This window comes from Diuraphis noxia, unplaced genomic scaffold (assembly GCF_037042655.1).
Source record: "Diuraphis noxia isolate RWA-SAM2 unplaced genomic scaffold, SU_Dnox_SAM2 contig0002, whole genome shotgun sequence".
Classification (NCBI taxonomy): domain Eukaryota; kingdom Metazoa; phylum Arthropoda; class Insecta; order Hemiptera; family Aphididae; genus Diuraphis; species Diuraphis noxia.
Genome location: NW_028301712.1, coordinates 81,020,972 through 81,156,807, shown reverse-complemented (window position 1 = coordinate 81,156,807; position 135,836 = coordinate 81,020,972). Strand labels below are relative to the sequence as shown.

Genomic DNA, 135,836 nt, shown 5'->3' with positions numbered 1-135,836 from the left:
GGCGTTCAGGTTTTATTGGAATAAATTTAACAAAGGTCAACAAAAATTACCATCGGAATATATTTTGTGCTGTGATATTACTTAATATTATTTGGACCTATCGGGTATTTTAGCACTTATGCTGCTTTTCGATTCCTTCTCAAATCACAACGAATAAAATATTTGCGCAACCGTGCTCATAATTTCATAAATGTTTTGGTTACAATATGCTAATCATGGGTTGCGGGTTGGCACACTCGGGAGTATAAAAAATTAAGCCATATATTATAATTTCATATTTGTTTTTTCTGACGTTAGGTATGCTTTATAATTTTAAGTTAAAATTATATTTAAAAAGTATAATAGAGCAGTGGTGTGCAACCTGGGGGTGTCGACATTTTAAAAGAGCGTCACCAATAAGGCAATAATTAATGATTATTGCATATATAATATATAGATACATTATTGTCAAGTAATAGATACATAATATCATTATAATATATTTATGTAATATAATATAAGTAGGACAACCTCATCGAAACGAATAATTTTAGGGGTGTTGATGGATCAAAAAAATTTGCGCACCACTGTTGAATGAACGATATCTCTGTCAAAATAGACGCCAGTATATCAAGTAAATAATATGTAAATCGTTCCAATTGTATACACTATACACTATTGAACTGTTATTAAACTCCAGCCGGTTGTTAAAATTGATAGGTAGGTCATAAAATCAGAACGTAAGTCTATAAAATGCCATGTTAGGTCTTAAGTACTTAATTTTCGTGATAGAATGTAGTCTAGTAGCTTCAACACTGTTTCACTGTGATATGATAGGTATATTATATAGGTAATCATTGATTAACTACTAAATAAGATATCACCAAATACTGTTATTCTGTGCTAATATTCTTGACTATTTCAGAGTTATAACCAATGTGTAAACGCAACTCATACTACATTTTGCCAATTAACCATTAACTTCAAACATATTTTGTCACGTTTTAACTTAATATTTTATACTAACAGTTATCAGTTTCATCATCTTACATGAGCGATACATTTTTTCATTCATTTATATTGGCATTCGTTAACATTACTGCACATTTTTTTTGATTTTAAGTAAGATGACAAACAAAACTCAATATTATTTATGTAAATATTACAGTGTTTAAAAAGTGCTTTAAAAATAAAATTCGTACATATTCCTATTATTGGTGCTTAAAAATAACACAAGTACTCTTGTTTGTATTCCTCAAGTGAAGAATTGGACTATAGTCAATTTCCACGTTCCGCCAAAGGAAAAGTGTTCGTAGCTTTTATTTAATTACATATATTTATATATAATACCAGCATTCAAAATACACTAAATCAGTAGGATATATTTCTTTGAACTCAGTTTTTCGGAAAATCGACATTTTGGTACGTTATGGGTATTAAAATTATCAAACATTTAACAAAGGAAAGCTTTCGTAAAAAACCATTACAAGGGATTTAATTTCAAAAGCACAGCTTAAATCTGTTATTAGTATTTTACCTACATAACAAATGGATATTTAAAATAATTAAATATCCAGCAGGTACAAAATTTAATGCGTTTACCTATTTGTATGCGTTTGCGCATTAGAATTTAGAAGTAGAGCAACGTATACAATTCTCATATTCTGCAGTATAATATAATCATTATAATTGATTTAACATTATTAATTTTTAATTGATAACAGTTCGTCAAGTTTTTTTTATAATAAATGACATTTTTAATTTATTTTTATTTTTAATAAGATACATTCCTGGGCTCAAAACAAAAAGTAATATATAATTGTAGTATACAACAAATTAAAATGAGTGAATAACAAATATAAAAATGAAATTAACAACTAATAGTGTTTGAAATAATATTAACCAAGACCCAGTTTCGAAGTTTCATCCGTTCAACGCTCGGTAATTCACCGAGTATATTACCGGTGCATATCTAAGTATATTCACCAAATTTAAAAAAAACATGAAAAAAATCAAACTTAATTCGATGAAACATAAAATCATAACAGATTTATTAAAAAAAAAAAAAAAAATCTTTTATTACAATAATTTAATTTACATATAGTATAATTATTAGGTAATAGTATATATAATTTAATTTACAATTTAAAAATAATATATAAATCTAATGTGTACCACCTGATTTGCTGAAATAATTAATAATTATGTACAAAATTAAAATAAAAACAAAATTTTTTTCTTAACTCTCAGTAATTAGAATTTTGTTTTGCTCTCTCGTTACTTTGAACTACTCAATAATACGAACTCTCGGTAATTCGAAGTTTTTCAACAGTCCCGTCAACTTCGAATTATCGGGAGTCAACTGTATTCTATTTGATCAAAATATTTGAATATATAATTGAAATACGCCTTTAATTGGCATAATAATTAGTTAATAGTAATTTACTCTCTTGGATTTTCCGATATTTCCGGAAATTCTAGCAAAGTTACTTTCCGGAAATATCCAATCCTAATCTAGACACAAAACCGGCGGTTCGTCGTCCATCCGAACTACTTCATTGTTGTATAAAAATCGATGATAACAAAATTAAACTGCAGCTTCAAATCTGATTGTTGAATTAATTTGGGATAATCCTTCCGTAGGTCAAGCATCATAGCGTATAATCTGCTTTTTATGTGTAAGTGTGTGTGCGTATCTAGAACATATTAAAACAACTTGCTAATGTATAATATTATGTAATATAATATATTAGGTTTATAAATAAGTGCAAAAATGTTCAGCGAATTTTGGCTTTTTATTATTATATCGAAGAGTAAAAATATGGATAGGTAGCAGAACTGTAGCTAGCCGCTGTCAAGAGGACATTTGCCAGGGGCGCAGTTATTCGAAAGCCGAAATCTCATCGAGCGGTATTATCATTTCAAAATATATGATAATCATTTACAAAAATCAAAAATAAATGTCGTTTATTTTTAGCGTAATTGGACGAGGAGGCAAATATTATGTTGTTTTCTGCCAGGTGCGCTACTGGTTCTTGCTGCAGCCCTGATAGTTAGATAGTTGCTACCGACCAGGGCCGACGAAAACTATGGGCAAAATGGGCGAGTGTCCGGGGCGCCAAACTGAAAATTATTTTTATTTAATTTAACTTATAATAGGTACTCATTAACAATCTATACAATTTAAAATATTCATTATCTAATGTCATTTTGATTGAAGATACATCTGCGATTGTCTCATTTTTGTATAATGAATTATCGTAATTCGTATAAGAATATAACAGTGCATCGATGCCGCTGGTTTTGATGTAAAAATAATGCATGAAAGTATGTAACTATGGAAGCATACCACCGCATTTTTGTGTGTAAATAAAAAATATAATAGATGGTCGTAATAATCATGTTCATGTAATATTTACCAATTTATAAATCAAATTTATATAACCGCGGCGATAAAACCCGTTCGGACCTTTCGGTGAAAATACTGCAGTGTGGCGTTAATCAAAAAGACACAATTGCCTAACACACATTACACACTCATTTATTATTTTATTTATTTATATGTTCTCGTGCAGCATGCTGTGTTAGCCCGGATTAAGATAATTTGGAGCCGATAACCATAATCAAAATATTGGTGACCCACAAATCAATAAATTTCAGAGGCCAAAATAAAAAATTATATTAATTTAGTAACCAGATTTCATTAAAATATCCTCCTTCCTTTTCTGATCACTGCTTAATACTTTTTACAGCTACTCATATTCGATCTTCACTTCAAATTTTAATACTTATAAATTATAAGTCGACAAGTTGTATTTGTAAAAAACACAAAACGTTAAATCGTTAAATGTTATTGCGACTTCAACAAAGACTGTGTATGACGCACAAGACTTGTATTGTTTTCATATAAAAACAACGTAAATGATATTTGTTCAGTTAGTAATTAATAATAACTATATGTATATATATATAAGTATATGTTATAACTTATATATATAATACCTTATAGTTATACTTATAAAGTTTCAACTGACGTTAAATACTTAATCGGCGGTATTCACAGTACTCTAGATTCATATAAATCCCATTTCCTCACCATTATCGTTCTGATAAAAATAGACGACATTGTCGATATTACGATAGCGTAGTAATAATAAAATAATATTATTTATTACCTATACAGCTAGCCTATAGGAAAAGTTAATGTATTGTATCCAAATATTTCTGATTAAAAGAAAAATCGTACTATCCGCCAGGGATCCACTAATCACTATTCTTTGATATCCGTTGGTGTTCTGGGGCCATGGCCCCCTCTGACCCCCCGCAATCCGGGCTTGATGCTTTTTCATGTTAAATATATAAACCAACAAGTAAAACTAACAGCCAACAGGTAATCAATATGCATACATTTTGTTTAGTACGTTTGTACATAATATTTTGGTTTCTTATTTACAATAAATTCCGTTCACTGGTTGTCTTGATAAATAATAGTAGGTACCTAGTTAGTGTAGGTACACACCGCACACAACACAGTATATTATAGGCAGCGGTGACGTGATATTATTAATATAAATATCATATTATTATATATTAATTGTATTATATCAGTATTATTATTAATATTATTTTTTTTTTTTTTACGCAATGCGGCAATTTTACAAGTTAATAAGATAATATGTATATTATCCTTATTACAATATTGTATGATCATTGATCAGGTATTAAAGTCTTAAGTTATAATACAAAACACATACTAGTTTTATTTAACTTACTGAAAAACTTAATTTGACTACTACTGAAATTAGCGGGGGGGGGGTTAAGGGCGCCAATACTTCTAGCTCCGGCCCTGCTACCGACAGTTTTTATTCGTACATTTTCCATTCTGTTACTGAAATTATTAACGTAAGACTACAGAGATATAGGTACTATATTTCAACCGCAAACACTTTTGACATTATTTACGTCAAATTATTGCTAACCCAGTGAGCACACACCCACCCGGTTAAATACACAGGGTCAAAAAAAAAAACTGTCTACCATTCAATATTACATTATTTTATGATAAAATAAATACTGATTTGATTTATCTAAAAATAACACCTCGGCGATGCACTCACAGATACGTACCTATATATATGTGATGTATGAATATTATATTATGGTATCGTAATCGTCGAGTGCAATGTAATATCAATTTATATATTTATTTTTTTCAGCTCTCTCTCAATCTCTAGTTCTCTGCATCAGCAGTTTCTTAACCTTTTTTGGTACGCGGACCTCGAGGATAAAAATGATCTTTGAAGCCACACGGACCGCTGATTTCACTAGGGACAAAATGAATTTCAATAACTCGATTTTCAGATTTTTTAATAACATTTGCATATTTTCGTACATAAAAGTCTCTTTTTTTTAACTACAGACAATCCGGGAACATCGATAATAATAAAGATAAATAATAAGAAAAAATATTAAGAGCGTATAATATTGTGTGTGTTAATGAACAAAAAAAAAACGATATGGTTGCGGACCGCGGGTTAAGAATCGCTGCAGGTCTACACCTTTGTCAAACTTCCTGGATACGGACGTCTGTTGAATAAAATATGAACTTATTCTAGGCTTGTAAGTTCTAAGTCATTTAATCTTCATAAAAATAGCCGAATCACTGGTAAATCAACTCGCGTTTCATTTTGCTTTATCAACTATGTATAGTGTAAACAATTGATAATAATACGCGACTGCAGCGGAGTGTTCATACTTCATAAACGTTTTTCATTTTAACTTCAGTGGATAGACAAATAATTATACCTATACCTACGTTATTATAGCCCATTGTCTGAAGGTATTTATGACTCATGACATTACAGTCTACAAATATCAAACATTTATTTATAATATTGCGGTTTTAGAATGTTTAGCTATGTTGGTAAACCAATTTTTTAGTCAATTCCTACTGTTAATATTAGTAACAACTAACATTATATATAATTTTACGACTAGGCACATTTAATTAATTTCATATTATTCTGTTGCACAACACACATAAATTGATTCGGAACAGTCAATATGATCTGCAATGAAATTCGGCAAATTTAGATTACTATAATACTATATAATTGTATTACAAATAAAACAGAATCTTACAACCAAGGGTCGTAAAGGGTGTTCCCATAGGGTACCTATACTACATTTATACGCCGAATACTCTCAAGATTTTTTCAATATTATGGGTGTACTGCGTATACTCTCAAGTAGTCAAGTCCCGATCATAATCGATATTATATACCCTTATTATACACTGAATAATAATATAATATACGATTATGAAGTATCAATTAAATTATTTAAATTTGTTAAATTTGTAAAATACCTAGTAGGTATTGTTTGATGACGGTTACAATTCCCCAGTAACCGAATGGTGGGGGAGGGGGGATAAATGAATATTTTGAACGCTAATAAACGTAAACCTTTATCTACGGACCAAGTCCCAAGTGGAGAGATAATTTATTACCAAATTATTTACCCTACCATACTAATAATTATCTTATAATACCTACTCAATTTATATATCAATATTAAAAATATATACCTAACATCGCACACAGAAATAGTTAGCAGAGCTTTCAATACACCGCAAAAATATTTCATAATACGACCTTTTAAATTATAATCGGAGACGTATAATATATTTTATACATTATGTATCATAGATCATAGTTGCTTAATATTTATAGTTAAAATTAAAACAAAATCAGGGAAATTCACTAATCTATTTAGTATGTTTTGAATGTGCCTTATCATTGAGTATCTAAGTCTTAATTCAATGATGATTAATAAATCAATACATACGAAAAACTATTTTTCTTACGGAGACGATGTGTCTATTTATATCTCTATTTATTAAAAAAAAAAATGTTTTATAATGTATTTAATATTTATATCAGTAAAGACAGTATATAAGGTAATGTATTTTTTCCAAAAACATTGCATTCGCATTTAGGTATATTACTATAAAATATTATTATTATTTTTTTATTAACTCAAAACTTAAAAGTCAATAGTGACATAGACAAGTTCGTGGACTGGTGGTATAGGTAATAGTAGAAATATTTAGCAAATTTCCTTCTGCACCAATAGAAAATAAATAATAATAAACCTCATGTAGTAATTTCAATCAAAAAGTTTCAACTCGTTGCGATTTAATATTTTTTAACCACATCTTAACTAAAACCATTAAAAAATTTAAATTTTTAAATCATCCTTAGAAATTGGCCAAAATTTCTGATGGTATATAATTCGAGCTTATTTCAATATATTCTTAAAATGTATAATCTATATCCTATATGAATCACAATTATGAATTAGGTAATTGTAATTGTATTACAACGGTTTAATTATACCATTGATACCCATACCAGCTATACCACTGAAGGATAAAGTAAAAAGTTTGAAAGCGTTATTGTAGTTTTGAGTTGAAACTGTCCTGTACCTTAATCGGTTAGGTGCAGCAGTTATGAAAAGTATCAAGTATTTTGAATTGCGATACATTAAAATGTATAACAATAATTACATAATTTTTTTTATTTAAAACATTAAACATTTTTACCAATGATAATAATATCTAATATTTTTAGTTTAAAATGTTTGTACTCATATTTTATCTATATGAGTTATACGACTAAGCAAGGTAATAATGATATTGAATTGTAGCACTTAACTCAGTGGCACTCATAATAATAAAATATGTATCACTCTACTTAAATTAGTAATCTATTTTTGTTAATATACTATATACTTATTATGATATATTGTTTTTTTCGTTAATATAAACGAGCGAGGCCCTTAGTTAAGAATGTAGGCACAATGTCAATAACAATCATAGACAAAACTAGAACTTTTACATTTTGATTGGGCTAAAAGAATCTAACATAAAATTCTGATATTCACATCATGGCTACGGAAATATTAGAGAAAGTTAAGCCTATGATAACAACTGAAACAAATTATATAATAGATACAACAATTGGCATAAAGATTAAAGAATATAAAAACAAAAATAAATGATAAAAAGTCCAAATGAAATATAATGCGTTATTAGGGAAATCAAAAAAAGCGCTGCCAAGACGTTCTACATCAGAGTCGTTCTAATCAATAGAATAATCTGAGGGAAAGTAACTAAAAAATAGATCAGTGAATAATGAACTCAAGTCTGTCCCTCTGTCAGATGGCATATACAAAATACATACAATACATACTTTGTGTTACATTGCCAGACAATGAGGTTTCCAAGTGTTAATTTTTAAAGTTAATTGAGTTATTCAGTAAAAACATGTAAATTATGAATATTTTTTTATTGAATCCTATTCGCTGCGTTTTAATCTAAGAAATACTAACAACAATTATAACAGACATAATCTTTGATATATTATTACTTGTGCATTTACAAGGTAGCAATCAACCTTGGTAGCAATTTTACCGTACCTAGGTTATAATATAGGTATATTGAATATTAATTATAATAATATTCATACAAAAATCTGATAAGAAAATCTTATTAAATGTAGTAGGTTTATACAATATCATTCAATTATACCTAACTTAGATATTAAAAAAGTGACTAATTAAGAACTTTAAATAAAAAAAGTGAATAACAATGTGTTGTAGTATGTAGGTATTATAATATTGTAAATAAGTGAAATTTTTAAATATTAGTTAATTCAAACTTAAATTATTCCCTTTTCATTTAAATATTTTGCAGTTTTATTATTTAGGTATGGGTATATTTACACACATTTTTTTTTTTTTTTTTAATTCTCATAGTAAAATACAATAAAAATAATAATGTATATTCATTAATTGTATCATTATTCATTATATTATGTACATACACATCAATAACAAAATAAAATAAAAAATACATTATAATAAATCATATGCTAAACAATTTTTAAGAATTATCCAAATGTACAAAGGAAAAAGGAATATTATGTTGTAAAATAATTTTGTTTAAAAATAATAATATGTTAATTACCTTAAATATTGTTAATTCAATGCAGCCTTTTAATTGCGCATGAATAATAAAAAATATAACTAATCTTTGGTTTATATAAAATACTTAGTAAATAACTGCATTGACCATAATAATAGGACTAGTTTAAGTAGATATAATCACTTTTCCTGTAAAAATAAAATATTATTTTTTCAGTATATTATTTTAGTATTATAAAAGAAAGAATGCAATTGTCCCGTCCAATGGAATAGTTTTATTTTAGTTAAATTTATAGCCTTAAACAGAATCATCCCTTCTGGCAACATCTTCTTCTCGAGCTATTGCTATCATTCGTAACATGAGCACTGAGAGAACTTTATCTAATGGATCCATAAATCCTCTTTGCATCCATTTTGGTATAGTTGTCCGAGCATGTGAGAAACCAAGCTTTTGTAATATATAGTCTACACCATAAGGCTCAATACTTTTGCCTCCCCATGACAACAATCTAAAATAAACAAAATATTCAAAATTTATTTAAATTTATTTTTAAAATGTCATTTTACATATTATCCATAGATTAAAATAATTAAAAATTTTTTTTTCCATACCTAACAGTTGGTTCTAAATGCCAAGTGGTACAATTGTAATCCCTCCAATCATTAGTAAAAGATTGAGGCGATTCCATGGTAGGCTGACTTGTATTTCCAGTGTTTGATGTTTCTGGACTTTGTGGTCGATTAGTCATAGAAGACTAAATTAGTAAAAATAATTAAATTAACAAAAATAACAAAAATAACAACAATAAATATCAACTCTCTAGAACTTACTACTTTATCTTTTTCCAAAATATAAGATGTAATGAGATCATGTAGAAAGAAAAAAGCTTCTGCATCTACAGTTACAAAAATATGATCTTCAAACTCTGTTATAAAACTACACTCAACTGTAGGTTTGATATCATATGGAGAAGGTAACTTGACAGGTTGTGTATGGTTGCTCTTGAGATTAAGTTGTAAAGTAGGTAATGCAAATATGACTTCACGTGTATGAGTCAGGTTCTCTTGAGGTTTTGGTGTACGTGAGCGTGGTGCCGACTCAGTCGTATCTTGTTTCTCACGCTCCAAACTTGGAAAACGGTCAACTTCTACATATTATGAATGAAATATTTTATAAAGTTGATTAGCTATAAAATAGTAAAATAAAATTTTTACCATCTATTTCACTTAATGCAAACGCATAATTGAACCATTCTTGAATAGTTTTGAACTGCGGTGGAAAAAGAACATTACGACTAAACTTACATACAGTTGCCATACTGTGTTGTGGTCGTACAGTACCCTCCATGCCCAAACTAAAAGTGAGATTTTGTACTACATTTATGTCCAAGTCGTCCCTACATAGTGGTCCAGAATCTATAATTAACAACAAAAATATAATTTGTATGGAAATTCTTTAAAATAATATTAATTTGAAATCTATTACCTCCAAAATTAAAAACTTCATGCGCTTCAGTTGCAAATGATATACATGGTTCTTTTAAGGAAAATAGTGCCCATGACTTTGATTTGAAATTAATGCCATGAAAACATGCTAAAGATATATTGACACCATGCAAATCCATTTTCCCACCTAAAACAGTACCCCAATGTGGCAAAGGGTATTTTAATGTGGATAATCTTAATCCAGAAACTGCTTCTAATGCACGTTGCCAATGTCTATGATGGTGTTTACATTCGTCTGAACTTATATCTAAAAATAATGATGTTAGATATAAATTTAATAAAATGTAAATCAATGTTATCTAAAACACAATACATACTATCTGGACTTGAGGTTGAGATCAATATACGTCTTCTCACAGTCTTCTTCTTTGAACTTTTCTCATTGCTGATTGATTCTCTGTGATCTTGTAGACTTGAGAAAACTCGTTTGCTGGACTTAAACTGCTGTGAGAAGAATTCTTCCAATTTATAATACATTTTCATAATATCCGAGGAAGTGCTTTTGGATATCATTAATTGCAATTGATCCCAACCAAGATCACCATGCATAAACACAATTCCTGGCCGTTTGTTAGAGTCATGTACACTGTCAGTTGATAAGGCTTTACTCAACACCTTCCATTCATCCTTTAAAACCACTTCAAGTAAACTAACTCTGGACATTAATACTGCTGTACCCATATAGTCTAAACGAAGTTCAAGTGCTGACAATTTTAAACCAACAGTATGACGAGGCTCTGAACCGGGATCTTCTCTAATCAATACTATATATAAAAAACATTTAAAAAAAACCAAAACCATAAAGTATATAAAAAAAACATATAGACAAAAATTCAAAACAAAAATATAATTTATACAAATCATACCATAAGTGTTAATTTTATTCAATTCAATTGTACCACCCACAATACCGCCTTTAGCATCAAGTCCAGAACCGCCAAGGCCTAAGCCAATGTGCATATTTTTATGACCAGTACTCCCAATGGATAATCGGCCTTCGGAATGAAATTGTTTAGATAACCAACTAAACAAAGATTAAAATTACAATTGATTAAAAAAGTATTTGATAAATATATTACATTTATAAATTAATATACTTACGTAACATTTCCCATAACATTTCCCATATTCATGTGTACATTCAGTCTCTTAAAGTTTACAGCAAATATCACCAATGTTTCCCATGCAGCTGCGCCGACACTACTAGATTTCTGATCTGGACTTGAGTCTTGGCTTGAATTATTTTTTTTCTTTTCAAAAGGCAAATGTTTGTCACCTTTAATGTTTAAGTGAAGTTTATCACGGCTAGGTTTCATTTTAGTATCAGTTACAAAATTTCCATAACTAAAAAAATAAATAATAATAATCAAAAATATAATCAATATAATTTTTTTATCAACTTACGAATCTTCAGGATCTACATTGTTACTATGGTCACTATATACGCTGCTTGGAACAGTTCTGGTAAGATCACCTAAGAAAAGCCTGCGCACTATGCTACGCCTATACCAAGCACGAGGAAATGCTAAGATTTCAGTCAAACGTCTCATATCATATTTGAATGAAGCAGATCCTATATCAACAATGGCTAAATAAAAAATAAAAATTGTTAGTTTCATATAAAAAACAATAATAATTATACAAACAATAAAATACTCACTAGAGAATCTAATAGTGGCGTGACTTTGATCAGATGTGGTCTTAGATCCAGGTACGGATTCAAAATTCAGCTTCCTACTTCTGGATAAATGAAATTTAATAAATTCAACATTGACACTTAAAGAATCTTTACGTTCACCATCAGCTAATGGGGACCATGCATGAGCATGTGGCTCTTTAAGATTAGCTGCTATAGGGAAAAAGTAACAACATATATTAATATGAATACCTACATATTATATTTTAAATTAACAATTATCAATTAATTTACATGATTTTTTTCCTCCATATGGATGAAAAATATACATGGAAAAGTCTGCCATTACTCCAGTGATACTTAAACCTCCTACTGCAACTGGTAGACTATTGGAGTCTTCATAATAATCTTCAAGTCTAATAATAAAAGAAGTGCAATTTTTTTTTTAATGTTATTAATAATAAGTCAATTTTTATATTACTCATTCGAAGAATCAGTTCTCTTAGAAGAAAATACAATATCCAAAGATGGCAACTTCAACATACACTCAACTCGTGATACTGGCAAACACGAAAATCGGAATGTTGATGTTTGAACATGGAGGTAAACAATTACGTCTACAGGGAATGAAGTATAAGCGTATTGCCCAGGTGTCAAATATGGAGCAAACAAATCGTCATCATTGTCTGTAGCAAACATTGTATCAAATGTACCTAAAAAAAAGATTAACAGATCTTCTTTTTTTAATATCCACAGTGAAGGATGAAAACATTTAAAAAAATACCTGTATCGGTAAACTGTTGTGCCGGTATAGGTGCTAAAGTCTGCTCTAGGAATTCGAGTATATGCGGTGATATAATAGTCTCTTCTGGTATACTCTGGAGTGTAGCCCAACAATAGAGGCTGGCTTTTTTTGTACTCGTTTTCCTACTGATTACTCCACTTGAGTCAATTGAGTACATGAGAGATTGGCCTTCATCAGACACCATTTTTGATTCGTAATGTACTTTAAAATCAAGTCCAGGAATATGAAATATAGTTAATTCAGATAACTGAGATAAAGTGTTGGTCACTGTTTGGTGGTGTCTTAATCGAGAACTCGATGTACTATTTGCACCTAATTTATCTTTATAAGAACGCCTAGGTAAATTTGGACTTCCAGGAACATATTCAAGAACACCACCAGAACAACTACGCTCTTTTTTCATTCTAGACATCCTTAAAAATCAATGAGTTACTAAGTGTTTTAAAAATTTTCATAAAACAAAATACTCACAATTTGATTTCATCTTCTTTGACAGAATCTTTAGTGTGCAATACACATTTTCCACTGTTAATGAACACTTTTACATCTAATTCAAAATCAATATTAGGTTCTTGTGGTTTTTGAGTAGCACCGGATACAAACAATGGATTAACCAAAAAGTCATCCCTACCAAAACAATATTTGATTTAATGAATAGATATAATTTTAATGTTTATAATACAATTACCTCGAGTCCATATGTCTACCATAATCTGTATTTGGCCAACTATCATCACCTTCAGTAGTTAAACTTTGTTCAGAACTAGCACTGGGCAACGAACTTTGTCGGAATATTTCTTTAGTATTACTGAATGTTACATGACCAGGATGTGTCACCCTGAATGATGTTGAACGTTGTGGCCCAGCTTGAGGAGAATTTTCAACACTACTTAAACTAGTCACTTCGTCAGGACTAAAAATATTTAGTTAACAATAAAAATAGTTATTTAGTTATTTTAACATTGGAATAATTAGTTTTGGTACAATTTTTAAAATTGACTTTACCTTTGAGTTTCTTTGAATTCTGATACTTCTTGTGTAGGTGAAACAATAAATGATTTTGACCTATATGTAGAACTTTTGTTGCTAAGTCCAAATTTACCCTTTAAACTTGATTTACCTTTCACACTTTGTCTTCTTAGTTTCTGAATCATATCTCTAAAAATTGATTTGCTTAGTATCAAAAAATAATACCCTTATAACCAAATCTCACCTTCTGAATCCTTTGAAAACCATTGCTTCCAACTCACGTAAACGTTTTACTTCATGTTCAATAGTTCCTTGAGATGCTCCCAAGGAACGTAAATCATTTATGGCTTTAGCTTGTTCATACATTTCTTTCTCAATTATCTTTGATCTAGTTTTAGCATTCATTGTGGGATCAATAGCTAAAGATGCTAATATATCACCTTCCATATTTGATTTGTGTCTAATAATATCACTGTCTTGAGATATAGGATCACTATCTGATAATGGATCATCAGTATCTTGTACTCCTGTTAAGGCAGTCAAGGTATGTCCTAATGCACTAAGCTGTTTTCCTATATTTACATCTAGATGCATGTCAACACCTTCCATTTGCCATTTTACATTCAAGAACCATTTTGCATTTTCTATAATACATAATTAATTAATGTATTTAATAACAAAAATATTTACATGTTTACAATTAAGATCACATACCTGTAACAGAGTCTAATTTTTGAGAAGTTGTACGACTGCATACTTCATATGTTCCTTCTGACACTATGCACAAATTCATGGCAGTAGACACAAGTTCATTAGTTATATCAGGCTTCCAATCATCAAGAGATGAATCAAAATCATCAGCAAATCTTAAACATAGGCCAATGAAACGACCCTTACTCACCAGTGACCCAGAACTACATGCTGATATACTAGTTGATTCTAACGTAATTACTACTGCAGAACATGATTCAAAGTCCATGAAAATTGAGCGATTTAAACCCCATGTTGTCTTAAAAATACATAAATTATGAGATTAAAATTTGAATATTTAATGTATAAACATAATTACATACCTGGGGAAGTGGATTTAAAGGCACACAAATACCCATATCTTCAACAGTCAGTTGTAAGAAAATAGTACCCAAATTTGGTGATACAGGTATTTTATCAGATGCCAATTTTTCTGTTGATGGCTGAGTAGCTGTCAAAACTTCTTTATTTAAACTTGCTCTTTGTTCGTTCCAATACTCATATGCATTTTTGTAGTTCAACCACACTAATATTGCTTTGTCCACCGCTAATGGTTGAATGTAAATTAAAGGTCTTCGCAAGGTAATGAGTATTACTTCTTTGTCTTCGCCTTCACCAACCATTTCTCCTTGGAAAGCATTACGTAACTCTAAATAATTAAAAAATATAATTAAAAATGTAAGCCTAAAAATTAAAACGTTAGTTATTTGAATATAAATAATAGTCCAATACACAATATATATATAATAGCTAGAATTACCAATTCTTGTTTTAAAAAACGCAAAACTTTGGAATTCAGGATCAGCTTCTTCGAACAATGGGTTCCGTATCACCTGGCCAAGTGATAAATTTACATCAATATGAGCTTTGACAAAAATTTTAACTTGTTCAGATGTTTGATAAGATGAGCCTGATACATTTTGAACTCTATTCGATAGTTGAAAGTCTGCTGAACCTGTTTCCAATCGAACAGCACAATTTGTCGGTGTAGTAGCTGTAAGTTCTATACGCTGAAATAATAAAAGTATCAATATAAAGAATGGATTTTTTTTTATTAACTTTCTGTTTTAGATTATTTAGGTTAACAATTTTAATATTATTATAAATACAGTATCAAACTTTTTAAGAAATTTACCCTCATTTTAACGGTCAAAGAAAATAATATTCTTTTGACAGGAGCAGAACGATTTGTGTCATTATCTTCTAACCATATAGGTACAGGTTTTTCACCTCCATACACTTTTTGAACGACTTCATTGACTTCCTACATACAAAGGTGTTAAATATTTAAATAATATGAACTACAGATAATTGTGAAATAACTTACTTTCATAAATACTTTTTGAACAAATACTAAATGGTTTAATAAATCTGTTGTGAGTGACTGCTCAAATACACCAATATCAGCCACAGCACTTAAATAATTTCCTTGGCGTAGTACAGCACCATCTAATAAATAAAACATTTTTACTACTGAAATAAAACATCTAAATATAATTTTTAATTTTTAAAACTTTACCTGTTCCAGAAAATTGATTTTCTCCCGTTTTTGAACCACCATCAAGTATATATTCAGCCGATACATGTACCTTTGGAAGTTCAATACTAGCTTCTGATGGTAAATTTGTCTCAGTCACCTATATGTTTTAAAATTATAAGTAAAAAATGTATATTTAACAAAAATTTTAAAATCAAACCGGTATTTTAGTAGAAAATGATAAAGTATGTTGAGGTAAATCAATAATAAACTTTGCTTTATTTCCAGTATATCCAGTGCTGGTAACTTGATCCATTTTATATTGTGCTCTTAAAGAAGGCAATAACGCAGCAGTGACGGTTAAACACTGAAAAAAAAAAAAATTAATCAATATTCACAGTTTATGAAATACTTAAATTACTTGAATGACTGCAGTGAAATGCATAACTAATGGCTGTAGCAAAACATTAGGTTCAGGAACCTTAATAATTTCTTCTTTATGCACTCTTTGAATCATTGGACTCTGTTGAGCAGTCATACTTGATGGCTCTACAGATCCTTGTACATCAGTCTCATCAATAGTTGCAACACGTCCCATTCGACTAGATGTTCGAGCCACTCGAAGTTCCTAAACAATAATTACCGAAATATAAATATAAAAATTTGTGTGATACACCTATCTAATACTAATTGATAATTCACTTGTAAAGTAGATGAAAGCTGCTTGCTTCCTCTAGTCATCATTCCGTGAAGAGCAACAGGATGTTGAGGGATATCAATATTTACAACGCCAATTGTTAGTAAACCAGAATTTTGATCCTTTGTTCGCCGACTCATACTTGAATATAAAGTCTGTGATTTACCCACAGTAACCTTAACAACAGTCTGTTGATTAGGTGCAACACCTTCTAAAAGTACTATCATAGTACGACCTATATGTCCAGTCAAAGAACACTCTAAACTTGGAGGTCGTGTTTTCTTTCGAAAAGTTGAACTAGTGTGTAAGTTAGTAATTTCTGCTTCTAATTTCAAGCCACTCAGCGTGGCTAATAGCCTAGTCCGGTGAATACGAACTACAACAAACACCATTAGTCTTGTACGTTCTTCTTTTGTTATTCCTATAATATAATATGTTTTATGAATTTATGATGATAAGAAAATTAAAAATGTTATAATCAAACAAAAATAATAAGATAATTTACGTTGATTCAGGTGTGAAACAGGTGGCACTGGAGTACTTGTAGACCCATCTTTATCAATATCATCACAAGATTTAGACTCTGGCAGTATATCATATTTTCTAGTGCCCTTGTATCCTTCCGATACATCTACGCCAAATGATATCCTTTGTGTCACAGTTTTAGTTTCAGGCATTGTAGCGTATAATTCTAATAAATGGTAAACAGTCTTCCAACACCTAGGTGTCATTGATACAATATTGGAATCCACTTCATCAATGGGTTTCATTGGTATGATGCGTTCAAATTCAGATAAACTCGGAGTCAAGCATTCACTGACTACTGGAGTTTCACTCAAATTCATATATCCCTTAACACTTTTACCAGTTGATCTTAGTTTTTGTGCTAACGTTTGGTGTTTTGAACGTATTGATGGAGAAGGTGATACTATAGGTTTCAATTCGCTAGCTGAACGTGGCAAAAATCGTTTGATAGGTGGTGGTGTCGGTACTGGTACTTCAGATTGATCTAAAATGTTCAACCAGCCTAATAATGAAATGTATTTTAGATGAAATAAAAAGTATGTACTTACCTGATTGTGATGTAGGTGGCTTAGCATTAGTACGGGAAACATATGGATGAGGCTGTTGTTCACGAAGTTCAGTTTGTGTATCTTTCACATTTTGGTACATATTGGTTATTTGATTAAGAAGTCTCAAAAGAGGCATATTAACCTACAAGTTTAGTTTAAAACAATTGTATGATTAATATGTTCCCAAATTTCTCAATTTTTATAAAAGATCATTTGTTTTTAATGTATCTTCTTTGGCATGCAAGAATTAGTTATTACTTGTAAGTCATCATACAGCTCAGTTTTATTTCAAATTAAAATATTATTTCTCAATTTAAATAAGTTTTAAATTTAGATAGTTCAAGGGTTGGAAAGCACAAAGATAAAAACAAGGATACACACTGTATGAGTTTATTTATTATGAATAAAATATATGATTCTCTGTTGATCTCACCTGTTGAGAAATGTATCTAACAGAAACACAAATATTAAATGATGTGTTTGAATGTTTTTTTAATTGGCCTCGAGATAAATATAGCATATTACGTCTTTGTCGTCGAATATCATCAACAACTGTCATATCAGCAGATCGGCGTACATCACATTCAATACTAACACGATCACATAAGAATGCTGGTACTTCAGGTAATAAATCTAACCACGGAGTTTCTAAAATATATAATTAAAAAAATGTTTTATTGTGAGGATATAAATCTAATAGATGTAACCATATACCTGATTTGGATTTGTTTTTAAAAGATTTTGATTTCTTTCCTGTTTCTGGAAGTTTACCATACTCACTGACAACAATGTCTATATGCATTGTTTCAAGACTTCCAACAAGTGACAAATTAGACCCCCAAGAGTCAAGTGCAGCTATACCATTGTTACCTATTTTATAATGCAAATTGTATGTAAATAAATGCTGTATGAAAACATAAACTTACAGGAAACAAAATTATTTTTTCCACTTTAAAAATATCTACAGAAGATCTTTAAATGATTTTCCGAGTTGAGAATTAAAAACTTTTTGTTATTTAACATTAAGATTAAAAACAAATTATACAACAAAAAGGAAAGGAATATAATTATAATTCATACAAACATAGAATAATAAGTCCTTAAAAAAAAAAAAATGTATTCAATTTAATCATTCTATAACTTATGCTTTCTTAAATCATAATTTTGATTTAAATATTTAGCTGATATTTACAATTGTGTTTATAAGGTTATAAAAATACATTTATCATTTATTTATTTGTATGCTAATATGCCTAATATAATAAAACACAAATAATTACCTGAATTAGGGTTAACCATTTGTTGAGGCATAACTCCAAGACTAGATAGTAATGGTTCGAAAATTAGGTGAGCATCCAATAGTCGTAGTGAATCATATTTAGGAAATATATTAAAACGCAATGAATCTGATTCTGCAAAATCTGCCGATGATTGATTATCAGATGTAAGAGGTACATTTTTTGATTCAGATGAACGTAATGGTCCTTTACGTAGCCGCTGAACAATCAAAAATATATTATACAATTAGATAAGTAACTAAATAATTATATCAATACTCATAAGTCATAAGTATACAAACCCAATTTCGTATTTTTTTGGCTTTAACCAATCTATTAGATACTCGAGGTTCAGGATTAATAAAATCTTGTTTAGCCATCCAAGTGTAAAGATCTTCATTTCGGTCTGATTTTTGTGGCGATATGTTTATAGCTTCTACACTTCCAGACAAATTTTCACCTTCTATTGGAACCTGATAATTATTATCAACTAATGGAACTTCAACAATATTTTTGTATGTGTGCTGAACTGTGTCATCCAATATTGGAAACATCACACTGGCTCTAGATGAAGATGGCATTTGAGTGGGCAACAGTGATTTGTTGTTTTTAGGCTGATCACAAGAAGAATTATGTGAACTAACTGCAACACTGTCGTTTGGCTGATCTGTTATACCAGTTGGCGAAAATGGATCATAATAATGAGACTCGTTACCATAATTTCCTTTAGACCCTATTGTAAATAATGAGATATGATAATGTATTTTCAATTTTATTAAAAGCAATTAATTACCAAAGCTTTAAGCATATAAATAACCAAATAAAAACTAATTAGGAGCAAAAAATTTGAAAAAATAAAATAACAGAATGATATGTATCAATCAGTCAAATAATAAAAATACAAACAAAAATAAAACTATAAGATGAACATTAGCCAAAGGTTATTTAAATTGTTATATTATAAGCAAGAGATGGATAGTGCAGTGTGGTAGGCGAGTATGTAGAATGAGTGATATTAAGGGACTGTATAAGTAAAATAATATTACTCAAAATGATTAAAAATTGTATTAATAGATGAATTGTTAATAAGTTAATCATTCATAATAAGTAATGACTAATGAAACTGAGATATGTGACAATTATTAAAATATTAGTATTTAAAAAAAATATAAGCCATTATTCTAAATAATTTTACTTACTAAAAGCATTGAACTATATAATATTATAGTATAAAAATATATTTATAAAGCATTAAAAAATAATATATATTTATAATAATATTATACAGTTCAATAACTAAAAGATATTACGAAATGATATTGATGAAATTATGATACACTTTATTTTCTAATTAGAATACCATAGTAAGAAATAAATAAGAATAAAATTACTAATAAATAAAAATGTGAAACAAAATAGGTATACTCCAAGATAACATTTCATTTATAGTAATAAATTAATAAAAAGTGTCATGCAGGGAAACAATATGATTATTTTATGCTGTAAATTTAATTTGTTAACATTTATATGTCGTACCACATTTGTTTGTATGCGATTTGAGTACCCGTTGTAATGTAGACACGTGCGAATGACGTTCGCTGGTCAGCAGCATAGCACACTCGTCGGTTATACCTTCTCCGCCTTCTTCCCCAGAAGCCTCCCCATCCTTTAGCATATGACCAAAAAATACATATTTACAAATGATACCCAAGGCAAAAAATTATGATTGTATCCATAAAATATACAGTAAATATGTAATTACAAATTATTATTATCATTATTATTATTATTATTATTATATTATTAATGTACACAGATTTATGTGTAACTACTATTAATATTAGCAAACCATAAAGCACCCTTAGAATAACACTAATAGTGACAATGAATAAACGTATAACACAATGAGACACCTAATGAACCATGTAAAAGCATTACACCAAGTGATTGTACATTTTTAAAAATAACGATATGCAAATAATTGGATACTATTTTTTTTCTGCTTACATATAAATAAATCGGGATTATGTGATGTATTTGCACTTCGACGAAAATTTAAATAGCCACAATCATATAACACCTGTTTTAGAAAAGGATACTCATTTGAAATTTTATTTTTAATAATAAATTATCCCAATCTGATTAAGTATCTGAACCAAATTTGTTTTTATATTTTTTTAATGATTAAAAAAAAATTGATTATTTAAACAACATACCTCTTCAGCATCTGAAACTGCAAAAGTTACATTTAATGGTTTTAAGTTATGATGTCGACTTTTGAAGTTGTGTTCAAGTAATAAAGGGGTATATAAGATATTTTTCCACTGACGACTCAAAACAATAACGCCCTATAAAATATTTAAATTAAATTAATTATTCAATTATTTAAATCTGTAAATACTTAAAATACACTTACTTGTCTCAAAATTGATAAATTAGGCAAAAATGGATCTTTTAAATTAGTATCAATTGTTACATCACTTTGAAGAAGGTATTTTTGCAATATATTACACAATTGACATGAAGGATCTTCTTGTAAAGTTTTAGCCAAGGGAGTAGTATGCCTATAACGACTCTAAAAAGAAATATAATTAATAATTTAACAACTTATTAATAATTAAGTTATTACTAGAGCCCGGATTTCATGTAAAAACATTTTTTTTAACTAAAGTAAGAAATGTGATGTAAGTAAGAAATGTTTATGTTTTATAACCTGTAAGATCTATCGAGACAATTTTTTGCATATTTTGAACTTAAAGAATATTTCAGAATATTTTATCTTAGTCAAATTTTTTTTTGGTTTAATGTATAACATATTTAACTTTGAAAAATTATGAATAATAAAGAATATTTTAAGATATCATTATTTATTTATGTTTTGCTTATGATTATAAAGTCATGAATTTATGATTGAAGAAATTAATAACAATCAATATATATAAATATATAGATATAGATATTTTTCTTAATATGTAAATACTAAAAAAATTATGCGAATATTTTATCAATTACTGCTGAATGTAAACATAATATTACAAATGTTTTAACAAAAAATAAATCCAAACTCTAGGTACCACTTATTATAAATTATTTTAGTATCAAATCTGTTTGTAATGAAAATACATATACCTTAAGAGGTATATGAAGACTTTGAACATCTAGTGCTTCAGCCATTAAACAAGTTACAACAGCTGTACAGCGTCTATATCTAGTACGTAGCATGTGCACAAGACGCATTGCAAAACGATTACTAGGATTCATCCATGCATTAATAGCCGGTGATGCTGTACTCAGTAAATTCCAGTCATGTCTACATATATCAATAAGTTAAATACATATTATTTCAATTAACTGAGATTGCAAAATATATACCTTGTATAGTCTATTTTACGAGTAATTGGTGTTAATGGAGGTGCAGCAAAATTAAACCAAACTTGACATACTTCCATGACACACGATGATGCATTTTTATCAATTCCAACTTTTGCCACTGTGTTGTCACTAAAGAAAAACATAATTCAATTTAAAACATTAAATAATTCTATAATGTATACAGTAGATACCATTTATAAGACTCAAAATTGCATAGAACGGTCCATATATTTAAAAAAAATAGTAATAAGCAATAGCGGAAATAAAGTTCTGTTTTTTTAAAGATATTTTTAAATTATTATAAAAAAGAAAAAATCTCGACCTCAACCCCTAAATGTATGACTTTTGAATCAACTTGTTATAAGACTCACAACTTCGGTTATATGACTCAAATTGCATAGAGACTTAAATTACATTACCCTAACATCTGATTTTATTTATAGCAAGTTAAATAATAATAAAAGTTTATTAATGATATTCATATACTATAATATTTATTTAATAATAATTATGTTACATTATGTAATAAAAGCAAAATAAAGTAAACAATTAATTAAAATGTTGGTTATATTTTTCTCCATTTTCCTTATAAGATTCATTCAGTTATAAGACTAACTTTGTGCTGATCCAAAGTGAGTCTTATATGTGGCATCTACTAAATTAAGTAAAACATAGCAAGTAAAACTTACACAGTATCTTCATTATTAATAAATGTTTCGGAGGGAATTTTAGTTTGCTTAGGAGTAGCCATTGGTGTTGAACCACCACCTACGTCTTGTTTGCTAGAAGCTAAAAACAATAAATGTAAATTATTTTTTACTCAATAATAATGAACAAAAATTTCCAATTAGATATGATATTTACTATTTGCTTTAAATTCTATATTATCTTCATTTTTAGGTCGAATTTCAGAATGAGATACTTTCCCAACTGTTGAGTCAGGTATTGGTGAAGGTGATGGAACATCTCTAATTTCTCGATCATTCTCTTTCTCAAAGTTTGATCTTTTTACAACCTATGTATGTTAAAATCAATATAATTGTAATAAACACATTAAGCATTAGATTTAATAATAAATACAAACTTTAAAAGCAATTCCTTCAAAACCACATTCCATCATGATAAATCCCATTTTTTCATCTGAAATACTTATCAGGCCCATTTCATCATTTTCACTATTTACACTATTCTGAACCTCTGTAGATTTTCCTTTAGAACAAGTTTTGAACATTACTTTTGAACAATGAACAGGTATGGCTGTAATAACTGCTTCTTTCAATATTGAACATTCATTATGTAATCTACGTAGTTGAGCATGTGCTCTATCTATAAATAAATAACAATAATTGAAACATCAAAAAATCTTAATCTTATGATTTACACTATTTAATAAAATATAAAATATGTATTGTTTAGTTTAGTGTTCCATAAAAGAAAAAAATATCTTTATTAATACTATGTAATATTATAATAGAAAAGAAAATATAAGGAAAATCACTGAACAAACTAGTTTACAGCACCAACCAAATAAAAAATATAATAACATATTATACACAACATTCTATGTTAATGTCTGTAATAAGTAATAATATATTTAGAAATATGATAGGGGAAAAAATTGTATTAGCATATATATTTTTAATTTATTAAAAACAAAAATGTGAAGTCTGAAAAAATAGATTTAAAAAATATTTTTGTTTAATTATTTTAATTTAATAATGCAAATAATTACTTATGTGCAGTGTTATAACTGTTTCTTCTTGTTGTTTTTCAGAAGTCTCAATATAAACTGGTTCACCATGTGTGCTCTCGGGATCAACTTCAGATGTAATATTTAATCCAAGTAAAAAAGCTTTTCCAGCAGCTCTACTTAAAACACCTTTCTTTTGACCACTTGGTGCAACAGCTGGTGGATGATATGTTTGTACAATTTCTCTTGCCTTAATACAATATAAAAATCATTTTAATTATAACACCACATTATAGACAAAAATGAATAACTTGACAATGATTATATTATAGTATAACCTACAGTTAATGCAAAAAATATATGTTAAAAGGAAACTCAATATTGAAAATGTAGAGGGTTATTTGTTTAAAATATTTTATTAATATACATAAATATGTTTTTAATATATTTTTTTTATTATTATTAGATGGTTATTTCATACAATAATCCAAAATAAAACAGGTCTGAAACCTCTAAACATTTCTTTTATAAATACATGAAAAAACTTGAAATTGTTCAACTTTATTTTTTCTTAATATATTATCAAACTAGCCTTTAAAAGACCTTTTAAAAATAGTTAAGGTTTCAACCAGTTGCATACTTGGAACTGAATTTGAGAGTGGGGTTAATTTCCCCACTGGTATACCACTGATTTCAACTCTTCAATGCTTTTTAATTTTATCATAAAACCAATTTTCAAATAAAAAATAATTATTTACTTATTCAAAACAAACCTGTTTACTAAAATGAAACTTAGTAGTAAGTTCTTCAAGGCATATTGCTAATAATGATACACAAGTCAAATCTCTAATATTATCTAATGCCGAAAAAGATATGACTTCTTCAACAATGGACGCTTGTAGTACACAAATATTAATCTGAAATATTTAAGAATATTTTGGTGAATGGATTAATTATACAAAGTTAGCAAATCAATAATGTTTTCCAATTACTGATTTAACATTCAAAGAACATAATACTGATTAAGAACTCAATTATTAACAGTAAACAATCAATAATGTATGAAAGCAATTTAAATAATTTATTAAATTACTCGAAATATATTTTTACAGTAAATAATTTGTAAACCTAACCTAACCTACTTTTGGTAAAATGACAGTTCCTTGAACTTGTGATGCAATAAATTCTTCATAAACACGGTTTGGTTGTTGTAAATCAGGTTGTGCATCTTTATTTAAATTTGGTTTTACTCTTTCCACAGTACTTCTTTTACTTCCTCCACCCTGCATTTGGCTTAAATATTTATCACGCTTAAGTATATTAGTGGCTTCAACACGACTAATGCAACTGGAATGTAAGTGGTTCAAGACGGTGAGAGGGTGGAGATTACTAAATGTTGGAATCAAACTATCAACAAACCTATAAAGTATAAAAACATTTTTTAAATTTTTCAAAGAAATCAAGTAATTATAAATATTATGAATACTTTTGTAGTGATTCTAAGGCTAATGGTGTGACCATCAAATCAATATCTCCTTTCAGTTTGATAACAACTGTTGTTCTTGTTCCAGTTTCACTTCGTAAAGACACCATTTCTTCTTCACAATCTGAAAAATAAATTTTAGTTTAAAAATAATCATAAAAAATAAATGTAAAATTGCATTTAAACATACCAATTTCAAATGTTTCTTTTGCATTCTGAGTAAAATCAAACTGTGATTGATCCCATGTATATTTCTTTGAAGATTGTGTTTGTGCATTAAGTGGACTAGGTTCTTTTTCTTTAGAATCTGTTCTAGGGACCATCTTTAAGCTTGTGAAACCTTCAGTTGTAGTTTCAAATTTAGGTAAATATCGACTACCTGTAATATTGCATTTAAATATAAGTTCCTAATAACAAATTAACTTAATTAAATATTCTTACCAATAAATACAAGACGATCGTCCACTGTATGCTGATAAATTGGAACAGTAAACGCATCAGATCCTGCTGGTAATGATGTCTGAGACCAATTACCACAACTTGTTTGTGATAAATGATTCGTATAAGTGGTGAGTAATAATGGAGAATCAACAATAGGCTTATTGATATGCATGTGCAAATTTACAAGTGCCAAGTCTTCTTGAGATGATACAGCAGACATAAAAGATGTACTGGATATTGAACGTGAATCTGATGAATCGATAATTCCTCCATCATGTTCCTAAAAAAAAAATGTTATAATTTATATACTTTGAATGAAATCATTCATTAAGAACATACATTATCAATTAAATTATGTTTAGATTTCAACAATGGACTTTGATTGGCATCTCTACTCATGTCCATAGCAAGTAATGTTTTTTCATCATCGGCTAAATCACACTGCAAATAGAATAAAATAAATTTAATAAATTGATTTGACAAAAAATTAGTTTTGTTTTTACTTCTAAGGCATCTATATTTATTATTGTATGGTCTTGATGATCAACTTTTGTATTATCAGAAACAGTAATATTACTTAATTGTGCTGGACTGCTTGGTATGATGGTTGTCTCACTTCCAAAATGATTCCTTAAACATATAATATATAAAATATGGATACTTAAATATTGTTACATTAAAATGCTAACTTAATAAAAGATTCATTTCGACCAATTCCACTGCTGTTCAAAGAGCTTTTTAATGAAGAACACCTGGCTGAACCCAACGTTATTCTATCATTACTCTTGAGATTACTAGTTAGAGTAAGATCTTCTTCAGCCGAAAAAAAGACTTCAGATGGATTATCACTAGTTATAGATATAGTTCGTGAATACGGGTGTTTTGAACTGGTCTGGTGCAATGAATGTATGGAATCAGTATTGGCTGCACTAATCTAAACACAAAATAGAAAAATAAAGCCCAATTTGATATTTTAAAACTACCAGTTACTCTCGCCAGCCATTTGGGACGAATGAAAATACATACTGAATTATTCTGGGCACTAGTAACAAGTGCATTATATTGAAGGGCTGTTGTGTTAAAATAGTCAACAGCAAGTCTAGAATCTGAAACACTATACTTTGGGCAGACACCGTTGTCAACAGCTAATGTGTTTTCAGGCACACTCAGTATGGACCTAGTAGTGTTAAACTTGTGAGGTGATTGAGGTCGTGAATCCATTTTAAGTACAGGGGTTGGACTGGCATCAATTAGACGTGAATATGGCACTTCACGACTTATTGTTTGTACTCCATTTAGTCTAAAAAATGTGTAATGAGCGATATTTCGCAACTGATATAGCTGACAATAAGTTCCAAACAAACCTGCTGGCAGCAGATGAATATGAGAAACGTCTAGATAATGGGTGTGTCGGTAAAGGAGAAGGTATGTCTTCGCTGTCTATTGTGTATGGTATATTGGTTGGGACATTAGGACTGTTCTTGCTTCCCTCAGACTGATCTTGGTATACCTATCAGGAATCAATTATACATTATAAATAAAAAGCATATATTTGATTTTCTTAAAAAATATGGTTATTGGTACTTTTTAAACTATTATTCCCTAAATAAAATACAACATTTATATAGCAGTTTATTAAAAGCAGAAATAATGGGACGTTTTAAGTCCCAAATAGCTGGATTTGTAAAAAAGCAAACATTTAATTATAAACAAATTGTATTGAAAACATTTTTATAACATATCAGACCCAAGACTTCAAATGGCTATTTTTAAACCATAAATATCTCATTGGTATTTTTACCAAACCATTTTTCATTGCTTTGACTAAAATATTATACTTCAATATGTTCTGAAGTGTTGTGATCTTCTTTAATATTACACAAAGTAATATGAACTATTCTAATAATTTATAGTGATAATTACGACATATTCAAGACTAATTTTCAAACAAATTGTAGATAATAAGTTAAACTAACTAAAAAAAATTGTTAAGAACTAAGAAAATTAACAAGTTATAAACACAACATTTATAAATTATACCATTGATTATACCTTATTACTACATTCCACATAGATAAATACACTAATATCAAGAGCCAAATGCTTGTAAGTACATTTAATAATTTCTATAATCTTATGGTATTTCAATGTTAAAAATATTGGTTGTTTTTAATAAGGTGCGAGCATCATACAACTTTGACACAAGCCTCGAGTTGGCCACTACTGCTTTATATTGTCTTTAGTATACTATTTGTTATTATGTAGTAAATTTTAATTTAAGTCATCAAAATTCATATAAATTAATATTTGATAATCTGTTGATAATAAGAGTTTGAAAATTCCTTGCCACATATTAAAATATAGAGTTAATTCAATAATAAATAAACAAAATAAAAATAAATATAAAACACATTTTAGCAAAAACCGAACAAAATAAATATTTAGTAGTGATTAGAATTTAGAATGCAATAATGCGTTTCAGACAAATACTCTTAAATGATATCTATCCCTTTTCTAAAATAAACAGATGCTTCAAAATCTGGAGTACAACATATTGTGTTGAACAGGTAAATATTTACAGACACCTTTGCACTTTAAATAACATAAAAATATAATTCTCTCAATAATCCAAATCACGAATCATTACAAATAATGTCATTATTTTGAAATACTAAAGATAATGTGATGAGTTACAGTGAAATATACTATATATGACAACTCCTCCCTCTTTAGCAAGTGTTATTATAACATGCATTTTTTTGTTATTGTGCATAAAAATATTATTTATATTATTTTTTTCTCACATGCATGATTGAACAAGCATTTTTTATAAAACCTCAATTATATTTTAATTTATAATATATAATAATATATACAAATAATTAATTATAATAATACATTCAAGTTTTGATAGAATTAAATCTTAACTAAATGTATAATTCTAAAACCAGAACTTAATTAGTATGAATAATATATATAAATCATAAGCATACCTAAATTAACTTATTTTTACCTTATTTACAAGACGAGTATTTGGCCATTGTGGTACTGGATGATCATGTATAACAACACCACTACCAATATTGTATGGTGGTGTATGAAATATTAATTGACAATCATGTAAAATACTTTGGCCGAATCCTGGATCTTTTCCACTTTCGTTAACTCTATGAAATAATAATTTTGAAAAATAAATAATAAACTTTAACTTTAACTAAAACAATAAAAACCTTAGAGCTGCAATATTAATGCCATCTTGAATATCATTTCTAGACGGTTTAAAGAAACGTTGACCATTTTGATTACGGCCAAAGAAGGCACATCCACCAACACAACCACATTTTCCTGTCACAAGGGATCTACTGTCACTTGGCCACAAAAACCACAGTCTTTTGTAACGATCATCGTGCAGTTTAAGGTATCTACAAAATATAAAAAATATAAAATATGATATGATAAAATATTATATAATGTGATTTAAATACTAGAAGCATACTTATGTTGAACAAGATGCAAATTTTTATCAGAGTCAGATAAAGATGAGGCCAACTCAAGAATAAAGGGACCTAATGATGCAGAACCAATTTCTAACCACGTTTCCTGGTTTTCATTAGAGATACCACTAATATTTCTAAAAATACAAATAATTCAATAAATCAATTTTGTAAAAAAAGCAAATTCTTAATATAGAAAAATCAAATATATACAAACCGATGCTGAGATCTATTACTTCCAGTAGTGTTAGTATTACTATTAAGTCCAAGTGTATTTTGTGCACCAGCACAAATAAATTGTTTTAGTTTTACAGCTGGAATAACTAATGTAATACCAGACTTAAGATGGTTACTATGTAAGTTACAATGTGATAGTCGTAATGGAGAAGCCTAAAAAAATATTGTCTAATGAATAAAAAATTATAATAATTCATTGATCAATTAATGTTTTTTTCATTTAAATCACATATTATATTGTTTAATAGAAGAACAGATAATGTTTATTTATTGTTATTTAAATGGGCTATAAACTATAAACTATAATAATTGGTGAGATTAAATATAATTTTAAATGAGTAACGAGCATAAATCAAAAGAAAAACAGTATAAAATAATAACATTACAATTATTTGAGTAATAGAAACTTAAATGTGACTACTAGTAATATCTGATAATATGTTTTATACATCAATAAAAAAGTAAAACAAATTGATACTTTAATAAAGCTCTAATTGTTTAACAGGATATAATAGAAAGAATTAACTAATGCAATAACTTTTGTTCTAATCAAGTTTAAAAAAAATCATAATAGAATTTTTTTCAAAATATTATTTTTGAGGATTTTCTGACATGAATTTATCTCTTAAATTATTTATTATCCATTTAATTTTCACAATATTTTCCACATGTTTACCAGCATCATTTTCATTTTTTTTAGATTTTTCTGTTGTGTATCATATAATATAATACTACATGTTATGATAATTAAATCAGGTTAGTATTGTAAAAATAAACAAATAAGAGTCATTCAAAATATATCTTTAACTATTACAATTATTTATAATATATAACTAATGTAATAAAGAGAATGAATCTTATTATGTAGTATACTTGTTTTTTAAATAGATACAGAAAAATTAAATTAAATTTTAAAGAAATATGATATACATCTCCTTATTTTTTAACATTTTAAAATTTCTGAATCATGCAGTTGTATAAATAACAAAATCAAATAATTATTTTTTCATGTTATCAACTATACTATTAATGGATTTTGGTAGTTTAAATATATTACCCAAAAATTAATAGCTGTACCAGACTCGACTAGATAGATATCTATGGCATCAATAGCTACACGAGTCATTCGGTATTTTATCTCGTCAGCTGTGGGACATCTATAACGCGCCTGTGGATCATTATGAGGACATGTTGATGGAGGTGAACCATGATGACATTCTAATGGTAAATGAGCTGGTTTAAGTTGATTTTCCGAATCAAACATTAGTAAGAACATAGTCTCTAAACCAGTCACAATATGAAACAACTGAAAAAAGTAATTTGGTAACTAATACTATATATAAATACAAAAATTAACACACCCAAAGTTAAAATACAAATTAGGTCTGGAAAAGTACTATTTACAAGCAAATTTAATTAATGGATAAATAATTTAATCATAAGTTTGGAAAAACTTTATTTAAGTTTTATAATAATTAATTCTTTGATATGAAAATTAATAAGTAAAATCTTACTTGAGGTGCAGTAGCTTTTCCGCTAAGTTTTCCCAACTGAATTTCTAATAACCACGCATATTCTAATGTGTCTTGGTTGAGATTTCTTTCAGCATCACTAAACATAGCATGGCCTCGAATCTAAATAATATCATATATAATATTAACTTATTAATACAAATAGTATATATAAAGTATTTGTAGATTATTAATTAATATATTATCTACTTGTAAAGCAGAAAGCATTAAATGTCCTTGATTTAAATGATGATCTTTTACTGGTCGATTTCCTAATTTATCACTAGATATAAGTAAACTAGGTGACAACAATAACTGTAACTGAGTGTCCTTATAAGATTTTTTCATTTCAAGCCCAAAACGTTCAATTATTATTACTGGACAAGGGGGATCGTTATCATTGCAATTCTAAAACAATAAAATAATGTTACATTTTATGATAAAAATATTTTATTGAACTTACCTTAATGAGATGAGCCTGTAAATCATGCATAGTAATAGAAATAACTACTTCCAATGGTCTGTATTCACGTGGATCTACTTGAATTTTTATATCTGATAAAGAACTACTATCTTGATCTGTAACTTTATCAGTATTTGCACTTTTTGGATTAAGTTTATCATTCATGTCAGTAAAAATTTGATCTTCTCCAAAAATACTTTCCTAAACCACAATATGAATTAATTTAGTATGTTTAGAACACATTAATCATTGATAAATAAAAATAATTTACCTTTAAATGAAAAAAATGCCTGAGCCAAGATCCGTACAAAAACATAATTGATGAACCAATTTCCAACTCTAAGCTGACTTTGTCAGCAGGTAATGTAGTTGGGTCAAATTTTTGACCTTCATCCTATTAGAATAATAAAAAAAAAAATTATTAATTTAAGTTTAGTTTATTTATTAATTATTTAAATAGTTTCTTCTAACTCGAGTCCAATGAATAGGAACATTTTGTGTTTTATGATGTTGCATTCTCATTGGTGAAAGCAATTTTTCTTCTTTTTCGGGTGTAGTTATGTCAGCTTGTGGTGGTGGTCCATACATAGGCATTGGATGATAAATAAAATTAATTGATAAAGCAACAATTGGCATGGTCCAACAATCTACCCATCCAAGACTAAATTACAAATTTCAAATTATTACAAGACTATGTTTTGAGAATATTAAAATAATTTCTTATACCTTTTTTGACAAACATTTCTCCATTTACGTCCATTATCATCCAATTTTGACCTGTAGACTTTTCCGTCACGTCCAAGTAACTTGGCATTTTGATTTAATGATAACAACACACTTCGACTAGTGTATACTTCAGGCAAATACATGGATAAATCTATACTTTCACCTTGAATCCAAAATCTAAGTGGTAATGTCTCAGGCAGAAACTCCGTAAATGGCAGATCAAATGAAAAATCAAATAAATCACCACTGGCCGCAATAAGAGCTTTATAATATTAAGAAACAGTACATAAAATTAGAAAAATTCTAATTAAGCTGATCTTTAATTGAATACTATTAAACTTTAAAAATTATAGTTACCATTTTCTTGATTTTGAGATGAACAATCGATCCAATTGTACTCATTACTTATAGTTATTAATTCAAATTCTTTCATAAGAACTGAAAACTTCCATGTATATGGTACAAAATGTAAAATATCTGGCCTACTTTTACTGGCCCAATCATTTATCATTTCTATTAATGAAAAAAAAAAAACGAATAAACAAAAATAACTAAACATTTAATACGTTAAAATACTTATTTGTTTAAGATTTACCTTGAAAAAAACCTTTGTGAGCATAAGTAAACCATCCAGTTGCTTTACAACCAGTTAAATTAAACAACCATTCTTGATGATCATTCCACTGAATTGGATAGTGGCAATGAGCAGTAAATTCTAATGTTTCACACTCTAATAAACTGCGGAACTTTAAATATAATAAAAATATATTAACAATATAAATTGTATACAAAAAAATAATAATGTTTTACTTGCAAACTTGTAGTTGCTTCTAAATGAAGTAGCTGCCCAGTAATTTTAGTAGTATACCCATCATGTGCTACTAGCCATGGTAAAGTAATTTCCATGTATGAACCAGGCCCGACATTTATATGAATTGCATTAGTTTCCTAAAAACACAGTTAAGGTATTGGTTTAGAAATATATATTTTAAGTAGAAAAGTCCTTAAATTTCTATTTGAGAATATCTTTTTTAAGCAATGTATTATGCACAAAACAAAACTACAAAAAAAATGTTGTATCGATGGAACAAGGTTAACAAATTCTTATTTTAACTTAAAATATGAACTTATTACGTTATTTAAATTTACTGGATATTTTTTTAAGATTTAGTAATGATTTTTTAAACCAAAAACCAAATAGAAATAAGTTTCAAACTTTATTTTGAAGAAAATTAAATTTTTAACACACTTTGTATCTACAATTTTCTCCTACAATTTATTCTTGATGAACTAAATTATACAAAATTACAGTCTTCTAAGTATTACACAATACCTAATATAAGGTTTAATTCAGTTAAATGTGACAGGTGGTTAACTTCTATAAACTGAACATGATTAATTTTATGGAAGTTTTTTGTTCTTTTTTAGAATAAAAAAAAAGTCTAATCGATTAGCATTAAATGATTAAAATAATTATGGTTTAAGCTTACTTTGTTTTTTGAAAACAAAATGTCAATTGTAGATTCATAAAGAGTATTCAAACGAATGTCAAAAGCTTGAACTTGACGTTTTTCACCAGGTAATGGTGGGTCACTAACCTAAAAATTATAAAACATATCAAAATAAATATTTAAATATTTATTTTTGAAAGATAAGGAAAATTATAATATTAACCTTAAGTGGCTGAAAATCTTGTGGAAAGAATAACTTGAATAAATGTTCCCTTTGTCGGTCTGCCCAAGGACCATAACTGAAGTCTGTCCCTTTTCCACACTAAAAATAAAATAATTTTAATTAATTAATAAAAAAAATAATAATTGTAAAGTATAATTGAAACAATAAGATTAAATAATATTAAATAAACCATTTAAAATGTAAATATATATATATTATATATATAACCCAGATAAATAAAATAAAGTTTATGAATTCATAATTCATATATTCAAATTTACTACCTATTTATCATTATTAATAATAATTTTTTCGCTTTCATTAAGTTGACTACAATTCTTTATTATATCTTACATTAACTTTACAAAAAATATTACTAAATACTAAGCATACTTAAAATTATAACCCATTTCTTATTCCAGTACTTATCTTTATTCATTATAGCAAAATATTTTTATCTTGTTGAATGGTGAGAGGCCATTCATATCATCACAATTTAATTTTGGTAAATAGGAATTTAGTACAACACTTGACATATTCCAATGTACATATGGCACAATTACATCATTTTACTTAAATGTATTAATAAATAACAAGAATTAGTGAAATAAGTGAAATAGTTATAAAAATAACAGACAACCCCTAAAATATGTGTTTCAAACCTTAGGGGAAATTAATTCCTATCTCATAAAATGAATTTATAACTAACCCTGATATATATTAATAATTAGGTTGTAATGGTTATATTTGGATTCTTAAAGGTTACTGCTGAAATTATCATATTTAAATATATTAACATGTCACAATATCACAGATATACTTAGGGTAACACAAAACATTTAGCAGATATATAAATACTTAAGTTTGGTTTTACCATAAAATATTAGCTCTTAAATTATTAAATTTAAATACCTTTATGTCAATTCCCCAAATGGGTGGAGCAGATTCGACAATATCCCCGTTTGCCAATTGTAACATTTCAGGTTCTTTAGGTACAACCCCTAAAAAATAAATGTTGTAATAAATAACTGATAATCTAAGATACTTTTGTTAAAAGTTTACCAGGTTCATCCATATAGTAGTAAAGTTCTATATTATTTGATGAAAACACAACAAAACCAGCACCCATGTATCGAGGTGGGTCATCTGCCATGCCAGTATATTTGGGACTTGGTGCTAATATCACCTATAATATTAAATGTATAGTACATAAAGAATTTAATAAAAATAAAAATGTTTACTTTGAAATTTTCTGCTTTGCATTTGACAAAGTGCATAAAATGATCCAATTTTGAAGCAGCTGGTTTAGTTGAATACACAAAATGGGCTTCTTCGACATTGACTAGTAAAGTAGTTGGTATAAGTCGATTGCCAAATACAACTCGGCCCTAAATTTTAAAATATGAAAACATTCACAATAAAACCAAAGCAAAATTGTTAATAAAATTAAATAATATAACTTACAGAAGACACTTCCATTTTTATCACAGGTATAAGGTCTCTCCAGCTTTTTCCAAGTACTGCTTCTTGTTTCTTAACTTTATTGTTTTTAGCTTCCTCTTCTTCTAAAAATTATAACTATAATAAGTATCATTTATTCAAAAAAAATTAACTAATAATAAATAATTTCTTTATTTTGTACTCACCGACACTTAATTCGTCCCATGGAATAATTGACGGGTCTAAATTGAATACTTTTTCTAAATTACTATACATTTTACAACGATTATATACATGTAGTTCAAACCCATTTAACATAACAGACAGTCTAGTATCAGAATGTGACAAATCTAAAAAAATATATATATATATAATAACATACCTAGCTAAATCATACATAAAAAATAAAAATAAGTACTTTGATATAAAATAATAGACTATCTTAAAATAATAATATAAAAAGTTATTAAAAGATACCTTCTGATACATCTTTAGGAACATAAGATCGCCACCAACGGAATATCAACCAGCCATCCTGTACTCTTATAGTATAATCTTCAGTGATATAAATAATATCTCTGAACATTATCTTACCAGAAAGAGCACAAACCGTAAAGGAACCTAAAATATTTTGTATTTTTAATAATAATTAAACATATTTTTTAAACTTATTTAAAAATGTTATGTTTGAGCAAATATTTTATTAAAACTAAATTTTAAATAATAATTTTAAAATAAATACAATTACCTATACTAAGATATCCTTTTGTAGTATAGAACTTAGTCAACAATCTGGTGACAATATATGCTGTTACTCTAGAATTGTAGTAAGTAATATAAATTACCCACACCATTCCAGATATTAGTGAGAACAGCATCCAGGCAAAATTACTATCCATTTTAATGTCATCCAGGTGAACATCAGTCAAGTTCCACGGAGAGTCCTCCATACGATTGGCTGGTTGATACATTAGTGTTGTTTCTTTATCCATTTTGAAGTTATTAAATTAATATCAATACTTCACATCTAAAATCAAAGATTTAAAATTATAATTATAATTAAGTATGTTTAGGAATATTATTAGCCATTTAAATCATTAATCATTGATAATCTAGTAAAACAAATAGACTATTTATTTAATTAAAGATATACGAAAAATAAAAATAATACATTTTATCTTGAAGAATTATTAGTGCAAGAAAAAACTTATGTTTAACCTTCATAAATTAAAATTTTATTATTCAAAAAAATTTAAGTACTTATCATACAACTATAAAGTAACCAGTAAATCTTTGAATATATGTAATTACTAATTAACAATTACTTAATACAATTTCAAGGATTTACAAATAAAATCCAATATATATATTTTTTTTTTTTTTTTGCGTGAAGATTCTTTAGGAACCGAATTATTAGATATACAAAACTACTAACATCACATATATAATGGAATCTTAATCATTAATCTGTCAACCATTGAATTAGTCACCATTTAGACAATATCATAATAGGTTTATCAGGGTTTATCTAAATAGTAAATTAAATGCATAACTTAATAAGTGTTTTTCTAACAAATACATTAAATTACATAATATTTAGTTGTTTCCAATAAGATATTTAATTTTTGTTTTCAAAACTAAGGTTAAAATTATAGTTTAATTTTTTCATATAAATCTAAAAATGATTAAAAATGTATTTTTCTTTATGCCCGTGGAAAATCTAGAGTAATTATTGTCCTTACCTTTCTTAGCTGTTTTAGTTTTATACTTTTTTGGTAAAAAATAAAAAGATGTAACAAATTCACTTCCCAAAAAAGTATTAAATAATTTAACCAAATAGGTCAGTTGACTAATATTTATTTTAAATTAATTAAATTATTTTTATTTTTATTATTTTAATAACACTTGAATATTTTCTAAATTTGGAAATAAAAGTAATTATGAATTAAACATTCACCAATAGAAATTATAATTGTTTAAGTAAAAATATTAAAATGATATTAAGTATCTATAAATATACAAATGATTTTTCTAACATTACATGGAAGTACAAGTGTTAAGATTCAATAAAGTATGGTTAAGCATAGGTGTTAACTTGCCAAACTGTTGAATTGATATACATTGTAATTGACCAAACTATTAATATATTTTGATTAAGAGGTAGTTTAAATTTCATAAATCTGTCATTATTTTAATGAAATACTGTAGTGTAACGACTCATGATTGATAAAATGTGTTAGTATGAAAAAAATGTTAATGTGATGATAATCTAGCAGTATTTTAAGACACTTGTTATGCTGACAATATTATTCATAGGTAGATATGTAACTAACATATAATAAATAATAATAGTGGCTGGTATGATTTATACAAAAACAGAATTTTAAAAGGACGTAAGAATCGAGCAAAACTAAAACTAGTTGTACTGTATGTATATAAGGACAGTAAGTTACGTCATCAAACCTGATACTAAAGTTTGGAAAATCACCATTGAAACAAGACAAACTAGATTTCTAGGGACCTTATACCAGGAGAATTATATTGGTCGTAAAAAGTAATAGGAGAATTACAATATTATTATAGTAGTAGTGACAATAGCAGTAAGTAGTTACTAGTTATCCTTGTAGTGCACTGGCACAACAAGTGGCGATTGCACAGCGCGCTCGAGCTTACCCGGCCAAAACGTTTACGGAAATAAACCTTCAAAAAGGTCCAATACTTTCGTCACCGGACTGACGAGAATTCGGTGGAGGTGCAGAATTGGTCGCACCCGAGCGGTATCATAGTAAATTATGATGTCGCTGGTCACATAACAACAATATTATTGTCGCATTTATAATTGACGAGAGTTTCATGCGAACGAGGGAAAACGAACGTTCAGCCAGTTGAAAATCATTTTTGTGAAATATAAACAAATAAGGGATCGCGGAGCTCGTCGGGTGCGGAACACTTAACCAACGACTAACAGCAACTCGTCGGGATTGACGACGGTGTTTTGAACGAGATTGTGTAGTGATTAGTGATTATAACAAGACACGCCCCTATCAGTCGATAACACGCCGCCGAATCGAGGGACCCCCACCCAACCATCTTGACTATAAAATCACACGCACGCCATAGTGTAATATACTAATATTACTCTATGATGCACATCAGCTGCTGAAGCTGCTTCCCTATCACATAACCGTCAATGATTCCCAAAGTCCTCATTACGCGTCACCATTCAAGCTGTCCGAGACCAAATGAGTCACTGACACGATTTGAGTACTGAGTAGAGACAGTAGAGTGATAGAGTATCATAAATCGTGGTCACTACAACTATAATAATAATACGCGCCTGGCGCCTGAGTGTCTGGCCGTAGAAATGTAGAAATGCAGAATGCAGAATGAAATGTATCATTATTATAATAGCAATAATAATTAATATTACATACCATTTAGAATAATATAAGTCTACGAATCTATAGCAGTACAGCAACACGGTGACCGGCGGAATGTCTTTCGACAATAATATTTTTATAACAATATTATAATTTCATCACGTTTACGTTTACGCTTAGGTAAAAATGTGAAATTTAAATAACTACGAACCAAAATATTACAAATATATTCCTCGATTCTTGGTAGATACAAAACGCTTAATCGTGAATTCGCGACTTGCGTGACTATTATACCTACCTACCTACGTCGAAATTAAAAAGCTTTCGCGATCGATTCATTTCCTCATTTTGAAAATGTAACGCATTATTTACGTACAGGCTATAATTAATATACCTAAACATTTGAATACCTAGAAAGCCAGAAAGGTACCTACTTACGTTTATGCGATTATGTGTATAAGTTAATATTGCAAGTACCTATAATATGCACGCAGGTAAAATCCGATAGGTATATGCACTTTAAAATTTACGTTTATAACTTATAACTTATAAGCATACTATTATATTATTACTTATTTTCTCATTAGTTATCAGTTTATTACCTACCTACAACCCACCCATACGTAATAGTTTATAGAAGATAGCACTACATGCAGCAGTGGGGCTGCGGCAGAGACAAACTATTGTTAATTATTATCTTGTACAGATAAAATGTGGCAATGTACCTATGTACCTATATTAGATATTTAAATATTTTGTTTATTTATATTACTTATTTTAATATGAATGACATTAACCAAAAAATGTTATTCACCGGTCGTTAACGTTAATGGTCATAAACTCATAAACATAGGTATCTAATAATTATAGTTACTTAGGTACTTTATTGTTATAAACTAGATATTCACGTTATTGACTAAGTAAGTGCATACCTGTACACAATAACAATTTTATCGTTTTAAATAAAATTAATTTATCTAAAATTAATTAAGTAAATTATCTACCAAGGAAATTTATTTGAAAATTATATTGTCCTGTTGAAATGAATCACAAACATTTATAATAAATCCTTACTGATGAAAATTAACTCAACAAATAGGTTGTGTTATCTTAATTATTAGTGGGTTTACCTAAATCTGACTTGCTCAATCATAGATGAACAGTAGAATAATATTCCGTATCTGATTATTATCAAAATTTCACATTTCATACTGCGGTCTACGAATATTAATGATTCACTAAAAACAATAAATAATCCCATAATTATATGAAAATAACGTAACATATTATACAATATACTCACTGGTGCAAAAGTCTAAGCTCATCAAACATATCTTTTTTTCAAGCTCATTCAATATCATTATACGTAATTAGGATTTATAGCCACCCTCCACACCAATCTCAAACGCTATTTGTGCCTATGAATATAATAAATAATAATTAATTCTAGGAAATATTTACAAGCACAGTAAATCTTCATTCAATTCAAATAATATCAATACCATCGATATTAATGTAGGTTCAGTTGGTTATTGTTACCAACTACCGAGAATCATACTAACCACTGTAACACTAAATAATAACAGTAAGTAGAAACAAATCTGTATAAAATAAAGAGACAACATCAGAAAACATTAATCAAGATTTTTTCAAAGAACAATAAACTCACTATATATAAATTGAAAAGAAACTAATAAAAATGTAATTTCTATAAAAAAAAAAATAGTTAATAAATAGTAAAAATAGTAAATAAATGTTTTGAAAATTAATAGCGTCCATAGTAAGAAACCAAATTTAGGTATTTTTACTTTTTCAAAATATCAAAGTGCACCAAAAAATCACATACACACATATATCATTGAATAACTAATACATTTACCACTCCACTAAAATCTTAAGGACTAAAAATGAAATGTTTTAAAGTTTAAACACTTTTAAATTCAGTAGGTACCTCGTATTATAATAATTTAGAAAAAATATTCGACGATAATGGATGGATAAAATATAGGAATATTAAACTGCATAATATGTTTCAAAATAAATATCGATGTAATATAGTCTCTATGGTAACTTTATCTAAATTTAACATTTAAAAAATAGGCAAGTACCTACGTATCGCTCTACTGTAAATTAGTTATTGTGCAGTGGGTCACTGTAATGGGCGTATTAAATTTGAATTAAATGATCATAAATCATTCATCATTGTATACGATTTTGAGCGAATACAGCCTGTCAGTGAATCATTCTAAAAAGCTATTAAGATATCCATAATCTATTATTTTAATTTAGTTTTTAATAATGATAAAGACGTTATTAATAGCAATAGATATAGTAGATATACAGGGTGATTTTTTTATCGAAGAACACTCATTATTTAAAAAAGTATTGATTTTTTCAAAATATTTTTGTACATGGTTTCAAGTTGTTAAAAAATATTTTGAAAAGTCAATGCTTTTTTAAATAATGAGTGTTCTTCGATAAAAAAAATCACCCTGTATATAGTAATATATAATTAAGATAAAGTTAATACAGAAAAATGCAGTAATATAAATTTGTAACCGTAACCCCTCCCTCCATACACCAATTGTTCGTGTTTCCGAGGGTCACAAAAAGATATTTATATGTAATATACGCCATAACGCCTTTAGATAAATCATTTTTGATGGAATTTCAAAAAAAAAAAAAAAAATTATGCGGATGTAGCACCAAAAATGTCTGTAATTGATTACTAATAGGTAAAATTTAAACATATTTTAATAGTGTGTATATAAATTATACAATATTATTTTAGATCTTTTCGTAAATAGCTTGAATAAGCGATTCACAAGTATTTCAATATACCTAATATATGTATAGATTGCATTTAATTTTATATATTGAGTACCTAATTTTCTACGCAGGTCATTTGAGCAATATTTACAATATTGATACTACTCCCCTCCTCCAATTTCCAATGATAATTTCCCCAATTTGTCTATATATTTATAATATTAAATTGTAGGTAATGGATTATGATCTTATATTATTATTTTATTTATTTATAAGTTTATAAAAGTTATATTGTTATAATTTGTATCATTGAAGTACCTATAAAACGAATATATAATGTTATCGTCGAATGTATATTAAAGAGTATTATAGTATACACATTACACAGTATACATTACTATTATTAACACAGTATTATTGTTTTATGTTTTTGTGTCCACTGATGTGTAGGTATCACACGCCCATCATAAAAAAAAAATAAACAAAAAAACTGACACTGAATATACAATAAATCAATAATATGGGACAATAATCTACATATTAAATTATACATTGCTCTATTGTAGGGTATTAATGTATCATACAATATTATTACATCTTTATACCTAGGTGGCAGGTATCTAAATACTATATATAAATATATGCACTCAATAATAATATCAACAACTCCGATGTTGTTACAATAAATTTAATGACCACATAATAAACTCATTTTTATATAATTAATAATACATTTTTCTATTGGTACTAATTTTTCTATTTTCAAGCTTATGTTTGCAGATTGTATTTTGTAAATACAGTGGTCGCCGACTCGCCGCTTAATGTAATCACTTTGGTACGAGAGTATACGGGACATAATCCGATTGATAGCACTAAACGAAAGTTGAAAAAATAATAATAATGTACCTAGTGTTTAATTTGATTAATGTTCTGTGATTTAATATACACATAGTTATTTAAAAAAATTATTATTTAATTAATTATTATTGATTACTAATTAAAATATATATTATGTAGATAAACAAAATTTAAAATTTTTAAAAAAAGAAAATGTAAATAAATATTAACTACTACTAACTTGAACAATAGAATTTTTTTACTAATGTCTGTTTTTTTTTACCAATAAAAGATCATTGATCCAGGTTTCGTTTGTGATAAAGCATGAACAATATACCTTCATCAGTAAAATTTGATGTAGTAGGTATATTTTCATCGATTTTCTACCAATTTTCTGATAACATCATGCGGCGTATTGATTTCAATAATCGGCATAATTTACACATATTACAAGTATACATTCGACCCGTACTTATACTTTTCGATAACAATAGACGATTGATAACATTAACCGTGATCATAATAAGCAGTCACCACTGCACCACTGTATGTTAATAAGTTAATAAGTATGAATATTGAATTTATATAAGCATATAATATACAATGATAGGTAGGTACCTACTTCGTATACGTATACCACTATAGTACTACAAAATGTACTTATAGCTATCTATAAATTCTATTTGTGTAAACTTTAAACAAAATTTAACTACCAAAAAAGTGTATTGTAAAACAAAGTAATTGTACATGATATATAAGGTAGATAGTCAAAATAAATTCTAAAATTAAAATTGTATATTTCATGAAAATATAAAATAATAGATTGATAAGTACGGCTTTATTAGGTTACTTACTATAATACACTGCATATATGTACGGCTTGTGAAGTAGGTAAACAAAAAAGTATATATAAATACTAAATGTATACTTATATAGTTATATGTATAGCTATAGCAGTCAGGATCGACACAATTACAATCTGATAGAGGGGATAATAAAAATGTATAAAAACAAATGTATTAGATATCCATTATAGATATGATATCCGTACATTATCATCATAATATCTATCAATTAAGTACCTATAGGATTTGTTAAAATGAAAGTAAATAAAGAAAACTAATAATTCCAACAAGTTCTCATATTCTATAAAATATAGATATAAAATAATAACAAAAATGTGGGCAATTGGATATCAAAATATGCTGTACCTACATTATGTGTGAATGGAGCAGATGGGTCAAAAGGGCCAGTGTAATGGATTTATGGATGTATTAAATTTAAATTCAATGATATTAAATCATTCTATAAGAAAAACAATTCTAAGCGACGACGGTCTATCAGCCTATATTGCAATATAAGTGTATATTATGATATTAATGCTACGTATCCATATTCCACGTACGATATTTATTCTATTACAAAAAAAAAAAAACTAAAATCGTTATTCTTCGTTTAAATATCTTATTTTATTCAAATTTTAACTTAAATTATCTATTTAAAAAAAACTATGTTCATATATTTTTTAGATTTTATGGTTACAATATGAAATACTAATGAAAATTGAAGGATTAGTTCGACTATTCATCATGTACATACACATCATTGTAAAAATCATTAATTAATACACCTGTACAATTTGTTTTTACAATAATAAATTTATAAATGCATATTATTTATAGGGCGTGCAGCTCATTATGGTTACCAAACGCTCTATAATCGATTGCTCTCTGGTATAAGAACTATTCATATTTTATAACTCAAAAGTTTTTTTACAAGTTAATTTGTACTTAATGAAGTTATGGACAGACAGTTGCAACCACATAATATTATAAGACAACAAAAATACAAAATTTAATATTAATGTACTAAAACTAGTAAAGCTTAACCATTTAACTAACTTTATGTATAAATCATTATTATTTGGCATTTGAATATGAATTGATAATTCAATATTATTATTTATTAATATTAACGTATGAAACAGACAAACGGTTGAATTTCAGAAAAATTAACTTAACTAAAATGTATAAAAAGATAAAGGTATTTACATATGGGGAAGTGGTCTACCCCCTTCAACACTACTCCGAATGAAGTTTTCAAGAATGCAGGTTAAGCTAGGTGACCTAGTTTGGAAAATGGTCTACAATTTATTAAAGAATGATCACCAGCCGCTGCATGATTTTCATTTTGTAAATTCAAGGTGTAAAAGGGTGGAAGCGAAAAAAATGCAAAGTAAAACAATAATAATAGTGTACCTAAATATTATAACATATTATTATTATACGAGTATATTGAAGTCAATGTAAAAAAGATGGAGCTATTCTTTATTGTACTGCAAATTGCAATGTGTTATTGTGTTATGAAGACCAGTTTCTCTTTTTCATTTCGAATAAATTAAACTTACAGATGAGGCACTTTCTTCATTAATAAATGAAACAGACTGAAATTTACCAGTAGGTATTGCTCTCTCGCGAATAATTCCTGAGGTGGTTCGTGATTTAAAGATTACAAAATTTCATGTCAATATTATATTAGGTCATGTTAGTTTAGGACCATGATATCCGAACAAATTTCTAAGTAGTGCCGCTGCAAATGGCAAATCGCAATATACATTAAATGCATATGCATATGTTATTTATACTGTGAAAGTGGCTGGATAAAAATTTATAGTTATAATAATATGAATATGATAAAAAAAACACAGTGGAGAATAGAACACTTTCTGGCTTATCCTAAAGAGTAGGGGCGTAATTAAGGGTGATGGGTGATGAGAGAGTTATATTCCTATATACATCACTCCTCTCCAGAGCCTTTATAATATATGTACTCCTCGTTACCACGAAATGCTGTACTTGAAAATTAAATATTTTGTGTGTAAAAAAAATGTCTACCCACAGGATGAATTTCCAATTACGCCACTGTTAAAGAGGAATCTGCATAGACTATATTAGTACGTAGCGCTGTAGGTACTGGTATAGATATATCATGAGCCATAATGAATAATAATGTACGTTTTTCTTGAGGTTTTGTTGTCCTAGACCTAAATCATTTCGATTTTCTATACTCAAGAATAGGTAATAGACAATACCTTTACGGCTTTACTTCCACTCTCAATAATACTCCATAGTCCATAGTCAATTGGGGTAAACAGTAAAAAATTCGTGAAAAAAAACTTTTTTACCAAAATTATTATTGATAATGCATCATTTACCATTATCATAAATTCATAATTATTATAATAAGATTATTTAGTTAAAATTAAAGTTTGTAAAAAATTATCTTTTTTCATTGCTCTATAGTCTATATGATACTTATTATTAGGCACTTTAAAAGTTTAAATGAACTTAGTAGGTATAGACAACTTTACACACAATTTTTGGGTATTGACCAGAGGCGTCATTTGGGGGGTGGTGGCAGGGTGTGCGGTTGCACCCCTTACTTTTAGAATGTCACAATTGGCCTGCGCCTTGCTGAAGCCTAAGATAATGCACGAGCCACGAATGCACAATTATTTATATGATTAAAATCAAATAGTAATAACCGGTCTATAATTGTATGGAAAAAATTGAATGCAGGATAATATACATATACGTATGTATGTCTATTTTTATATGGCCTGGTGAAATTTCAAAATGGCCTGCTTGAAACTTCGCACACCCGAAAAAAAACCTGAAATGACGCCCCCGGTATTGACATATTGCCATGTATGCATATACTGTATTTTAGTAAAATTCCGTAAAAGTCATTTATAACCATTTACAATTATATCACTTATGACTTACATCTCTAAGTCATAATATAAAAAGAGAACGTATATTTGTGACCGATGTTTATTGTTTAAGTAGGTACTCTAAAGAAAAACAAATAATAGGTACCTAGGTACTTACAAAAAAATTGTTAATATTTTGTACAAGAAATATGCTGAATGTATTTTTTTTCCGGATACAAATAGTGTATAGGTAGTATACACATCGACTTGAAGCCAGCAACTATATCCAGGTTACTGGTGAAATAATTTAATTTGATTTAGAAATAGAAATGAGGATGTTTTTATTAACTATCAATGTCAAGCACTTCCTACGAAAGGTGAAACTACAAAATTTAGGCTTACAGATATACGAACAACGGAACAATGATATTGTATCATATGCGAACTATAATTTCATAATAGTTATGCTTATGACTTATTTTAATGCTAAATTTATGATTAATAATAATGTAAGTACCTACTCTACCTATGTTATATACTAATAAATAATATTTATTTTTTTAATAATTTTTTTCTTCTAATATCCCCATTCACCATACCATATTACCATATTTAATCTATTCTGTGATATTACTGAAACCTAACCCAACCAATAACCGCTAATTAAAATATTTTTAAATTAATTACTCTAACCCAGAGGTTCTCATACTTTTCAGGTCAGCCCCACCCCCTCCCCTTTGGCCAACCCCAAACATAAGCCCCTCTTAAAGAAATAATATTAATAGCGATTGTTATTACGCGGATTTCACAAATCTTTTTCTGTCCTACCTAAGCAATGTTGATTTTTAAAATTTACGCCCGGGAAGGCCCTATAAGGCTATTAAGCTTTCGCTTTGACCACCTCGGCAGTTTAATATATAGTACGAAGATTTTAAATTATAAATAGTTTAAAATATATTAGGTCAGTAAGTAGATAAATAAATAAAAATGATTAGAATTACTGAGCAAGTTTAAAAAAACTTGATAGGTATCTAGTTAATGTGTTATTGATTGTTTATTGTTACCGACTATAATGTTTGAACAATATTCACAGAGTCAATAGGCAAAAGTCTATAATTTATTATTATAGATTTAAAATGAATTACTAAATAATAAATGAATTCATATTTTGTATACCTTCACACTATATGTATACTAATGTACCACATTATTACACTTATATTAATATGTAATAATTGAAATTACCATGGCCATTTATGCATTACGCATGCAGACATTACTTCTATACATAGGTAATATATAAGCATTAGAGTATAATGAAACATGTATAGATAAATAATTTATAACTTTTTATCATCATAAATTCTTGAAGAGTTGTGAAAAAATTAATGTGGGTGACCAATTTTGACGGTCCAGACTATTAAAACTTAAAAGAAAGACTAATAATCTAATGATTTAACTGTCGATTGAATTTGCTTTGTGTTCACTGTTTAATAGCATACCTTTCTTTAATCAACTTATTATTGTTAAAGAATATTTTTCAATTACTATCAATAACCAATAAGTACTGTTAAATGTTATCAAATACAATGTTGAAAGTGTTCTCAATAATATCAACCTTTTGTCTTCTAAATTGAACTTGTAAATCGTAAACCATTATCCGCATTATCACATAAATTTAAATGTATTTTAACTTTGTATTATTTAGTTAAAGTATTATAGTATTAAATAGTGCAAAAACTAAGATACTGGGTATTAGATTAGTTAGTAAGAATAATAATAATAAAAAACATAAGTATTCGAGTGGTATAATACATACAATGATTAGAACATGAAAAGTAGTTATGACCTTAATATACTAATGATTAAAATCTTGCTAAGGCCATTTTACAAAATTGAATATTTAATAAAATATAACTTATTATTTAATTCTAATATATAATATATTTATATATACACGCATAGATTATAAATAAAATGTTATGTTCCATATTACATATTTGATATTTGGTAGTTTATTCTTAATTTATTTTTTGGTATATTCAGTTTTGAATAATTAAAATATAAAAAGTTATCCCAATAAGAGAACTTATGGTAAAACTGTTCTTTGAGCAATCTACATGATTCTCAATTTATGATTTAAAAAAGTATGATCAAGTATTTATAATTTATTGAGATTATCAACTGTTGGGTTGGTTAAGTAAGCTAGGTGCTAGCAGGTACTTTGAAATAAAAACAAACATATTTAAACACTTTTTTTTTAAAATTGTATATACAAGTCTATATTTCAATAAACCAAATAGTAAAAAGTGCCAAAATCCACTTATTACAAGCTACATAAATAAAATGTGGCAAGAGATTTGAGTTGTACAATTTTTTTTTTTTTTTACATAAACTTAATTTTGGTCAACTTAAGTAATTGATTTCATAAAAATACAAAAAAAAAATAAGAATAAAAATAAAATAAATATTCCTAAACACTAGTGGTGTATCCGTTTGGGTATGGGTATATGCGCGGCTCCTGGCGACTTCCCCTTAACCGTTATCACACTGTACAGAATCACAGTTGCTGCTGAAGAATATACAATTGCCATACCCACTGTAACATATCAGGAACACTGCTACTAAGAACACTATGCTGCATATGGTGCACGGCTTCCGTTCCAAAAAGAACCCAGTCAAGTATAGAACCATGAACATGACATGAGTCTGCAGCAGCGCAGGATTCAGTGGTTTTGGTATGAGTAACACGGGTATCAACCATTGAAGACAGTACATGTTTTGTTTGTGCGTATGTCGAGACTTCGAAACTTAAGTCCGAAACAATTAAATACTAAACTAAAATTAATTCACACAAAGAAATTAATCATTTACTAAAGAAGATGTTTATTGTCTAATGAATTAATGAAAATAGTAGTTTGATTTTCATAATAATAATTGATAACGTGGTTGAGATAATATTCATGATTAGCCCATTGATTTTTCAGTGTCTCCTAAATATACAATGACGTGTATCGCTCTAGTTCATATTTATTCTACAAGAGAGAAGCACAAGATATTTTTTAAAAGCGTTGCTCGTAATAATATTATAGAGTTTAGACAAATAAGACAATGCTACAATAGACGTATCAGCGTATCACGTATTCACTATTCACGTACCTATGATGATCACCTATTGTATTTAGGCAATAAACATTAAATATATTTAATAGTTTTTCAATATGATAGATTAACATTTTAGATTCTGAGCGGAGCGATGAATGTATTGATTTTACCATGATGTGTGTTTTTTTTTTTGTGTCTGTCATCACGTTTTGGGACAGTAAAATTGCTTCGATTTTTGACTTCAGTACCTCGTTCGATCAGAAAGTGAATCTAGTAGGTACTTTGGGGGGTCAAAAGTGAAAAATCTTAATACTTTTCTAAATAATCGAGAAAAACAAACTAAAAATTAAGGGAAAAACGGGAAATTTTACGCACACTCATTTTTCGACAAAATCGATTTAAGTATATTAGTATATAAGTATATTTTATCCACCATGCAATTTTCAAAAATTTTCGACTTAAGTTGAACTATTCATAGGCATTTGAAATTTTCGATCATTATTAGTTTTTTTTAAATTAATATTGATAAAAATGTATTTGTTAGGCAGAAAAGCTTGAAAATTTAATACAAGGCTCCTAACATATTTTTACAATAGCAGTTGAAAAATAAAAGAAATATATAGTCACAATTTTTTTTTATAAGCATTCAAAGTTTGAGTTTTGACAACATATTATGTACAAATCACGAAAATTCACAAATTATTTTAAGCTAGAAATTCATAAAAAATTTTCTTTTTAAATCTAAGATTTAAAAATTTAATACAAGATTCCTTACAAGTTTTTCAATCTTTATCACAAATAAAAAGTCCACCGGAAATTCAAATTGAATTTTTATGAGCATTTGAAATTTAAATTATTACAACATTGGATTTTCACTGGATTTCACATTTAGCGATTTTCTTATTTTGGTGTAACTCTAAAAGTCTAAAACGAATGACCGCAGATACTTGAAATTTTCACTGAATGTTTATATAGGCATTTTCTTTATTTGATAAAATTTTCAAAATATTTAGATTTGTTTTGAGCTGTTTACTGACATTTTAATTTTTCAACTTTTTTAGTTTTTTTTTCTATAAATATTGATAAAAATTTATTTGTTCGGTACAAAAGCTTGAAAATTTATTACAAGGCTTCTAACACATTTTAACTATAGAAGTTGAAAAATAAAATAAATTCATTGTCACAATTTTTTTTTACAAGCATTCAAAGTTTGAATTTTGACAAAATACAAAATTTTTCTTTTTAAATCTAAGATTTGAAAATTTTTAATTATCTATAATATATCCTAGACAGATAAATCGTCTTCGATCAGAATCGTTTTTCGCATACAATGATATAATATCATTGGATTCAAATTTAATTACATCCATTACAGTAACCCACTTGTAACCTACTGTACAACAGAGCGACATCCACAACTTACCCGCCTTTTTTTTTTTTTTAATGAATTCAGAATTATGAATAAATATTAGATACGAAGATACTTTTCGGTTATCGTACCCCAACGGTCGGCAGGCCGACTGCGGCGGCGGTCCGGATGTACTGATTCCGTTCTCGTACCCCATTATATTTGTCTCAATATTTTCAAGTTTCATTGCCATACGAATAAATAAATAATTGCCAATAATATAATTTATTTTAATAAAATTATATTATATGAAATTATATGAATACAAAGAAATTATAATAATTATGAATAAGTACCAATACAATATAAATACCAAAAAATTATTTTAATTAAAAAATATTTTTATGATGGAGGCATTCAGATAAATATAGTGGTGTACGATAGCGGAATCGGTATATCCCGACCGCCGCCGCAGTCGGCCGGCCGACCGTTGGGGTACGATAACCGAAAAGTACCGATACGAATATGTTGAGATCGTTTGTTGTGTCAATATCGATAAATAAATTAATTAAATAAATTGTTGTTATAGATACTGACATAGGTGTGTAAACGGGAGGAACCAGGTGGATACTGCCCCCTCCCCCCAGCGGACTGTGTTTCAAACAAAATGCCAGAATAAAAAAAAAATCGTGCTGTGTGCACCCTGCAATAACTATAGATAAATTATAGATTAAATATTAAATTATTGTAATTTTTGTATCTATAGTTTTATTGCTGCAAATAATAGAACATTTCATTGAAATTAGAGTTATTATTTATTATATTTGAATATAAATAGAATTAATTATAGTGATTATATTATCAAATAATATTAGGTATGTTCATCAATTCTCTATAATTACATATCATGGGTAAGTCAATATTATAAATATTATGTATCTGTTTTTAATTTAGTTTTAAATGCATTTTTATTATTTTGACAATGGATATACTTTTTAATCATAATTTAAAAAATAATCCAATAATTGTGAATTTTGTAACATAAAGAATTTCTAAAAATGCCTAAAAAAAAAAAAAAATAGGTTTCACGATTTAAAAATTTGTTATGCTCCCTCAGCCAACAAGGTCTGAACACGCCCATGGATACTAGATATTATCTATCCTACCTCTATTTAGCGTTGGAAAGTGTAATCAAATCTTACTCTAACTAATCTAGGCCATATATGTGGGGGGTAGGGGTTCACATTGATAAATTAAAATAAAAAAATTGCAAATAAATAAATTTAAAAAATATATATTACATTTTTCTTTTAAAATTCTGCTTACCCATTTAATTATTTTTTTAACTTAAACTCCAACTAACACTCTCCCTGGTAACCCGCGCCGCAGACTCAAAAGGCAATGGTGTAGAGATCTACTTCAGTAAACGAGCAAATAAGTGCTGGAGGTCGCTACCAGGTAACACTTCCAATCCTCAAATTAACTATCTATTTATTTATTATTGTCTTTTTTTTTCACTCTCTCTCTCTTTTTATTGTTATTCCTGTCACCATAGGGTGTTACCACTGGGTATCTTACCTAATCTCATTACTCATATTATTCTTACACTTGTCATCTATCAAACCCATTTATTATACTAAGAAAATATATAGATTGTAGATTACTTCAAATAAATTTAAAAAAAAAAAACTTAAACTTATAGATGGTTTCCGTAAAAGTATATTTGTCAATAAAATCATTTAAGGATAATAATAATATTTAATATACCATAAAATATTGATTATTAATACTAGTATTAACATACTCGACACGTTCAAATAACTGGTTTACTTGGTAACATTATTGAAGGAGAAAGATTATAAACCAAATGTCAATAATCAATCATGCATAACTAAGTACCTATTACATTAATTTAAATAAATGTAAAATACTATATTATGCAATCTATCTGTATGTTAGTATTTTGTCTACTTACCGGCTTTCTGAACAAAAATCTTGTACTTATTTATTTATTCATAATAATTAATAAACAATACAACACTACAAACAAAACTATAAGGTTGTAGCGTCAGCTGAAAGGAGTTTTTTAAAGTTGAAACTTATTATTAAATGCCATCTGAGAACAACCATAAGAAATAAAAGGTTAGCATTATTATCCATTGAGTTGGAGTTGGCGCACGAAGATTTGATATAGAAGATATATAATTCTTCAAGACTTTGATTCAAAAAAATAGATAGGAAAGTTAATTTTTAATTTAGAATCTACACCTCTAGAAATTTTAAAAATTCTAATTCAAGTTGAAAACTTGAAGCTTTTCTATTTACCTACAATTATTACTACCAATGTGATTATTTTATCATTAAGTAAAAGACATCTATAATTATTACATATAAATTATAAAATTGTATTAATTATTATTAATTAAATAAAGCAGTAACGTTGAATAAAATAAGTAAAATATTTTTCATTGTATATTGATTACGTATATGGTAGATTTGTATATACTGTATACTATTTATATTTTTGACGAAAAGGGTGGCTATATGTGTATGTCAAATGTCGAGAAATTTCTTGCCTACTGGCTATAATATCTACATATTTAATAATTTGTTATAGGCTAATAAAATTGGTATAATTTTGTTTTTAAATGTATAAACACATAAATAGTAGGACGAGGCTTTGAAAATAACTTTAAACTTTGAAATTTTCCCTTTTTGAAAAGGTTTAATGTTAAGAGCTCATTTTTTTAATTATCTAATTGTTAAAGTTACTTAAGCTTAATCTATATATTTCAAATTCAAAAAGTCATTCTTAAGAGAAAGCAGAGGTCAGAGATATGAGGTCCAGAAAAGCTAGATGAAGTTGTTTATCATGTAATTAACTGCAGTTATCGCTGGAACTTGGCAGGTACACTGCCGCAGCCATGCGATCAGTTTAATAGGTTTATGGGACAATTTTAAGAAGATATTGTAGTGTTTCAAGGGATTTTAGCTCTTTCACACTAACTTTTTATTAATGTAGGTACATATAGACACTATAGACATTAGTATTTAATTTCCAAATTCCAAATTTTCCGCTCCAACAGCCTTTACTTTTAACTTTTACTATAATATGATATAATATATATCATATCGTATGTTGTCTATATGGTGACCTTTTATCACTCATTATAACTAACAATACTGATTAAGTTTTAGAAATTTTTATATTGTCATTTTTTAATGGCAATATTTTTATAATAATGTATGTTTAGCGATAATTTTAAATACCTATATTTATCATAAAAATATAGCGATTATGTGTTTAAATCAACATTCAACAGTATAATAATGTCAATTCCGCAGGATTAAAAAAAAACCTTTTGTTAAATAAAAATAAAATTTGTGTTACTTATTAAGTAATATACACATTTAGTTGTTTTAAACAGCAAATGATTTGACGTTTTCGTTGTATTATATTACACAGTATACTTTATGTCTATATAGTCTTTATTTATACATTTATAATATGTATTGTGCATAATGTGACATAACTGTGACATATAGGTGTTTATTTTTATTTAGAGCATTAGATAATTTACAAAATTAATTATTAATTTGTTTGTGTGTTACAAAATATTTAATAATCTAAACATGTTTGGATTTCATTTAAATTTATATTTGATACAAGTGTTGTCTATTATTGTCAAAATGTACCTATACACTATTGTGTGTTAGTTTTTTAATGTTACATCATAGTTTAATATGTTTAAAGTATTGCCACCAAAAAAATTGCAATATCTACTCATTAATTTTATAAATATTTTACTTTATTTGCGGTATAATAAAATATTGTCAAAGATTTTTATGGTAAATTAGGTCATACGGTTAGTCTTAGGTACTTGTTGATTGTTAAACCTAAATATTTATAACTTTAGAAGTAGGTAATATATTATAACTGATACCTATTATGTAATACGTTTATAGAACATTGATTTTAAAATAAACATTTATAGTTAATATAATATTATCAATAATTGATGCACTATATTTTTAATTATTAGACTAATAATAATCAGACTGATCATTTCTTAAATTATGTTCCTAATTACACTATATTTTCTTTGCTTACTTTTATGTCCCGAAAATGGCACAACGTGGGGAGATAAATACATACACTATTAGGTATATGCATGTATTTTTTATAGACTTATAGTTTTGAACACTATACCTACATTTATTTATGCATTACTTATAATTTAATAATATAACCTATATGTAGATAATGTCTGGGGCACCTCTAGTTTATATACATAACTTACTTAAAATTACGAATATTTTAAAATCGTTTTTAAAAAACATACTATATACATGATATATAATGATAAATTATATTACATAATATACTATACATGGTATCTATGTGCATATAGACACAGGTGCCTTGTATGTGCTATATGTAAGTATTGAAGTATAACAGTGTTATGCGGGGGTGAAAATGAAAAAGTGTCAATAAAAGATTGCACTTATAAATATATCTTACTATTAAGTGATCACTAGTTAAAATAGTTTCTAATTTGTTTATTCGTTTTCATAAACAATTTACCTTCAGTTTAAACTTAAATATACATGTACTTATTGAATTTTATTATTACCACGTCATTCTCATTCATTTGTTTTTTAACTTTTAAAAATATAATTTATAATAATTTATTTTACCCTTTTTTACACATATATATACTATAAATTATAATATATATTGTTCCCATATAGTTGTAGATCACCTATAATGTATTAATTTGTAACTTTGTAAAACAGAAACTGATAATAGATAGTGGTTAAAAGTATAATAATATATGTGCAGAAGTTTAATCTTTTCTATATTTTTTACGGACTGCAGTGAATAATTGCTACCAACTTGTATCCGTATAAAATATTTACTTAAATTTTAAGTAAATTTTAGGGAGTAGTTATTAGTAACTAACTACTTAAGTATTTTAAGTGGTACTTATAAGGACGTAGATTATATGTTTTTTTTGTTAATTTTTTCAAAACTGTCTTTTAATTGTGCGTACCTACCAGCATATTATATTATAAGTGTTATCGTCGTAAGGGCTCACAAATCATATTGTAAACTAAAGAATTACGATTTATTATGTATCTATTTGAGATGATTCTTGTGTTACCTTATTTTCATACTATTTATTATTTGACTTTATCGGATACTTATCAGTTATCAATATAATTATGACGTGGTCGTCTGCAGTAGTTTCTAAATTTTAGTCTGTATCACTGGATATCTCGACCCGGACGTTCCATGAACTGCATGTCATGCACATCGTCATATTTAAATATGTTTTCCGAACATTAGTCGTCGGTCCTGTTGTTGTTCCAAGTCGGGACCAGGTAAAATTACCTGTGATTGTTATGGTAATGCAATGCCACTGCTGCAATACCATACGTCGTATACTTTCAAAAACTTCAGAGTTCCTCGACGTACTCAATAATTTATTCTCTGAATCATACCATATTTAAGTACACATGTATAAATTTCTTTTCCAAAACAATAATATTACCTATTAAATGAAATGTGTCTGAGTAAATACACTACATGTGAGTGACCGTTACAAGCAAGGTTAGTTGTGAGACAAATACAATAATGGTTTTCGACACAATTTTGAAAGGGAGTGGGGTAGAGGGTAAAAATATTTTGCATACACATATCTACCTTTTTTTCCATTCGCAGGAAAACGAGAAGTAATTATAATGGATATATAGCTGAATTTACATAAAATAATTTTTATTTATAATAAATGTAACGCAATGTTCTGTGAGTTTAACGTATTAATTAAATGATACAAGTAAATATCTAGATATACTAGATATAGGTATATGAGAATAAGATCAATAACTAACTTACTATATAATATTACCTAATCATGAATTTACATTACAACAATCTTATCGTCAGTTGTTTGCATTTGCAAACAATAAACACAATATTTCTACCAAAATAGTTAAATTTATATTATAACAACCAAAAACGAAGACTCAGGGATTAAATTATTTAAAACTAAGCGGCTGTTTAAATCATATTTATATACAATTTATATACTATAGGTAGCTGTTGCCAGTTGGTTATACAGTTTCAAGCCATTGTTATTGTGTGTGACAACAAATAAGAAACTTTTGAACAAATTATATTTCTGAAAACTATTTTAAGTTACTTTAAAGACAGTCGAATAATGACATTATGTAAAATCGGAATGTAGTATATGTACCTACGCACATTTTAACAATGTGTAACTTTCAAATTTTCATTAAATAAATTTGTTTGTTTAACACAAAACGAATAACCGCTTGTAAATTATAAAATTCTATTACAATTATTTTCAATAAAAGTAAGTAATACAGAATATTCTGAAAAATAGTAACAAAGTATCAAAACATTGTTATTTATTTGTATTAATATTAAAACTTTGATTTATTAATTTAGCGTAATAATTTGGACTTAATCATTCTGTAGATTTAGGGGGGTGTGGGGGGGCAGAGCCCTCCACATTTGTTATATATATTAAATATGTTAGGGCTTCAGCCCCCCCCCTAACTTAAAGGTCTAGTTACGCCTATGTATACAATATTCATAGATGCACCAATGCATGCATAAAAATCAGACATTCTTCTAACTTCAGGTCACTCTTCTAGGTAAGGTCCAGTAATAGGATAATAGATCATATAGATGATAGTATGATACTATATACTATATAGTATATAGTATATAGTATATAGTATGATACTATAAACTATATAGTATATAGTATCATATTTGTAGCACACTTGTTGGGTTTGACCTAATAATTTGTCTTACTTCGCTGTTACGTATAATAAGCACCATATGTAATTATTTATTATAATTAATCATGCAACAGGTTGTAGAAGAGGGAATGCATAGAAGAATGCATCTACTCGTATGATATCATATCATATCTGCACATTACGATCGTAATAATATTTTTATGTATCTATTGGCTATTAATACCATCTATAATATATACCTAGTAGATTCCATAATTACGTCGACTTCAGACGATTATGTACATATCATTATTTCACATAAACACATTGGTACATGTTATTATGACGATGTTATACACTTCGTCTTCAAGAATACGAAGAAGCGAAGATGAAGTGGCGGCATGAATATGTAGGCAGGGGCAAAATGAAATGCAAAAGAAGGTAATATAACTGCATAATAGCAGATTTGCCCGATTGCCAATTTCACCTCTCCCGCGACCGGCCGACGGCAGCCCCACTATCCGGCTGTCCGCGGCGGACCATTTTCCACCCGATTGGAGCGCACGAGACCCGCTCCGCCCCGGCCGTGCGCGCTAGACGCGCGGCACCGTGTCTGCCGCCCGAGATCGCGGCAGTCAGTCAGTCTCCGGTCCCGTGTATCACCGTCGTGGTCCGCGCGTGCAACGTGAACAATCATTAACGGCCGCCCGCTATATCGCAGTGCATGTGCGTGCGTACAACAGTGTTTCGAGTGTGTGTATCGTGATTTATACCGTCGACGCCGCCGCTTGTCGTATTACGTATATATATATATACGTATGATTAACTATATATTATAATATATACATACATATAATACCTACTTATATATACCGCGGCCACCCCGTGCGCGGGGGGGAATGTACGTCTGGCGTCCGGCCAACTGTGCGTAAAAATACGTAAAATATAATATAATACGCGACAATACAACAATAACAACGACATATCGGTTAAATGGCCTGTGCTTTTCGGACGTGTTGCTGAATTCGCGTAGCACTCGCAATACAACATTGTTTGTACAAAAGGAACATTAGTCATTGTGTGTCGGAAATTAAGAAAAATCGGATCGCAATGGCGTACCGCAATAACGTCCAAGCCGCCGGCGCGTCTCATTATGTCGCGGCGTGTGTCGTCTTCGTCGTGTCTTTCGCGGTCTTTTCGTGGGCGCCCGCCGACGCCGATCCGTCGGACTCGGCCGACCCGTGTTACGATGGCGATCGGGCACGCCGATGCGTTCCCGATTTCGTCAACGCCGCTTATGGTGGCCACGTGGAGTCGACCAGCACGTGTGGCGTCAGCGGCCCCGAGCGGTACTGCGAGATAGGTCCCACGTCCCAGGGTGTCTGCCACACGTGCGACGACACGCAGCCCAAACGCCGTCATCCGGCCGCCTACCTTACCGACCCGAACAACCCGTACAACGCCACGTGCTGGCGTTCGGAGACACTGTCCGCGCAACCGGTGGACCCGGCGTCCGCGCTACCACCACCAGACAACGTGACGCTGACGCTGTCGCTGGGCAAAAAGTACGAGCTAACGTACATAAACCTTCAATTCTGCCCGAAAGCCGCTAAACCGGACTCTATCGCAATATACAAGAGCATGGACTACGGGAAGACGTGGCAACCGTTCCAATTCTACTCGGGACAGTGCCGCAAGGTGTACGGCCGGCCCAACCGGGCCATCATCACCAAGGCCAACGAGCAGGAGGCCCTGTGCACGGATTCGCACCGATTCAACGGGGCCGGGTCGTCGGCGTCCCGGGTAGCGTTCAGCACGTTGGAAGGCCGGCCCAGCGCCATCGACTTCGACAACAGCCCCGTGCTCCAGGACTGGGTGACAGCCACCGACGTGAAGATAATATTCAACCGGTTGCACTTTCCGTCCGCGCCTCCGGACTCGTCGGCCAGCTCTGCTGCGACCACCGCTAGCAGCACCACCAGCACAACCGCCAGCTCGGCCACCAACCTTGCCGCCGGGGTGGATCCGAAGTCAGATTCGGACGAACCACTCAACGGTAACAAGACGGGTGCTGATTTGCTCATGTTGAACCCAGACCAGGAATTGCAGGGACACGAACCCGAGAAGACCACCGTGGTCGTCCCGGTGACCACTGCGTCACCGACGGCCGGCCGCACGTACCATTATGCGGTGTCCGACTTGTCCGTGGGCGGCCGGTGCAAGTGCAATGGACACGCTTCCAAGTGCATACCCTCAGGTCCCGGAGGGTCGCTAGTATGTGACTGCAAGCATAACACCGCTGGACGAGACTGCGATCGGTGCAAGCCATTCCATTTCGACAGGCCCTGGGCTAGGGCCACTGTTCGCGATCCCAACGAATGTAAACGTAAGTACCTCAGCCGATTCAATCAAAATATAATATTTTAAGTGTAGATATAATACTTGTATAGTGATTTATACCTGCAATACTAAGTCTGAGTTGAATAGAGATAATATTACGTATGTATATTATATATATATATATATTTTCAACCCTACACTTCGCTATGGAATATAGATATAAATTGTCGACAATAACAAATAGCTTATATTAAATGTTTGATAATTAAGTAGTAAAAACTCATGGTGGCATAGCCCATACAAAATCGGACGCTCGATTGCACTTCCTTCTCCTGCCCAAAATACATCTCTAATGATGTACCTTGTGTTTAAGATATAGGACGATTTTTTTGAACGCTAACTTTCGACGCTTTAAGCAAAATATTCTGATTGTTTTGAATTATGTAGTTTATTTATTCTCTAGGTATATATATTTTTTAAATATCTTAAGCAATCTCGTAACTATTTTTTAATGGTTTTATTTGAATTTTACCAGCCTACAAAATATATATTACATACGAGTACATAAGTAATTATTTGAAATTACAATAAATTCTAAATAACGGTTGTAATATCGTTAGGTTATATACGAGGAATATGTGAATAATATCATGTATAAGGGACTGATTTGTGTCTTAGACTAACTTAATCACTTAATTAGGTTCGTAATGTTTGAAAAACGGACGGCACGTTTCGTCGTTTCGGAAGACTCTCAAATATACGATGTATAGACGTATAGGTATACCAGAATTCCAGAATTCGTTTGACCCGAATACTATTGCATTGCGAACAGCGACACGAAGTCAGATGAGTCGTGATTCGAAGAGAATCGGACAGCGCGGCAGATCGAAGTCGTGTAGAAAACATAAACTTATAAATATTTTTATAGGTCTATTGTATATAAGACGGTCAACGATCACAGTTTTTCTTTTAGACTGACCAATGGAAAATATCGTAGTTATACCCGTTTGAAAAAAAAAAAAATATATATAAAACATTAATCATGTAGATGGTAGTATCTTCGACCGCGGTCTACACTGTATCTATATCATGGTTAGCCAAAAATAATTTAAGTATAAATGCGCGGGAATGTTGAACTTGCTAGCTTTTGTCGAACTATCAAAAGATGATAAGAAAAATTGATATTAGTGATATATTCAAGGTGTATGATAATATAAATATAATATATAATATATAAATAACAATAAAAATAAAAATAAATAATATATATATATATATATATATATATAATATATAAATACACTTTGGATATATTCCTTTACGCACATAGATATTAATGATCTTTAATATTATCTATGTTTATGCAGCCATCTTGTATCTGATGATAACATTCTTAGTTTGCCTATGCAATTAATAGTCTGTGTGTTTCAACTTTGATCTAGACGGTATACTCACAAGCGGGTAACCACTAACCAGTAACCACTTTATTTTCAGTGAATATTATTTAAAAACTGCAAATACGTTTGTCACCGGTTTTTTCTCCGTGCAGTGTAGAACATCATGCCGTTCGATTCTCGATCAAACCGTTTTCGTGTTGACGTTTCCGAGTGCGTATTAACTATTAGAGTAGTGTTGTACAATACTACGAAATTCCAGCGAAACGAGTGTTGTACATTATGTCTTATGTACTTGCGAGTCTCATAATATCCGGTCCGACAAAATGATTCGAACGTTTCCCGAGGATTGCATCACGTTAAGGTAATAAGACACTAATAAGACATACATCTATATATAAAATTACTATCACTTTGTTCCCTGTATCCTTGTTAGATAGATGATTATTATTTTAAGCATATAGTTGGGTTAACGCTTAGTTAGCGTTATATCGAATCGATTGTATTTTTATATACTGCAGTGAGTATATCTAAAATGTAGATAGGTTAGGTACCTAATAGATAAGTCATAGTGTAACATTAAACTGTTCCAAGATAAACCTTAGTAATATACATAGTTCCTATTTATTTAAGTTTTACATTTCTTATGAATAATTATTTTTTAAAGAAGTGCGGTCTTACCCCCTCCTTCCAATTACCTTTGTATCATTTTTTAAATAATTTTAATAAGTAAAGATTATCAATTTTAAATATATTTTTTTCTAAATGACAGCACCTTATTTTTATTTTAATCAATTTGGCTTTTTCTAGTTCCTTTATTTTTATTGTACAACCTAAAAAAAAAAACTTAAAATAAACTTCTAAACTACAAAACAATTAACAGATAATTAAAACGTATTCATATAAAATTTGACTTTTTAATATCTTTCTTACTTAGATTTGCTTACATAAAAACACATTTATACTACTGTTATTATAAAGAAAATGGTTGAGCCTTATTTTATCTAATTTGTTTATATGCATGCTTTTCAAATCCGTACTTTATACTTTTAATTTTAGACTATATACACAGAGTGTTAGGGTTCATTAAAATATATAGTAATTATAATAGACGCGTATTGGGCATTCATCGATTTTTACGTTTGATATAGTAAAGGATCATACTTAATATAATTTAACAAATGCATGAAAAGAGAACGATCGTGTTTAAAAAATCTCCTATTATTTTATGTGCTTAAAAAAGTAATTTAATTGAAATTTTAATGGGGGTAATACGTTTCATAAAAGACATAGGTACCTCAGTACGATACCTGCCGTAACCGCAGTAACTTCTATGGTTCGTTTTTGTGGTAATATAATAGGTATAATATAATATAACCTTAATAATTATTAATTATTGAAGTAAATTATGTATGGCCAATATTCTAGGTAGATATTACTGTACTCTACATAATTACTGTCACCCCCTCATAAATTTGGATTTTAGGCGATACAAATTATTAGTTGCATGTTTTATGATAAAAAGCCAAATTTAAGATAGAGAAATAAACAGTTATAACTCGGTTATAAACAATAAAGCAATAGCTATCAATATATTATTTAGAAAGTATAAAAATAATAAATTTAAAATCAATTAAATGTTCAATAAGTTCTATGTAATGTAAATTATTTTCTAATGGTTGATGAGTATAATCTCGGATCATATAATAAGGGATAAAATAAATAATAATATTGCTTTATTATTATAGATACTATTCTGGATCATAATATTTTAGTATAGATATGTAATATGTATAAATAATAATTAAATATAAGTATTGGTATTACCTAAATTAAAATATATTACTACACGATTATCGTTACAAATTTACAAGTATCATCTACACTAAAACTATATAATTTAGAATACTTTAAACATTGTATTTATTCGGTTATGTTTTATATTTATTATACAAAATTTTTTTACGCATAGATACTTCACTGCAGTTGATATTTTTGACGGATCATAGAGTATATTATTGAGATGTAGATAAGAAAGGTATGAGATTATTTTCTCATAGATTATGATTTTATACTATTCTATAGACTTGTAGTATTCTCTAACAAGTTAAACTTATCGGATTGATTTGATTAGTTATAAAAATTCTATTACACGTTGAGTTTAGTGAGTTAGATATTTATTGATTAAATCATGATTGAATAATTTTAACGTTTACGATGAACTAGGTACCATCTAAATTTCTGACGCAAAAAACTATTTTTAGCTTAACGTCTAAAAAAAAGAACGGTTTTATTTATTTAATACCTTAACTTGAGATTATTTTTAATTTTTTTTATTTAAATCACATTGAATTATGAAGATCATACTATATATTCTCTCGATAGTGTTATGTTATAACATTTATAACATTAAATCGTTAGTCGTGTCATGAAACTCTGAATTATTAAACATTATTATGATTGTTGTTCATGTACATAGATATAGGTAGTCGATGTTTTCGAATGTTAAATAATAAATACTTATAACTTATAAGTTACAAGTATTAAGTTGTATCATTATTTGTAGCAAACATTCTTCAGCTCTCAATAACTCACGCTTTACAAGATAATAAAACACATGTTCAAAAGGTATTGACGTCTCTGGCCTGAAAAATAACCCGAAGGGTCAAATTGTAGTTATTAGAGAGATCAATAATAATTATGGCTGTAAGAATCTTGACAGAGCTATAGAAACCGAAGATTACAATATTTTAACAATGCATAATTCTTTTTTTTCATAAATACCCACTAAAAGATTGTTATTTTTAAGCTGTTATGACTTGTATTTAGTTTTATAACAGTTCAAATTTTTAATGTAATTTAACATTATAATTAATATAATGTAATAAGTACATATTTACTATGTAAAATAATATACATAGTATACCTACTTATGACAATACTTAGGTATTAATGGACAATAGACATCTTATAGTATAGTGCTAATCTGAAAGTGGTTATAAATAATAATAATAATAATAATAATTTAGTTTCACGGCACATCATACATATTAAATAACTACCTAATACCTATATATATATATATGACGCTATCGTCAGCACAAAAAGATAGAATGTTCGTAATATACAGTATACCTACGCAAAACGAAACATTTATCGTTATAGATTATACAAAGTTGTATTAAAACCACGACCATAATATTACTGACCCCGATTCCGATAAGTTCTACTGCAGATCATAAAATTGGCTAGTTCGGTCTATATATTATTTCGATTGTAATCGTTTAGTTTCATGCAATCGTGAATCAACTATCGTTGAGATTTAACAATGGATGGATTGTTATTTCTCTCTCTTTTTGTCATTGACCCCCGCAAGCTATACAGTCGACAATACCCCATGGTACATACGTACAGCATCACAAAAACGCAGACGGACATCAGATTAAAATCTGTTTTCGTGTTATTTTTTTTCCCCATCTCCATCTCTCTTGCGTACGCACAAACCACCGCATACACGCACTATCCTCTTCCCATCTGGCCCAGGGTGTTTTGTATATTATGTACTCCTCGTTTTGGAATCTCTTTATTTATGAATCGATTCCGGTCACGCTGGCCAGCGTGAACCGGTTGCATAGGTGAGAAATAACAGGGCCGTTTATTAACAATATGACGTCCGCACGTGCGTAGACTATTCGATTTCTTCCCAATGCAACAACCATCTCCCAGGATGTGTATATTTTCGATTTATCATATAAGGAAAAGAAACTAGTATGAACTCTTTATTTATAAGAAATGTTTAAATGTTTCCTATTATTTTCAGTAATTAAGTATATTTCTGATATAGCTAATGTTTATGTTTTTAAATATTGATGTAACTTCAGTATACCTAGGTATTAAAACGGTTAAAACATTATTTATTGAAAACATCTGTTTTCAGTGTTATAAAAAAGTTAGAAATTGTGTGAGTACCTATATACGTAAAAAGTAATTTGTATGATAGAGTCTATCAGATAGACGAGTGAATTACCTTGTAAATATACCAAGATAAAATATAATCGTTATTATTTTATTTTAGCAGTCTGTGTATATGTTAGTGTTCATCTTTTACTATTTATAATAAATTATGTCTCATAATGTTATGTTACTATTTAAAATTGGCAAATTTACATTACTTAAATAAATGTTAAGCATGATGTCATTTTACATTTATTTTTACAATACAACTACACTTTCATGTATCTTTTTGTAACCATTTGTAATTGATTATTTACCTACTTTTATAATAGGTACTCGTAAATGAATAAGTTCGCTTTATTGAAATTCATAACAAAATAGTTCATTAATAGTTAGCAAATCGAGCTATAATTATAGCTTATAAATAACTAAAACAATAATTTATTTATTATTTTATAGTTAATTCACTGCTTTAAAAATTGTATTTTTGAGCTAGTAATTATTACTTTAAAACTACTCAATCCTATATCATATCAACAGTTCATCACTTTATATACAGTGTTTCATGTAATTCATTCTCATGATGTTTTAAAAATATAATGACATGTGAGTATATGACTCAGTCACTCAGACAAGTGAAGGGGATGATAATTATTTAGGTTCACTTTAGGAATTTTGTAACTCATCATGATGTTAGGTATAAATATATACACGTTCCTACCTACACTACACAGTTGGCTCAATATAATTATTAGGGTCGGTAGTTTATGGCTTGGGGCTATTGAAACATGCATTTAGGTATGTCGGTATATTCTAAACGTTATCTAAATATTCTATTTTTTTCTTTTTTAATACATATTTTGTGTTGAAAATACACCAATTCAAATTTTAAAGGAAAAATAAAAATATTTATCAGTATATCCTATTAAATACAAAAATATATTTGTTTTGTTATATACATATAATAGTAGCAATAGTATAATTTCTAAAGTATCGTAATTTTTAACTACGTATCGTATTTAATATATATCATAATAAATAATAATCAAATATGTTATAAATTTATACCTAATAACTGTAATGTGATAATAGATTGAACCGATGTTACAAATTTAATTTTTTGTGTTCAGTTAATTAACTTAAATTACTAATACCATGTTTATTGTATTTATAATAATAACAACAACTGAAAATAATTCAACGTTTATCTAAATGTTTTAATTAAATAAGAAAAGTGAAATATAAACAAATGAAAAAAGTAAGATATTATGACATTTTCATACTAAAATATGCACACGGATCTAAATCGATTGGCAGCTGCTGTTTGCTTTTAAGTCACTAGATAACTGTCAAATATCTTATCTTACAGCTAGATATCGCTTTATCGAAAGTGAAAAAGTCTTATTTATTATTTAGGATCTGTAATTTTTGTCTAATGGATCTATGATAAATTTAACAACAAAACATTAATATTTTTTGTAAGTGGAATAAATTATGGTAGTTTGGACAAAAAAAAAAAAAAATGTTTTTCGTTTAGTTAAAGTAATAGAATAAATTCGGATTTATAAATCTAAGCATTGTGTGTCGTGACTGCCGCCGTGTGAATACCTATCGTGTTTGCAAAAACGTACTTGCTAATTTGCAAACAGGATCCTGTCCCCTAGTACGTTTTTGCACTTATCCGGACGCCGCCAGACAGTTTTGTATGTATCCACGAGTTGACACTGAAAGCTGTATAAATCTCCGTACGCTTTCCCCCTTATTGGCTACATTGTTGTAGTAGGACAAAATGACACGATACTATCCCCATATGAAGAGATGGATGTTGTTACTTGTTATACATTTAATGGGATTTAGTTTTACATCTGCTATACATATCGTTAATTTTTTTATGAACGTTCATTAAAATATTTATCATATTAATATGCAATTATAATTTAAATTATATTACATCAATGTTGTATATTGATAAAATTAAGTTTATTGAATTATTTAATTATTTTGTACCATATTTGATATAATTATAATAATATAATGGAGGTTATTATAACGTTAGGGTTGGTTGATGAGTTACCTAATCAAAATAATTTTCGTTTTATGGTTTTATTTATTTACTCATTCTTACAAGTATATAATTTATGCTATAAAATCTTTATTAGAAGTACAACGTACACATAAAATTTATTATGACAAAATTATGAATGATTCATATTTTAATAATAGTTGTGAATTATACTAGGATCACATATTTTGAATTGGACGTTTTGTTTTTATCCGTTGAATCATTTTTTTTTAAAATAAATTTTATTTCAATGAAGTAGCCCCTTAATGAAAAATGATCAGGATAATCCAGAGTATTGTTAATGTGTGATGAAATGTTATGCAAATTATCATAATAGGTGCCACCACACCGACTAGAGACCTCTCCCATTTCAATTTTCTCAATTACTCAACCGAAACATATACAGTATATTGATGATAGGAGATTTTTGTCAGTTGTGTCAATATAGCTGCATTTAACGTAGGAGTGTTAAGCTAGGTATGCACGTAGAATTTATCAGACTAGTACAAATAAATACCATGACTTCAAAAAAATCATATTTTTGCATTTACAATAGATATTCTAAGGTACCTACGTATTTATACAACCACCCTGTTAAACAAACTTATAACCGTGGTGCTGCATAATCAAATATATATATTAATATTTAGCATCCTTAAAATGAATCTCGAACACGTGTTGAACTACTATTATGTTATTAATATATTATGGTATAATTTAATTTAGTTTAATAAATAAAAAGTATAGGTAGTGCCGTAGTGGCGGTAGCGCGTGTAAATATGTATGTTATGATTGTTAGGAGTAAGCTAGTTCAATTGAAATATTATTGATTAATTTTAAATATTTGAAGTGATAAGCCCATAAAAATTCCTTAAAAAATTCAATTATATGTTGCAAGTTACTAAGTACCTAGAGTAGTAGGTACGTAGTTAAATTGCAAGGTTAGCAAAACAATGTTATCAGTGAACACCTTAAAATAAATATCAAATATACATTATTATATTCAGTATAATATAGGCGTCTGAAACGTGTTGCGAATTCGAAACGTTTTATCCGAGATTGAACCCATTCAGATTACTTATTCATTCAAGTGACACTTTTGAGACCCAAAGACCTTTATGTGCGGCGCCTTCGCAATATATATGTATTATTATATACATGCGAGATGCAATTCATATTATTCTTCCTCGGGCGTCGTCCACGCGCTTCATAATAATAACAAAATGATATCGTATTATTTCGTAATGTTGTTACTTGTTATTATTATTATTATTATTATTATTATTGTATCATTCGCCTCCGGAGGGATTTTCGCTAGACGCTACCAAACGTATCACTCGTGGCTCGTCCGTTTTCTGAGGGCACCTTAACTTTGACGACGATATATCCGCTGCCGCAGCAACCGCATGCGTGGTTCACCCAGTGCATCATTGTACAACACATCTGTTTAAAAACTATGTGGCCGGCGGCTGTTGCAGCGCAGGGGCGGAAATGGTTTATTTTTGACCTCTGTGTTACTATTGTAATTTATTATATTATACATAATATACATCATTCGGGTAAAAACGAAAAATCAAATAAAATACAAACGCTTTTTGTTTTTGTTAAAAAAAAAAATTTGTCAAAGCACGCGTGTTAAGCGCGGGTCGTTTTGTCTAGCTAGATGTTTATCGTTATTACAGCCCGTTTGACCGTAATTAATAGCGACGTGCGTGAATCGCTCTAATAAAACTGTTAACGTACACCGCCCGTTAAGTACCGCCGCCGCCGCTGCCGTCCGTTTGTCGTGGTGTGACAATAATCGCTTCAGTTATGGGACTTGTGGACGTTGTGGTGGCGCACTATGTTTTGTTGGCAGAGGTAATGTCACTGTCGCGCCGGTCGATGGGTATATAACGCGTGTATATTATTAAAATGAGCCGTTTGTGTAATAATAATAATAATAATAATATAAAATTTTCTACACACGTTTTTATTGCGTTGGCTCGGCGACAAGATAGTTTTTTACTTTTATATATATATTTATTTTTTTCAAAAAACTAGCATGTAACCGGACGCTACAACTGTGATTTCGACCAAGATCGTCATCACCAGCTGGATTGTGAATTTAATGCATTTGCTTGATAATTTTTTTCTCTTTCTTCATTACAGTAACGAATTAAATTTGATCAAAATATGACTAACATCAATATTGTAATACCTTCCTAGTAAATATATGAAATTCAATTTTATATAATAATTATGCAAATATTTTAATAACTAATATACATGCAACGTTTACAAGTTTACAACGACACAGAAGATAATGTTTTAAACATCATAATGTGTACTATGCCAACAATAATTATCTTATTAACACTTATGTTTTATAATATTGTATATTTATATATTATCTAAATGAAGATTTATTTTAAATATATTTTTTAAATTATTCAATCATATTTTAAAATTTAATTTAAAAAAAAATAATCTACTTTTTTATTTTAAATTAAATTTTTATAATTGGTTTTTTAAAAAAGTATATTTTGCTGTTGGGGCATTCCTATTAACATCGTTTTAATGCATTAAATTCACACTCTGATCTCATATTATAGTTTACCAAAAATAATACCACTGTATTGCGGCAAAACGATATTCCCGCGAATACAGTAAACTCATAATTAGACGTTTATCATGTAATTTTCCGTACAAACGTTCTTCAATGTCATTAACTTGCAATGACATAACAATGTTAAATATTAATAATAAATAAAAATTAATTTAGTTCACACATTACTACATAAGAGTTTAATATGAAGCCGTAATATATTTTATTATTTTCATTTCAAATTGCGTATAGGTACTAATTTTGTAGAATTACATTATACAGCATAGGATGTACTGGATGTAGGAATCACATAAAATTAAATATATTTATAAGTCTAGAGTTACAAATATTTTTCTATATTCTACATATTATAATATCACCTATTTGATTTTGTTATGATATTAGGCACTCTGAGTTAGATAGTGTTTTGAAATTTGAGGTGTTGCCACAATGTAACATATATGACTAAAATAACGGCTGGAAAAACAATCCACGTGCTTACAATTTAGAAAATAGTATTTTGCCCAATGATGGTTTTAGCCGCAGGTATACCTGCTTTGTTAAGTATAATATTGTTTAAATTAAAACACGAATGTTTTTAAATTTTTAAAACATTAACTTTAATTCATCACAATTTTATCATTACAATTTTGGAAATGTGTGCTAATGATCTATTAGGTTTTAATAAACAACATTTATTCATAAAATGTTTTTATGCATTTGATTAACTCGTTTTCTCTGTAGGTACTTTTATAATATTATTTGTGATGAGTGGTATCGGGTAATCGCCGATATTTTATATTTTAAGTGGGTACCTATCAATAATATTTTAAATGACTTCTAACAGGCTCCAGTTTATCATATATAAGGTACCTATTACACAATTATTATAGAAACTTACTCTAGAACTAACCAAATATTTTAATAAGTGTGATTTTGTATTATAAACGATCAAATAATTATCTTTTATATATTTATCTCTATTTTTCTATTTTTATCAACATAAATACTTACATTTTTGTATTGATTGTAGTAATAAATTAATAGTTTTTAGTTTATTTTTTTTTTGTTTCTGTAGTTTATTGTATTATTTTATTAAGTATTTTTAATTCGTTTAATAAAATATCGATTTTTATTCATTATAATTGACAGCTAACAAAACTTTTTATGCTCTTAGTTTTTATTTTTTAAATATACATTTTTTGTTATTAAATGTCCAATAGTATTTCTTAGTTTAATTAACTTTTCTATAATGATGACTCCTACGAGTTTAACACATGTGGTGATACCTTATAGTTCTCACAGCTACAGTACTCTGTGATTTATCATGTTTGCTTTACGGGTACAAACTTAAGATTTTTTATTCATTATACAGCAATTACTAACAACTGTACTAAATTAATAGAAAACTGTAAATTTGACCTGTGTGAGCCAGCCAAACATAGATAGACAGTCCTATATATATTAAAGCTTTAATTGTGCCTATTTATATTTTAGTGTCGTTGTGAAATTTAATCCATGAAACCAATCATAAACTAACCATAAAATGAATAAAACGTGTGGCACTCACACTCTACGATTATAATTTATGAACCGGTATTTTTTAAATTTATAATTCACACCTACGGGCTGTCAAGTAGACCAAAAGACTCACTTGGATCCGAATCTGTATACGTCCCGTTTACTACTCTGATACGTCTAAGGCGCCAATTACACAATAATATTTATTTTTTTCATTTTTCTGTAAGTTTCTCCTTTATTGATGCTTTAAAGTTATATGAAATTCGAAATTAAGAAGACGAGTAGAAAATATGTATAATCTTATAAGATAGAATACTTTAAAACCCGTCTTGCACATGCATAAGTGGTTAACAATAAGACTAACCTATTTTTCTTATTTTGATAATCAAATCAAAGCTTTTATCCTAGATCAAATATTTCAGATTAATGATACAAAATTGATACTGATACATGAAATGTTCTTAATAATTGTACCTAATATTATTGAAAACGTATTTTTTCATTGATTGAACAATATTTACCTTATTTTCATTTACATTTTGTATAGATATTACATATTTACAACAAATTATAAACATGTACCTTGTAACTACATACATACGATTTTTGAACATTTGTCTATATATATTACACACAATACTAAGTTATTATTTATTGAACAATTTGGTGTAATAACTGTGACTTATGATGAATTAAGAGTTAAACTCGGAGTTAAAGCTCCCAATCATCAGGTAATCAGAATGTTGAACACTAATTTACACACAATAGTACGATTTTGTTTCCAATAAAAAAAAAGAAAAAGAAACTGACAGAATATATAGATCGGTTGATGTTGAGTATTTAACTAATTTCCCTCACCTCAATGTAGGATAATGGTGACTGATGTGTTGTGATAATAAAATTAAAAGCAATTATTAATCATCGCTTATTCGAAAAACGATTCTGGATGGAGTTTAGTAAAAACTACTCTTATTCGTATTAACGTATAAATTGAAACAGTACATTTTTCAACGCTAAAATTACAAACACGAAAGTCGATTAGAGTAGGTACCTACCAACTAGTACATAAGTATCTATTCCAATCTATCTAATATTCTGTTATTATATAATTTTGGTATATTTCATAAACAATATTTTTTTGTTATTTGAATAATTTTTTTCAAGCTATTTATTTTTAAAAATTATATGATTTTTATTAAAGATTATCAACGACTGTTAGAATGAAGTTAAAATTTATAAAATTATGGGTGAATATATTTGGTTTTTACAGAGGAAAATCGGAAAAACAAATAATTGTGTTAAAGAAACTTCGAAGTTGAAAAAATGATCTAAATAAAAGGTGATCAAAAAATGTTTTTCTGATGCTTTTCAATTTTTAAACTGTTAAAATTAAACCAGTAAAAAGTTTGTTCGTAGTGTAAATCAGTATGAATATTCAAAACTCTGGTATATTTCTATAGAATCATAATTATTATGAGAAAATAATTGTATCGTAAGGAATCAGCCATTTAAATTTTAAATAATTTGTCTTATAGGAATTGGTTTTTACATTTTGGCTTAACTTTTGAATGGATCTTAACTGTTTGCTTACTAATTTATAAAATAATTATATCGTCCCTGACTAAAAGCTAATAATAATATGTTAATTTTATTTAAAACTCGATAATACAATTATCTGTGTCGGAATGAATTTTAATACAAATAATTCTTAGCTACACCATTATTATTTTGTGTATAAAAATCGTGATGTGCGTATAATTAAAACTATAACGTTAGCTTGTATTTCATTTGCACTATTAAATTATGTTAATCTTGACGTAAACTTATTTGCTTTAACTTACGTTCAAATTTGATTGCATTTGTGACATTAAAATATTTTTAAGATATATTATCGTTACCTTGTATTAAAGTAAAAGTTTCTTATATTTTATTTATTTTCAGTTTCACAATTTTTATTTCATACCAGTGAAATAAATAAATCATTGCTATTCTTTCTACTAAACTATGTTGTATATAACATCCTACTTGATTATTACATTATAATTAATAATTATTGGAATGAAAATGTTTTATACAATATATTATGTGTATAAAAATTAAATTGAATTAACGTTAAATTTCAAATAACAACATTAATATTTTAATATGAAACTGTAATAATTACATTTTATAATTTATTTATTCATCAATGTTTAATAAACTGAATGTCAAATTACAATTTTTCTTAATTTTAATTATCTAACATATATTTTTATAAAAATTGTAAATTGTTAAAAGTTATCTATCCGATTTAAAATATTTTTAAAAAATAATTGTTAATGATATAATTGTTATTAATTTTATTATTATAATTATTAGTATGATTGACCATCAATGGATTCTGAGAGAGTCAAAGGATGAAAAGACCAATATCCACCCCACTCCCTCCAGATTACACCACACAAAAACTATAATAAAAAAACTAGTTTTTATTCTGAATTTATAAATATAAATATTTAACTTAAATAATTTAATTATATACTTAGTTAAATTAATGTATATTAATTAAAATGGTAGGTATATAAAATTTGTAATTTAATAAATGATTTGGATCCTGGAAATTTTAATGCAAAGTAGCATACAAATAATAGAAATTTAAAACTGGAGCAATTCTTTTACTTATTCATTCTTTTTTTTGTGAGTATATACAGGGTGTCTCACAGAGATCTGACATTCTGAAAAATGAAATAACTTTTGTTCTAATCAATATTTAAAAAAAATTTCTTTTAAATATATTTCATAGACACTTGCGCTACATTTTTAGAATACATTTTTTATTTTTTAATAATGAAAATAAAAAACTTAAAAGTTGATACAAATTTTTTTCGAAATATTCAATATAGCCAATTTGTAAATCTGAATTTCAGAAAAATGTATATGGTAAAAACTCTTATTTAAGTCAAATGGCTGATTTTTTACAATTTTTTTAAATATCAATATTTTCGTTAAGTAAATTACGATCTATGTAGTTTATGTTAGAAACCTTGTAATTTCAAATAATAATAAAGTTTTTTAAAAATATTTTATAAGAACATTTTTAAATAAGTGCATGTTAAAATCTAATTATTTTTTTATTATATTTATTTTAAAAATATGTGATGTATAAACTATAAATTACTATAATTTACCTAACGAAAATATTGATTTTTAAAAAATTGTAAAAATCAACCTTTTGACTTAAATAAGTGTTTTTACCATATACATTTTTCTGAAAATCAAATTTACAAATTGGCTTTATTGAATATTTCGAAAAAAAATTTATCAATTTTTAAGTTTTTTATTTTCAGTATTAAAAAATAAAAAATTCATTCTAAAGATGTAGCGCAAGTGTCTATGGATTATATTTAAAAGAAATTTTTTAAAAATATTGATTAGAACAAAAGTTATTTCATTTGTCAGAATGTCATATCTCTGTGGGACACCCTGTATATTACACCTACTCTAAATGATAATTTAATAATGAGGTAGTGATAAATTGATCCTTGTACAATATTTTAAAATGGGCTAATGGACATGATAAATATTTGTGTGGTATACATTCTCGCTTTGGATCCGTCCCTGACTATTATCTATAAATGAATAAAATAATAGATCATTATTCCCGATTATCACAACAGGTATAAGAAACATGTTTTTAACCCTTCGGGGAACTACAACATTTATGCGTAAACACAACCTATTCTTATCAAACGATTTCACTGCAGTTACCTACTAAAAAACTTTTATGCGTAGGTATATAAATCGTAGAAATTAAATTTGTCAAGGACTATAATATAGTCTGGTAAATATTTCTAAAAATACTATATCATTATGAACAATAAACAAATTTTCGAATATTCTCATTTAAATTGCTTTTTAAAATAAAAATAAACAAAACTTTGTCGCTGTTTAATATGCGAACGAAGTATTATAATATTATACAGTGTACATTTAATATTATCCTCAATTGATTAATAACTTAATAATAATTGTGAAATATATATTTAAAAACAAATAATTCTAACTAACAATTCTAAACAATTCAAAATATTATCAAATAGTTGTAGATTATATATAATTTATTGAGTTTCTAATTTTGTATCATATAAGATAATTACATTAGTGTTCATATATTTAAAATCTTACATAATATACTTTTTGTTTTTTTTTTATAATTAATGAATGCTTGCTTTTAGCTTTCTTCTATATATGAAGCTATAACAGTATCAGTATCATAAAATGAATTCCTATTAATCAACAATTTACCTTGCACTTTGCAGTAATGTGAAGTTAGCAGTAAATAAAATATAATACCTATATCATTTACACTTACACTTACATAATATTAATTTTTATAATTAGTTATTGGGTACATTTCTTTGCTTATTTTTAAATCAATTAATAAACGTATTATTATATCATGTCTCGTTATTGATATGTTTCTAGTGTTTTGTGTTAAACCTTGCCCTAGTCGTCATCGTACAACCGAGGTGAAACATATTTCTACTCATTTTTTAATAGTATTAAATTATAGGTGCCTATTATGCAGTCTATGCTACTTTTCCTTTGCACTAAAGTGCCTATGGACCTCGTGGGGTAATTTTAATTTTCGACTAGGTAGTAGTTGTACCTTAAACATAAGTATAGGTACATATTAAAATATATTTATATAATATAATAGTAATGTTTATAACAAGGTCCTGCCGAGGATTTTTTTGTTTTAAACTTTTATTTATCGCTGGTCTTCACCGGTTTTGACAATTAACATTTGCCCGTTGGTGGTGTCTTCCTTAAGACAAAATGGAGATTCTGAACTCCCACGCACACTACTACGTCCGGTCATAAACATATCGGTTTTGTTTTGTACATTAGTGTGTAAAATACTATGTACAAATTACAAATACGGTGTGTGCTTCAAATCTACATTCGGAATAAATATTCCGTGAAAAACAAAGGTTTCGTAGAAGTTTGACGTCTTTGTCTGAATTTTAATAAGAGTTATTTAATTAGTAGTGTGGCAGAAAATGTTGTTAAATGTTGTTCGATTATTTAATTTAATCTGAATAATCATATTATATCTTAAAATAGTATCTATATAATATGAACGCCTACTGTATACAAATTAAATGTTGATTTATATTTAGTTTCCATAATTGTGAACACGTCTTGTTTCATTTCAAAAACCATAATAATGTAAGAAAATTATCTATTTCAGAAATATTATATATTTACATGTATATAATTTTATGACGTGAATGGTTTTAACCAAACATATAAATTATTTTTTAACCTAAAGTGAATAATATCAGTGGATATAGTTTATAATATTTTGTTTGTGAATCATATAGCTATATAAATGCAGTATTATAAAAAAAAAAAATATTTATATGTAGATACTAAGATACTTGATTATTAATACTATTTATATCAATGATATTACTTATGTTTTCTGATAGGTACTATCAGTATACTAATATACACTAATACTATACGGTATTAAATAAAAATCCATTTTAAAATATTATTTTATTTTTATACAATAATTATTGTTATAGGTACTACAGGCAATTAACTATAAGAGTAACATAATTGTCATCCCAGTGAAATTCATCCATAACAATTAATATACTTTAAGTCTATTAAAAAAATCATGTGAACTATAGGTATGTAATATCTATATAATTATACAGGTTTTAATATATATAATATATTACACATTCATATCAGATACCTATTATAATCTAACAATTGCAGTCGTCACAAAATATGTGTTTTTATGAGTATTTTATCCTATATAGTAGTTCCTTAATAACAAGTGTATTAATTATTATTTTATCACGATAGAAATATTTTTTATACTTTTATCATAAAAAGAAAATATTTGTTTTTAATTTTTAACTGGCACAAATGCAAATTATTTTCGAATTAGCATTCGTGTTTCTCTAAAAATTACTCAATTTGTTATTTTAGTAGAAGTACCTATTTATGTACGATGTACCACGAATCAAACGTAGAACAAATTATAACATCACACAACTATTCACATTTGTTTTATATAGCGCGTTAGTGGTATTTTTGTTATACTCGACTCTTAATTATTTTAATTTAAAATGTCTAGTGACTAGTATAATATATCTCTACATTTCACTGTCTTTATTATCTTTTTTATTTTTTTGCAAATAAAGTAAAAAATTTAAATAATAATTTTAGATTTAAAAATAAATAAAAACGTTTAAAGAGTTTTAAACAAAAATACGAGTTATTTAGAAAAACAAGTTTTGTTTGTACGTGTTACAAATTACAATCAGAAATCGTAAATAATTCATTGCCCATTTGTCCATATAATCTCTAAACCGTTTTGTCCAGACTATCATCTTCTTACCAATATGGTTTTATAACTAATAAAACTGTGACTTATTTTTCATCACCCTGACTTAAATTCGTAGAAATAACAATCGTAAAATGTGACTTGTGTTTTTTCTACCTTAAATATTCGATTATTACAGATACGTTACTGCTTCTGGAGGAACTCATATTTAAATTTTAGGATTAAAATATATTACGAGTATACCTACGTACAATTTATTGTATGTGCTATTCATTTATATGTATATAGTGTAAGTGTGTTATGTGTACCTATAGTCAGGGTATACGTATATATGTTATTATATTATTGTTATTATTGTATACGCTGCTAGATAATGGGCTCGTATTTATCACATAGTGCGAATATTGTCATTCATGAACAATGTAGCCCCGCGGATACTCTATTAATAACGTCCGTGTTTGACAGCACTGTAAAATATGCGATATGGGGTCGTGTTGGGGATTGAATGAACAGAAACAGATAGGACGAAAGAGAAATGGAGAAAAAACAGTGGCTTTGTGGAGATTTTTATCGGCTGTAAGCATATAATATGTACGAGTATACCTACACACACCGGTATTTGGGGTTTTGTAAGCGGCGAGATATTATATTGTGGAGAACCGGTGGACCACCTGCGCCACAATATTCTTGTCCGTTCAATATATTTCTACAGTTTTACAGGATTCAATAATATTTGTACTTATCGTTTAGAAATATTTGAAATAAAAATGATTATGTAAATTAGTATTAAACTACTTAAACCTTAAATATATTATAAAATAATACAATTTGAAATATGACAGTTTAAGTCTCATAGATATGAAAAAATTAAAAGTTACAGTTCTTTTTTTTTTTAAGTGAGAAAATAACCAACAATAATATTATTTTATACTTTAATCTTTAAAAGATATGTATATTTTAGAGGTTGATGATAATAAATAATAATTAATATCTCTAATGATTGCAAAACATTAAATAATTACCAATTTCGATAAAACTTAAGAACTCGTGGTATATAACATTAAACGTAAGTAAAATATTGTGAAAAAAATAACATTTGAACTTGTGTAATAAGTATATATATAATATTATGGGCATTTTTATTTTAAATCATCATTAAAATTGTTCGTCAATATTTAATAATAAATCTGCCTTCAACAATTTTTGGCTAACGTGTGAGATTCTCACAGTGAGAATAATATTTTAATATAGCTGAATAAAAAGGATTTCTTATATTGTAAAATAATTTGTATTTTTGTACTCAATTCAACAAATTATATTGTTTAGTATAGGAGAAACAACATACCTACTTATTAGTTAAATTGGGTTACAAATTATAGTGTACAGAGTAGGTAAGATATCATGTAATTTTGAAAAGATTAATTAATATAATTAACTAGTGTAGGTATACCTGTATCAAGTGTATCAGGTACAACAACAGGTAATACGAATTATTGTATGGTGCTGTAGATCACATTATTATATATTGATACTCTCTCGGAAAGTCGGAAATAAACATAATCTTATCCACAACTTTCCACCTACTTAAACTTATTAATACAGCTGCATTATTTTTGTTTTCATTTACAAGTTTGGTGAATTTGTTATATTAGTGTTATAATAATGTGTAATGTAAGTAGGTACAAACAAAAATACTTAAATATGTAAATAATCATACTTTGTTTCAAAACTTAAGTAAATTAATATTAAAAGAATAATCTACATCTAAAAATGTTGTAACAGATGTATGATATGATGTTAACTTAATATTTCATGATAATATATAATATATTTAAGCTTATTATTGATTTTTTTTAAATTATTGATATAGACTATAGAGTGATATATATTTAATTTGAAAGTTCGTTTCTCTGTAAATAACAGTACCTATCCATGTAATTTAAATTTATTTGGTTCCATTCGAAGATTAAATATTTGTATATACTTACAAAATATAACTTAAATAATAGGATTTTAGTATCAAGGTACTCAAATACTTATTGAATTAGGGTGATGTGTAAGTGAAATCTAATTAAAAAGTAAAGATTTTGCATGCTAAAACTCATTTACTATTAGGTACTATACACATTTTATTTTATTATGATTTATTCATATTTCCTAATTTATAATTAAATAATTTTAATATAAATATTTTTATGGACAAATTTTCATAGCAATCTTTGTGTTTAATATTTATTGTTTTCATTAAAACTATGGCATAACAGATTTTAGCTCAACATTTTCTAATATTATATTCAATTTATGTTTATATTTTTAATAAACTATTTTAAAAACCTGATACCAAAAAGTGTATAATCTTAAAAAATAACTGGATATAATACAGTTTATTCATTCATTCACCAAATTGTTAAAAATAAATTATGTCATGACATTATGCATAATCCTACATTTTGATTAAAATATATAAATGTGCATTTATTAGCATGCATTTTTATATGTATTTAAAATTAAATAAAATATTAAATTTGGTTAAAAATATTAGTAAATCAATTTTGATCAAGTTTTATCTAAGATTGTTGATTGTACCTTAGACAAATTTCCATTTTTAATAGATGCATTTAATACTAAAAAAAGGTCATCATGTAAAATTATCACTACATTAATGTATTGCAATTAAAGGCGTGGATAATTTAACATTCATATGATAATTAAGGTAAAATATATAAAATTGAAAGACTATTTTTGTAAATTGTGTATAGTATTTAAATTTAGGTAATACAATGTTTTACCAAAATATACGATACTATATTCTATTTTAAAATTAAATTTTTTACTATTATTTTTAACAACTATAAATTATTAAATTTTAATAATATGCCCAATGATGTTACGTATAAAGATGCATATTTTAATATGACTTGCAAAATTAAAATTATAAAAAGATTTTAATTCAAATCTTATGATTAAAAATTTAATCCATATTTTTATGTTTTATTTTATATGTAATAACGTAAGTAATTTTGTGTTTCATATTAATAGTTTATTTTTTATAGTCATTAATTTACAATTTGAACAAAATATTATTTACACATAATTATATAAGAAATTTAAAACTAAAACATTTAATAGCTTAGGTATTTATATTTTAAGCAAAATAATAACTTTTTTGTTTAAATTAATTTGATCGTTAGCACTTGTTTAGTTAAGTATTTGAAAGACTTTATCTTTATTTTATGGAGAAAAAACTCTGTAAAAAATAACGTTCTGGCTATTATATCTTTTATCACGGGGCACGGAGCAAAACCGGCCATCTGAGTTTCAATTTGTATTCAACAAGTATTCAGACGCTATAGCCTATAAGTCTGTTTTTTCTTTCTACGTTTCATCATTAGTGTCTTGCTACTCTTGTTGGAAATTCAGACAGTAAAGAAAAATAACTTATTCTAAGCACATGTCGTGTGTCTGAAGTCCAAAATTGAATTTTTTATTAAAACAATTTGAACGGTAGAATTAAGGACCTAGAACATTCTGGATTTCAAAGTTTTGTTGGCCCAACAAAACTCGTTAATTTTGTCGTAAATTTTTCTCCAGACACCATTTTTAGTCGTTATACATAAAACACGCGTTCTAAATACACTGGATGCGTGAAATCAACCATTTCGTCATGGAATACATATGGAATACTCATTGGTCGCACATGTGTTCAGATACATCACGTGCCTTTATTTTATTTTATTGTATTTAAGACAAACGCGCGTATCTTATACATTCGTCGTACACATAATATTATAAACGTGTACAATAAATAATAAATCAGCCATTGTTGTACGTCGCGCCAAGCAGTCTAGTCCTACGGTCGTTTGTTTGTGACCCTTTTGACCTTTATGGCCCATAACCAATAGGAGATGGTTTTTTTCTCACTATTACTTAATCTTGACAATGTAATCGCAACCCGGTCATCGGGGATGATTTCCGAAGAACATATTGTTGTAAGAAAAGGTCACGGTCAAAATGCATTTTATTTTATTTTGATGGTCTTGTGTTATTGAGGCATTTTTTGGTACTGTATTCAATGTTAGAAATATTAGAATAACTGCAGTACAGCGAGATTTTCAAGTTGCATGAGTATACCTGCTGAAATTTAATTGTTGTTTAATATTATGATATATCCAACTAAAATACATTTATTATATTATATACCTGATTAACTTTCATGGTTAATATGGATGTTGAAATACATAGGTAGGTATTAAATATATAATTAACATTTTTACGGAAAAAATATATCAATCGTAGGTACCTTCTTGAATCTTTTAAAATAATATAGGTGCCTACCTACGATACCTATGCCTATAGATAGCTAATAATTTTTGTAATTAACTTGATATTTAAAAATATTTTTAATGTCGGATACTTAAAAATTCAGTTGGTGTAAAAAAATTACATTATTAGTATTTATACATATTGATAACTTTCAATTACTTAGGTAATATTTAATTAAAGATTCTGTGTTTAACATATATTCATTGTTTGTATTTATGGTATACATAGGTACAATCCCCATGTAATATGATGATTCGCGTTATTACTAAATACAGAAGAAAATGTAATCATCAATGTTAGAAAAACAACCATCAATCAAGTGTAAAATTAAATTTTCTACCTTCGGCATTTCAAAGGCTTGAGAATTTATTTTAAAAATGATGCACAATGGATTCCTCAAACGATGTAACAACACTAGGTAGTGAAAAAAATTACTTTCGGGTTCTTCAAGATAAGAATCGATATAGACCACTGGCGTAAGAAAAAAAAACAATAGACTACTTCCAAATTCTTTAAATACGTAGTCGGTTTGTTTTTAAATGACTATGGAATGAAAACATGTTCTCTTCGTTAGCGATTCAAGTATTGTGCATTGCGACTACCACATTGAAACATTTGAAACCTTAAAATATAATTTGAATGGTCCACTTTTTCTTATACCATTTAGATTTTGTTATATTTTTAAAGCGTTAAGTTGCAATGCAATTTCGTTAGTATTATTTGTTTACAGTAATTCAATTATATAACTATCCTCTTCTTATTTATGTTGAAATTTATATTTATCAGTCATAAGAAATAAATAATTCTACGATTCATCGTGGATTGAATTCTGCAAGATAAAATTCATAGAAATCAATTATTAATATTATTCGATTTATTTTCCTGCTATATTTTAAAAACATTTATCTAGTATTTAGTAATTCGAAAGTATTTCTCATTGAGTATAAAAACAGATTGACACTTTTTAAAAACCTCATATTAAAAAAGCCTTAAGTTTAATTTGTTCAAAGTAGATACAACATTGCCAGATATAAAACGAAATTTAGAGGTCCATACATTTTAATTTAAACACTATAAATCTTAGCAAATATATAAATAAATTCGAATTTTTTTTACTTTACTACTTCAATTATGACTTAACGAGTACTCATTATTTTGCTCGTTTAAGTGAATAAAATATGTTATGTCACGATGTTTTGTATAAGTACAATTTGGAAATCCACACAGTTTTGACATACAATTAAACTCGTTTAGATAATAGATAGGTATGTTTATTTTATCAAATAGACAAAAACATATAATTTGGAGAATTAATTTAGCTGATATTTAGGACTCAGTTCTTATAATGTTTATAATTATGATCAAGGAAGATTTACTTCAATGTCCAGCTTTTGCACTATTGATACACATTACACCCATCTCAGTTAAATATATACTTTTTAAATGCTTAGAAGATAGGTACAGAATTTCGATACAAACGTTAACTTTCAAAAAATGTTTATACATACAAAAAAAGCAGTAAATATCAAACACACTCAACAAATGTATTAAATATTTTGATTTCTATCAATTAATTTAATGTAATAATTAATCATAGATGATGTAAATAGAATAGGAAATGTATAAGTTAATTAAACTGATAACTTTATTGTTTATTCCATAAATATGAAAAAAAAAAAAAAAAAATTATCTTAAAATTTAATTGTATACTTTTGCCCATTTATAACTTTCTACGTTATGATAGAGTTATTTTACAGCTTTTTTACTGTTATGAAGTATGGTTTATCAATTTATTAGATTGAATATCAGAAATTGTACAATAAATTAATAAATTATAATACCTTTTATAATTTAAGCTTTCAATCATACCTAACATATCTGTGGATTTATTTTCTCTGTTTATTACGCATAATTATAGATTTTTTTCTATTTTTGAATACATTTTGTACGTATATATTTTCTGGTTTCTTAAGTGCATTACATTCATGACCCTGTTTAATATTATCTTTATAATTATTTAAAATTTTTCATTGATTTTTTTAATCCCCTTGGTTAAGAAAATATTCATCTGGACGGTAAATTTCATTAAATTGGAAATCATACAACAATAATAATTAAAATAATTTATTTTAAATATTATATAAGTACATTAAGCAGTTTAAGCTAATAATATAATACCTAATGTGTAATTTTCATAGATTTTGTGCAAAGTTCATTTGATTCCGCAAATTTAGTTTTTATGGCTCAATTTCCATGAAATTTATATTTATTTGGATGTCATTAGGATATAAAACCGAATTTTTAGTCCTAAGTCCTAAGTTTCATGTATTTTCAAGGAATACTATCTGCACGAATACCTATTAGCATTTTATGAATATTAATCTGGATATTAACAATAAATAATATAAAGATAATATCTTCTAACAAGGTAAAATGCTTAAAACACGGAATTTTTTAAATGTTATTAAAAAATATTTTCCCCTTTTTCTTTATATTTACGAGTTTAAAACTGGCATTGTAAATTTGAAGAAAAAAAACGCTGCAGACGAATAAAGTATTTTTCTTACTTTGTATCTGAAACCTACTTTATAATGAATGGACGGAGAATTTCGCTCCTTGGCTAGGAATAATAAAGAGCTAACGAACTGTATACTAATGTAGGCGAAGGGTGTAGATTATGATGAAAAGTATTTGAAACAGTGCAACATTTTTGAGCATTATGCTAAATACACATAACCACGAAGATATTATAAAAACACATTTTGGTCATACCTAACCAACGACCGGATGCTTGCAATATTTGGTTCCACACCCGTTAACCGTCACTCACCTGTCCTTGCCGGCTGCCGATTGTTTCAAGCAATTACAACTGGCTCGGATTTATTTAATTATATTTGTCCGGACCAACGAGCCTTTTGTAGTTCTACTGTGAATACTTGCTCACCCTAATGAGATTTACACTGCCAATCGACAAATCAATTCCGGTCGAGTAAATGCTTTCGTTGGTTTTGATATTTATTATTTATATATAATAATAAAATGCAACGGATGTATTCAGGTGTACTGAAATTTCTTGCAATTAAATGCTCAGTATTGCTTGAATGTTTGCTAATTCCTATAAATTAGAAGCACACATTTACAAAATTTAATAATATATTACGCATAGTAGGTTATATAAACTTATATATTATTTTAGTACAACAAATATTTCACCCTATAAAATGTATTTGTCTATTTAATAAAAATGATTAGTAGGTCTTAGCCACAAGCCAGTAAAGGTTGGGTTAGGTTAGAAACTACTCAAAAGTTAAGTAGGATGTTTGATAACTCGTTTTTTATTATTGTTTCAATAAGAATAAATTAATATAATGATAATAATACCTTTATATAGTACTTATTGTAAACTATAACTCACACTTTACTCTTCTTTCTATAACTATTTATTTAATATGATAATATAACTAATATAATTTTATTATATTTTACTATACAGTATTATACAGTATACATTTTTGATCAATAATCATAATTTTCATCTAAGTAAGTATACAAATACAATAGCTATGTTTTTTTTTTACATAAATTAGGATTTGAGTTATGTCATATCTCAGGTTAAATACAACTATGCATAGACAAAAATAAATATGTTGATAAATAACCTAGTTAAGTCAAGTACCTAATAATTATATTGAACCCTATAATATAATAAGTTTATACATTATCTGTATACCTATTTAAGTATCAAAATTTTAAATTTTATCTGAAATTATAATACAAATTAAACCCCTCAATTTTTAATGAATACAAATTGTCTATTGTATTTTAAATATTTAAAAGTGTAAGTGACAAATTTGAAATTACAGACATTCTTGATTAACCTAATAGATTCAGGATTTGTATTCATCTATACAAGCAAGAATAAGATTTTAAACACTAATATACTATGAATGATGGGTCATAACTTTTAAAAGTTTCTAGTTACTGGTCGCTTTGACCGCTAGTACAATGCATTATGAGTGAGCCAGTGAGGGCCTGCATCGTTGGATATGAGCAGCTGTAGAATATAATACATATAATAATATTACGATTAAAGCTCCAATAGCAGAACACTAGCACGCATAATTTTATCACATTATCACTTCAACATTCATGCAATGCGCCAAATCATCGATCAATGCGAATAGATCAACGCGTGTACTATATTCGCTTTGATGGATGGGTCGTGGATACATCGAGTGTAGTGAGTTTTTTCTCATCTATCGTTTTCGTGAAAGGGCGGAAGTTATATTGCTATTTTAATCCAGACGATTCCATCAGGGACTGCTGCTGTAATAGTGTATACATCCGCACATACTATACGTAGGGAGGCGAACGATTCGATTTACATGTTATTGTATTTTATCCGAATTAATTAAAACGATATTCGTCGGGCAGTGGGCTCGTCGTATACCCACAGTATATAGGGGCGGCACCGGCTTCTGCTGGGGTGAATTTTGAACCGACCCTGCGGCCAAACATCCATCCCCTCTTGTGCCTTTTTTTTTTGATGAACACTATGCCCCGCTGTCACGATGACGACCCTCACAGGATAAACACGGACGTCTTGGTTTCCATCTCCCGACAATAATTATAAAGGCGGCATAATTGAGTCGTTACATTATGACTCCCCGAGCAATCCCGACCGGCACAATGGTACTCTTAACGCGAACGTTCAACGTTTATCTGACTTATATTCGCTTGCCCACCCACCTGCTTCTCTTTCTAATGGATACCTACTGTTTAATTCGATTCGAAAATTGCGGTACTCGTGAACCAAACTTATTAAATATATCTAAATGTTGTTTGTGTTTATTGTATGATTTATGTATAATATTCAAATAGCTAAGTCTTATGATTTTTATCTCGAAACCACGTTGAACTTTTTTTATCAAAGTACCTATAATACTATACCTACCTAACGTATTTATAAAATTACCGTTAATATTAACGTATATTTTATATTTTATAATGTATTAAGGTAAACAAACTTATAAGTTGTATTATTATTTTAAACAAATATTTACATATAAGTTGAGAACTATTATAAGTTTAAAGTGACTGTTGTCTTCAATTTTTTCGAATAAATTACTTTTACATTTAAATTAAACATTCTTATAGTCATAATATAAAAAAATTTAAAAACTAACATTTAGGTAGATATGTATAAACAATAAACATTAATATAATATAAACTATATGTAGATAAAAAAAAAGATTATCTATAGTTAAAGTATTTAAAAACTAAATATTTTATCAATAGAAATAAACTTTATGTTCAAATAAACTGTAAAGATGTTTCTTGGAAGTACGAACGATTAGTTTTTTGATGTTATTTATATGATAGTAAATGTGGGTGTAGTATTCTTTAAAGTCAAGCAGACTCCTCAAATTAAATATACTGTGTCCATACTTCATATATGAATGTATTTAAACATTTAAATTTAAACATAATTAGGTATCACCACATCAATTGTATACCATTAAATATGCGTTTTAATTGTTACTGTTTCTGAATGTTAAGCTAATTTTCTAGGCATATATCAAAATAATTACCAATAAAATTGAAATATTTTAAATTCGGTATAGGTACTCAAAAATATTTGTATTATTATTCACGTACATAATTTTAGTAATATTACAATGAATAAAAAAGTGAATTTATATCCTTATGATTTTATTTTTTACACTTATCAATTATGTGTTGGTTTTTCTTTTTATAAGACTAGTATATAAATACTTTTTCGTGTCAACTAATTTGTACTGTATATTTACTAATAGTTGATAGTTATTCATAACCAGTTTAAATATATACCTTTACTAGTTCGCTATAGTTTATTCATCATAATATTATGATAATGTGCAGTATAATTTATCAAAGATTTAAAATTAGATATCATGAAATATAATATGATATTGAAAACTTGAAATTTTATCATAATATGAAATACTATTACATTATTTACATTATAGGTAATATAATTTATTATGAGAACTAAACACTACAGATACTGTAGTATAATATCCAAGATGTCTTCTATTACAATAATATTACACATGATGATTATAATTCGTGTTTACATCGTCCATGTATGTAGACCACACCTGAAGTCTTCTTCATATCCTCACTTGAATACACATACTTCTCGCATATTAATTGGTCACGCAGACTTAGCAATTAATAGCTCTCAAAGGTGTCAAGACTTATTGCTTTAGACTTGCCAAATATTACAACCATAATAATTATTATAAAAAGTATGTTCTACAAAAATATGTTTATATTAATAAAAAAAAAAATATGATATTACTATATGTGAGGTTGTGTGTTTGCGGTTTTGTATTTTTAAATACATTTAGTCATCTATAAATTTATTTATATTTGTTTCGATTATGTTATGAATTTAAATTTAAAACCAAATTAATAACGTGTATTAATTTTTATAAATAATTGATGGCACATAATTTTATCATTTTTTTATAGCTAACAACAATTTTTGTTTGTTTCAGGTGAGTTTCGTGCAATTTTTTATCGTTATAAGCAGTAAGTTATAAAAAAGATAAGTTCTACTTATGCATCTGATTTGTAAAACAAACAATCACCATTCAAAATATTGTTTTTTAAAATAACCATTATTTTTTTATATATGATATATTAAACGAAAATAAGTATTAGTACCTAGGAATTTGTTTGAAACATATTTTATGAAAATCATAAATACATTCTGTATTAGAGACAAAAAAACGTTATAATATAAATTTAGTTAGTTGGTTTGAAAATTTCCACAGTTATAATTTGCACGCTATTAGTATTTTTAAGCTAAAAACATTTTATGTAGCAATGAGCGATATTTTATTAATTAATTAAAAAAAGCTATATTGTTGTATTATTTATTCAATTGAATAAAAACTGTTAATTAACATTTTATCATATTTTTGCTGCAATTTTAAACGAAAAATAAATAAAATTAACGTAATCAAAATAGTATTATATTTATTACGAGAATATCATATTATTGTATACTATATGTATTCATCAAGCTTTAATAACTATTGTTGGAATTTAATAATAATAATAATAAAAAAATAAATAAAAAACTGAAAGAATATTTACGTAAATTACCAATTTGTATATTTTCATTTAATGTACCTATACTTTTTACTTGGTAGTTTTATTATTTTTATTATGATTACAATTTAACCTCAGATATAACTACAAGTGCTGGATTCTTTTGAATTTTATTTTAAAATCATATTAATTAATATCAGTTTGTGAAATATATTATTTTTCTATTAATGTATTCTATAGTTGATGTATCTTCATACTATAGGTATGTATGTAAGTACTCGTATAATGTAATAATGTGGTTTCATAATTATAAACATTTACGTACCATTTTGTCACTTCGCTTCCTCATATTTTCACGCTATCATTAGACATTAATGCATTCAGACTGAACACATTTTTACCAAAAATAGGTACTATTACAAAATATCACGAATTCTTCTAGGAAATTGAATTTTCTGGTTCAAAAATACTGTAATTTTAATTACATAGATTCTAAAATACCACTTACTATTATGAAGGGTCGTTTTAATAATTAATCATACTTAACAGAATTGGGATTATTCATATATTTGAATGAATAATTGTGTTTTTACAATTGTAAACTAAAAAGTCTTAAAGATAAAGAAGAAAAAATTCAATATACAGGGTGATTCGTTTATCAAACAACACTCATTATTTATAAAAGTATTGACTTTTTTCAAAATATTGTTTTACATAGTTTCAAGTTGTTAAAAAACCAACGCTTTTATTAAAAAATTATATTTTTAAATATTTTTTATCCTTATCATTTTTTAAGTTTTTTACTTTTTTGAATGGCAACATAGTTTTTTATTTTCATATTCCAAAGCAGAATATTTTTCTAAAAATTTTGATACATAAAAATCGAATTTAGGACTAGTAGTTTATGAGTTATAAGTATTTAAAGTTTAGACAAGCGGAGTAGTGGACAAACATTTTGCGGGGTAACCCCGTACCACTCCACTCTGCCAATCTAAACTTTAAATACCTATAACTCATAAACTACTAGCGCTAAATTCAAAATTTTAACGTAATACTTAATTAAAAAAATAGCTTTATTAAATTATGAAATTTGAAGTATAGGTTACCATTTGAAAATCAAAAGTTGATGGTGGTGTATATAATAAATATAAGGGTGAAAAATATAAAAATAATAAACAATTCAAGAAGAGTGTAAATCTACAATTTTGAAAAAAAAAAAAATTGAAAAAAGTCAATACTTTTTTAAATAATGAGTGTTGTTTGATAAAAGAATCACCCTGTACATTTTTTGAAAAAGTTTTTTATCGCAATAATGCTTTAATATAAAGATCCTACATATAAAAATTTGAATAAAACAGTTTTATAGTAAGGTTTAAAGTTTCAAGTAAATTTAAATTTAAAAACTAGTATGTAAATTAAAATATATTGAAATTTCAAATAACTTGATAAGAACAATACATTCATATTATAACTATTTATTTTATTTTAACATTAAATCGAAATGAAAATGTATATGATATAATTTTTATAGTACCTAAAATTGTATTCATTATTTAAATATTCTGTAAACAAAAGTTACATTTCAGATATTGTTGTTGTACATAATAATGTCGATCTAAATTCTTTAATACATCATATTTAAATCGAATACAATATAAGAGGATAAAATATATGCAGGCTACAGTTTTATTTACACAATTTGACGTGGATCTCGTTTGTCCATGTATACACTTTGTGTGGTAACTTATTCTTTACAAAAGAGGGTCATTTACTCGTAGGCGCTCACATACTTGAAAATCGAATGTGCGGTATCCACATCTGTTTAAATCCTGATTTGGAGTGCGCGTCATACAACAATGAACACTCAACGATATCGGTCAAGTGCAAATGCAGGCTCGGGCATTATGCTAATGAGAATGAGAAGCACCTGTATGCTGTCGCTGATAATTTAGAGCATATACCGGAAAATAAAACATCAGACCCCGGGGAAGGTTAGTATTCAGTCGGTGATCGCACCCCGAGCGTTTATCAGACTTTTCAATTAACGACCTTTGACCATTTTGTCTGCCTCCGGATACACAGTTGAACCCCCTCAGGATGTCTCGTAATTGACACATCATTCCATGTTACTTTGTGAAATAAATCCCATCGCAAACTCACATTTTTTTTTTATTCGTTTGTATCAAACCATAGTGGTTTAACTTGTAATCATTGTCACTTTCAGTTTTAGTAGACAACTATACCTATAGGCTATATTAATACCGATATAATGTTAATTAACAGTATTAAAAACAAATATTGTAAGGTAAATTATATTTTTTTTCAATCTATCATTAAAATAAAAATCAGTATAGTAACATACAGATTATTAAAAAATATTCCGAAAGTTCTTGGCTATATAGATAGTGGTAATAAGTATTCCTAAAAAATGTAATTATAATTTAAATAATAGAGCGCCTTAAATAGTTTGATTATATAATACATTTTTAGCTGATAAATAAAAATGAAAATTTGTATTGATAATTTTAAATTGTGAACATTTATACTATGTACATTTAGCACCTATATTAAAAATATAAACAAAAGACGCTACAAAAAATACAGACAAAATGTTTGTAATAATTTTGAATTGTACTTGTTACTAATTTATTAGAAGTTAAAAACATGATTCGTTTTGTTTTCATACTTACTTATAAGTAGACTCAATAAGTTTGCGTTAACTTAGAAGGGGTGGCAAATAAACATTTCTTCGTTCTTATTTCTTATACACATACAAAAGGGAAAATATTTTTCCCGGCAACTAATTTCACCCTCGAATGGGCTCGGAAATCCATAAAAATCTTTTTACACGCGTCGATGTTTCCAACCACACACAGTAGTTCACCATGACCTCCACTATTCCTCCCCTTTTCTCATATATGACGAAAACAACTTTCCACACACACACACACACACACACACACACACACACACACACACACACACACACACACACACACACACACACACACATATATATATATATATATATATACACACATAGTGTATAATCTAATAATGTGGAGTTTACTTGGGGTTTGCCATTGCCTAGTAGATACTGAAATGAAAAACCGCCTGAGACAAATTAGCCACATAAATCAACAAACTGTAATAATTTATTAAACTTGAAGTAGGTACTTTAAAAATAGCAGTGTAAGATGTATTGTACAAAGCATCACTTATGAGTAAAAAACAAATTCATAATATTTAAAGGTAGTTTAATTATTCATAAATATATAATATAGATTCCTAGTTATTAATGAATTCATTTATATTATGAAAAGGCAATGTGCGTGTATGGTTGTGGATTATAAGAACTACCTACTCGACCAATTTTTATGATTATTTCAAACATTTTTTATAATGATACAAGGAAGGTTAAGGAGTGGTTTGAACCATGTCCGACACGTGGTGCTGAACAAACTATATTTTAAATATTTTTGTTGTTTATATGTAATATAAACTAGTATACTAATAACTAATATTCTAAATAACTGACATAATATTTTAAAATTATTAATTTTCACGATGGGAAGTACTCCTAAAGTTCGTGAAGTTTTATTACAATTCAACCCTACTGTAACACACTTAGCCATATGTCTTAAGTCAATTGCCCACCGACCTACCTCGATCGGACTTGTCCACAAATCAAGATTAAACTGAAACTATACCATGCCCATGAAGTAAGGTACCTACTTACTTTAAAATCAAAATTCACATAGTGCTGAATTTTAAAATTGTTCATTTTTCTTCGAGCTAAATACAGTTAGCATACCTATAACATGATTTTTTTCTTCTATTAGGCACACTCCATTAATAATCTGTTTTTACTTATACAGTCATAAGTATTTGAGATTAAGCCATTTAGGTACTAATTAGAATGTCTACAACCCTCAACTCTTTGAAAAGTAAACATTACGAGAATAAACTAATAGACTATAGTATAATATAAGTGATATGGCGATAGTCTTATTTATCTCGATGATTTATTATCTATATTGACTATATTATAAGTATGAGTATCTATTCTCTAATTCGTTTATTAATTAGTAATTTATAAAAAATATATATATAAGTACTCCTACAGACATACAGTAGCTTAACTTTTTTTTTAAATGTAATATTTTTATTTCGTATATTTTTTTTAAACAAAAACTATATAATTTTTCAATAATAAATCATTTTTATTTATTTCTAAAGTTCAGTTTTTTTTTTCAAAGTTCATATAATACAATAATGTAAACATATCTAAATTCTTATTTTTAACGTCAAAAATAAACAGATTCAAAGTTATTAGAATGTCATGGTAGCAGCAGGTGGTGATGTATGGAAGGTATTCTGAGACTTCTTAAATGTATTGTAAAAAAGTTTTATTTTCTATAAAAAAAAAAGTATTTTTAATATTCCCAAGAGCAAAAAATTTCAAGCTTGAGTTTTCTCGATTCTAAAATTGAACATTTTATATCTATGTTTTAACTGTTAAAAATTTAACAAACATATGAAACTATCAGGGGACTAATTTTTAACATATGGTATTTATAAGAACTTCTGCATTTAAAATATATTCTATAGCCTGTAACAATTATAACTCCTATAAAAATAATTGTATGCAATATTGAGTGTTGGTTTATTTATATATTTGTGTATATATACTTATCTTATGCAGTACAATTATGAGGATTATATATGAATTAGATATGATTTTATTCTAATACAATTTTTCCATTTTTAAAACGGTTTTGTCCGCTAGAAAACTTTTTAGTTTTCATATATTTGAGTAACATGGTAATTGTAATTTGTTATTCGGAGTAATCGACTTTAATTCTTCGTCAGTAGTATTCTATTGTCCACTAGCTGTCTGAAAGTTACGGAATTTTAATTGAAAAAATATATTAATATCCCCCGTTCATAAAGTGTCAAATGAAGTTTCTGGCAAATACCACGTTGACAAATAGCCCAATAACACTGTCTGTCTTGTTTTCGGAACCAAAAACGAAGGGAGGACGTTTTATCGAGGTTTCGGAGGGCCTCAAAAAGTAAAAACTATTTTTTTCTTTCTAGAGCATTTGTTGTTTTTCAGCCTCTGTCCTATAACTTTGTGTATAGGATGTTGTCATTAATCAAGATCACTGCAGATGTCATAATAGGTCTTAAAAAGAGATAGAGTGAAGATAGAATGAAATCGACAAAAAAGCCACATTCTCTGTTTCCTCAATGGAAGTTAGCCAAGCCGGTGTCTGGAAATAGATATATTAGGACTTTTTCTATATCCCAAGCGTCTTCTCCCAATGTTTTTAGCGACCGGGGTAGACAACAACAGGCAGTTTACTGCCAAATAATTAATAATGACCATCCTTTGTAATGTTTGCTAGGATAAGGTTTTCAAGATGATATATGTACTTACTTGTACATATGCATTGTACGTCAAAATCACATCTTGAATTATAGTAATATTTTAGCCGTGACCTATAAAATAAAAATAAAAACAAAGTTAATGATAAAACACTGTTTAAATTAATAACATATAGGTACAATCAATTTTATCGTAAATGTAGGAAGGACCAAATATTATTCCCAAAAGTAATATATTATACATTTTGATTTTTTTTTAACATATTTATTAAAATTTGATGGATTTTGAATTTAAATTTAAATTCATTTCAAATAAAAACTAGTTGCAATAATACATAGTGCTTATTTTCATAATTTACCAATATACTAGTAAAGTTTAAATTTCACTTAGGTCCATAAAAAATATAAAATGTTATTAATACAATACTATTACTATAGGTGTAATATTTTACTCTGTTTACAATTTGTAATATAAATTTAAAACTGTATTCTACCGAAGTTTAAGAATTCAATATATGAAATGTAAGATATTTTATATTTGTTCACAATGAATATATATATATATGTATTGCAAGTGTCTATAAAGTCTTGAGTATTCGTTGCAAAAGAACTAACATTCTCTGAAACAATAAACTTAAATTAGGTACCCGCTTTTTGTATACTGGTACTTTGAACTGTGTTTTACAATATCTTTACTCTTTAGTTAGTTTTGTTTATATATATAAAAACCTTTCGTTACTTTCAGTACTAAAATTAATAAAATATTGCTCCACTGGAGTTCTTTGAATATTACCTCCGGATGAAAAAGAACGTCTATTTCCTCTACCAAACTTTGCGCATATTGTTTTACAAAATTATAGTCAGAACTTTGCTAATACATCACACAATATTTAACATGAAAACTTTTACTTTTTTCATGTTGTTGAATAATTTTATTTTATTAAATAGCCTGGTTCAAGAAGTGCATGGTGGTTATTGCGTACTTAATTGCTATTACTGCATGTTGACCTTTTTCTTTTCGATACTAAAGTTTATCCCTGTTTTTTCAAATTGTACAAAAAAAGTTATAGTGACATGATAAAAATGCGATTCCACTTAATACATATTTTCTATATATATATATTATCTATATATATTTTCTATATTATATACCTACGTGTTCGAGACGACTTCTATTTCGCAATATTTTGATTTGTTCGATAATAATCTGTTTTTTTGCTCCTACGTATATTCATATGTTTTAAGTTCTTACCTATGTGAGTATCTATATTTGCTGTATTGTGCTAAAGAAGTCAGTTTCCGCTTCACACGTTTGTCACCACTCCATCCATCAGTCTATGTTACCTGTTCACGCGTATCGTTATGCAACCCACTCGATGTGAATTTCTTCTACGGCCGTTTTCAGTCATAGATATTCATATAATAGTATGTACAGTATAGTATTACTGCACTTTACTGTTCTACAATACTTGCATTCATCATAATAATAATAAAATATTGATTTCTACGGTTAAGTTTCATAACCAGTACCTAACGGCGGTTACAAACGTACATCCATAATTCATTTGTATACGTGGGTGTGTGTGCTGCAGACATACAGACCTACCTATGTATGCAGTAACAGAGAATATTATAACATATATATACATACTTTGGAAAGTACTTGATAAAAACGGATTCTTTCAATGATTATAAACTATTATTTCGACATTTGTCCCCGATATCGCACGTTTCTCGTGCCAGACTTTTAGTCTTAACTGTGCCTATAATTTTTTTATTTTTCAAACACTAGACCTATTATCAACAGTATACTTAAATTACCTTAATGGTAAAGTTTGACAGTTATTATAATAATAATAATATTGATTTAAAATAGTCTACACTTTAGATAGGTTTCTATTTATTTGTTACTTTATTGTTACTATTGTTACTAAGCTCTAAATTTAAAGTCGATAAACAAATGATTCAACGTTATTAGCTAAATTTTTATCATTTTCAAGAAGCCTTTTAACTATTTTAAATCCATTGATATTATATTTTTAGTAATATAAACAAGACTCTTCTTTCAACCAATGTCTTGTTTATTATTTTGACATATCTATATAGGCTTTGCCAAAAGTAATATTTTACGTCGTTTTTGAGACACCTAAAGATTACAAATTTAACTTTCTTAAAAAATACTGAATAAAAATCCAATAAATTACAACATTTATATGTCACGGAGATTTTGAAATACGAGTATATATTTATTATTTCCATTTTTTTTTTTTTTTTTTAGATTAAATTCCTCAAAATAAATTACTGCTAATATATATTATTAAATATACCTAACATCTTAGTGTCATTTTGATAACACTCGAAAACTCGCCTTTATTAAAATTTATTTTCAGATTGATAACTTAATTTTAGTTATAAAACAAAATGTTAATATTATTATATTATATAAACTGCATACATAGGTACAATTAGATAATATTATTGATATATTATATTATAGCATATATTTTTTTGTCTAGTGTATAAGTTTAATATGTTAATATATGACTGTCGGTAATTAATAATAATTGCAACATTAACCGTAATAATGATGTTATAATATATATTGTTGATGTTTTTTTCTACTGAAAAAATATCTTGAAATCAATATTTTATCAATTAGGAAATACTTAATGCATCATAATTTGCAAATCTTAATTTATGTATTTATTCATCATTTTAAATTTTGCGTTTATTTAAATATTTATACATTTAATTTTATGAATTTTTTTCTTCAATGAACACAATGAATGTTAAATTTGTTTAATTATCTTACAGTTAAAGTTTTAGATAGAAGATAAGTTCATTGTTCAAATTAATTGTACCTATAGAAACATTTTATTTAAGAATAATACTATAAATTTAGTGTAAAATTGTTTTATGGTTTTAATAATAATTCTACTAAAAATAAACATTTATCATAATATTTTATAAATATACCTACTATGTATAATATTAATGCCGTGTATTATAGTTTCAAAATTAATCGAAATGAAATAACTTGCAGATTTTACAATAAAAAAAATAAATATTTCAAAAAAGTATGACCCCAATCCAATTTCTTAAAACATTTGATTTAAAATTATTTTCGGTATCGTAAATATTAATATTTCAAAACCTTCCTTCTTCTCTATATGTAGTTACTAAAAAATGTGCATGAAAAAATGAATTTAAAGTTTGTATTTGAAAAAACAAAATCTAATAACCACCCATGTGGTGAATTGCTTAAATGGTGATTTCCTTTTTTATTATAGCCGCGGGTTGTAAAATTATCTGACAAAAATCACTAACATATTATAATTCTACACCAGCAAACTTTCTTGCTATATTATATACATGCACGGTGTCACGTAGATTTTTCTTTATTTATGCACATTTGAAATTTATCATCAGTCTTTCGACTCATCTATTAGTTATTACTATCGTTATATCCGATCGCATTGGCTTGTCTGTCACTAAGGAATTCAATAACATGGAAGATTTAATATTGATCAATTAGCCTAAGACGTTATTGACGTCTGTATGGTCTAGAAGAAAATAATGTTGGTGATGCAGACCCGCAAAGATTTCGCTTCCGATCACTTGTTATTGTAACTGTAGGTCACTGATTCGTTTCATCTGGCTACTCCTATAAAAATATAATATTATGTATATATGTACCTACCTACATTTATACGCGTGCGCGCACACTCTTTTTCATTACCTATACAATAATGTATAATGTGGTATGATAATAATTCCAGAGGCTTTTTAGATCCGATCTGAAATTCTTCCTCTGTATTTCGATTTAATTAGTTAATTGACCATGATTTTGTGGTATTTTAATCCGTCTCGTGAGTTTAATAGTGGCCATACGTTTATTATACCTGTAGGCCATACGTGTCGTAACTGTCCAGTCAGCCGCCGCCGTCGTCAGCCCATGATTTACACATATTATTGTAAGGTTCCGGATTACCGGCGATGCACACACGTCAGACAGCACGGCATTTTGAGTAGGTGATAATACATAATTACTGATTTTGCATTTTTAATTTTCATTATACACATTTTACAATCCAGTCATTATTTCGATGAACGATTATTAGTGTAATAGGTACTCACGGACACTTAATGTGCGAGTGTTAACGGATGTCGGGTTCGTTCACAAAGTAGGTAGGTAGGTATAGGTAGGTATCTTCGTTTTTTTTTCTTTTTAAGTGTATATATCGTGCTTAGTATTGACATGTAAAATCGATACGAGTTTCATTAATTATATGTGTGCATTACAATAAATTTACATGTATCGGATCATGTTTGTTTAAGCTTAATCTTTTCGTTCTGATTTGTTTGATATTTTCTCGAGTGGGGTATTGATGATGATAATAATATTTAAAGCATAAAGATAAAATATACGTTTATAATGTACATAATACGCTTAATACTACGTGTTTACGTATCCAACTATATTGCAGCCGACCACAGTTTAGTATAGCGGCTGTTCTATGATCTATTATACGATTCATAATCACTTTGGTAAAATAAAGAAAATAACATTTCAATATATTCTTTGACGGCTGGTGTCAATATTCGTTAGGTAAATATTTGTAGAGTTGTTCATATTTTATTTGTAAGTTATACCTGACTAATAAGTAATATGTGTAATAATAATATTATAAGTGGTCAATCCAATCCAATGAACACCGAACATATTTTAATGGTTATTTTATTACATATTATAAACGATTATTATTTTATTAGTAGTTTCTCAATCGTGAATAAAATCATAATATTTTTTAAGATGATATAATTTTTAATGTTATAACTCTTTTCGTATTAGTCGGTAATTATTGTAGTATATTCCTATTTAATCTTTGTATGAATATGGTGGTATATTGTGAATTACCGGAACTCTTTAAACCTTAACCCTCACAGTTTCATTCACTATAACCGACCCTAAATATCATATCTATATATAGAAAGTATATATATATATAGAAAGTATATTAATATGTGACAAACTCTGAACTTTTTTTCATCATCTTTCATCTGTCGTCATTCTTCATAAATGTTTCATTTCTTTGAGTACTATCCGAATGTTTAAATTTTATTATACATCCGTTTGTTACATCAATATTAAAAAATATTTATGGTCAGTAATAAACAAATTGTCTCATAAAAATGATACGTTACCTACAGAAAATGATGCTATATAATTTATTTTTGATATTACAAGTTTTATAAATAGCCAAAAATAAAATATAAAGCTAAAATAAAAAATAACTATCTTATTCCCTACATGGGTTAGGTAAGGATTAAGAATATTCTATATGTAAATAAGTTGTCATGCGTCGACAGTTAAAAATTACAAAATTCATGAATGTTAATTTGGGTTTGTTTTTATTTTAATGTATAATATTTTAGGTTAACATCGTTTTTCGTGCAGTAATATAAAATTTAATTAACTTAGTTCATTTTTAGGGAATTTAACAATATACACTTCTTACTTTTTAATATGATTTTAATAATTATGAATTGTAATAAAATATTTAATAAATATGGTAAAGAATATCTAGAGAAACATATTTTAAAATACCTAATAAGTAACGGTACAGTTAAAAAAAATTAAAAATGTTTTTAGTTACATTTAAATAGAAAAAAAATGTTTTATACTTTTGTTACTTTAATTTGAAATAGTTACTCAATAGTTAATACTAAAACATTTAATTATAACAAATATAACTAACCTCGAATAGACTGGTGACTACAAACAATGTATTGTTTTTCTGCAAGCCTATATGGATCAAAGATGAACATTTTTTTTTTATGCGCGAGCGATAATTTAAGTTCTACGTAAAAGTAGAAACTCAACAAAAATTGTTGGAAGTTTCCTTATAATGGTTATACCACTATAAGGATACCAGGAGGTGTAACAAACCATAAACGTGAGTTGAAAATTAACGAGCAAACGAAGGTGAATTTGTCAAGAAGTCGGAACTTTATAGAATGGGAATTCAAAATTATTACTATAACCATAAAAGCAACTTCATACAATTAAAACAATTGGCCTTTTAAGGATAAAGATTATTAAGCCTCGAGTTTATAATATATAACTAACATAAATCAGTTTTTAAATAAAAATAATTTTAATTGTATTACTTCCAAATGATTTAAATATAGGCACCTACCTACCAACTATTTATATATCATATCGACATTCTGCTATATACACCAAAATAAAATATAATACATTTATAAGTAATAAATATAAACCTACAATAGTAAGTAAAAATATTAAGTACGATACTATTGCATTTAAAGACTTGTTTAAAAGTAATGTTATGATATTAATGTATGTTATACAAATATAGATATTATAATTATTAATTACATATAAAGCAATTAATGTTCGTGTTATAAGCATATCGGAGTGATTATAATGATTTGTACATTTTCAGAGAGAAAAAAAAATACTATCAAGTAATACGTATAAATTGTTATTAAATTTAAAATATTTTTGGATTTTTGTTCTTATTTTTAGAATCATTGAGATTCGTTTTTTTAAAATTATTTTTATCAAGTTAAAAATATCCAGAATAGTATATAAACTCATAGAAACAAACATACGTATATACGTATATACCTACCTCGCATATGCATATAGTGTAGGTATATACATGGTTACACTATGCATTCATAATGATGATGGTACCTCTACAACTGAATAATGTAAAATGGATTATAATAATAATTATAATAATAATATTTTGTTATGATTTCAGCTTGTAACTGCAACGAACATGCAAAACGATGTCGGTTCGACATGGAGCTGTACAAACTGTCTGGTCGGGTGAGTGGTGGCGTGTGCCTTAAGTGTAGACACTTCACGGCTGGCAGATACTGTCATTACTGCAAGGAGGGATACTACAGAGATCCTACTAAGCCCATAACACACCGAAAAGCTTGTAAAGGTTGGTAATTATTTTTCTCGATTTTAAATATAAAAAAAAAAAAAACAGTGATAACATCAGTAACTATATAGGTCGCAATAATAGTATAGTGAACAAAAAAATGAAATCATGATTCATATTATAAGTAAAAGAGCAATTCATTTGACAGCTTTCGTATAATTTTAGTACTTTCTTCACGTTCATATCTTTAAAATTGTTTTATTTGATTAGTAAACGCCTTGAAAATACTTTAAAACGCGTATTTTATAAGTGCCTTATTACTGCCATGAAAAATATATATATATCTAATATTACCTATATATTAGACTTAATAGATTTATCATAATAATTCTCCCTTTTTTTTGATAATTCGATAAAAACTTGTATTCTAAATTTCTTTAGAAACGTAGGTACTACTTATGATATTTTTTAATTTAACACCATGTTTTTTGTTGTGTTCCTTTTATTTATTATATTTTTAAAGATTATACAATTTACATAGATATACGAGTATCAACGTGATATTTCGTTATAGAGAACTGTTGGTTGTGTTCGTATGTGAAGTGTGCTATTTCGGGTCAGCAGAATGGTTTATTTATGCAGTCATCCCTTTGTGATGAAAAAAATGTAATATAATATTAATAATAAAGAAAAGAAAATTGAAAAATCGTGAGGATTTAAAGATACCGGGCATATAATATGCTGATGGTATGGTGAGATCCTCGCTTATGATTCACGAACACGAGTGAAGCGCTATCAATAAACCAGCTATATGTTGTTCGGATAAAAAAAAAGAACCGGGGGGTCAAATTATTGCCCAAACGTGACTTATGGTATGAGATTAACAGGCTAACATCTAATGATGATAGGGGATCAAAGAAATCGAATGACACGAGAAAACAGGCAATAAACGAGACAATTAAAATGGTGTTTTGCATACGAATTAAAACGTATTACGAAGTATTAAATCAAATCGATATATTATTCATATCAGGCACGTAATATTATTTTCATTTTTTGAAAGCGAAATAAGAATATAAATTTATTCTTCTCTAGTATATAATTTATTATTATTAAAATCTACATAAAAACAAGTGTCAAATCAAATTTGATAGTCTATGAATTATGAGACTATGGCACACGTATTCGGTACTTACATATTTGTTGGAAAAAAATGTTGTTTTACTAATTTAAATGTTACTCGTCATATCGTTGATACAAATTAGTGCTATATATACTTTTTGTGATTCAATTATTCAAAGCACCCTGGCCCTATAGACTGTATTCATAAACTAGTATTTATACCTATATCTATATAAGTAGGTACCTAATATAAATAAATTATAAGAAATAATTATATTTATTTAAATGTAATTAAACATTAAACATTTTAATAGGTGGTCTTGAAACGTGTTTTGATCATTTTAATTTAAATACATAGCGAAGAAAGATAACTTTCCTGATCACTATGTACTAATAAAACGATAAATATAAGTGTAGACATTGTAATTAGCATATAAATCTACAGACGTAAATTTATTATTATATTATATTTTATTCACCTTTTGAAATATTTTTGCAATTGAGAATGTAGAATTATTTAAACACAAAACTTTTTATCCTATTTTTTGGGAGATTTTATATATTATTATAATTTTTTATTTATTTAAGGCTTCGAATACAAAGGTTTATTAGCCTACTTTATATATTTTTGTTATTGCATTTTACGAATATGTCTATATTCGACAAAGTTATAGAAATTATTCTAACATTTATGGCTTTTTAATAGATGATATCTTGCAAATTGTGTTTTGTTTATTGATTAATCTTCTTGTGTTAGAACTCGATATCAAGAAAAACGAATATTCAAACATAGAATTTATGGTATACGTATACGAGTATGTACTTCAGTTATGTTTAACATAAACAATTTTATGACTTAAATATATCGGTATGCTTTGTTATACATAACAACTAAGTTTAAACATTGAAGGCTTAATGGTAGAAGACTTCTTAAAGTTTGATTATTAATAATGTATTCACACAACCCCTTAACCTTTGCCATTTTGAGCCTCTGAGGTGAGTCCTTCCGTAATTATACACGGATTATTTGATTAAAATTTAAATGAAGACCTACGAGATAATAATTAATTTTGGCTTTTGATATATTCCCCAGTTAATCAAATTCAGTAAAAGGTTACATTATACCTCACAATCTTATAGCAGCTGCTAAACTGCAAATCTTCAACTTTATTACATTACATTATTTGGATGTTTATAATTATTTACATTATGAGTTATATCGTACATCTATATTTTTTATTTACACCATATTAATGATGGTTTCGAGAATATTATTTTCATACCTCATATTTATCTTTCCTATTACTTCATAGTATTTAGTATTATTACTATTATTTATGCGATCATTTATGTGATACGTTTTAAATCAGCTAACTAAAATACATAATTAATATTTTGTGTGGTCAAGTCTATATTTATCAAATATTAAGATTTTTAAGATTATAATAAACACATTTTATATATTTTATAAAATATACCTAACACGAACCTATCTAAATATTTAAAAACTCGTTTTATCTTCAAACGGATAAACACGTTTTAAATCTTATGCAAACTCATATACCCATATATGTTTTATACATTCATAAATCTTAAGACTTATTAACAAGATTATACATTTTATTATTTTAAACTATTTTCTATATAGTACGCCATAACGATATAATATAATACGCAGTACCTAAATAAAATATTAAATTAAAAATCCTTTATTTTTTAATTGTCTAAAATATAATTATAATAAATTATTACAGAAGTAGAAAATTCAGGCTAGATTCAAAAATAAATAATATGTTTTTCCTTAACATTTTAAAATCAATGGATAAAATATGTAGTACGACTAGATTCTGCTCCTTGGATAATCGTTATCCTTTTCGACTAAACATTTACTTTTCATGCAAACACGGAAATACGGTTTTACTTCGGAAGTTAAGACAAAACGGATATTGCGTAGCATAAAACAAACGAATTGTCAATCGCCGTGTCTTTTTTAGCAAAAAACAAACTTATTTCTGGGGCCTCTAGAGAATTCGTTCAAAGTTCGTAAAATCCGTTCGGTGCATACGATCGCATGGTTTTTAGAATCTGAAGCGATTTATTTCAACCGGATACATCTGACTGGGCCGGGAACGAGACCAAACTGAACGATATTTACTATAGCCTGGGGCAAAGGTTAGACAAATTGATCCGTTTCCAGTAAAAACGGATTACACCTCTACACTCTCGCCGCTCCTACCCATGCACTCCGTGTACCCTGAATGGACGGGCTTCTTTATCTTGGGGGGCTTGGCCATTGGACGAGTCAAAGTTGTCTACCTCCCGTCCTAATTCAACACACAGGGTGCGTGTGATGTATACAATCGTTATAATATTGATGTGAGGAGGGCTAGCGACTCTGATGGATGTGTGTAAAAAAGGACCCTGTGACTAATGGACTTCTGCGTGGAAACAGCCATAATGCCAGGTGCTTAAAAATGGAAAGGGATATTTTTCTCGCTGCCCTCTCACTTGTTTTTTTTTCGAGTGGTTCTCTTGTCTGCGAGTCCTGGTAAGTCCGTGTTATATAAATAATTTAAGTGTGCCAAAGTCTTAAGTATCCATAGATTTTTTTAAAAATAAATGTAGATTATAATGGAGGTCGAGTTTCAAGGCTGTAAATAACAATTTAATACTTTATAATAATGTTATAAATTAAAACAGCAGATTTGGACATGTATTTTGTATTACTGTAGTACTGTAATTTAGTTCAACGAATATTGTGATTTAAATGATTGGAAAAAACGCTCCGTTGGCCAATAATGGTATGCCCATCACAAATATTTTAAACACTTTTTAAATTAATTTATTAATTTATTAAGTAAGAACGCTACTGATATTAATAACTACCAACAATAAACTTTTAGGTAGGAGGTACCTATGTACCTATGTAAATGATTATCTTAGAGTTTCGCTTGTGTTTTCTTTGGAAACTTGAATTATAGTTTTAGGTACTCTTTATGTTTGTTTTGTTTAGTTTGACGTTTTGAATGTAATATCCATAACTATCTTCAAAGTTATGTTTAGACTGGCGTCGATGAAGTACATTAATAATTAAATTAAAAAGTTATTATATATTCAGCTTTTTATAATTACATAAAATTTTTAAAAATATCTATTAAATATTTGTGTTTGATACATGTATATATAAATTAATTTGCACTCTCAAAAATATTATAAATCCCTTATAAAATCATATATTATTAATTAACAACAATAATTCAATACAAGTAAGTATTACGATTTACAAATATTCTATTACAGAAGTAGATATTATACTCTCTGCTGATCTATTTACCCGTATCATGTCTAAATGCTAATAAACATAATAATATTAGTATATTATACAAAAACATATTACAACAATACTTTTATAACAGAAATTTCATATTCTTAAAACGTACTTGAGTCAAACGATTTTTGAATAAAAAGTATGCGTATGCGTTGTTATTCAAAACGAGTGTATTCTAATATGCAGAATATTTTTTTTCCAATGCGACAATGCACGCGCATATGTGTGTGTATGATATATACCTAACCTATATGGCATAAAACATTGTTTTAATCGCGTTATGATTATAATATGATATACACACTTTGCTATTGTTGTACAAACGATCTGCCAGCAGTTACTTGATTTTAAATATTATACTTCTTATTATTACAAACGTTGACTACGCTATAGTGGCCCAGGGCACGTTGCGTCGACGTTATTGTACCATAATATAATGTAAGAAATTCTCTTTTATTATTTTAAAAAATTTTCTTCCGGTAGACAGTAAGCACGCTCTCGGTGCAAACATTATAATATGGTAATCCTGCAAATTGTATCCTCCGGTCGAATAATTTGTGATTGACGGTTGAAAAAATATTGGTAGATGTATATAATTTAAGGTTTGATATAACACAAAAACAATGATCAACTCTGTTCTAACAGACATTATTATTCAACGCGTTGGAAATCGTTCTATGTAATAAATGCGTACATCAATATCGAGTTTACCCTGTACCATGCGGTCAAGTCTGTATTTTTATTTTTATTTTATATTTTGTACCTCAGTGTGGGAAACACAAAGGCACCGCCACCGCTGGTTTGCTAGTATAATTTACCTAACATAATATTATATTATATTGTAATATTATGTATACAATTATATGTTTAACGAGTATGTATACCAAAACTGATAACACCTACGATTTAGCCTGCGGAAACAGTAGTTAGGTATATATAGCATACGATATTCCCTCTTGTATTCGCAGCTGTTGACCAAAACCCGTTTTATCTGGAGCAATAATAATTATAGTCACTACGTTAACATCGTCATTAGCAATAAACCACTGGTCATTATTATTTTTCTTTGCTTTCCATATACGTATGTGACATAGGTTTTTCGAAAAACTCGATCCATACCCATATATACATGTTGTGTAAGTGCATATGTGTATGTACACGTTCTATTGTTGAGGGCTTGACTAATTAAACATATCGGACAAAAGATAGGCGCGCACAAGTGGATACCATAACGTAAATATTATCCGAAAGGCTATTTGACCGTAAAAAGAGGGAAAATAAAGCGGATATTAAAAAAAGAAGGTATTTTTCTCTATCCCAAAACAAGAGAATCGTCGTCATTGTTAATGTAAACCTGGGTTTCACTGCTAACAAAAAATATTACCCACATGAAAACCATAACTCAACATTTATGATAAAATTTACTCTTATCAGATTATTATGTTTGAACAATTATGTAAAACCATAGAACAGTAGTTTGCTTGCAAAAAAAAAATTAAGCTTTGTTTTATTTTATATTTTTGCATATAGGAGTATCCCCTTCTTGGAGGCTTCTCCTCAAGTGAATTCTAAATTCTTCCTAACATAAACATATACATACATATGTTGTCAAAAATTAATATTGTAAATAATTTAGGTATATTCACAGATTTAATTTTTGCCAAAATAAAAACAACATTTTTTCAAACACATAAAAATAGAAAACTATTGGGAATTGTTGCATTACGCTCTATTCGTATATATATAAAGTGTTTGGTATACATTTCACATACGTATAAAATAATAGTACAAATTATACCGTACCTATATCGGCTATATCATGTCCAAAATTACTAAACTATCTATTCTATATCTCACATTATGTCCATTACATACGAGTTTTAAACGTGAGTTTATATATTATATGATAAAAATGTATGTGCAGTGAAGTCTATTATTCAAATCTAGCATTACTTAAGCTTTGGTAATATTTAAAATGTAATCACAGTGTCTCCTGCTCTCTACAGGGTTGTGGTTAAGAATTGGATTTTCATCGTGTTGTCATGAATCTTTTAGCGAATCATTAAAAAGAAGGAGCGAAAACAAGAATAATTGTTCTCGAAACCCTCAGGCCAAAAACCACGAGGGAACGAATCATGCATTGACACTTGTATTTATCATAGTTGACTGCCTTTAAAGATATTGGGGGGAAATAAGAGTTAAAAATCGCATCAGTTTCCCAACTATGAACAGTGAACACTGAACACCCTTCAAACCCAATTTCAACTTATTTGGTTTTCCGAGTATTCAGGAAATGTACTTTGCACAATGGCTCCAAGTGAAAAATGATACAACAATGATGGATCACGGGACGTGTGAACTCGAATGTCTAAAGGTGAAAATGACATAGCACTTAAATCTAAATGGGTTTTAGTACTCACAAAAGAAAATTGTTTATAAAATCGTTAAAACAGGAGCATAAGATATTACATTTAAGTTGAATCTATATAAACAAAACTAATTAACATATTGACATATACAAAATGCAATGTATTTGTTTTTTTAATTTACACTTTTAAAATAATGTAACAATATTGAAGTAAGTATTTATTATACATGCATGAATACAAAAAAAAGATATATTTAACGAATATCGAATCTCAATATCTCATATTTCTCACAATAATTTAGAGAATACGATAAAGTGACAATTTAACTAATGAATCAAGTTACTATAAAAAAATAATACATTATCATACATACCTATACTGGTAGCCTAGGCGGATTTATAAATTATTCTATTTTTTTTTTCCTTTAAATAAGATGATTAGTAATAGGTAACAACTATATCAGCATTTACAGTAGTAAAATGTATATTTATAAACGTGTAAAATACGATATAATTTAATCATAAAATAAAAAAAATTTTAGTCAAACAAAATATATCCCACGAAAAACTTTCTACACTTATTAATCTAATAAAAATATATTCATCTGAGACTCATCATAAGTCATGCCTATCGTAGATATATCATTAATCTTTGAAAGTAATTGTATATGAAGATAATTGAATTAAAGATAATATAATAAATATGTAACTAGACAATGTGCATCATTGCGTCATGTGATTGATAGTCCATCAACACTTACAAAGTATTCCATTTATTTATAGCTTTAGTTTGAAAAAAAATGTATCTGGGTGTATTAAGTTTTCAAAAATGTTCCAAGCCTGAACTTAAGTCTTCACAATAAGTGGTTTTATTTCTATTTAAATGTCTAAATTAGTCTATTATTAGTGTGAGCTAAAATTTAATCATTGGCCATGCATTTACAGTATTATTATTACTCAACCATTTAGATCATAAAACCTCAGTGTTTCTAATATTATTTTATTCAATGTACCTGTACATAACAAATTATGTATTATATATTAATATTTATTGTAGACATGCCATACTTTAGTTAAATAGTTTAAAAATAATAATTAAATACAAATTAGTAGTAATGTATATTAATAGTTTTTAATATAATTTTACTTATAAAGGGTTTACCTTATTAATTTGAATATTTCAACATCCACGATCTTAAAAAGTAGTAAAATAATTAAACACAAACTTGTACATTATACTTTTTTATAAAATACAAATACCGTTTATAAGCTATAATAAAAAAAAAAAGGAAGAAAGTTAACAGCCACTTGAAATAAACAATCTCTTTGATGTTTACAGGCAGGCGCCATTAAAACCAAACATTTAAAAGTAATATATAAAATATATAATATAGGTAGATTTATATTTTTAATTGGTATAGTTAGTTTCTTGTACTTATATACATAACCAAACTCTACTTTTACTTAGATAGATATATATAACGATACACCTACTCATTAAATGGTTAAACATCTCGGAAGGTTTTTTTAACGATAAAACGATAATATTTTAATTTCAGAGACTGCTGGAAGTGAAGATCTTTTTTAAATTTTGTCCTTATCAATAGAAATTAGAAGACCGTATTACCAGGACAACTATTATCTGGTTGTGTAGTTTTTTTTTTTTGTCATATTTATATATTGTTAACATTTTAACAGCCAATAGGTATTGTATACATTCATTGCAATATTCAGTGTAATCCAGTTAGTATATATTACTTCTCATTAAATTAATATTCATTCTTCGTAAAGTTGTATATCTGTATAAGAAGTAAAAAGCAGTTAGAGAGCGTCCAAACAGGTTCTCACTATTATTATTGTGTTACAAAAATGTTATATTCACAGAAAACCTTATTTTACATATTACCTTCCTATTTTGGAATGTTTTTTTTTATTTAGTAGATATCTACTGTCATATTATAAACTTGACGGCTGACATTATAGATTGTAGTTTTCTTTCAAGTATATTAGCACTAGGCATTGCATTACACATAGGTATATTACATTTTATTTTATTTTATAAGAAAAAAATTTATAAAATTTATCAGGAAAAAAATCTCGTACTTAAATACTAAATTTTAAATAAATAACATTAGACTGTAGACTTATTTTGTTATTTTTATATGGTTTTTACTGTTGTTACTTCTTAGCATATTTAATTTGGTTTTAAGTTCCTACATTTGGTATTTTATTGCTTTGGAATGTTTATATTATACAAACGAATTGTCTTATTTTTATTTGCGTTGTCCTCAAGTTTAATGCGCCAATCATATCAAATAAATTACACTGTGAGGTGGAAAAAATCAAATATAGGTACATTACTTACACCTAAACAAATAAAAAGACAACTCGTCCGGCCCGCGATGAGAGACGCTAAAAATACCTAGTTTGAATGTATATTCATCAATGGTGGTCCCGCGGTATTATTAAAAAACACTTCGAACCGTTTCGTTATGATATTCAACACCTGGGTATAACTATTACGTTCGTGGGTCATCCATCAATGACGACTGTCACGTCCCCCCCACACCCCTCCCCCGCGACGATAAAACTTTTAAAGGAACAAAAAACCGGTAATCCGACGAGCAGTATTACGCGCTGCTACCTACACCTCATATACATAATAAATATAATTTTAATACTATGTATTAGGTATATACCGCATATATAAATGTGTGAAGGTATTATGATAAACGTGAATATATTGTCATCTGTTTTTGTTTTTTTCGTGCCATCATGTCACGCGCGAATCCTAATTAATAGGAACACCGGACAATCGGCGATGATGTCAAATCGATGAAAATAAATTATTGTCCGAGTGCAACGTAGTAGTTGTACCAGTCGCTGGTCGGGCGAATGGCTGCGGATTTATTTTTTCTCTCCTAGAATTTACGAGTGGACGTTTATTCGGCGGCGGGGTGGGCGGCGTGTAATATCTTCGCAATGGAAATCGGTAAACGGCTCTCCAGGGACAATTTCCTGCCCAGGGTAGATTGTTGACCTACACGTACGCGTGTATACGCCGTATGCGAGTGTGCTGTGTAGTGTATAATCCCTTGGAGAAATCTTATATCCTCGACAAGAACGGCCAGAACAACATTATCGTGGTTTTCGCAATAAATCGCATTTCTCTCATTTCTCGGGTTTCATTTTTTTTTCTCTTGCTTCGTCTTTCTTTTTTTTTTTTTATTATTAGTTTTGACAAATTTACCGTATATAATATCAATAAGTTTATTGTCGAGCACAACGAGGTCGACGAGGGAATACGCTATAAAACTTTATAATAGTTCATTAGTGCTATACCGATCGGTAGTAGCATATGAATTGTGTACGAAGCCTCCGGTGGACCAGTTTTTGGGGCCACTGTATTTTAGTGTTGAATGATCGGCTGGTTAGGAGAATTATGCGCTTCTCGTACCATACGCTTGGAATGATATCTATAATGATAATATTGTTATGAAAAACTAATTTTCTAATAATTAAAATAGGTGTAATACAATTAGGTACATCAAAAATTGATTTCTGTTTTATTTATTTTTAGATTAAAAATATTTACATGAATATTTACATGAATATTCTACAAAACCTACGATGTGTGAAGTGTCTCAACAAATTAAATTGTTTGAATAATTATGCGCACTGATAACTGGTAGTCTCATAACTTATATTACAGTAGGGAAGTTAAGATTTAATTTCAGTGAAAATAATTTCTTAATTTTTAATTAATCATTTAAAGCTTAAAATTTTATTCATTAAAAATATAGTGGAAAACTGTAAATAATTGAGTATAAATAATGAACACTTTTACTAATACAATTTTAATGACGTGATATTATCATAATGTCATTTCCTAAATCGTTCTCATGGACTTAATCAGACACTTGATCATTAATTTTAACAGATTCTGGAAATGAAAAAATATATATTTATATATATAATAAATTGCTGTAACTTAAGTAATGATTTCTTATTAAATAATCTCATGTCAATATTTCTTATTTTTATTTAGTTCCAAGCTACTTTTTTGTGGTAAGTATATGATGGGTATTTTTTTTCCTATGCTCGCACATTCTACCAATTTGGTTCATTTTGCAAAATATATTTCCATGTATTTTGTATATAGATAACGGTGCTTATGAATGTTTAAAATTAAATATTTTGGTTTTGTCTAACAACTCGCCCTCACATTTATAATATTATTGAATGGTTAATAAAATGTTGAACATCGTATTATGTTGCAAAAGTTATTCTATTTTATTTAAATATAATATTTCTTTTAAAAATGTACAAAATTATGCCGTACTAATAGTTTTTATAATACAAAAATATATTAGGTACCTATTTTTAATTGATTCCAATATTCCATTGTCTAAGACTGCATATGAAAATTATGACATTTGAGTACCTATACCTACTATAGAATAATAATATTTAAGAACTGAATATTACTGAATGTTAAAAAAAAAAATCAAATTTACAATAAAACGATAACATATACCATTAATACTTAACAGATACTTAAAAACATGTGCTTGTGGTCTACAAAGGTTTGATGTGTAAATACAATCCTTTAATTTATATCCCCTTCTATTTAAACTATCGGAAACCCGGAAATACGCTCTTACTGGACGTGGGACATCTCCTTGCATATGTGGGGGGGGGGGGACCGCATATAATATTCGGAATCGAGAAAAAATTACAGAAATGGTGTAAAGCAGCACGTGCTCCGATTTTGCGGTCCGATAAGTCTAATATAAATCGGCTTTTTTCATTTTCCCCTCAGACGTAAATATTAAAATCCGACTGGAATGGGGGAGGTTAGGGGGATAAATTTCGCTTTCATAAACGCGCTTAGGTCACCATCCCCCCTCTGTCTGTAGTATACCTGGGTACCAACTACCATTGTGTCGCTCGGGTCCGACTTAGTGTCATTCACAGGAGCAGGCCCCGATCACCGGCAGATGTTCTCGTTTTGTTCGACCGGCAATAGTCGGTGATTGGCCGATTTCAAAAGTACTGTTTGTTTATAATAGAATCGTTAATGTTGTTTTGGAAGTTATTTGTAGAAAAAAAATAAACGATCATTATTTTGATCCATATTACGTCCGTCTTCTATATCTATGAACAACTAGGTATACATCTATACGTACTACTGTACATCTCTCCAGTCCTCTGGAATAGGTACTTTTAAAAATTTAGTTTAAGTTTATTGAAATGTTTAATATATTTAATGGTACACTTAAATTGTTATTCTTAACGTAATGTATTTTAAAATCTTTATACAACAGTAATACACTTATCATTTTATTAATATTCAAACGTTATATTTATGTAGTGCTTTTACATTAATAATTATATAACATTGATATCATTACTCACTGAAATATTGATTAGAAATATTCATAAGGTGTATAAAATTATTATTTTTCATGATAAACACAACTTTCGTAGTTCATTGATCATTACCTAAATATTAAATTAATAATAATATTATAAAATCGTGATCGCACAACACCGTTCATTACAAGTAATAAGTTATTATTATTTTTCTTTTTATTACCAACAAAAATTTCCCTCGGCGACATGGGCCATTGAGTTACAAGGGTTATAATATACATCAACATATTTATAAAGGAAGTTATTATAACCTTATATTATATTGAATATAAAATATTAAAATCGATTTCTTAAATTAGAAGTATCAAAAATTAAAATATAATAATATTAACTATTAAGTAGTCATTAATAGTTAAATATTAATCTTATTTAAACTACTTAAACATTGTAATTTTAAATAAGTAATTATTATGGAGTAAATTACTTATGAGTAGATTTTCAAAATAACTATGTTACCTAGAAATCGAGTGTTAAATTTATATAATTTAGGTATTTGACAAAATTATACAAAATTATTCATAATCCACTTATTTTATAATATATTTTATTATGTTAATAGTTTTATGGGACGATATAGATACAAAGTTACATGATTTTATTTTAGTTTCTATACTTTGCTATCAAACATTTATACATACATCAATATTTGCATATCTGGCAAACAAGTTAAACTGTATTTATATTGTTTAGATTGTATAACGATAAGGTAATTATTTTAGCTATAGAGATATTATCGATTTATAAAACGAGAAATTTGACCTTATTTTTATACTTTTGTTTATTGCCTTACATTTTTCAGTTAGAAAATTGTATATTAGTTATTAAAAAGTTAATAATGTTAGGTATTCCTAAAAAATTCTGAAAAGATCGATTTGCACACCTTTTCCACTATGAAAAATGAACAATATATAATAATGTATACAGGGTTATTCATCAACTGTAAATGTCCATTCGATTTTTTCCCTTAAGTGGTAAATCATGAATTTTTTCAAACTGTAATTTTTGAAATTTTTAAGTACACTTATTAAATAGTATATTTTAAAAACTTGGATTACTATTTAAAGAGTAGTTTTGAAGTTACTAAACATTATAATGTAATATTATATAATTTATTCATGAAATTATTAATTTCATGATTTATTAAATGAAATTTAAACATAGTTAATAATATTTAGTCCCTTACTTCTATCACTTTGACAATTTTTATAAATTATAAATCCTCAATCAATTAATTTTAATTACAGTAATTCTCAAATCATCATATCCTCTAAACCTATCGTGAACTATCGTGAACAATCTTTGGTTGGTACATGATCATTTAGAAAACTTAAGAATAACTGAGACATTATTCTTTCAAATTTATATTTAGATATTCAAACATCTTCAACAAAAAACCTTGATAATTTACTGTAAAAATGATGATTTAATTTGAAAAAAAACTAAGAAATGTATATTTTCTCTGAATTGCATTAAATATTTAAGCATTCGGAAATATAATACTAAATAAACTTAAGACTCAAAATCTTAATAAATTCATTATTCAAGTATAAAAGGGAGGGAGTGAACATACTTGATGAAAACACTCTATCGGTACAGCAGTAGAAAACAATAATGTCCTGAATCAAAAACCTTGATCCAATATGTATATATATATATATATATATATATATATATATACGAGTATGTTTCTTACAAAAAGCGCAATAGTAACCGACTGTTTTAACCCGACGGAAATGCGTGAGTCACCTCTCCCTTGTTTACACCGTATATTGGGGAGCTGGGGGATTAAGCGAGAGACTCAATTATGGTCCACACTCACTCCCTTCCGACAACCCGCACAACACATATAATATTATAATACATCGCGATTTCATATTAGTATTATTACATATCGCCGTAGTCTGACAGCTCGTATGTTTATACCGAATATTACGGTTGCTGTTTGACAAATCGCTTTTTGCCAGCGTAAAACGTAGCCCGAGCAAAATGGCCCGATTTCTGTTGGCAGGTTTTCATTTTGCACCGATGCTATAAATGGTTTTTGAATTCCACGCACGAAGATTTTGTTCGCGGGAAGGTCAAATACTGTATACCCGTTTAACCGTTCTCTTATACGATTTAGCTGCAGTATATTTATATAGACGTAAATGTACTCGTGCGAAAGGGTTCTTCTCTTATCACTTATATCATTATATATATTTTTTACTTTGCCACTATAATTCTTTGACCGATAGAATACAAAAACGATTTTTTTTTCCTATTAAGTACGAAAAACAAAAGCAGCCATTGATATTCTATCGGAGATGACAATAATAATAATAATATAGGTACTTGGACTTTCGACACAATGATTTATTGATGTAGGGTAAAATTTGTATCGAGGGGTATCAATGCGGTGTTCAATATATATATATATATATATATATACAACGTGAATGGTACAATGCATATTATACATATTATATATTATATATGGATACGTGTTGTATAATAATGACGCTTCGAAATAATTGACAATAGACGGGTTTTATATGCTGGACCACAGCTATATAACTTACGCAATTCACACAATCATACTCCTTTAGCCGAACCTTTATTTTTCAGATAAAACTATTTACTCAAGTGTGACATTATTTTAAAAAAATACTCGTTTGTTTAACGAATGTGCCTTTAACTTTCAGCCATATAGTGCTTTATATAACTTGATTAAAATACTAACTTTTGATTTTACAATGATACGTTTTATATTTTTGTTAGATTTTCAACATTGAGAGTGGTTTTTGGTGAATTTTCTGGTGGATCTAAAAATTTCCAGTATCTTAATAATTGGGAAGAACAAAAAACTAAGGAAAATAGGGGTGTGGATTTTAACGCACACCATGTTTTCACAAAATTAATTTTCGTATTTTATTGTAATTTTAAAAATAATAAACGCGAATACTTGAATTATTCCTCAAATATTTATATTGGCATTTTCTTTAACGGGATAATAATAATAATATAATAAGTAGGTAAATACAAAGTTTTCGAAATAAATTCGATTTTCTGATGGTAATAAATAAATATTTTTAATATAATCATAATAATATACTTGATAATATAGGTTGACAGATCGACTTTGCTTAGAATTTTTATTTATGTGCATTGATTTATCATTAAATTCAAATTTAACACATAGTGACTTGCATTATACACTCGGCACGTTTTCCATTTATTATTTTTATATTTTCAATTTTTACAAAAGCAATTTAATGTTCGGTCATATTCTAATTCATTAGCATTTTTATAAAATATATAGAAAAAATATTTTTTGATTTTGAACTTCAAAACACAAATCACTTAAAATAAAATTTGAATAAAATTTACACGTATATATATATATTATTATTATCATGAGAGGAGGGATATTATATATTATGTTTACCTACCATTAAGTGATTATAAATTAATTGCGGCGTAGATATTTTTAATAAAACAGTCTACTCCATTTTATTTTATTTTATTCGGTGAATAAGAATGACTGGATAAAGAATTTTAAATTTATAACTTCACTGTCTTTACTTGACATTCAGTAGAATTTTGAAGTTTTTTAAAAGTTCGCTGTTCAATGGGCATTTTAATACCAATGAACTTTTAAACTCTAACGCACATTAATTAATTTAAATTTGTTTGCTTACCATAAATTCTAAATCAATTAATTTTCTCAAATAAAATACTATCCATTTGAAATTTATAACTTATATACACAGCTTTAGTTTTTAGTCTTGTATAAAAAAGATAAGACTGCAGTATTGTAATTTGATACATTTTCTATTCGATACTATAGCGGAATTCGATTTCACTAGTAGGTACTCAAAAAGTCTGTTCACTTTAAAATTTCAAAAATAAAATTTTTTACAGCTAACCCGCCGACAACGTTCGTCCTAAACATAACGGTCAAACTCTCGAATGCCATCCTTGGGTTTACGTTATTTAACGCGTATTCGTATTTATTTCGTAAACGTCGAGATCCAGTAAATTGTTATTCGGATGCGGTTTGTGATTGCCATCCTTTATATGAGCGTCCGTCCAATTTCGTTTATCACTGTCTCGCATCCATACGAACCGAAGAAATATTATGTGTAAAACCGGTAGTGTATGTGCGTACAATGCATATATATATATATATTATATCACATACGTATATTTATATACGTGTATATTGTATATTATAATATATACACCGACAATAAATCGACAACTTATTAATGAGTGCGCCCTCATGTGTGTGATAGTTTGTCTGCGTCGCGGTGCGCCGGCATTCCAGCGTGGGTTATATTATTATCATACGTATATGTATACAGGCTCGTTTGAAAATGGAGATTAAGTCGGACAGTGCGACAGGATAAAATACGTTTATTATTATTATTATTAATTTATTTTCCTCGTACAGGGCACCGTGGTTGCTGTGGCCGGGGATAGGGGGCATCGATTTACGGAAACCCATGTCCGAATATAAGAAGAGTTTGAGATTGCGTTGCGTAAATTCCACTTTACGGTTTCATTCAACTCGAATGCGACAAGAGATTGTATACATATTATAATAATATTTGTTATGGGTAGTGAAACTAGCGTCGTCGGTCGAGGTCCTACGTATTTCAATTATACAAATATATGCCCGTCGTATAGGTATGTAATATTGTCGTCACACGCAACTTATTTTATTTTATAACCGATTTTACTTAATAGTATGCGCATATAATCATCATTCATGGCTAGACCTAAGCGATAACCACTGGAGATGTCTTATAATAATAAACATACGCATGGTCATAAGTTATAAGTCTATGATCGATTCATCAGTATTATTTATATGGAGTGTCAAATGCAGTAGGTAAGCAGTCGATTAATTACACTTATTCAAACATTGTATCAAACGATTCGTTTTCTCTATCTATCACTCAATTTTCCATCTTCGTGAAATTTACAAGCAATGTATTCCGCCAACATGCAGTAATAGATTTATTATTTTTAACTCAAATCACGTACCCAGTGTTGAAATATAAATAAAATAAACAATGCTCTTAATTAAAACTTTTAATTATAATTTTAAAGTTTAACAAAAATAAATTATTTATAATATTAAAATATTTATACTAGGTAGGTGCTAAAATCTAAAAAGTCGTGTCACTATTTTAATTTATTTATTATTACACCTACCTATACATTATACCTCAAGAGGCACATTACAAGTCATAATAAATTAACTTAGAATAATTAATATTGTGTACGTTTACGTTATTTTTTAGACGTTTCAACTAAGAAAAAACATTTTGTGTAGGTATCTAATACCTATTGTATACCTAATACAATTTCTGTATGTTCCGACATTGTATACGTAGAATGATATTCAAAAATATTAATAGTTAATAGTAACGAAGTTAATCTGTATACATGTTTTCATTATTATTACTTTATGCTTATAAAAATATTTATGTTCTTGAATATACGTCCATTTTTCAATCAATTTCATTTTTTTTTCTTAAAAAAAAGGTATGATGATAAATATTAGTGCACGCTCAAAACAGAACAGTATAATAATATACAATATTGAATAATATTCATGTACATACAAACCAACTTGAATATTATCGTTTTGACAATCAGTTGGTCCGTAGTATGCACTTAAAATACCGATATGTTGTACCATTCGTTTTTACACTTCATGGCTGATATACTACATATATTATTATAATTTACTTGAACACATATTGGGTATATAATATTATATAAATCGTATAATAACAATTATTTATAAAGTAATAATTTATAGAATTTAACGTTTTCGATATTAATTCAATTTACATAATATTTCATTATTGTTCCCAGCAACAACTGCACTCGCCAGCGTTAAAATAAAAATAAACCCGAAACGATTTATTCGTTTTTACACTTGGGTATATTTACACCGCGCGCGCACGCTAATGTTATATTATAATAATGTGGACAACGCATAATATGTGCCTACATTATATTGTGTGAACGTTAATTCCGTTTGTTGCGCACCCACCTCGTGCAGTCCGGAACTGCACCGCGTTTCGCCGTGTGTGTGCTCGCACGAAAAGTGTACACATTATAGCCCTGTGCTCCCAAAGAGTCTTTTGCGGGTTAAAAGGGCCAGTAGGATTTAGCTGATTTATGTAAGCTGCCCGCAGCCTAACGCACCGTTATTTACGCACTCTTGATGGCCGCGTGGTACCTATATATAATACGTCCTACCTATGTGTCCTATACCCCAGCGGGTGATATAATAATAATATGGTTTTCATTAAATCTTTCCGAAATGTTGAAAAGTGATGCGATTTTTCACTAGGTAGCTTTACTCAGTGGCGCCGAACCCTATAATAAGGTCGGGCCATGGCCCGACATATTTTGAAAATTTAAGATATAGGGCCGCTTCATATTGACCATTTTCCTCTCCACGGTATGCCATTTTTCCGATATTAAGATGTTGGGCCTCTTGAAATATTTTTCGCCCTACTAGATTTTTAGGACTTCGGCGCCACTGGCTTTACTTATATGCTGCACTATATTTTATATACCAGCATTTCCTTGTCGAAATCGCCCGTTTACATGTGCGAACGTGTTCACCGTCTGCAGTGTCTGGCGGCGTGCTAATAATAATGCAATTACGCGCGCACGGTAATATTTTGCAAAATATGTTCGAAGATGCAATTAGGCCATATTATAATAATAATATAGGAACAGTGCCGCCTATATGTCGTCGCCACGTGCGTCAGCTACACCACGCAGTTGCACTTAAATTCGTAGTCATATTTTCTCGGTTTATATAGTTAAGTTATGTTTTCCAGTAATCGGTCTCGTCGGTAATAATAATAATAATAATACGAGGGTCGTTAGTTATGTTTTAACCACGGCAGCGGCGGACCATCCCACACATATTATCATTATTATTATTATTATTATTATTATTATTATTATAGTCGTCTTCATCGCCACGGAGCGGAATAGGTGTCTGCCGGTCCACGCCTTTAGGGGCCTATATTAATTTCTACCGAGTCATTAGACAATCATATTAGTAAAAAAAAAATCCCCCGACCCTAAGTTTATTAACAATAAATTAGACAAGCTTCCCGTAACTCTATACCCGCGTGGTACGCTGGTATTATAAATACAATGTCACACACTGCTATAGATGTTTTTTTTTGTTTCAATTAAATTTAATCTTTATTTTTCGTATGTGTTTGACTTGCAAAAGCCAAAGACAAATCCTACGTCAATAGTTCGTGTTCATTATTTTATATGATAATTTAAAAAATTCAGAGTAATATATAATAGGTATATAAAATATTGTTAAGTATATTTTTAAAGCTTATTTGATTTATAGAATACCAAGAATATACGTATACCATAATAATTTATATGCATTGATTTTTGTTGGTATTTTTTTTTATATCTTCTATTCCTGCGCCTGCTTAGGTACCTGTATTCTATATATTAATTATAAAACTAGTAATTTGTAATAAATATTCTAAAAATATTGCATGTAATTTGAGTGAAAATGAAACTATAAAAAAATATTTTATTATTCGAGTATACATATAGGCGTACTTATCGTTATACAAAAACAAAATTATACATAAATAAACATATATAGGTACATATGTATGTAAACTGAAATGTTGTCGTTTTTAGATTTGTATGTCATGAGAACTTTTTTTGATCACCTACCCTAAATATATTTAAATCAATTCACTGAAAATAATAGAATAACCCGTTATAATATACCTATGCTACAGGATAGAGATATGAGATGGCAGGCTGCATGCAGGAAGGCTCAATAATTATATTTTGTAATGTTTTTGGAGTGGGGATTAAGTACGGTATACAACGTGCGATCGGTAAATTTCATTAAAAAACAAACGCGAGCGTAAATTATTGGATCCGAACGACCCCTACACACTCGGCTTAACCCGATTTAAGACTAATTGGATAACATTACCGGTCGGAAAATAATAATCGATTTTTATCCGTTTAAAAACTTTTCGAGCAATTTGCCGCGAAAACGAGGATTTATTAGGTCGAACAGACTCGCGACTACCACGCCATTATGTATACTATATATAGTTAATAGTTATCCACAAATCGTTTATATTGTACCTAACCAGTAAACAAAAATATGTTTCGTGATCAGCGTCCTAAAGTGAAACGGACAAAATTCTGGTGGAGGTACTTCTTAATTATTGAAAAGTACTTAACGAATATTTTTTTTTCCTTTTTTTTTTTTTTAAATAGAATCTCATTAACACTTCATTCTACTATGACCTCCGGCGAAAAGTGGCCATCGGTAGCACGGCGGCACGCTGTCATTGATTGTATTCGTTCGTTCTAATAATTATCGTACCAATAAAATGTTTTATTTATCATCTATAAAATATCTTCGGGCGTTTGATATTCGTCCGACGCGTATAATACATAATAATATAATATAATGAAAAAGTTAGTTGGATAAGACTACTCAATAACCGTTTATGATTGATTGTCGTTTTTAATATTTATCGATCTCGAAGCATGTAATTTACGTAATCATATTTGACACGAAAATAAACTAACGATAACGAAACAATACAACTTTGACGTGCAGGTAAACGTATAATAATATACTAATTAAATTTTTTTTAAGTCAGATAAATAATAATAACCGGAAAAACGTATGTATAGGTATACGCATTACGCACGCACGCATAACTATATTATTCATTATAATGTATGCATATTTTATTTTCTATATGACGCGTATAGGCCCTCGAGCTACGCGGAAACACTCCAACACTAAATGCAAAACTTCGAAATGTCTTTCGAAATCTCCCCGACAAATTGTAAAACACCGCTTTGGGCGATAATGATGCAAATGTGCAACAACGTCACTTTTTTTTATTTTACGCCTTTAGAGTATTAATTGCGAGCACGTTCGTCTCTCCAAAGGGATGAACAGATTTATTAAAAAGTCTTAAAGTGAGTCGTATATATAGTATTATATACACTTGTACCCGATCGCTTTCACCTTTTATAGTTGTGTTTGTTTTGCTACTGAACCTTTTGAACTGTAAACTAATTTTGCTGCCTATATTTGCTGTGTTGCCTCTGTGTCGCACGTGTATAGTCATGGCCATATAATAGTCGTATGCCCCTGCAACTGACAGAAACGATCATTTCAAAATAAAACTCTTAGAAGAACATTTTATTGTATTAAAATGTATACAACTAATACCTACATTATGTATAATGTACCTATATGTATATGTAATGTATGTGTGTGTATGTGTGTGTGTGTGTGTGTGTGTGTGTGTGTGTGTGTGTGTGTGTGTGTGTGTGTGTGTGTGTGTGTGTGTGTGTGTGTGTGTGTGTGTGTGTGTGTGTGTGTGTGTGTGTGTGTGTGTGTGTGTGTGTGTGTGTGTGTGTGTGTGTGTGTGTGTGTGTGTGTGTGTGTGTGTGTGTGTGTGTGTGTGTGTGTGTGTGTGTGTGTGTGTGTGTGTGTGTGTGTGTGTGTGTGTGTGTGTGTGTGTGTGTGTGTGTGTGTGTGTGTGTGTGTGTGTGTGTGTGTGTGTGTGTGTGTGTGTGTGTGTGTGTGTGTGTGTGTGTGTGTGTGTGTGTGTGTGTGTGTGTGTGTGTGTGTGTGTGTGTGTGTGTGTGTGTGTGTGTGTGTGTGTGTGTGTGTGTGTGTGTGTGTGTGTGTGTGTGTGTGTGTGTGTGTGTGTGTGTGTGTGATTGTCTTTACTAGATCAATTGTATACAATTTATACCTACATATGTATACTCATATACTTATAATATTGATACAAATATGCAATAATAGCTATTTCCGAAAATCAATCGCAGCTTGGGGAGCCATAAAAATCCGTAGGTGCAGTCAATTTTTAGTGGTTCACACTGTTCGATGGTTTTGAAATAAATTCGTTTCAAAATCTTTGTTTGTAAAAATCCTAAAAACGATATATCGTTTGGCTACTTAAACTACGTTTGGAATACACTGTATTGTAGTGATATATTAAGACCGTATAAAAATTTTGCAATTAACACAATTCATTGAATACATTATACGTAGGTCATTACATTCTTATAATAATAATAATATAATATAAAATATATTCTAAACAGTAAATACAAAGATAACGATTATATTTTATGTTAAGTGCATAATATGCACTATGATGTAGTTGTGTATAGTTACATGTATGATGGACCTCATTCTCATACATAAATAGGTTGTATAAATATATAATATAATAATTTGTTTACATGAATTGTCAACTCTAACCAAACACTTAAGACTATATACTATATGTATACTATCAATTGAATATATATGCATACAATACAATTAAGTACATAAAGTCGCTTGAATAAACAATAGAAAAACAAACAGAATCCAAAAATGATAATTAACTACCTTATTAAAATAATACACTGTGTAATGTGTATACATAGAATGTATATCTACATTTGTTTATACAAAATATAAACAATCATACAATTATTTTTCTTGCTGAATTAAAGATTGCTTCTAAATTTAATGTGTCCACGCTCTATACCCATTGGTTATTATACAATTGGTTATGGTTAAATGTTTTCTTATGCACTATAACTATACGAGCTAGGTAAAATTATCTCCAATCACCTACACCGCTACACCTAATACCTCGTAAAATTCGTTTGGGTTTTTTTAATTCTATTTATTTTTATTACCTTTAGATACATGAATATTTTGAATTTGATTTCTTATCTGTTGGATCTTTGACGTTATATTTTTTATTAACATGGACATTTTCTTAATGACTATTTTACCCTTGAATATTATCACCTATTACCATTATAATAATTCAATTTATGAATACAAATTACGCAATAAGCATAATATTATTCAAAATGAGTTCTTTACCTAAAAGGCTTAAACATACTAACTTTCTTATGTTACATATTCATGTTATACAATCAATCATTATACTTCATACAATATTAAAGAATATTAATTGGTCTATACAGTGTTATAGTGTAAACAAAATTATGATTTCACAAAAAGAGAGTATGTATCCTATGAATACAATTAACAGATGCTAAATATACTACCTACCTACTTATTTTATATGAATATTTAATGGTGTTCACTGTACACTGTACATTGTACAATATAAGAAGCCGTATATTATGAGCAATTTTAATTATTTGAGATTAGCTTATTATAATTTATCATTAAGTGTAGATTAAAAACAAGAATTTCAGCCCCAAAGGGAAAATAAAAATATCATGTTATTTGGTGTAACATTTTGGCAGCATGCTACTAAATATAAATTAGCTGTAGGTAAATAAAAACATAATTTAATTGGAAATTGTGAAAAGTATTTAATTATTATTATTTATTGTTATTGTGAAAGGCGACGTCATTATTAAAATTGTTTTTGGGGTGTTTGACGGGTGTGCCCCTAACTAACCGGCGGGCTTATAGGAAATTCTTCTAATAATTAATTTCATTCGGTTCATAAAATTTCTACAATATCCTATTCATTATGGTAATTTTCCAGGGAATTAAATTCACCAATCGTCTGATTGGTAATTAAATATTTAAAAATAAATACTTTTGAAACTTTTGCCCAAGGATTAATGCGATTTCGAGCGAATTCTCGCAGTGGAAAACTAATTTTACAGTACATTTGTCGAATATTCTAGTTTGTCTGTTCATAGAATAACAATAATATATCTTTTACCAGACCCTGACCTGTATTTGGACACCACTGGTGCAATTCTTTTCGATTTACTATAGTTACTCTCCGTTGCCGTTTTTTCATCCCTCGAGGCACCGGTGATTTAGCATCTCCTTAAAAAACTTCTATCTGATATGCGTATACTTATCTTAGGTCCCCTCTGAAATTACGATTCTGTAAATTTATCGCAAAAATATATCGATTTTGGTTAAGACTTGGCAAATACATTCTCCTAAATGTGTTTTTAAGTCCTGCCCTTTGACGAATTTACAATTACATTAACTTTAAAATATATAGGTATATTTTTTTGCGATTGAAATATATACTCTTAAATAAAAACTAACTATTAAATTTATTTATGACTAAATAATAAATACTGAAAATAAATACCAATAATTAGGAAATCTCTGTTTTATAGTTTTGATTTATACATATAAATAACAACTATAAGTTAAAAGGGTTTTAATCTTGTACAGGTGTATGATATATGTAAAAAATAATATTTAACAAAATATCATGACACTGGTAGGTACCTACTAGTTAAAACTGTATATATATATATTGGTTCTGATTTTATCGACTTAAATATTAATTGTCTTAAATGATGAATTCTATCATATCATAAAATGTTATGTTAAATACATTTGAAATAGTTAAATGACATAAGTATTTATTTAATTTTTCAGCATGCAATTGTCATCCAGTTGGCGCATCCGGTAAAACATGCAATCACACTACTGGCCAATGTCCATGCAAGGATGGCGTGACCGGGATAACATGCGACAGATGCGCTAAAGGATACCAACAAAGTAGATCGCAGATCGCGCCATGCATAAGTAAAATTTTATATATTAATGACATCAACTTTTAGTCTATTATTAATTCGATTTTTACAGAATTGCCTTCAAAGATTTTTGTGAATCAAATGTCGTCGGATGCTCGTGCAGCAGGAAATGAAGGAGGAGACGAAGGAGATTATGATGAAGATGACGAAGATAACCACCACGGTATTTAATAAAAATTTTACCTATTCAATATTTATCAACTTAACATTTTATTATTGGTTCTGATTTTGGAACTTTTTACTCTGATTCGTATTTTTTTATTTAAAATATGTATTTTTATTAAAGTATAATGTTAATTATATACAATGTTGTCACTCAAAACAAAAGAAAAAATGCAATTAATTGAAATCTCGTCCTACAACAATCTAAAACAATTTATTTTACAAAAAATGTATTAAACATTTAATACAAAATAATATATTTATATATCGCGGTATATATGTACATTCGATTATACTTGTTTTATATTTAATATTATAAAAAAATATTTTTTTCTCTATTTTCTTGGGCACTAACCCACCTATTATGTTAATTCAAATAAAATCATTCGAGATATCGTCCCCAAGGGATTTAAGAATTCGTGGGCAAATATAGCTAGGTTCGGATCGGATCGGGTTCGTCCAAATCGTTAATGGATTACCGGCTCGGTGCGACCGACCAAGGGGGTGTGAGGCCATTTATCAAAGTCAAATTCCGTTTTTTTTTAAAAAAAAAAAAAAAAGAAAAAGATAATCTACAAAATTTAACACGTTCATCACGATCGCTGCATCAGTATAAACACGATTATTTTTCTTACGTGAACCTACTCATTACTCGCCCTACAGGATGAAGAATGCGTATAGCGACTACTGCACGGCAGAAAAAAACAAGACTTTATAGTTTGTACATATTACATTTTTATACATAATAGGTGTTTTAATAACGTTTTAATTTTATTTCCATTTGCAGACTATACATAACATACAATGTCTAATAAAGTAATAAGTGGTTAATGGCGAGTGAAAGAGAGAGAGGGGAAGAGAGACAGGACGCTCAAGAACAATATTCTTAGTTTAGATTAGTGAATGACGGAATGGCATTTTTATTTTTTTTATTGATCTGAAATATATATCGACAACTAGGCCATTAGTACACGAATTTTTGATTACATTGTTAGTATTTTAGTATTTACATGATTACATTAAATTAATTTGTACAATTCTGTTTTTTTTTAAGAATAAGATTAAGCTTTTAACGTCCTGTGGGTTTGGCCCTAGTGCTTGACAAATTTGTTCTGAGATATGGTATTGATTTCGATACTGGTTATATTTTTGACATTCTGTAATGATGTGGTTGACCGATAAAAGTACATTGCACGAGTCGCATAGTGGAGGATCATCTTTGCTCATCAAGTAGCTGTATGTTAGGCGTGTGTGTCCGATTCGGAGGCGGTTTATTATGGTTTCTTCTTTATTTTTATTTTTTATTTCTACGGAAAACGACAATACGTCTTTGAATCATAGGAGTAAACGCATTCATCGGAGCTTACAAATTGCATAATATAATATGCGCGCAGATGATTAAAAATGTCCGATTCGGCCGTGTAGAGGGAGTGTAGACCTAGAAGGTATAAAGGCTGACATATAGATAACGGTGTTGTTGTTGAAGACGATGAGGGTTAACTTCTTTGGCTAGCAGACAGTCGAATATAAATAAACCCGTACGCAATTTAGCGAAGATGTTATCATTAAGGGGAGGCTGGAGGCGTATATAATGATCGTCGGTATAACGTGTGTGTACTCGAGACTCGTATAATATAAATAAAGTGGCGTGCGTCTCGCCCCTTTGCTGCAGATCTAATGTGTTTTACTGTGGAGAAAATCGATGGTTTTCGATCTTGGCCCGTAACGCATTACGCGAACTGCAAGACGACATTTTATCTTTTACCTACCACGCTGCAGGTTTAACACTCGGAATAATAAAAATATAGACCTACCAATACATGTATACAATATACATATATCGTCGGTGATACGATTCACCGAAAACGTTCTCGGGGGATACATATTATAGTTGGTGAGTGTAGTATGTGTATATTAGAGAGAGATGCTTACCAACAGAGAACGAAAGCGATAAACGAATCAACAAAATGTATCTTCAATTTAAAACTTACAAGCATATTACATTAAGTGTCATGGGCGTCCCCAGACATTTTTCTAGAAGGGTGAAAAATTAATTTAAAAATAAATGAAGATTTTTCATACAATTTTTGCTTAGGTACAATGATGCTTACAGTTTAAAAGTATAATCTATTATGTTTACTAAATTGGCGCGTTACAGATAATGCTTTGGAAAAAAAAAATTTAACTCTAGAAGGGGGAATGCCCCGTCTTGCCCGCTCTGAAGACGCCCATCAAGTAGAGTGAGTATAATATTTTGTGATGGTGCATAACGTCAAAAAGCGTGTACGGTCCTCGTGGATACTCATCATACATCAACTGTTGTAGATGACTTTTATAGTCTGTGTGTTTGTGTGTGTTTGTGTGTGTGTGTGTGTGTGTGTGTATATTATTATAATGATAAGGATTGAAGTGTTTTGAGCCCGAAACCTGACACCGATTCGATGAGGAGATTGACAGTTGTTGGTATATTATGAGGTGTCGTCTGTGGCGGCGGTGGGAGTGGGAGGGGTAGCGGACACGATAGCACAGAAACATTAAACCTACCGCGACGGTGATAACTGGGCCATTAATTTATCCACTTTTATGTGTGGGGTGGTCTCCGTTCAACAGGTTCATGTGGCCTGAATTAAATATTTCGTGTTTTGACTGTCGCCCGCCTATATATTTATATAATATATGTGGGTATGTTATAAATACACATAGGTATTAAAATAAAAAAAATGTGACGTTCATCAAACGACGTGTCCGCATGCCGCCTCTTTGAGATTAAAAACTCATCGTAAAATCATCCCCTACCCAAACCTTGATCCCAATGATAAGGTTCGACAGTATGGTCTTTCGACCGGGTTTTTGTATTTACCGTTTGTAAACTAACACTTGACATATAGGTATTATGATTATTTACCATGTAGTTGTGTTTCACATATTACAATATTGGGTAGGTATTTAGGTCGTACTATTTATACTATTATGTTTACACTTAATAATTTTAACTGTACACATTATGCACATATTTTAGGTATCGGCAAACGAACTATTGTTGTACCTATACATATAAGTATAATATTATAATATACGTTTTCCTTTTTTTATGGTTTTATTGCGATACATCGCCTTGGATAATCGCTTTATCGTATATACTATTATACTATATTATAAAAAAAGTTTTTGTTTGGCAGATCAATGCGGCAAGTGTCGATCCGGAACCAGGAGACTGAATTTGAACAAGTACTGCCGTAGAGATTACGGTAAGTAAATTATTACCTATTTTAACAGGATCCCATACATATTTATACGATCGAATGACGCGAGGGTCGTTTAGTTGTAAATACTAAATTGTAAGTTACATAAAAGGAGATAGACGCGGACCAAACATCAAATGGGAGTCACGGGTTTTCTTGAAAAAGACATATTATAAGGTATAAAAACGATTTTTTTTTTTAAATATACACAAAGAAATTGAAGAACTATAGCTTAATAACTATTTACGCGTTTTTAAACATGTCAAATATAAAGAAAAAATGTATAAGTAATATTATGTACATATGTAGTAAAAATGTAAATTTTCTTTACCTACTCAGGTTTTAAAGGTATAAGGTTTGTCTTGTACATAGTGTAATAAATCGCTTGTCGAGTACACCGGCAGACCAGGAAAATAACAATAAAAGACACTATCTCGACGGATAAATCTGTAAACTGTCGTAGCCTCATAGGTTTATTTGCATTTTAAATCTAAATTAAAATTGAAATTATATTATACTACAGATAATTTTATATCATTGTAAAGTACTTGACGATTAATTGGAATACGTTTTAATTAATTAGTCGCGTATTGCCTATAATATCGGATTATTAACTTAACTGACACATAAATATTATTATGTTTAAACAAAATAGGCATTGACTTCGTTGATCGTTAATCATATGATTTATTTAAAACAACATAATTTAAAGGTACTATTTATAACAATTCCAATCTTAAACAATATTTGTTAAGTTGTAACTATATAATTAATGCACTATACAGTGTATAATACGAGTAGTATCGGTAAACACTATTATAGTGCATCTAACCATAGTCATTAGTAGACGCAGATTTTTTTTGAGAAAATTATAGATTTACTTAAATTTCATTTTATTTAAAATTTTAATTATATTTAGAGATTTAATAAGAACATGTCAGGATTATTTTGTTTTCAATAACCGAGAAGATCTCTTATACTATAGTATATTCGACAATGATGTTGCAGAGCATCATAAATATGACTCTCTTATTATAACAAATTAGTCACTGGTTAGAATAGAGCTCTTAATTAATTTAAATGCATTTGATTTAACAGCATCTTTTTTATACCATAATTTTAGAACAACCTGATCGTCTCCGTCGTGTAATATCTCGTGTAATCAAAGAAACGAAATTATCATTTTAAAACAATTTAAATAACTAATATGATAAGGATAATTGACTTTTACACGCTTAACAATATTTTGTGTGTGTAACATCGTTATAAGATAGCCATATTTTTTCCATAAAACTGATGAGATTAAATTTGACCTTATATAATATATTATATTATAATATTTTATTATTAATGGTAGATGTTGTTTATGGAAAATAAATCATCCTGATGCAATAGCTGGTGCAGCCTATTATTATGAATTTAACTTTTTCCCAAATATTTTAACTGTACTGAGCGATTGTTTAACAGCAAGCATTCATCATTTCAGATTATTAAAAAATGTTTTTATACATATAGTTTTAAGTCATCACAAAATTATATTTTTTTATGGTTTTTCGTAAAGTAAAATACATTTTTCATTTATTATCTTGAAGCAGAATATTTCTCAAGTAATTATGATTCATTAAGTTCTAATTTTAAACGAGTAGATAATTAGTTATAAACTTATAAGAGCTTAAAATTTAGAAGCAGAGTGGACAGTGGATTGGCGTTGTTTATGTTGGTCTGCCTAATATAATAGGTACTCCGCTTATCTAAATTTTAAATATTTGTAACAAATTAACACTTTACTCGTTATATTAAATTTCTTTGAATTAAAATTAAAAAAAAAAAATATTTTGTTTCCCAATATGAAATTCAAAATATTTGTAGTCATTCAAAAAAGTATAAAACTTAAAAATATCCTTTTTTCAAAACCTTGATTTTAAATTATCTAAAATAAAATATTAAAAAAAACATATAGGTATCCTGATATTGAGTGTGTGCAGGTATTTAAAGAATCATCCAACATATTATTAAAATCAATACAACATTCTGTATATACTTATTGATGTATGAATAGGTATAGGGCATCTATATGACTTTTCTTTAGTTTTTTACTTTGAAAGTTTTGAATAGAAACCGCCACTTGTATACAGAAAAACTCATGAGTTAATTTATTTAATTTAATAAAATGTGACTTTATTCTATTTGAGTGGAAAATATCTTCTTTTTACGGCTATTGAATATCGTAAACAAGTTCAATATTTTGAGCCAAAACAATTTCACGAAAACCAATCAACTTGACGGAAATATGTACTAGTATAAAATTCCTACGCTATGAAACACGGTGAAACATATACGGCCAAAATGTATATACCTATATAGGTATAAGATAAAAACATTCATATCATACATAATAATAATAATAAAAATAATATTAATGACAACTGTTTAGGTACACAGGTACACTACACTTAATAATCAAATAAGTTAGAAGACATTTGACAACCATCGTATATCTACATTCACCGCTCAGTAAACTAATATATATATATATATACTATATATCTACCCATACATAATAAATTATTATTAATAATACCTATGTATATACATTATACATAGTATATACTATTGCATATATATTATAAATAATATATAGATAAGTATTTTACTTATGTTGTATACCACATATACCTATATAAAGACATACAGTAATATAGAGTGGTTCTTTTGATAATGCAAATTAATCAATGAAAATCTTTTTTTGAAAATTTAAGTTTAGTAAATAAGTACATGCAATTTTAACATATTATTATATTGTTAACTACCTTTATATTTTTTGGAGTATTGGACGTTGGTGAATCCACTATAAATTTTTGATTTTTAAACGACAATACAGACATTACTACAATCATTTAAAGGTCAAAAATTGACCAACCATTGTTTAAAGTTTTAAATAAAATAGATTTCCAAAATAATTTATTATGACCATCACCGGCTCACCGCATACTATGACTTGTAATAATAATGATGTATATCAACCATAATGACAACATTTTAAAATACCACATATTTTTTGTACAGCGATATTGGGTAAAATGTCGGAACCGATAGTTTCTAAGAACTGGGCCAAATTCACGATGAACGTACAGTCGGTGTACAAGCGCGGCCAGGCGTCCAGACTTCGCAGGGGACCGACCACGTTCTGGATACACGACAACGATCTAAAGTGCAAATGTCCCAAGATCAAGCCCGGAAGGTGAATATATATATTTGTGTTATTTTATGGTGGTATTACATAATATTATATATTGAATGTTAATTTCTTTCCGTCTTCATTTCATAGGCTTTACCTGATTCTCGGCAAGGAGAACGACGGCGAACGGCGCGACGGACTGGTGTTGACGCAGAGGTCAATAGTGATTGAGTGGCGAGAAGAGTGGCACAACCGCATGCGGCGATTCCAGAGACGAGCCCAACACTGTGATTAAAAAAAAAAAAACGAAAAACGTCATTAAAAATTACAATATTATATTCCCTCAGCGAGAAATCACCTTAAAGATATATATATAAATATATCATCCACCAGAACCACCAACATCTCCCACCACCACCACCATTGCGGGGCAACTTTCTTGTTCCCTGCAGGCTTCTATAATAATAATATTATATACGATACGAGTCTCCCCTTATTATATAATGGTTCTTTTCGTCCTTATTATAATATTATAGGTAGATAGGTACGTAGGTAGGATACTCTTCATAACCGTAATATATTATTATTATTATAATGTATACCTAAACCGAACACGAAATTTTATTATTTCTATAACTATAGGCATAAATCGTTTATATAGAATACACGTGCGGTGTATTGTTATGTGTGTACGTGTGTATTGTGTGAGTATTATAGAAAGAGTTCACGGCGTAACCGGTAGTAGACACATATTATAGTATGGCCACTTATCTCTCCATTCTAAATATTAGGTGAAACATTAAAATAATTCTAAATATTATACTACCGATACAAATATCATGTATCTTCGTGGTGTATTTTGTAACTCTCTTAAGTCATTAGGTTAGCGTCGAGTACGTTTTTTCGTCTATTCGTGTATGCATACAATAATGGTTATAGTTGAACATTTTTATTATACACCTATATATTATACTACATATAAATGTTTTAATAAAATATGTAATAATATGTAATCTTAGCGCGTTCGCATAAAAATTTATTAGCATAATACAATAACAAACAATTCCATTATATTATTAGGTATTATTATTCTTATACGATATAGTATTTTATAAATTATTTAATCATATTAATTATTATCTACAACCAAGTGTTCTAGAATGGATAAACTTTCCCTTATCCCATTGTGTTGGCACAATGCATGGTAGGCATGCTGCTGTGGCTTGACCATCTGCACATTGGAGTAGGATGATCGTCGTCCACGAATCGTTCACTGCAGCAAAGTGTCGCTTTTAGTCGGCTCCCGCCCATATACTATTGCGCTCGCAGTTAACTGATAATTACCTAAATCAAAAAATCTTTAGTCATCTCATTAGAGTTTTTGGTGTTCAAATTTATGTATAGTATATACGATATGAATTTAATACGTGTATGCGATAATATTATCATAATATAATATATTATAACACATTATATTCAGTCCTTATTATCATTATATTATTATTATTATTATTATTATTATTAAAGTTAGTATCAATCCGTAATATAAGTAGTAATTAGTATCTTATACAGCATTTGTAATTCCTATTAATTTATATTTTAAGATACCTCATCGGTTTTCAATTTTATATATATATATATATAAATATATATGTGCTTATTTTTTTTCTTTACTGCGTGTTTGATACTTGTAAAGTGTACGTTTATTTTATTTTTGTTTATTTTTTATTTATAAATGAAAACCATTTTTATTTAACATATTTTATTTTATAGTTTTTAAACAATTATCTACTTACCCACTATCATACAAAAAAAAAAACCCATAATGTAAATATGATTATTATTAAAATTTAATTATTTAATAATAATAATTTTTGCATGGAAAGAAACAAATTGTATTAATACACATTTTTTTTTTTATATATATATTATTATATTTGTTATTTAATTTTGTGTTATGTATATTCTAATCATCTTCCCCACCACTCTAATTTATTTGTAAAATTTCACAGTAGAATGATGTATAATCTTTTTTTATCCAAATAATAAAAGTTTTTCGTGGTTAAAACAGTTTTCACAACATTTCTCTCTCGCTATTTTATGTTATTGTTGTATTTTAATATAATACAACCACCAGAAAACACATTTTATAAATCGCAATAGTTGGTAAAAAAAAACAATTCATCTTAATTATGTTTTATAATGTAGTACAGAGTGCAATAATAAATCTGTGAATTCGCACTTTCTCTTAATGAACTAAAATTGTATCGTCGGAGCAATATAAATATATATTTGTTGTCAATGCGGGGTAGGTTTACTTATAAGTTGGTACGTTCAAATCATCGATCAAGTTTGTCTATTTAAATAACCTCTTAAGAAGACGTTGTACCGGCATGTGTGGTCTACGTCTCACTAATTTACAATTTATTTCAAAAATATAATCTATATTATACGATTTTTTTCATATTTAGAAGAATTTAAAATTTTTTAAAATTTATGTGTAAGATCATTATTTAGGGCTCTACGAAGTTTAATTTTTAATTTTTAAAATAAATTACAAGCATTTTAAAATAGAAATTTTTTAAAATGTCATTAAAATACTCATAACTTACTTGAGAATTTAAATATCAAAAAAAGCCTATGACTCTATGAGTTTCTTACTCCAAATTGTATAATAAGTCAGTTCACTATAATATTTAAAAAGTGGGTAGGTATTAGGTAACACTTGGATGTACAAAAGGCACAGAGGCACTATATTATACAAATATATCGTTATATACGAAAAACTATTCTGAACGAAGACTATCTGTCAGCCTATAATATTTCTAAGTAGGTATATTTTAT

The 135,836-nt window shown here is 28.2% G+C and overlaps 3 protein-coding genes across 7 annotated transcripts; 1 reads left to right on the top strand and 2 right to left on the bottom strand.

Moving 5' to 3' along the window:
* Window positions 1–8,375: 8,375 nt before the first annotated feature.
* Window positions 8,376–38,667, bottom strand: tweek (transmembrane protein KIAA1109 homolog tweek). 5 transcript variants are annotated; one of them, XM_015514005.2, is made up of 75 exons: window positions 38,359–38,667; window positions 36,434–36,712; window positions 36,163–36,306; window positions 35,892–36,035; window positions 35,710–35,810; window positions 35,487–35,633; window positions 35,308–35,431; window positions 35,158–35,246; window positions 34,246–34,344; window positions 34,062–34,169; window positions 33,382–33,519; window positions 33,167–33,317; window positions 32,929–33,084; window positions 32,572–32,833; window positions 32,317–32,506; window positions 32,117–32,239; window positions 31,846–32,046; window positions 31,593–31,790; window positions 31,386–31,505; window positions 30,929–31,177; window positions 29,852–30,024; window positions 29,637–29,771; window positions 29,371–29,562; window positions 29,154–29,307; window positions 27,505–27,650; window positions 27,167–27,440; window positions 26,830–27,074; window positions 26,644–26,770; window positions 26,480–26,581; window positions 26,141–26,420; window positions 25,890–26,078; window positions 25,703–25,823; window positions 25,359–25,635; window positions 24,990–25,133; window positions 24,259–24,466; window positions 23,611–23,852; window positions 23,391–23,541; window positions 23,216–23,315; window positions 22,527–22,655; window positions 22,284–22,464; window positions 21,571–21,729; window positions 21,371–21,502; window positions 21,162–21,234; window positions 19,457–19,887; window positions 19,158–19,374; window positions 18,592–18,747; window positions 18,311–18,525; window positions 17,878–18,019; window positions 17,310–17,813; window positions 16,810–17,225; window positions 16,529–16,735; window positions 16,328–16,474; window positions 16,150–16,267; window positions 15,958–16,079; window positions 15,766–15,894; window positions 15,391–15,640; window positions 14,954–15,279; window positions 14,595–14,889; window positions 14,125–14,524; window positions 13,917–14,069; window positions 13,600–13,824; window positions 13,383–13,538; window positions 12,891–13,324; window positions 12,588–12,819; window positions 12,401–12,522; window positions 12,131–12,319; window positions 11,875–12,058; window positions 11,572–11,814; window positions 11,337–11,494; window positions 10,788–11,234; window positions 10,451–10,717; window positions 10,180–10,380; window positions 9,796–10,112; window positions 9,577–9,719; window positions 8,376–9,473 (listed from the first exon to the last, which is right to left on the bottom strand). In XM_015514005.2, exons 2-75 carry the CDS (start codon window positions 36,675–36,677, stop codon window positions 9,263–9,265), a joined length of 14,679 nt encoding a protein of 4,892 aa, XP_015369491.2. In that variant the 5' UTR covers window positions 36,678–36,712; window positions 38,359–38,667; the 3' UTR covers window positions 8,376–9,262. The 5 variants fall into 5 exon arrangements, with proteins under 5 accessions (XP_015369491.2, XP_015369484.2, XP_015369490.2 ...); XM_015513998.2 differs by lacking the exon at window positions 21,162–21,234 and adding an exon at window positions 20,691–20,820; XM_015514004.2 differs by lacking the exon at window positions 21,162–21,234 and adding an exon at window positions 20,691–20,820 and having other exon boundaries at window positions 12,891–13,315.
* Window positions 38,668–48,627: 9,960 nt separating this feature from the next.
* bc10 (BLCAP apoptosis inducing factor bc10) lies at window positions 48,628–49,315 on the bottom strand. Its single transcript, XM_015513997.2, has one exon. It carries the CDS (start codon window positions 49,159–49,161, stop codon window positions 48,919–48,921), a length of 243 nt encoding a protein of 80 aa, XP_015369483.1. The 5' UTR covers window positions 49,162–49,315; the 3' UTR covers window positions 48,628–48,918.
* Window positions 49,316–58,244: 8,929 nt separating this feature from the next.
* LOC107165659 (netrin-1-like) lies at window positions 58,245–133,370 on the top strand. The gene is made up of 7 exons (XM_015514008.2): window positions 58,245–59,996; window positions 101,425–101,613; window positions 126,253–126,402; window positions 126,463–126,573; window positions 129,752–129,820; window positions 132,881–133,055; window positions 133,143–133,370. Exons 1-7 carry the CDS (start codon window positions 58,721–58,723, stop codon window positions 133,285–133,287), a joined length of 2,115 nt encoding a protein of 704 aa, XP_015369494.1. The 5' UTR covers window positions 58,245–58,720; the 3' UTR covers window positions 133,288–133,370.
* Window positions 133,371–135,836: the final 2,466 nt, after the last annotated feature.

Coding starts and splice junctions, on each gene's coding strand:
- tweek (XM_015513998.2), bottom strand. CDS start 36,677: ATGGATAAAGAAACAACACTAATGTATCAACCAGCCAATCGTATGGAG. Junction 12,820..12,890: donor ACAACAGTTTACCGATACAG/GTATTTTTTTAA, acceptor TCTTTTTTTTAG/GTACATTTGATACAATGTTT. Junction 9,720..9,795: donor TTTTGGAAAAAGATAAAGTA/GTAAGTTCTAGA, acceptor TTACTAATTTAG/TCTTCTATGACTAATCGACC.
- LOC107165659 (XM_015514008.2), top strand. CDS start 58,721: ATGGCGTACCGCAATAACGTCCAAGCCGCCGGCGCGTCTCATTATGTC. Junction 59,997..101,424: donor CGATCCCAACGAATGTAAAC/GTAAGTACCTCA, acceptor TTATGATTTCAG/CTTGTAACTGCAACGAACAT. Junction 126,574..129,751: donor TGACGAAGATAACCACCACG/GTATTTAATAAA, acceptor TTTGTTTGGCAG/ATCAATGCGGCAAGTGTCGA.
- bc10 (XM_015513997.2), bottom strand. CDS start 49,161: ATGTACTGTCTTCAATGGTTGATACCCGTGTTACTCATACCAAAACCA.